A 144179-nucleotide genomic window follows, 5' to 3' on the forward strand; every position below is an offset into this window, starting at 1 on the left:
GGGGTCCCTACTTTTAGCTTAGGGACATTTGAAGCAAGCATTGGCATAGCCAATTGGTATCGCCTTTGGGACCTTATAAGTGTTTAGACATGCACAAATTGATGCTGTTGCACCAAGGATATTGTGCTGCATAACTAATGCTTATAAGGTTCCAAAAGCGTTAACTATTGGCAATGCCAATGCTTGTTTAGTGTTGCACTGGTGTTTCCTTTGGTACAGTGCAATACACCGTATTTTAAAATAGACTTAAAACATATAATCAAATAAACGTTGCCTGTGCAAGATCGTTTTCTACTGTTTTTGTAGTGTTGCTCTGGTGTTTCCTTTCTTATTATTAAAAAATGTTTTTGTGCCAAGGATCAGAGCGGCAGTGGAAATATGCAGTGAATCATGCCCTCTAATAGTGGGTATAAAAATGGCATCAATGTTGTGCATTGGCATGCTAAAGGCACCATCTATGCATGTTTGTAATTCTGAGGAGATATGATATTATTCTATTCTGACTCATGTTGCTGGTGAACCCTAGTACGAGTCTACACTAACTGTTTATTGCTCATTTTAAACTAATAAAGAGATTGAATTGGAAGACTCTGAGACTCTCTGTCACGGACAAGACTACTCTGGTTGTTTACTCAGAAGCAGGAGCAAATCTTGCAACAATACCTGAACTTCCAACAGTCAGAGTATAAAACAAGCTTGTAAAAACTAGTTTATTTACAGGTGCGTGTTATTGTCCTAGATATTCATGTATGCATGCGTATCTGCGGTGACTGTCCTGCGCATCCACAGAGCCATCGTTGAATGAACAGGTTTTAAGTATAGCACATTCAAATATTCTCCCTGTAGATGTGAGTGCATCAGTAGTAGGCGCGATCGTTGATGAGATTTGTTAAAGCAAGTGCCATTTGAAGATGCAAGTAGTGCATGCGTGCACTTTCGGCACGTTAGAATGTCAGCGTGAGTGCACGCACAGTCAGCTCTCTTTGGAAGCACATTCTTGTGCTTGTGGCGCGCCCCTGCTTGCTCCCGCCAGGCGGATGCCGCCACAAGCACGAGTATGTGCTGCCAAAAAGAGCAGAGCAACGGCTAAAGGTCCTCCTATTCAGCGCATGTGCGCTGCGTATGCGAGACCTAAAAATGGCATCCAGTACAGTACCCTTTACATGGGTGCTTGTGTTTATCAGTTGTTTCAGTTGCATGGCCTCCATGTCATGAATTAATCTAACTGCTGTGGTATTATCAGGTTCATCCAGATGGAAGTTAAAGTCCCCCAATAATGTAATGGAGCTCTTGCTGGTGACCATGTCTGCTATTAAGCTGGGAAATTCCTCTAGGAAAGGAGTGGGAGGTCCTGGGGGTATATAGAGCAGTGCGCCTGAAAACAAGTTATTAGCCGAGAGTTTTAGGCTGAATTGTACAGTTTCACTGTTGGTGGTGGTAACAGACGATATCATGCATTCATAGTCATTTTTGTAAATGATTGCTACCCCGCCTCCCGTTTTTCCCATCCTATCTTGTCTTTGGATAAGGAAATCTGAGGTTAGTCCTTAGATTATGTCAGGGTCGGACCAGTCTTTCAAGTACGTTTCAGTAACGAAGAGAATGTCAAGTTCTTCATTATCTATTAGCATTATGATTTCTGTGGTGTGTGCTGGCTGGCAAGGATCTACTGTTAATAAGTCCCATTTCCCATTGCTCATTCCTTGTGGGACTATCTAATTGTGGTGGCCCTTCAATCTTGCCTGAGTTAAACTTGACTAGAGTCATCTCACAATGACCTCTACCCGAGTATCTCAATGAGAGTAATACTTCTCTATCATATGTGATGAGCTTACCGTTTTCTGGGACAAAGCCGGCATGGTTCTTTGCCCTTGGCATTGTCAGAACGCAGACGGGCTTGCCTTAGGCGCGCCATTGGCACACCGCTGCGCGTACGCGCTGCGTGAGCCATAAGTAGGCTTTTGATTAACTACTAGAGCACTGACCTGTCCCTCGCTCCCCACGAGGGCGGGTCCTCTCAGCTGTGCTCACTGGTCCTGCCCCGCCCCGCTCCCATTCTACTGTTCAGCGTAAGTCAGGATTCCCCACAGTGAGTAAGCATTCAATTCAATTTCAGTTTAAAAAAAACATTTGTTTCCAAAAGCTTTACATTTAAAATGAGCTTGTCTTAGAAGCGTTCAGAGCAATTTTAAAAGTGATACATTCAAAATACTCTGGTTTAAAAAGACTGTGCAAACAAGCAAGTTCTCAGTTAGTACTCTCTGGTACTGTGTGTCTGACCTGTGTCAGTTTCTCTGATTCTTCCTGTTTCTCTTGTTAAGCCATGGCAGCTTCTTGAGCTGTGCAGGGTGTGAGCATCTTGAAGGGCATCCCCAGCTCTACCCTCCCACTCCCCCCTATGGACGCGCGATGGCTTAGCAAGAGAAACAGAAAGAATCTGACCTGAGCCTCTTGTCACCATACATTGGGAATAAACAGACTCGCTGAAGAAATGTTGCAAAAATGTAACAGACTCACTCAGTAACCAAGAATGACTCAGCGAGCCTGTCTGCTCTGACACTTCTGGAAAGTTAGGGAAGGATTAGCAGAACAAGCTGCTTTTACTCCCATGGGACCACCAAGAGCAAAAGAGATACAGCGACCCCGGCTCAGCCCGATCCTGTTTGAAGCTACATGTGTATTACATGGTAATACACATGTAGCTGGGGCGGTCGCCGGGAGGATCTTCTAGATCAACAAAAGGCAAGAGTAGTTAGACACGAGGACGAAACAGAAGCATGCATCTCTAAAAGGCTCAAACAGGAACCAATGAAAACAAGCATTGGCATAGCCAATAGGTCTTGCCTTTGGGACCTTATAAGTGTTTAGCCATGCAACAGTTGATGTTGTTGCACTAAGGATATTGTGCTGCATAACTAAACACTTATAAGGTCCCAAAGGTGAGACCTACTGGCGATGCCAATGCTTGTTTACTTGATGGGCATCGGCTGACCGCTACCTGGGTACTGAGGCCCTAGTGAGGTTGAGTTATATTTAGGGGAGTTTTAGCCACATCAGATGATGCTGTGTATGCCCAGGCCTAGGTACAATGAGGCGCAGTCGGTGGTGCTGCCTGTGAGTGTGTTCTTTCACTTCAATTGACGGGGAGCCCCCCCTTTAGTCTGGTTAAAGCCAAAAACGGAATTCAAGTCGATCTTCTCATCACACAAACTTTTAAGGCGAAAAAAATGTCACTGTTTGCTGAGGCCTTCAAAAGAGTGACCCAACTCCACCAATGAGGGTCAATGAGCATTTTTGATACAAAATAATCATGTCTAAGGATCGATGCAGACAACAACAACAACAAATGAATCTCGGATAGCAGGCTTGAGACCCTGCCAGCACCGGACAATCTTTGTATCTCATGACCTCACCTGGGGTTTAATGTGGGTGCTGTGCTCCCTGTTGTGGGTCGGGCATCCTCCGGCAGGACGTGCTGAGCCTAAGGCCTTTGTGTATCTTTGAGGTGCCAATATCTACCTGCAGTGTGCCACTGCACCTCAACTCTACACTTCCAAAACATCACGGATTGGAGGATGCTCACTTGAAGCGGGAAATGCTCTTTGGCTCAGTGAAAGAAAAAGGTGACTTGAAAAAACAGTGTTACCGCTTCCCTGAGTGTAACAATCCAACCATGTGCAAAGGGCAGGTGTTTCCCCACCCTCTGCCATGGATGGGGTCAAATCTATCACTTGTCACTTAGGAACCGATGGGAGCACCTCTCTGGGAAACTATGCAAAGAAGGCCACAACATCACCAGAAGTCACACATGTTCATGATTCTTGCGGTGGCTTTTTATTTTTTATAAATCACACATTTAAAGGAATGGCAGTGCTTCTCTTGGTAGGAGTCGTCTTCTTCACCTTTTTCAGTGTCTACAAAAATCTTCACCAATGAGCAATTTAAAAGGACAGACAATATTATCTATGCACTATCCTTTTCTGATGAGCTGTTGACTCCAGTTACAACTTTGACAGCATGAGAGACGTGTGTGGTGAGGGTAGGCCGGCCCTACGCCTAGATTTTCGAAGGGCAGTACCTACTTTTGAGCAGAATGTTCACATTTCTACCACCTCTAAAAGGCTTTCAGGCATTCGCCAGAGAAAGTGTTAATTTCTACCAGCATGGCAATAATTTAGCACTTGAACTGTGAAAACTCTGCCCAGGGGCATGTGAACTCCGACTCTACCGCTGCGCACCCCCGTGCCAGGGCGGTATGTGGTGCCCGCTGCAAATGACGGCAGGTGCAAGAGAAGCCCCAGAGTGGCTTCCGGGCGCGGGGGAGGGGACTTGGCACGTGCACCTGTCTGGGTTGAGGCGGCAGGTGCCATGTGCACCTTGGACGCCCAGAGCCATGCGGCAGAGGCACAGGCGCACAGCTTCCAACACCCTTTACAGGGTTCGAGTCTGGGGTACACGCGGTTGTTGTTGGTAAATGGGCATAAGCTGTCCAAACATTCTTGGTTGAGAGTGAGTGACAATTACGTTGCGAGAGGTGAGCTTTGGCCCCACTGTGTGAGGAAAGGCTGATAGTCCTCTTTGCAACCAAATATTTGGATTCAGTTCTTCATTGTTGGAGGAACGCTGACTTGTTCCAAAGGTATGACAGGAAACTTCCCTGAGGAGATGTTTGGGGCGAAGAACTCAAACTCCAAGCTTAAGTGATGCCTTGGATAAGAGGAAGGTCCACAGAAAGAGGCCCCAGAAGATTTTGCCAATTTTAGATTGCTCAACCTGTTTGACAATTGGTTGCCGTTCAAGTGAAATTTATGTTTGCACCTTGCACGAACAGAGTGGTAATGCCCTGTCCTGCTTTTGACCCTAAAGGGATTCTGTCTGTCAAACCCACAGTGGATTAATGTCTCACACTTTTTCTTCTAGGTGAATAAATATGTTCAATAGAGGAAATGTCTCTTATTGTCTATTTATTCATTTAGTAGCCACATATGTATTTGTCAGTAGAGCGACTTAATCTAATAAACTGAAAAGATTGAATTGTGAGTTTATCCACTACCTGTGATTAGATTATTGTGTCATGATCCTTGAGTAGGAGTAAATGACGCCTTGAGGTACAGTTCACACTATGTTGTTGGAGGCAGCTGCTCAATTAGAGGGATTTGATAGTTGGAAACTTCCGCATAAATATACAGATCCCTGGTGATGAATAACCCTGACACTTGTGCATGCCTTAGAGACACCTGGGAAGCAAATGTTGGGCAGTTGCAGGATGAGAAATAGACGTTTGCTCTGATGGCCTCTCATGAGGCTGCAAAAGTTGACCCCTAGTGATTATGGAAAATTGTCAAAGGATCAAGACCGGAATACTTGCATTGTGGCCACACATCAGAGATTTATTTTAATCACATGATTTTTCTAGGTACAGTCTTAAAGCCTTTCTAGGAGGGAATATTTGGAGCACTGCTGAGAGTCCTTAGGAGACAACAGAGGTGCTGTTCTAAGATAGCCCTGCCAAACTTCTTGAAGGACGAGGGATTCACAAGAGCAGTACAGCTTTGGATAAGATTAGGCCTCTTTTTGGGGAAGAGGGACATAGCACAACAGTGGAGCGATGCAACTGCACCCAGTGTAACACAACGGACACATCCAATGGACTGTTCTTGAATGCTACAACAGCCAATCTGTGAGGCCAGGGGATGCTCTTACAAGCACGCCAAAATCTGGGACCTCTGAAAGGTGATGAATAATGGAGCTGTTATATGACACCTCTTGATTTGACACCAGGAATACATTAGGGGTCAGAATCAGTTTGCTCACTGTTTCTAGATCGTATTGCAAGAAATCATATTATTGCTGTGGGTGTCCCTAATATCCACGTAATGTTGTTACGGTACAAATGCTTTATGTGTGGAAATGGCTGACTATTTTATATATTTCATGTTTTTCCGCAATAATTATAAAACCTCAAAAAAAAAGTAAATGCCAGTGTTAGGGGAGTGGTCAGGCAGTTACAGATCTCTGCTGGGAACCCACATGGGCCCAGCGACTTACCAGATGTCAGATGTTTATTGGATTCTGGGACCTCCTTCTCTGAGATTTGACCTTCTGGGTGTTCCTTTTCTTTGGTCAACAAACAGTTCTCTTTTTTTTGTCTTTTTTTAAACATATTTTTTGAATTTTCAGGAATAAGCAGAGTATACATTACAACTCATGGGTATCTTTGGGGCCACATGAATGCTTACATTCTGATTGGTACATTCAGTCATCATTAAAATGAACTAACCGTGAGTCAGTACACCACTTTCTTCATAATCAATTGTGTGAATAATAAATTGGCAAAGCCGGTAATCTTCCCTGTTGGAGGGTGCCAAACTCCGTGTTCAAGGCAGGTCCTAGTCGCACTTTTTGTAGGACCGGACCCGGGGAGGGACTCCTGTAGTCAGTCACACAAGTCGTCAAGGCGATCCTGTGGGGGAGCTTGCCGGAATGTCTGGCCCTGGATCAGTCAAGCTGTCAGCCCCAAGCTTGGGCACCCTGAATGTTGCCTATGCCCCTCTGCGCTTCCCACAGGAGGACTCTCCCCTTTCAGCCCACCCACTTTACCAGCTCCCTCTTCCACACCAATAGTCATGGGCCCCTTGCTGCCTTCCAATTACAAGCTATCTTCCTAAGTCCTGAAATCTCCTTAACTTTGTTATGGTAGGGCGAAGAATCTGATCCAGTAAGCAATGTCCGGATGCGTGAGAGATCCTTTCCAATGCACTCCTCAGTCATCTGTAGGACTCCCTTGCAGAAAGTATGAATTGATGGACAGGCCCAGAACATATGAAGAATGTGGGCCCTTTATTCCCTTCATCGGGGACAGGCTGCATCCGGTACTAGGAAGTACCTGCCAATGCGTTCTGGTGTCCAGTATGATCTATGTAACATATAATAATTTTACGTTTAAATGTGCATTTCTAGAGACCTTTGGCGTCCGTTCCATAATCTTGTCCCAGTCTTTTGTCCTAATAGAGGTACCTAGGCCCTCCTCCCATCTGGCTCGCAGCGTATGTAGGGGCAGCTGTAAGCCCATCCAAAGGGCTCTTTAAAGGCATGAAACTGTTCTTATGTTACCAGCTGAGAGTGCTGTATATTGGTATCCCCCCCACCCCAGTGTTTCATCGTAGCCGATGTGAGTGCCATGTAAAGAAAAAAATGCCCCTGGGGGTGGTTGAACTCTTCTCTAAAGTCCTCAAACTGAATCAGCTCTGAATTCCTCTACAGGTCCCCCAGCTTCATCGCCCCTGCTACCACCCATACAGCCAGCCCCTCCCAATCCCCCGTATGGAAGTACATGCAGGAAATCTATAGGTGGCGCTGCAGACTATGCGATCTTAGTGTATATTTGTTGAAAAACCCCTTCTCCAGCACTTTGCTAGTGTACAGAACTCAGTGGAGTCATCTAGGTTTGACCACCGCACTCGAAGGAAAACCCAAAGGAGCTCCCAGAGTGGTGGTACAAAGGAGCCAGGGGTCATCTCTGATAATCTATGTGCAATGCCCTGAACCAGCCACTGTAGTTGGGCCGATATGTAATATTGCTAGAAATCAGAGACTGCGAGGCCTCGTTTCACTGTCTGGCGCTGCATGGTGGCCAATGCCACTCTCCGATGCCCTAATCCCCAAATAAACTCTGCTCAGGGTTTTCAGTTCTCTGAACTGCGCCCCTGGTATCCACTGGGAAAGGGTAGTAAAAATGTTGAGGAACCGGGGGAGAGCCACTGTCTTCAAAAGGGCTATCCTTCCCATCACTGAAAGCGGAAGTGCCCCCCAAAAGTTCATGAAGGACCTCGGGGTTCCAATCACGCATCCCACATTATCCTCAAGTAGATTAACTCTGTTGTGGTAGATCTTGACCCACAGGTATGTTAAGCACCGGGGTTTCCGCTGCTCAATTGTAAGTTGTTCTCTCCGTGCCAGGGGGAAGAGCTTGGATTTCTGCCAGCTGACGCCCAGCCCAGATAGCCGGCCAAATTCCTCCAACAGGTCTCTTGCCCCCATCAAATTCTCTTCTGTGTCATGAAAAGCAGTTTCTCTAATTGTGAGACCCCTAAGTGCCCTGACAGTTGTCGCACATGGTGCCAGAAGTTCCATCGCAATAGCAAAGAGCAGTGGAGACAGGGGGCACGCCTGACTCATCGCTTTCTCCACGGAGTATCTCGCCGATATAGTTCGGCTGGTACGTACTCTGGCTTTTGGTCTGGTATACTGCAATTGTGTCCAGACCACAAGTTGCTCTCTCAGTCCCATAAGCAGCATCACCTCGTAGAGATAGTGCCATTCAAGGGTATTGAAAGACTTTTCAATATCAACCGCAAATACCATGGCGTTCTCCTGGTCATAGTGACCAGCCTCCATAATAGCCAGGACGTGTCGAATATATTGGTAGCTATAGTTTGCCCAGGGATAAACCCCGTTTGAGCTGGGTCTTTCGGCCGACAAACATGGCATTGATATGGAAGATAAGTCAGCGCTCCGGCAGCACGTACCGCTGAAGAGAGGTGAAGCGTACTCCCGCTGTGTGCCTCCTCTCTCCAACCCTCACCTGACACCACAGAGGCGGTAAGACAAACAGGGCTAAGCCCAATTAAAACTTTTGTGTGGTGCAGGCAAGCAGCGCACACCCCTGAAATTGGTTACTGCCTGGAACACCATTTTGGAGCACCAGCAAGGGGGCTGCCCACTTATATACCTTAGGATGTATTGTGCTCTCACCCTTAAAAAAGATGCAATCCCAGAGAGAACACGACTATACACCCTCATGTGCCTATGAGGAGGTTTGGCCCCCACAATGACACCTTCCTGCAGAGCTGGATAAGTTATTTCCCCAAGCAATATCTCATAGCCATATCATAGAGCTTGCCCCTCTGCCGAAGAGTGTCGCCAAACTGTCGGCCTATGATTACAGAGGTATACCGGGGGAAGTAGTTCAGTTACGACAAGAACTACAAAAGGCTCACGTGATACATACACTGAGTCATCAACGTGATGGCGTTCACGTTGCAGGGAATTCATTGGCTGATGAAGCCACGAAGGCAGCTGTGCAAACGGCTTCCGTAGCTGCAATCACTCGTTCAGAAACAAAAATAAACGTTGAAATAATGTTGGCTGTCAATGCTTCAAGCAAAGACAGTGGTAAAACATTACCGCTAGAAGCTAAAAAGGTTGCGGTCCAAGGCCTTATCCAGTCCCGCCTGGACTCGAACAATGCCCTATACATGGGGGCACCTGAGTTTACACTCCAAAAACTACAGGTTGTTCAAAACTGTGCAGCACGTTCCCTGCTGGAAATCCCGCGCACTCAGTCTGCCAAACCTGCTCTAAAAAGTCTCCACTGGCTGCCAGTGAGGCAGAGAGTGGCCTTCAAAGCACTGTGCCTGGCGCATCGCACCTTTTGGAATACAAGCCCAGCGATCAACAGAAATCTTGTCACCCCGTACCATCCCAATAGGAACCTGCGATCAAGGGAGGCCTTCCTTGCCGTTGTTCCCAGAGTAAAGCGAGCCAGAGCCGGGGGAAGACTGTTCTCGCTGAATACCGCCAGGCTCTGGAATGACCTTCCCCTCTCACTCCGGTCCAACTCAGATCTTCTTTCATTCCGTAAAAACCTAAAAACATGGCTGTTTGTCAAATCCTCTGTACCCTAGCACCCCTTCCGTCACTTTCTGGTCATCTCAGCGCTTGGACGCCCATGGGCAGCAATCGCGCTCAACAAATACCGTTACAATTACAATTACAATTACAAAAGGGTTTCCACTCAAATACTCATACATAACTGATGCGAACAATGTTCCATTTGCTCGAATCCCTGGAGTGGGGGATAGAGTAATTTCAAACATGAAACATAGATTAGGACTAATCTTCAGCAGCACATGAAGGGCTCGCCTTTGTACATGCAGGTGTTTCCGCCACAGTGTCATTATTAAAGCAGAGATACTGGTGGCCGCGCATGAGGAAACAAACCAGAAACTTTGTTTTGGAATGTGAAATATGCCAAAAGATGAAAGTCTCTACTGTGAAACGTCCTGCGCCCCTGTTGATTTCAGATAAACCATTAGCTTGTGTTTACCTGGACCACTGCGATCCCTTACAGAGGGAAGGCAACTATAAATATATCATGATCGCAATGGATTTGTGTTCAAGATTCATTTGGCTGTGGCCTCAGCGCTCGGCTGATGCTCAAAGTGTTATAAAAGATTTGCGAGTCTTTATCAGCACATACACAGTTGGCATGCTACATTCGGACCAGGGTCCTGCGTTTAGTTCTCGAGCTTACAAGGAGGTCATGGCCAATCTGGGCGTTGCATTGCGGTACTCTAGTTCATTCCATCCTGAGGGAAATTCGGTAGTGGAGAGGAAAAAACGGGACATAAAGCAATCTATAACAGCAAGGGTAGGGTATTAGTTTGGGTGACGGGTGGGTCAAATATCTAATAAGTGTCTAATAAGTGTCCAACGTAGTCTTAACAATCTGCCACGAAGTTCTCTAGGGGGTATCACTCCATATGAAGTCCTTTTTGGGACCAGAATGTTAGTAGCGGACTTTGATTGTCAGACTTCAATGGTAGACCAAAAACTCTTTGATATCAAAGATCGTTTGGCTGTCTTTCAGGACTTAAATGAAATAAGAAGAAACAAAGTAACGCGCTCCTAAAGCCAACCACCACTGAAGAGAAACCGACCGTCCCAGCAAGGCCTGTCTGGATCCCAAAGCTTGGTGATGTGGTCAGAGAAAAGATCGCGGACAAGAAGAAATGTGTGCCTATTTACTGACAACCAGTACCTGTCCTAGCAATCCACAGATCAAGAACAGTATTACGGCCGCCCTTACTGGAAAAAAGGAGAACCGGTTCATGTCTATCGACCTGGTCAAACCACATCATGTGGCCGATCATAAGCAGTAGGCCAAGTGGACTCCGCCAATGTAGCAGACGCCCAGCTCTGGCTACTATCCAAGGGGTTCAAACCGAGAGACTCATCACCTATGAAGAATCTGCAGTGCAAAATGAAGGACTAAGCAACAAAGCTATGAAACTTGTTCCTCCTGAAACCCAAATAACAGTTTGTCAAGAAACGCCTGTCTACTATAAAGTAGCATCTGACTACTCAAATGTTACTAGTGATCCTGAGGTTTCAGCGATTTCAACGAATCCTGATGCAATCCCAACAATTGACAGAACTGCCTCTGGCTATTTCATTAACTTTTATATGTTTTCTGAGGATACAAGCAAACCTGAAACTGCGCCAGTAAAAAGAACTTCGAAAGAACAAGCAACAGACCTTTTTCATCACCTAGAAAATACTTATCTGGTTTCACCATGGATTGAACTTTGGATTGTGTTGGGTGTGCTTTTTCTTCTACTTTGGTTGACTCTGGTACTAACTATGGGAATGCTGATAAATGGAAGATATGTAAAAATGGACACAGCAAGTAAGAACATCAATTACTTTTCAAGCCACACAAATCATTCCATCGTGAACAAAGAGACTTGTCATCAGTGAATATCACAGTCGTTCCTATACCAGGGGGTATAGCTTGGGACAGAACTAATTATGACATTTTTGGCCCGTCAGAGCTGTTGAAGATTCCACACCAGTTCAAGATTTCCTTGAATGACTTTATTTCATCTAATACCTTTTCTGATGATTGGGACTTTGAGACTGTTAATAATATGATGTCAGACTTAGAAATGTGTGCCGTATTTACATCATGAATACTTAGAAGATTCATCAGATTATGAACAAATGTATTGTTATAATCACTATGGTCATCATTTCTTGCATAAATCTGCAAATCCTACGAATGTATTAATGTGTAACCAATGGGAACATTGTCCTACGCAACCAAAGGGTAGCTCAAACACATTTCTTTGAAAATTCCGTACTTTTCAGAATTCAATGTATCCAATCCGGAATCATTTTACTTTAAAAATGTAAACAAAAACTGGACTGAAAAGTATGTTAACAAATACCAAGCAAATTTATTCTACAGCCTTTTATGCTCAACTGTCTAGACTAGGTTTCGAATCATGGAAAGACAACATTGAGACAAAAACTGTCTGGGGCACAAAAGATTGGCGAGTGCAGGTGATAGAAACTTTACCTGCATCATCCCTGAGAAAATTATGTTTTTGAATGACACTGTCCAACAGACGTCTTGTCTTGGGTTAGCCAAGATAAAAGACTTGAACAATCCGCCTATACCTACACCTACACCTGTTAGTGATAACACTTCAGAGGGGGGAGTCGACGTACATATTATTTTGTATCACAACAGAACAGACCCAGATTGGAATAAATGGTTGATCTGGCCCACAGACACAAACAACTGTCAAGCTAGATTCCTGAATAAAACAAAGGGGCTCACATTCATTAGGCCAGAACCAAGATATGTTCAAAGACAGCATCCAGGAATAGTAACAACATATAGTGTAGGGAAACTTTGCCCTGATTGGCTACATAGATCTACACTTATGGATGTAAAGCAACACTTGTCTTTACTTAAAGATGGCCCTGATCTTAGGGAATTGTTGCTAGGACCAAGAACACCGCGTCATAAACGTTTTCTATATACCGGTATCTATGCTGCTTATAATGAAGCATGGAAAATTACGCAAGCAGAGACTGCAGAACGAATATGAGAAATTGATCATATTCTTTTAGAGAAATCTCTCTCTGTGGTTGACAATGGGTTAACGACTCTGTGGTCCAGGATATATTCTTTAGCCAGCATAGTGTCTTCTGCCACAGACATCATGGAACAAAACTTGGTCATGTTGCAATATGGTCAGTCGCAATTACGTTCTATCATGCTATTAGGCTGGACGTTGCAAAACCTTCATTCAGGCTATGTGCCTTGACGTTTCATCAATACTATGTCACTGTTTTCAGAATTCAATATCACTGATAAACAGATAAAATTGGCACAAAGGGGAGCAGACAATACGGTGCTGAGCATTGAAAAACTGGAAACATTGCCATTTACTGTCGCTGAAAAGCCAGCTACCGAATGGATTATACATGGAACAATCACTCTGCCTGTTACAATTTTCCATTTTCAATATTGCCTACAACATATACCAGCAGGCACATATAAAAGGTTGGGTAAAGAATACATCAAGACATACTGGGAATAGCCGTACACATACAGATGTTGGAGGGGGGGTCGTGAAGTGTTTCTTAGAGGGGAAAGCTGTGAAAACGCACTACGCGGTTCTCTCCTATGTCAGGGTATAAACTTACACGGGACCTGCGATGGTTCCTCAAAAAACGTATCCTGCCACCTGCAAGGTCAAGCGTTTCGTTTTTAATTGTACTTTAAACTTCTTTGCACCAGCTTATTTGCACTTGCTCCTACCTTCCTGCACGCTTTGCACACTTCCCCTCATCAGCCGATTTGGGCGCTGACGCAGGAAGCCAAGCTACCTGTGCTCTACAGAGCCGCCATTTTGGGGGAAGTCTCGGGTGGAGGTCTAGTTGTTGGCCTCTCCGTCCTCACCAGGATAAAAGACGCGCTGGGGCTCACGCGCGCAGATTGCACAGATAGCAGTTTCTGAGGCGGAAGCGGGGGACATAGTCAAGCGTTTCGCTTTTAATTGTATTTTAAACTTCTTTTCACCAGCTTATTTGCACTTGCTCCTACCTTCCTGCACGCTTTGCACACTTCCCCTCATCAGCTGATTTGGGCGCTGACGCGGGAAGCCAAGCAACCTGTGCTCTACAGAGCCGCCATTTTGGGGGAAGTCTCTGGGTGGAGATCTAGTTGTTGGCCTCTCCCGCCCTCACCAGGATAAAATGGCTATACCTAACTGGACGCGCAGCGGACGCGCCTAAGGGAAGCCCGCCTGCACCCGTCCGCATCCAGCACGCGGCCAGGGTCGGAAACGCTGCTTGATTTAACATCACCCATAGGACTTCATATAGCCAGATGGAGATACTTGCTCTTAGACCTACTTGGCGCCCCCACGCCCTGCTCCACACATCTGAAACCCGGAGCTTGGATCTCTCATGTAAGTGTTGTGGTTTTAACTTGAACAGATACACCACACGGGATAGACATCCATCTTTCCTCAGCTCATCCTTACCCCTGGGCTCCAGGGTGACAATATCTCTTAAAGCTGCACTTATAAACTGCAGATCACTGGTAAAACTTTCTCTAGATATTCTGCAGTCCCTTAAGGATAATGATTGGGACCTCCTTTTCTTGACAGAAACCTGGTTAAGTGAGGAGACAAACCCCGCCCTGACTTTGGCCATTCCTGAAGGCCACAGTATTATATGTGCCAATCGACAAAATGGTAAACAAGGGGTTGGGGTGGCAATTATTTATAAATCTAAATGGACGGTTACTTTTCCCCATTACGATCAAATTGATTGCATTGAAGGTCTTCCCTTCTGCATCAAATTGTCGGCCTCTATTTCATGTGCTGGCCTTTTGATGTATCGTCCCCCTCACTCCAGTTCCTCCCATCTACCAGCCCTGACGGATTAAATCATCCAAGCATGCACGCGGTATGCCAATTTCACGGTCCTAGGAAACTTTAACCTGCATGTGGAAGATGATTCTTGTCCCCTCAGTTCGAATTTCATCTCCACATTGGCTGCCTGTAATCTTTTCCAACTAATAGCTCTCCCCACATACAGAGCGATCACACGCTAGATTTAGTTTGCTCTAATCTCCCTGACATTCTGGTTGAGGATCCCATACCAGTTATATGGTCTGATCACTATCTTATTCCCTTTTCTATTCACATGACCCATCATGATAGACCCTTTTTAACCCGTAAGGAATTCGGTAGAAACTGGAGCAAAATTTCCCCTGAATCCCTCCAAGAGTATTTAAAAGACTCCTGCCCACCCCCAGCTTCTGACCTGGACTCAAGTATTGCCCACCTCAATGATTGGATGGGCAAGGCAATTGACTCACTGGCCCCTCTCAGACCAATTAAAACCTTCAGGTCCTCACCTGCAGCCCCCTGGTATTCAGAGGAATTGAGTCACGGTGAGAGAGAAGACCACACGTGTTCCAGGGAACAGGGTCCTAAAGACAATCAAAGTCAAAGGAATATCCCTGGACTGACTTTTGAACAGTAATATTCACTCTATTCTTTCCTAATCACACCTCACTCAGTCATATACTCTTTACAAACTGGCCAAAAACTAAAATGTAACGTTTACATTCTTTTATTTAAAACAAAATTCAACTATCTTTTGTTAAAATTTCAGAAGAAATAATTTCTCTGAAAGCAGTTAATGTAAAGACATCTCATACATTGGAATAAAATATATAAAAACAATTGTAAACACAACCAAATTATACAGTAAATATAAAAAACATGTACCCTAGTCTAATAATCAAATGTAATGACACAATTCATTTTCAAGAATAAAAAGAGAAAGACAACAAAAAAACCCTATATTCAATCGATCAGATGATATTTCTACAGATTGATTACATCCAATAGCCTTTACATGGATTTTATGTGGCTACCAGTATTCAAAATTGAAGTATGTCTGGTGCCCCCTAGGCTCTGCTTGGATTCAATATTACGTGGTGCGTCGACGCATTTCGGTGTCAGGACTGTGGATATGGTTACATCTTCTTCAGGACAATTTTGAAGGGGGTCATCAATTTCTTGTAACTGGTATCCTTCTGTGTATTAGAAAGATATCAATCAGTGCATAATAATGTCTACATTTAGAGATCGCCATGTGATGCTGACATAAGCACCTAGTTAGTTAATTTAAACAAGGGGCCAAGACCCAGTAGGCCTAATGTCTATCACATAAGAAATTCATTCCATTAATGTGCCAATGCACTTATAATCTATACAGTTTGGAAATGATTTGTACAGTAATTCATCTCACAAAGGAGTCTCAAAGGCCCTCCGTTACATTTTAGTTGGTAACCATGGGTTAGAAAAATACAGTCATACCACTCCACCTTTCTACTTTATTTACACTACTGACCTTTATTATTCCTGTTTGGTATTCAGGAGACTCAGTGAAAGAAATCCTATCCTACTTTTATCCAAATTAGTGTAGGCGGCCACGTCACCTAATGATACGAGGTTCGTAGGTTTTCATATACAGTCTGGGGAGGATAAGAGACAACCGGTGAATGTCGGTTCTATATTTTGCCTCGTCTTTCCTTATACAACTCATAGTTTAGGCCACTTCTTACCTTCTACAAATACTGTTTCTTGACCTTCTACTTCTATGTGTAGTCCCTCTGATCTTGGGTACTAATGGTTATTTCTTTTGTAGCGCAGATTTCTATTGTAGAAGGATAAGCATAGGGTATTTATTATGTCATAATATAGATATAGTCATGCCCCTCTCTATCATCCTCCTCCAGCGCACCTCTTACCTTCTGTCATAAACAAAACAATGTTTCCTTCGCCGAGGTTGCACATATGGTGTCGACTGTCTTACGAGTCGTTCAGGGCACTTGTGGAACTGGATATGTTCTATGAGAAGTGACATACATCGATTTCATAGTTCATCTAGCAGGACTGTAGGATCACCTATCCTGCCTCTCTTAGTTATATCTCATTGTTTCCCATGCGTTGTTTTGTCCACTCCTGTATGTGACTCTTCTTGGTATTCTACAGAACGCAAAATTGAGTACCAGACAGCCCTTAAAGAATACCGTAAACTAATCAAAAAACACAAACTAAGTTTTCTATCAGACAGAATTGATAAAGCTAGCAATGCCCCCAGAGAGATCTTCAAAATTGTTCGATCCTTCACTGATCCACAGGCTTTGAATCGGCGTCAGCCTGTGTCTCAGTCTCTCTGTACTCAACTCTCTGTGAGTTCTTTGAAGAGAAAATTGCTCTCATCTATGCCTCTTTTCCTACAAAGGATAGCTCTGATATTGAGGAAGAGCAGAAGATTTATAAAACCTTCGCTCCGATCCTCGCGGAATTCTCCGAAATATCTGAAGACACCTTCCTCCAGGAATTGCTCAAATGCAAATCTGGCTCTCCCAGTGACCCTGGGCCAGCAAAACAATATAAAGCACTAGCAGCACTCCTCAACCCCCATCTTAACTCCATATGGAACACCTCCCTGAGATCGGGCATGTATCCAGAAGCTTGGAAACACGCATTTCTTGTCCCTATTTGGAAAAAAGCCAATGCGGATCCAGAGACCCCAGGAAACTATAGGCCAATCTCCCTTCTTCAAGCCCCGGCCAAGATCCTGGAAAAACTGGCTCATCAACAACTTGCCAGCTTTGTAGAGTCCCATGGTCTCCTTCATGATTCGCAGCATGGATTTTGTTCGGGCTACTGCACAGAGTCAGCCCTGATTGAAATGGCAGATTCTGTGCGGTGGACTCTTGACGGGGTTCGAAGGCGGTGTTAGTGCTGCTGGATTTATCTGCAGCATTTGACACCGTCTCTCATTCAATCCGGCTGAGACGGTTGAGATCCATTGGTATTCAGGGTACGGTTCCTCAGTTAGGCCACTTAAATTGGGTGTCCCTCAAGGCTCATCGCTGAGTCAGCTCCTTTTTAATGTGTATTTACCCCTCTGGCCGAAATGATCTCACAATCGGGCATTGAAATTACATCATATGCTGACGATATTCAGCTCCTTTTTTCCTTTGATGAGCCAACATCCACCACTTTCGACCCCCTGAAGTTATGCTTTAGGAATATTGCGAAATGGATGTATTTAAATTTTCTCAGACTCAACGCTGGAAAAACAGAGGTCCTGTTCTTCAACCAAACATCCACATTAGACTCCAATTTATGGTGGCCGGAAGATCTGAGCCAAGCTCCTCTCCCTAAGGACTCGGTTAGAAATCTGGGGGTCCAATGGGACAACCGTTTATCCTTTGTGTATCAGGTACAAACAGTCTCGGCTGCCTGCTTCTTTAAAATCAAAATCATAAAAAAACTCATAAATTATCTGCCCAGCGATAACCGTAAAACCATAGTCCACGCACTTATAACCTCACATCTGGACTATGCCAACAGACTTTATCTGGGCTTGACAGCAGGTCTGTGCCACAGACTCCAGACAGTGCAAAATGCTGCTGCCCGTTCGTTCGGGGGCATCTCACTTAGGCAACACATCTCCCCATACCTTCACAAACTGCACTGGCTCCCCATCTCTAAAAGAATTGAGTTCAAAGCTATGACCCTGGCCTATTGGTCTACGAAAGGCAAAGGACCAGCCCATCTTAGGTCACGTCTCGGCCCATACAGTAATTCCAGAGTTCTCCATTCAAACAACAAAATGCTACTAGTTACTCCTAGATTAAAAAAAGCAAGTTTCGAAGTGTGTGCCACCCAGCAACAAGCTTCCGCCTTACCTCCGCATGAGCCAGTCGGAGCTTGAATTCCGCAAATCCCTTAAAACCTTTCTTTTCTGCCTGTAAGTCTCTGCTTTGGACCATCTGCTGTCTGTTCAATTAGCGCCGGGACACCCCGTTGGGGTAGCTGCGCGCTTTACAAAATACACAAAATAAATAAAAATAAAGGTTCATCAGCCGCGGTGATTGATCCAATGTTGGACAACTCTTGAATGGGAGTTACCTTATGTTGAATGATCGCAGCTGCTGTGGCATGTTGCCAGGAATACCATATCTAGTAACTGTGTCAGCCAAGGTCACGTGCTGCATGCAAGTATTGTTTCCTAAAACCAAGACAGCCGGGAGTCGCAACTTTGGCCTTCACTGAACTTCTCTTCTATACGAATTGATACTTTAAGCAGAATGAAAGCCATTCTTTTGCAAAAAACTGTGCCACTAACCTCAGCCAAACAAACCTATGATCTGCAGTCGCAAGGACTTCTGCAGAGTAACATGCCCTTCTAACTACAAATTGCCCTATACATTTCTCAGAAATGTTAAGTCGTATCTTAAACATGTCTGATACGAGTGGTATTGTACATGTATTTAAGACCATATTTTCTAGACTGTTAGTACCTTTTGAAGCAGTCCTAGGAATATTTCCAAACTTTGTGCACTCTGTATTTGGCGGATTGCCTCTCATTTTGGAACTCGCTGCAGGAATGCTATTTTTGCTCCTATTGCTGCGATATGGCAAGTCATTTCACAAACGACACCCAGTTCTCCATGGAGACAACTCTACTGGCGATGAAGTGTCGTGAGCGCATCGTCCAAATTTTGGGACTACCTCGTCCAAGAGAATTAATTACCACACGGTTTCTGTCATTCAGACCAATTTGGCAAGATTGCATCATACCTGTTTTACGATGCCTGCTATGCGGAGAAGAATGTGTGTTATACACATGTCTCACACAATCCCAGTAGTCATGCCAACGGATGTTGATACTTTGCTTGAACCAGTAATGGCCCATGCACTGTGTTGTCCCCAGCCGCTACCGATTCTGATGACGGCATTCATTGAGATCTCACAGACGGAAAATGCTACTGCTGTAATTCATGAATTTTTATCTTGTTTTCTGATTATCTTGGACATATTATATTTGTCAATCTGTAACTTGGAAGTTGTTTTTCTTTTATAAAACCGAATAAAGTTTGTTGATAATATTCACTAGGGGATTCATTTACAGGGTAGCATGGTATCCCTCGCAATAACTCCAGGAGTCACAGTCCACACAATGTACATGCTTTGTTCCCCCTACTTCCAACCTTACATGTACCCCTAATCACCTGTCCAAACCTCTTCCTGTTGATGCCAATGTGGTCCTCCGTCATCCCACAGACCATATTTTTGGCCACTTTGAAACTGCCCATACAATAAAAATGCTGCAGTTGTAAATAAATATCAACAACCATTTGTTGTGTTTGAAACATTTTATTGATTAATAAAACCTAATAAACATAAGCTGATTATTAAATCAAAACAAAACATCAGTTGCCATACACATCAGAGACAAAAGTAGTACATAAAAGTCAACATACTGTAACACAGCAAAGTTATGTAGAGCACAATTCCTAATTTCTGGCAATCTTTAAAGTTCAACAATAGAAACGTTCATAAAGAACAGGAAAGGAAACAAAGAAGGTGGGATACAGTGATTTCATTAATGTAATGCTTCCAACATATAGAAAAACAAATACTAGTTATTTTCCTTGAGCAATAAAGTCCTCACATTAAAATACTAAGAGAAATATATTGAACAATGAACATTTCATATGTAATTAGAATTCAAGTTGAATATTTTAAACTCCGCAGCATTATTTGACTAATGATTACAACCTGAATGCTTTCTGGAAAGGAACCGCCTCATGGGGTTCAAAATCACATATTTTCCAACAATAGGATTCAAATGATAAACCTGAATTTCAATTCAATGTATTGAATTAGGCCATTTTGAAGATCAACAATTTGAAATATATACAAAATCCATACACTTTTGTAAAATGGTCTCCTAAACTTGAATTCCATACACTTTTTGATTAAACACTTCCCATTCCAGCAAGCATCATAAGACCACTTGTTGTTATCTTCCCAAATAGTGATGTTTCGACTGGCAACAACAATAAATATGTTTAGAATTTTACCTCCGAAAGCAAAAAAATGCCATTTCTGAATCATGGTGCACAATAAAATATAGGAACAGAAGGGTATCTTTTGGTGTAGCATTCAATAAGGTTTGACCAGACTTGAAACTAAAATTCCTGATTTTTTGGACATTTAAATGTCATATTTTAAAAGAGTTCTAACAGACCCAGCTCGAGGTCCGCTAAAAATAGAAGATGACTGAATTGTACTTAGAGAAAATGTGCTGATAAGTAATCTATTGATGTAAAATACAGTGGTCCGGCAATGCTTGTGGATCTAATCTATTCAGATTTTAACTTCATAGTTTGTTCAATAAATTGACTGAGCATAATACTTGATGAAGGTCCATCTCTCAGATAAGTTCTATTACAGTTTTAGTTGTGATAACACTAATAGAGATCATTGATAAATAGATTTTAAAAGCCATGGGTGAATTTTATCCTTGGTCTAAATCTAGATTATTGTCTGCAATAGAAACCAGTACAAACAGATCAAATCTAAAAGCATTGAATATGTTTATTATAGTGGTTTAGAGTAAACCCAGAAGACACACATTGTTCCTGAAACTCATAAAATGTATCTAAAGATTATGATTAGATCCTATTTTATGTCCAGAGGCTGCTTTAGCTGCTTTCCTGTTTAAGTGACAACATTTGCAAATATATTTAACACAACATTAAAGCTGGATGTCAGAAATTCTGTCTGTAAGTATTGTGCAAGAGTTGTGTGTGATGGTTTTTATTTGATCTGAAGCAACACTAACACTAAATAGGTATGTGCACCGGTTATCATTCAACTAACATTATTAGCAAACTTAATTTGGAGGTACTTGAGAAAAATGGCCTCATGTTTTATTGTTAAAAAAATCCACTGGTTCAGTAATTCACAGAGTTTGCAAATGCTAAACCCCGTTTTGATTTGTACTAAGCCCATTTAACAATTCAGAATTTGGAAGGGGAATGTTAATAGTTTCCTTTCTGAATATTTAATACATTGTTAAGGTATGTATTGAGCTTTGAAACCATATGTGGGCTGAAAAACAGTAACAGGAGGTAGTAACCGAAGGGGACATTTGTGAATCTGAAAGTCAAATGGGGTGCATTAAAAAATGCCTTTATTTAAAAGCTAGTAAAGCAATACAGGAGTATAACCCATAGACCTAGTCGGGATCAGGGTAAGGAAGTAGAACAGCTAACAATATCCCAACAAGTAATATTTGGTAGAGTATTACATATGTATGTATAAAACATTACAAGAGCTAGAACAAAGGAGACTGGTATTCAATTGGTCTTGTGTAGTTAATCCTATTATATTTGGAAGGGTATCATCATATTCATACAGTTAAAGCAGCACTGTATTAAGACAATTTTAGTGACAACCATATAATACTTGGTGCTCATAAGTGTGTGAGTTAACAGTGGTGACGCAAGTGGTGGGGTAGACAGCGTGAGCGGCGCAATAAAAACAAGAGTGCAAGTATCATACAGTGGGTGGCTGCCCCCTGACATCCTCCCGCTTTGACGCGTTCCTTCTTCCTTTCACCCCCCTGATTTGTTCTTTTCGCCCGCAGCACTACAAACCATGACAACCATGTCCTGATGATGATCACAAACCATTGAGGATCGAAACGTCGTTGACTCTACAGAACAGTAATTGGTGCATTTCTCTACTGTGGCTGTAACTTAAATTGTGAATTGAACACATTAGTCACTTGATTTGTTCCCTTCACTCAGCCACCCACTGTATGATACTTGCACTCTTGTTTTTATTGCGCCACTCACGCTGTCTACCCCACCACTTGCGTCGCCACTGTTCACTCACACACTTATGAGCACTAAGTATGTATTTGGTTATCACTAAAATTGTCTTAATACAGTGCTGCTTTAACTGTAGGAATATGATGATACCCTTACAAATATAATAGGATTAACTACACAAGACCAATTGAATACCAGTCTCCTTTGTTCTAGCTCTTGTAATGTTTTATACATACATATGTAATAGTCTACCAAATATTACCTGTTGGGATATTGTTAGCTGTTCTACTTTATTCAAAAGCAATCACAGACACAGTAGTGTGCTGACTCTACAAGCAACAACTTTTTACCGAATGGATTATTAGTACATGAACTTCAGTATTTCCTATATTGCTGAAATGTAGTCTCTAATATTCTTGTAATGTTGTGTAAATATTTGTTCCTGTTAGTTCCCATTTCAATATTGTCATGAAATGTGCCAATTCTTTTTGTCAAACATATTGAAATATCTTTATCACAATTTTTGGGGCATTCTCAAAAGTGTTTTCACTCTCTAACTTGAAGCTTCCTAAGAAAAATACTGATGCCAGTTCCTGGTTTCTCCTAGATCATTTAGCTTTCTCACTAAAACAAGCACAATATTGATTTGAGAGAGGTGGTTATTGTAGTCATACGCACTGGGGTTAGTTTAGAAAAGACCAATATAGAACTTCCTTAGTCTTTAGAAATAATACTTAGAAAAGTTTATGTCCAATAATTTCAGATAATTTACTGATAAAGATATCAGATAAAGATCCCCTAATTTATTATACCTTGTGGTATCAAAAATCTGCTAGAATTAACAGACTTCTCTTCTAGATAAATCCAGGTATGAGAAGTTATTAAATGCGATTATCAACTTTCTGTTATTTTAACACATTTTCTCAGTGCACTGAGTATTTTCCCTACATAGATCACAACATATCATGCAATGGTCTGTGCTTGAACGTACAATGAAGGGGTAAAAATGCATTTCTACCACAATCAAGATACTCTTGGGTCTCTGAGGATTACTGTTGCAAATGAAGACCTAGCTAAGATGAAATATCCCTTTAAAAGGACGATTTCCCTCACCCACCATAGTTGGCATGCTTCCTTATTGGGAATCTCCTTGCGCCATGAAACAACCCCCTTACTGAGAGGGGGGAGTTCAGGCATATTTTGTTATAGAGAAAGGTATACTAAATACCACAATAATGAGCTCAGGGTAGTGGGGGCAGCAGAGTGAAAGTTAAAACTTAAAGGGTATGTGGTTTCCATTATTTGTACGCCCCTGGGCCAGGATTAAAAACAGGACACTGTGGGAGAAATATATATGCACTGTTAGAGTCAGTAAGAGGTCAACATGTTTCAGCCTATTAACCCTCCAAAGAGGTGTTTGCGGCATTCTTTAGGACTTAATCAAAAGTTCTGCCACTCAATGTACTCAATCAATAACAAGCATTGTCATAGCCAATAGGTCACGCCTTTGGGACTTTATAAGTGTTTAGCCATGCATATTCAGTAACAATGTGAAATAATTACTATTAAAAAAAAAAAAGAAGACTATAAACTAAGCTAGACGTGACTTTATAACTGTTTAATCAAACGTTTCTGGAGGTTTAGTATATGTAAACTCATTTTTTCTATGGTGTGTCATATAAAGTTGATGCTTTAAATTTTGGTAAGAGTACACAACGTCAAAAAATTCAATACTGCTTTTATATTAATATACCTTTGAAAGCTTGAAGTGAACGGCAAATCTAAGTGGCATTTGGTTATGAGTAGGCGCTAATGACTATTTCCGGATGACAATGTAATTAGCATTTTTTGTATAAGATGTGTTAAAAGTATGGATAGGGAAAATGGCTATTTTGGCCAAAGGCTGCCCTTTCTATATGCATGCTAGTTTTAATTTGTAAACAGAATCACAATTTGTTATGTGGTACACTATAATGTTAGATGAATCTGTTTTTCCCTTCTGATAAGCAAGGGATGACGATGAACCGTTTTTTCGTCCCTGGTTTTAAATGGATTCAGGTTGGAACAGAAGAGGTGTTGGTTGACTTTACCTCAGAAAATGGTTGTTTCCCGCATGCTGCTTTCATGTGACTTAAATCCCTTCAGAGGAAGAGGCGGCTGCATGCCTGCATATATGGCCAGATCAGTACTTGGCTGTTTCGGTTCTCCAGTGGGGCTAGAATAGAAGCTGTTAAGGGCAGGGGCTTAGCTTCCCATTGGTGCAGCAGGTGCAGTGGCACCAGGTCCCAGATGGCTTAAAGGCCCACTGAACCCTGATAACTGCTGTTTGTCACAGTTCAAACAGAGGCCTGAGGGGCCCACAGAACAATGATTATTGCTGTTTTCCACAGTCCAAATAAACGGCAGAGGTCATATTTCCCTTCTTGCCTTGGGGCCCAGGGCACACTGGCTAGGCCACTGGTTAAGGATGCAGTGGGGAAGAAGTGGCGAGACAGGTGGATTATCTAAACAGCTCGACGATGACTTCATGCCTGGGTATTAAAGTATTCATTACAATTAAAGACTGAAGCAGGAATAGAAATCATAATATAGGAAGACCTACGTACAAATGCAGCTCGATTAGCGGCTGCCTTTAACTTCTCACTTATCACCTCTCCTAATTTACAGTTTTATATTAGATGCAGACATAAATCGTGACCTATGAATATGTTTATCTATCTTTAGGTTCAAATGACCCATATTTTTCATATGCAAGTATCGGACAGGTCGGAAACGCCTAATGGCTTTAAACTTGATAAAGCCACATTAATCACTGGTCTTGAAATACAAATGGCAGCATTAGGCACGCAGAGGTGTATTCTACGTAATCTCATTATGTTCAGGGTACGGGAGAGTATTTAGGGCATAAAGCACTTTGACAAAAACATTTCTGCCACCATAGAAATTCAATCTTTCTTGTCCTACCCTAGTATACAAGTAGTACCACATTCTTTGTATACCTGAATTAAATAGGCACACAAAATAGTACCGTATTTAAAGGCCCAGTTCAGAATTACATAGAAGGTGCACTGTCCCAGACTACACAACGGTGCAGTTTTCAGTGGGTGCTATCATCCCACACAGGGGGGAGCACACCAGATTATGCTGGAAAAAACATGTGGTGCCCCAACGTAGGCGCAGTTGTAAACCACTAGTCTGCTTACATAGTAAAGCGTCTGGCAGCTATTAAGTGAGGTGGCACGTTTCCCCTGCAGGTGGTTGGGGTCTGTCACCATCCTGTCAGGTGGGGGGTATACAATCAGTGCGCCTCCTGACTGCTTGTTTGCCTTTTCGCCCGTGTCAATAATACAGTGCAGTCCTTGGAGGAGTAGTCAATTTGTATTCATGAAAGACACTTGTGTTTCTTGGATGTGTAAACCCCAGATGATGCCTGAACTGTTCCCCAATGGGCTATTTGTACATCGTATTGAATTGTATGGTCTTATGAGGACTGTTAATAATAAAAAAAAGATTTAGTGACTGCTTATTTCCCTCTATGTCACTCTACTTCTAAGCACCTAATTGTACAGTGCTTACTGTCATCTGCTCACTTACATTATGCTTATTATGCTTAATATAAATAGTGCACAATTTAGGCGTTTGTGTCTGCCTACAACGTGGACCTGATACAAATAGCAGTACCTACAAGGTGGATGGTACAATTCAACAAGAGTCTAAGATAGTCCAGCACAGATGACTTTGCATCAACATTACGGGGCATCAGTCTTGATGGCAAGCCAACTTAAAACTTATCAGTATTGTATACATTATTATCAGAGACTATACTTGCCTCTTGGATACAACTTTACAACAGAATTTTATTAATTTGTGTACAGTTGTGTGTATACAATAAAACAACCTCCCCACCATAATTGATCTGTCTGTTCATCTTTTTGGGATCTGGAGTAGCATGCTACTCGCCGAACAGCACTTCAACACTTCATCAGGGGTAGCAAGCGCTATATAAATGCAAAACCTTCCCTCTTCTATCCCCCCACAATCTTTTTTAATCCAACTAACAGACCAACATGTCCAGCTCTCATATACATTTTATATTTCCCTATACTAATTCACCACTAATCATTTTTGGATCCTAGAGTAGTGTGCTACTCGCCGAAAAAGCGCTTCAAAGTTCGTATGGGGTAGTAAGTGTTATGTAAATCTAAATACATTACAATAACTGTTTACATCGGGCTGCACTAACACGAGGATAGAAGTAGAGTGGGGATTAGAGTTTATCTGCCCAGAACAATGCATACTACAGAAAGTGTGTGAACAGTCTATATGCTGTGCGCCTGGCAGAGAAAAACACAGCTGAGGTGGGAAGAAGGTAGGTAATCTGATGGTCAGACCTATGTGGAAAGAGGCAATCACTTTGGGCAGAAAAGAGGGCTTACGCGGAGGACTACTTTGTTTGGATGGACAGCAAGAAAGGGAGGTCTGGAAGATAAGCCTGAAGCTCACTCATCCTGCAAGCAGAGGTGATGGCAAGCAAAAAAGCAGTCTTCTACGGAGGCGAAGAGCACAATTATGTAGGCGCTCAAAGGGAGCACACATAAGATAAGTGAGGTCAACTCCCACTAGGGTATTACGAAAGAAGAAGGAGGAAAGAGATGAGTAATGCACTTCAGAAATCTGTTAACAATAGGATCGAAGGCCATGCTCAAGAGCTCGGGGTACCAGACTTGGGACTGATCGCGTTTGATCTTCTTCAGCAATCTTGGCAGAAGTGGTACAGGAGGCCGCAACTCCAATCGCAACAAAAAGGGTCGCAGAGCGAGAGCCTCTTTGGAAACTCTAACACGCAGAACTGCTGACATTGAGCGTTCTCTTCGGTGGCGAATAGATCTAACCAAGGCTCTCCCCACTACTGAAAGAGACCTAGCACGACCTTCGAGTAAAGATGCCATTTTGATCCATCATGCACTGGCGGCTGAGTTTGTCCGTCCTTGCGTTCAGTGAACCTGTTAAGTGTTGAACCACCAGAGATATGCCCTGATGTTCCAGCCATGTCCAAAGGCGAAAAGCCTCTTGACATACGGTCCTCGACCCCACCCTGCCCTGTTAGTTGCAGTACCACATGGCGGTGGTGTTGTCCGTGAACACCTGCACCACTCTTCCTTTGACAGAAAGAAGGAATGCCTCCAGTGCAAGACGAATCGCCCGGAGCTCCAGCGGGTTGATGTGGTGCCTGGACTCCGCCAGAGACCAGAGGTCTTTGATCTCCACCATTCCCATATGGCTGCCCCAACCCAGGAGTGACGCATCCGTCACTACTGTGAACTCAGGTTAGGGAAGGTAGAGGGATCTGCTGTTGACCCAATCCTGGTTCGTGAACCACCACTGCAACTGACTTGCAGTCCCCTCTGAAATCTGAACGTCATCGGAAAGATTCCCCTGGTGCTGCGCCCACTGAAACTTCAGGTCCCACTGCAGAGCACATATATGCCATCTGGCATGATGCACCAGCAGGATGCAGGAGGCCATGAGGCCCAGCAGCATCAGGGTCATTCTCACAGAACACCGGGATGGAGGCTGAAACATCGGTATCATAGCCCCAATATACTGGACTTGCTACTAGGGAGGATAGACCCAAAACTGTGCTGTGTCCAGAACCGCTCCGATGAAGAGGAGCTTATCAGATGGAATCAGGTGCGACTTCAGCACGTTAACTGAGAACCCCAGCAAATGCAGGAAGTCCGTCGTAGTCTGGAGGTGGGAGCCTTCAACAGCCAGTCGTCGAGATAGGGGAAGACTGGAACCCCTGATCTGCGCAGATGAGCTGCGACTACCGCCATCACTTTCGTGAACACCCGGGGGAGAGGGTGGGCTGGTAAGGTCAAAGGGGAGCGAGGTAAACTGAAAATGCGCGTGGCCTACCGTGAACCGTAGGTAATGCCGGTGGGCAGGCAAGACGGGGATGTGAAAGTAAGTGTCCTGCAAGTCCAACGCTACCATCAAATCTCCAGGGTCGAAGGCAGATAAGACCTGAGCCAAGGTTAACAACTTGAACTTCTCCTTTCGGAGAAAGCGGTTGATGTCCCTGAGGACTAAGCTAGGATGCAGGCCTTTGTCCTTCTTGAGTACCAAGAAGTAGTGGGAGTAGCAACCCCGGCCTACTTCTGGCACAGGGACGCGTTTGACAAAGAGATCCATAACTTCCTGGAAGAGAAGGGCCAAATGATTCTCCGACATGGGATGAAATCACCACAAACTGCATGACCCTTACGCACTCCGCTGCTTGCGGAACGCCGCGTAGACCGCCAGAGTTTTTTTGTCACTTTGCGGAGTTCCTCACTGAGGAACTCTGCATAAGCTTAATCTTATCATGAAAAAATAGATATCAGTCATATGTTAAGAAACAAGGGTGAGTAGAAACCTTTTGGGTGGAGTAAAATGTAAGACATTATTATTGTGATTTTTTGGGCAATTATTTGATTTTTGCAAGCACTAACACTTCTCTGTGTAAAGTAAAGACCTTGAGAGTTTTGTAACTTTCAGATACTCAAATTGTGGATTCTGTTTCAATGAAAAATATTCCCAGGCCTGAAATTTCTTTGGAGGTTACATGCGGGCAGCCTAAGTTATCCTGCAAGAGTTTCTTGATGAATTCTATTGCAACTACAATATGTGCTCTCTCATGTAAAGTCAGGTTGTTAGAAGCTTTTCTGCAACTCAAGATACGCCTTACTTTTCACCTGGTGTGGATGCATTTCTTATGTTTAGTGATATCTCCTTTCTGAGTATAACGTTTCTGGCTTTCCCCTCCTGTATATGGCTTTAGTCCAGTGTGAATTCTTTCATGTGAAATGACATTGTATTCAAGACTAAACCTTATCTGACATTCAGAACACACATAAGGCTTTTTTCCCCCGTGTGAGTTCGCTCATGTCAAGTGAGAAGTAATTTGTACCCAAAACATTGCTTGCATTTCGAGCACTCATAAGGTTTTTCCCCAGAGTGAGATCGCTCATAAAGCATAACACTGTCTTTCAGATTCAACCTTTTATGGCATAAGGATTTTCTCTAGTGTGGAGTTTCTCATGGTGAAATAGCATTTTTTTCTGCAGCTTTTCTGGCATTCAGAGCACTCATAAGGTTTTTCATCAGTATGGAGTCGCTTATGGTTAGTGAGGCTGTGCCTATCAAATAGGAATTTCTGGCATTCACAGAAATTGGTAATGTTTTTCCCCTGTGTGCGTCTGCTCATGTAGAGTGAGATTGAGTTTAAAATGTATGCTTTTCTGGCATTCAGAGAACTGATTATTTTGATGGTGTGTTTTCTTATGGCGCTTGTAACCATCTCTACCCCTGAATCTTTTCTGACATTTAGAGCACTGATAATTTTTTTTCTCCAGTGTGGATTTTCACATGTTCAGTGAGATGAGATTTTTGTCTGAAACATTTTTGGCATTCGGAGCATTGATAAGGTTTTTCCCCAGTGTGGGTTCTTATATGCCGAGTGAGACGGCTTTTTACACTGAAACATATCTGGCATTCGGAGCACTGATAAGGTTTTTCCCCAGTGTGGGTTCTTATATGCTCAGTGAGACTGCTTTTTTGACTGAAACATATCTGGCATTCAGAGCACTGATAAGGTTTTTCCCCAGTGTGGATTCTTATATGCTGAGTGAGACCGGTTTTTTGACTGAAACATATCTGGCATTCAGAGCACTGATAAGGTTTTTCCCCAGTGTGGGTTCTTATATGCACAGTGAGACTGCTTTTTTCACTGAAACATTTGTCACATTCAGTGCACCGATAACGTTTTTCCCAAGTGTGGGTCCTTGTATGTTTAGTGAGTCTCATTTTGTCACTGAAACATCTCTGGCATTCAGAGCACTGATAAGGTTTTTCCCCAGTGTGGAATCTCACATGTGCAGTTAGAAGTGATTTATGTTTGAAATGTTTTGGGCATTCAGAGCACTGATAACGTTTTTCCACAGAGTGGGTTAATTCATGTCGATATAGACTCGGTTTGATACTAAACCTTTTCTGGCATTCAGAGCACTGAAAAGGTTTTTCCCCAGTGTGGATTCTCATATGCTCAGTGAGATAAGATTTACGCCTGAAACTTTTTTGGCATACTTTGCACTGAGAGTGGTTTTCCCCTGTGTGCAGTCTGTCAAATTCTGAGAGATAAGATTTATGGCTGTATCTTTATGGGCACAGGTAACTTTTTTCCCTAACTTCGGTTATTTTGCCTCAATTTTAGAGTCAGGCTTGTTTAGATAATGTTCAGCACTTATCTCTAAAACAAATTGTGTGTAATCTTCTCAACACTTGAATTGAGCAAAAAATGTCGGGAAGCAGTCCTGTAACACCTGTTGAAATTTTTCTAACAGATAATAGTCTTTAGGTAATAGCCTCTCCGGCAGCAACTTAATTTGTGACTGAATTTTTTCTCAAATTTATTTGTATAGGTTCTTAGCAATGCAGTAATAAGGTGTTAGTCTGATATTTAATGATTAAACTGATAAGTACCTTTTTGCACTGGTGTACTGGCAGTAACTGAGGGCGTTAGAGTACTATTGTGGATCATTAGTAGCAGAACATCAGTTCCTTCTACCCTTTCTATGTTTGGGGTAAGGTTAAGGTTTGTAGTTCTGAGGATGAGGATTTATTTACATTAGCTATAGCGCAACGGTGCTCCTTTAATCCATTTATATATTTAACAGTTTTACATATCACTCCTGCACAACAGATAATGTTGAGGCGATTTACATAGAATTACAGAACAGTACACAATAAAAAGGAAACAATCTGAGATGGTCATTAACACAATAAAGTGGTGAATTTTTAAGGTTTTCGCAAGAGTGAGCAGAGTGGGTCAAGGTGTTATATCCCGAGGCAGATAGTCTCAAACTTGCGTAACTGGTTAAAAACGGTTGTTGAACAAAGGTGATTTTCCAATCTTTTGGTTGTTAATGTGTCAGCTTCGAAGTCTTCTTTCAGCGTCTTTTCTTTGATGGTATCCAGAAGAAACCTTTAGTTGTAACTTTCTTTTATGTAGTGTGTGCTTCCTCTCTAGAATTACATGATGCTTTAGATGAACGTTATTCTGTCATGCTGAGGCAATTTGTCTTTCTGATAATATTTCAGATGAGGATGCTGAAGCGTTCTTTCTACATTATTTCTGATGCTGTGTGCACAGATATGGCTTTTCTCTGGGTTAATGAAATACAAAATTAGAGACTTCACTTACAGGTATAATACTTTCCTCGCCACACTTAGATTTTTGGAAATTGTTTAAACGTAGAATGCTGGATGTCCTTCAGTTTTCCAAAATAATCCTTCTTATCGCACTGACACTCAGTTGCTTAGTGCTAAATCTTGCTTTCTTCGTCAGTAATTTCAATCACCTATAGTATTAAAATTAAATAGTTAATACATGTACATTTCCAAAAATATAATTTACAAGCCAAAACAATGCAGAATTTTGAATATGCTGAGCTGTTTTTCAGACAGAGCAGAGTGTAGAATGGTAGCATGAGAGTACTTGGATGTAGGAGTGAGGTTTTGTAGAATTTTCAACATTTTATTAAGCTCACAAAGGATACATGTACCCTATGAAGTTGCAACATAGAATCCCAAAGGCAGATATGAAAGTCATATGGACTGGCACCAAACAGATATTAAAAAAATATATACTATTAATTAATTTGTAATGCAGATTTCTGGGAAGGGAATGACTCCTCCACGGACAACAGGCGTTTTCCCCTGCCCTAAGTTACCACCTACTTGTATCTGGCTTCCTGACTTTTGAGCTCTGGCCTCTGCCTCAAGCAAATCTATTGTGTGCTGCGAGGACTATGCCTAGACCTATCCCTCAACTATGGTCCAGAGTGTGAATCAAGGGCAATGAAATTAAGGCGTACTTTCAAGTGTTCATTTTATTCCACCTGATCATTAGTTGTTAGGTTTTTCAGCACCTGGATTTACTGGGTGCAGAAAACCAGGACACAATCTTTTTCCAGACAGAAAACTTAGACTGAAAAGACGCATAAGACTCTGGGTGCAGCAGAAGCAGCCAAGACTTATGCTGTTTTTTTTTTCACTAACAGGGGGAAACACACTATTCTTCCCTCTGTTGGTGTTCACAGTTGTTGTTGGCCTGTGATTCGGTGTTGAGTGCAGAGCGTATAGATTAGAGCTGAGGAGTCGAGCCGAGGAGGAGTTGACGAGCAAGCGGAGCAGAGCCTGGGACGACTGCCAGGGTTTGTTTTGTGACCGGTTCCCGCTTCACCCGCGTCCTGTTATACGGGCGCTTTAAGTTCTACGGATCTGCGATGGAGGCAGGAACGGCCGCTGCCAGCACCGCGGTGCTAAGGCGCTGATGGTGCTGCTCGTGCGCCGGCTGCTGCAGGGCACCGAGGAGCACTGAGGAGCACAGAGGAGCCTTGGCCTGCCACCTGATTTATGTCAAAAATGTGTTTAATTTTTTTTTTCCACAGTCCACAGGCAAAAATTACATCATCACTTGGTCCCACGCAGGGGATCAGAAAGCCTCAACAGAATTAGAACAGGTGGACAAAGTGCATTGATCAATATAAATCAGCTCCTCCTCTTATTAGATAAGCCAAATGAAAGATACAGCTTCTAAGTGCCCCGGAGCTTAGAGAGAGAGATAAAAAAGGAAAAAAAGAAGATCATGCAACTTTGCTAAGCCAGCAGATAGGTCTAAAGAAAACTCAACGGCCTTCTGTAACGGTAATTTCTACAGGTTGCTCCACCGAGGTGTTGTATGCGGAATAGCCAAAAAGCGTGGACAAACTCATCCTAATATGGGATAAGTAATTATGAATCTAACAAGGAACAAAGAAAAAAAACTAATAAAAAACCACTTCCCGGTGTGGCTACCGGCCGAGAAAGATGGCTGCATTCTAGCAGAGCGCTGTGACTGCAGGGCACCTTCCCAGACAATCCGCACAATAATCCTGACTTCAGCAGGCGCTGCTACAGCTGTATACAAAACGGGAGATCTTGCGGTGACACGGTGAAGCAATCTGCTACTCCAGACTCCTAAAACTCAAGCGGCTACGAGACAGTGCAACCGGGGCCTAACAGCACTACGGAAGCCGGGGACTAAAGTTTCACGGCGGCCCGGCATACAGATGACCCGACAAGAACTGCTCCTGGACACAGAATAAAGGCGGCGAAAACCAAAACGGAAGCGGCTGCGCGCACAGGACATCCTCGGACTACAAGGTACTGGCGACTGCTGGAGGAGGCAGCGAGGGGGCTCTGAGTGAAAACCCGACGTTACCGGGCAGGGACTGTGGACTGGGGACGCCGCAGTACGGCGGCACAAAATGGCAGCTTAATCCTGGAACCACCGGCCTCTCTGTTACCGCCGCTGAGCACACCAGCCCGCTCACCTGCCTCACACGCAGCACTAGCTGCAAATCAGTGACACCAGCAGGCATTTTAAGGGGCATACCCTAGATAGCACTGTGCGAAGACACCCGGCGTTGTCTCACGAGCTTAGCGGGGGCTATAGGGAGCAGTTCCACGGCTGAAAGACAGGAGCTGGAGGTACCACAGGCCGCTGGTTCTACACAGCGGACCAGCCCAGCGCAACGCAGGCCCACACGCATTCCCGGAGTCACCAAGGAACACACTGTACAACACATCAAGGAACAGTTGGCAAACGGGGCTCTTCTCCGGTTCCCACAAATTTTTGGGTGCGTGTCCACTGCGATCAAGTACCATGACGGGCAGGGGGCCCAAGGTGCAACAGCCTCCGCGCTTGGAAAAATATGCCTATGTAAAAGAACCCCAGAATGGTCACCCGAAAGCAAAGCGCCACGCACATCATCCCAGACGACCAACCCGCATAGTGACGCCGAACAGGTCACCCTGAACGACGTCATGGCGGCATTGCACACAATGCAAACTTCAATGGGCACATTCTCCACCGATATCTCCCTGATAAGGGCGGGCTTCTCCAAGTTGTCAGACCGTTTGATTTAGGTGGAAAAAGCTACATCGGGGCTAACTGACGACACGGCGGCCTTGAAACACAAAGTACAGAAACTGGAAGATGACAATCTGCTATTAAAGGCGATACTTGACGAACAGGAAGGCCACTCACGGCGCAACAACGTACGCCTGGTGGAAACATGCCTATCAGTCGGAGCAATGTCGACTCTGTGGGTATAAATATGAAACTTTAGCCCATCTTTTTTGTGTATGTCCGGCACTGATCGGACAGAGACGACAACATTTGAAATCCATTTTTAAAGAGATGAACATTCGCTCATGCAGACATGCTGTTACAAGGTGGTTGGGAGGTTACTCCTCAATTTTGATTTGCCGGGGAGTTAAATTTATGGCGGAGGCTAGTAAACGCTTAAGAGAATGTGAGCAGGGGGAACATCGTGACGAAAGCCTATCAGGGAAACCTTAACTCCAGGGTCCCATACTGGGAAAAGAAAAAGAGACCCGGAGATAGACTGATTAATGTCAGAGGAAGCTCCTCCTATGGCTTTTTAATTTGTATCCCTTTTAAGGTCATTTTAATCTTGAGAAGTAGCAATTTAAGAAATGTTAGCAATTTGCTTTGTTATTTTATCATGCGAATTTGTAATAATTTTAATTAATTATGCAATAAATCTTTGACTTGACTTGATACCCATTCAGATTCAGTTACTGTTGATGAAGTAGATTTCCTACTAGATCTACTCAGTTTGTTTACTAGAATCCAGAAGCCTCTTGCCTTACTCCTTTTGCAAGCATATAGAGCTTTTGCCCACAACTATTGCTTTTCTTGCATTTTGTCCTTCCAGACCATTTTCCTTACTCCTGTATTTATCTTTTTAAGTTTTACTCTGTGAATTAAATTAACTGGGAACTTTTTTTACCAATCTCAGGATTCTGTTATGTCCTTTTTTGAATTGATGGCTTTCAAGCGAAATTTTCACCAATGAACATGCTGGTTTTTTCCTCCACTGACCTTTATTAGCATATTATTGAGATTGACTGGTAATTAATTGCTTTGTGAAGAGAGACCATTTTTCGACAGCATTCGAATAATCTCCTTAATTGTAATAGAATCTTTGGTGTTATCTGACCAATAAAGTTTCTTATAATTTACTGTCGTTATTTCTCCCGGAAGTGACCTATAGTTTTCAAATCTTAGGCCATTTAGGTTTAACTCAATTATTTGTTGATCGTGGTCATTTATATATATTCCCTCTTTCCGATTAGACAACATTTTATGAAATAGATTCAACAATGCTATTGTATAATCCTATTCTAGCACTATGATCCCCTGCTTGAAAAGTCCATGCTTTTGGCGAATCTTGAGGAAATCGCCCATTTTGCCATCTTAGACCTATGGTTTCTAATTCTTATACAAGAGTCTTGCCGATGTTTTCATTCTTTTGTTCCCTCATACCCATTGTTGATGAAAAACTTGGAATTGACCATAAGTAATTTTGCCATTGTATTTCAACATCTCTATCGTAAGACCATAGCATATTCATGTTACAATCACCGGTAATAATAATCTCAGGTTGGGTGTCATTGTCCAGTTGCTGCAATATCATAAGTATCAAAATGGTCGCCATTGTTCTTCGTAATTTTGTACGTTGATTACTATAAGAGATGTAATTATATTTTGTTCCTTGTATCGTATTTTGACAATTAGATAATCCTTTTGACTTGGGACGTCCATTTCACTTTCCATTTTTAGCTCAGTTGATATAAAAATAGCCAAACCCCCAAAAGGTCTGCCATAGTTACTTGTTCTCTTAGCTAATGAGAAATAACCCTATACCCTTCCAATCTAAAAAGAACTAAAGCCCAAGTCTCTTGTAAACAAATGATTTGAAAACAGTACAAAGTAGCGAGTTGGTTATTCTGAATCTTTGCTTGAACCCCATTTATATTCCACGAACATAATCTGACCCTTTTATTTATAATTGTTGGCCCCCTTAAAGAAACTTCAGATTGTAGATGTCAATCCTGCCTGACATTATGGAGGGCTGCTGTTAGCCAACCTAATTTGACAGTGTCAAATAATAGGTCTACTTTTTTTACCTCTAAAAATTTTAAAAGATGCCCGTTGGTCATACCTGTGGGTTTCTTAATATTGAGTATTTCTTATTATTATCGGTTCTCATTGGTTATGATTTTGTAATTTTGTTAAAACAAAAAGGCTAGGATAGGAAGGTTGCAGGGGAGTTGTTATTTTTATTCCCCAGTCCTGAAAGAGAATATGTTCTTGCATAATAAGGCTGGCGGCAGTAGAAGATGTCCAAATTACTAATGTTGATTCGCGATTATTATTCTTGATGTGTGGAATTCAATTGATTCTATGTCGGTACATTTAATTTTCTTTAATGAGGGTACTGCATTTTAATATGTTCCCACGAGTCATGATATCATTATTACCCCTAGATTTATATTCCGGCGTAGAAATTACCTGCACCACTCCTTCTTTTTGATCTGGGTTATTTAATTTAATTTGTTGCAGGCTATTTTCAACTTGAGCATGATCAATTAACCTTCCATTATGATTATTAACAGTTTGAGACCATGATTGTCGATGTTTATGTAACTGCTTCGTTTTGGTTCCCAGATCTTGTGGTAATTTAATATCCTTCCAGGTTTTTAACAAATCTCCATTCGTTTTATCCCCTCTGATACTCTCACTCTTTGCTCTATTTGTTTACAATTGTGATGGATTATTCTCCACCTGTTTATTACATTCCTCCACTTGCAGCATTTCTAAGGACTGAATTTTCCCATACTCTTATCATTTTTATACTATAAAACCACCTAGGAAGTCCTAGGTGGCTGTATTGTATGACCTCAGGAGCCATGCTGCCAAGCTCAGTGACGGAAGGTTGGGATGATGAATCCTCCCGTTCATCTTGGTTAGCAGGTCCGGCCTGCATGGCAGCTTCCTGTGCGGGGTCACTGACAGATGGAGAAGTTCTGTGTACCACCATTGTCTCGGCCAATCGGGGGAGATGAGGATCATCGTTGTGTACGAGTTCGTCAGCTTGCTCACCACCTTCGGGATCAGCGGAAGGGGTGGAAAGACGTACACAAATTCCCCTGACCAGTTTATCAAAAGGGCATTCCCTTTCAACCCTGGGCGGTAGAATCTTGAGGTGGAGTCTCGGCATTTGGTGTTTTCATCGTCCGCGAAGAGATCTATGGTGGGACGACCCCAAGACTGGAAGACGTCTTCGACTACCTTGTCGTTGAGAACCCAGTCTTCTCTGTCTTCGAAATTCTGGCTTAGAGTGTCCGCCCTCACATTCTGTTCTCCTGGGAGGCGGACTGCTGTGATTGACAGATTGCGCACCAGGAGCCAATGCCAAATGTTTTGGGCCTCCGGCAAAAGAGTCCGTGAGCGTGTACCTCCCTGCTTGTTCAGGTAGTACATTGTGGTGGTGTTGTCTGTCTGTACTAACACTGACGGGTCCTTAATCGAGGGAAGGAACGCTTTGAGGGCTAAGTGGACTATCCTCAACTCCAGCATGTTGATGTGATAAGTACGCTCTTTGGGGAACCACAGACCTTGCATTTGGAGATGACCCATGTGTGCTCTCCATCCTTGCAAAGATGCATCTGTGATTAACGTTTGGGCAGGAGGAGGTTGAAGGAACAGAATTCCGACCTGCATATTTTTCTTCTTTGTCCACCAAGGAATGGATGCTCGCGCTGCGTCTGACAGTGTGATTTTGTCGTCCCAGTGTGCTGACTGTTGGTCCCACTTGTCCTCCAGATCCTGCTGAAGAGGACGCTTTCGAAGTCTGGAATTTGGGAATAGGAAAATGCAGGATGCCATCGACCCTAGCAGGGAGGCAATCCTTTGCGCCTTTAGGTCTTTGCTGCGAAGCACCAGTTGACCCTTCTGAGCTATGGAACACGGTCTCTCCTCCGAAGGAAACACTTTTCCTACCTCGGAGTCTAGCAGAGCTCCTAGGAAATGTATCTTCTGCTGGGGCTGTGAGATTGATTTGTTGAAGTTCACATGCAGACCCAACCGGTGGCAGAGGTCGATGCAGCTCAGAAATTGATTTCTTACACTGTCTGGAAAGGACCTTTCAACAGCCAGTCGTCCAGGTATGAGTACAAGAAGACACCCCTGCGGCGTAGAGCGGCCGCTACCACTGCGACACACTTCGTGAACCCTCAGGGTGCTGACTTCAACCCGAACGGGAGGACTTTGAACTGGTAGTGAGAAGTCCTCACCCGGAACTGAAGGAATCTTCTGTGATCGTGAGCGATCAGCACATGAAAATATGCATCTTTTAGGTCCAGGAACCCATCCAATCTCCTCTCCTGAGATGCGGATATATTTGATGAAGCGCCAACATGCGAAACCTCTCTTTCTTGACATACAGATTGAGTGTTCTCAAGTCCAGAATGGGTCTGTATTCTGCCTTCTGGCCCTTTTTCCTGACTAGAAAATATTGAGAATATACTCCTTTCCCCCTTTGAGAGATTGGCACCCTCTCGATGGCTGACTTTTTGAGAAGGATAGCCACTTCCTTTTTCAGAAGGTTCAGCTGATGAGTTGATGTTGGCATTGGAGGAACGGGTGGAGGCAATATCCATTCTGAAGTGTAGCTAACACCCAGCGATCTTTTGTAATGGTATGCCACTCTTCCATATGATGCGCGATGCTTCCCCCACTGGAGTGGTTAACGGCGCTGGGGGAAAGAAGAACTCATGGCTTTGATTGGGCTTTGTTGGAATTGTTGCCCTGGCGCTGATTTCCACTGCCTCTGGAATTACGCCTGCCTCTATTTTGAGACTTCTGCTGCCCCTGTTGGTCCTGACCCTTCTGCCACTGAGGGGTTTGAACCCTCTGCTTGGAAGAGAGTTTACTGTAGGGGCGAAACCTCCTCTGAAACTCTTTTTTCTTTTCAAGCCCCACGGCTTTAAGAGTGTCTAATTCTGCTTTCATCCGCATCATCTCTTCAGCGGTACTTGCCCCAAACAACGATGTTCCTGAAAAATGTGAGGTCAAGATCCGGGATTGAGTTTCTGGTTTGAATGCAGAAAGACGTAGCCAGGAAGACCTTCTTGCACACAGTACGTGAGCATAGCCATGCCCTGAGAGGGTCGCACCGTCCGCTGCAGCGCTGATGATTTGGTTGGAGACTTGGCTGCCCTCCAAGAGAATCTCCTCAAAGTCATTTCGATCCTCTTGCGGAAGTTTCTCGATGAACCGCTGCAGAGAATCCCATTGGGACCTATCATAGCGGTCCAAAAGCGCTTCCACATTGGATACTTTTCAGGAGTGAGGCTGAGGTGTTGCAGACTCTTCTTCCCCATGAATCCTGCGACTTGCTCTCCTTATCATGTAGTACAGGGGAGGAGGAAGCTACAGCATGGGATTTTCTCGCCGCTGCGATGATGACCGAGTTTGGTGGCGGATTGGCTCTGAGGAAGAGTGGATCCTCCTCTGGCAAGCGATATTTCTTGAGAATCCTCGCTGGAGTGCCCTTTATTGTCGCTGGCGTGAGGAACACCTCCATAACCGGTTCTATAATCCCCAGAACCAAGGGTAGCAGAGGTTTGGGCGCAGACCTGGGATGCAAAGTCTCAAAAATAACTGAGGCTTTGGTCTGGTGCGTTGTCATGGGAACTCCCAGCTTAAGAGCCCCTCGGCCCAAGGTGTCTTGAAAGGTAAAGATGTCATCCATGGGAGATATTCTGGATGGAGGACTGTCCGTCTAGGTCGGAGAATAATCCCCATGAGATCGAGTAGGGGAAGAGGAAGAAGTGGGAGATCTGCTTTCCCTTCTTCTGCTCCTAGACCTGGACCTCCGTCTGCTGGAATACACCGGGGTGCGCGATCGTTCTCTTGGCCTAGGCATTGGTTTGTCTCGATCTGCTGCTAGCCTGGCCGCTGTTTGCTTGTCTGGCGCCCAGTGAAGGAGAGGCCTGTACCATCTTGGTGACAACCTGATGGAGGGCGACTTCTGAGTATCTCTCCTCACAGGCGAACTTGTTGGCGGGGGTGATCTCCTCTGTTCATGCAGCGAACTAGCAGGAGAATGCCTGGACCTCTCACTGTCGGAGGAATATATCACTACATCTGGAGCCCTATTCTGGTGAGAAGAGTGAGAGCCTGAAGAAGATGATGAAATGCTCACTGGAGGCAAATTCTCTCTGGAAAGGCTTCTAGAGCGGGATCTTGAGCGACTCTGTGATGCCTGATCGGCTGGACCCCTCGTCCTTTTAGCAGGAAGACTCCTGCTCCCAGGAAAATGCTCAGTACACCTACAGTATCTCCCTGAAGTCGTCTCTCCCTCTGCCGCCAACGCTGACTGTGGAGATCTCTGCTGCGATGGCTGTCTGTGACCTGGCGAGGGAGATGGTAAACTCGAAGTCGTAGCATTCTGGGTCGACGTGGACCTGGGCAGGACCGGCCTCGACACCGATGATGGAAGCTGCGCCGAGGCTAGTTGAACCTCTCCTTGCGGAGATCTATGCCTCGACGTCGAACGCCTTGTGGATTCAGATAGAGAGACTTGCCTCGACATCGGACTTCGGTGTTGAGAAGTTGACGACATACGACTCGACGTCGAGAGTCGATGCTTTGACGCCGACAGAGGATGCTTCGACGTCGAGCACCAGTGGTGCGGCGTCGACGGAGACTGCCTCGACGTCGATTGCCAGTGATGATGCGTCGACGGAGTGTGTCTCGACGTCGGGCACTTGTGGCGAGGTGACGACGGAGTGTGTCTCTATGTCGAGCGCCGGTGGTGAGGCGAGCACGGAGTGTGTCTCGACATCAAGCGCTGGTGGTGGGACGTCGGAGTGTGCCTCGACGTCGAACGCTTATGGCTAGGCGTCGACGGAGGAAGCTTCGCCGTCGAAGGCCTGTGATGCTGCGTCAACAACAGCTGTCTCTACATTGAGCTCCTATGCGTCAACGGAGACCTCTCCCTCGACGCCGAACATCACCCGGTTGCCGTCAGCGGAGGTACCTTGGATCTCAACGCTGAAGTCTTCATCGTCGAAGGAAGATGACTCGTCTTCGACGTCGTCTTCGTCGCCGCTGGAAACTTCGACGCTGAAGGTGAACAAGTCGGGACTTCTCTCGACGTCGATCGCGTCCTTCATTTTTTCTGTCTCTTAGGAGACCTACCTCTTTCAGAGAGGCCATAGTCCTTATCCTCTCTCTATCCTTGAGGGTTCTCCTAGAAAGATTCTTGCAGTGTTCACAAGTGTCTGCAGAGTGTGTCTCAGGGAGACAGAGGATACACACAGGGTGTGTATCAGTCTAGCCTTCTTCTTCCCACAGAAAGGGCAGGTGTTAAAAAGAGAAGGCATTTTGACAAAAATATTCCTTTTTTGAAAGTCAAAAAAGGCAGCACTAACCCTCTAAGTTTAAAAGATGTCGAGTGAAAGTAAAAATTGAGGAAAATCACTAGTATTTTTTGACAGAAAGTCAAAAAAGGGAGGAGCTGTTAAACCAGGGTCCTGACTGAAGGAGCCGGGAAGAACAACTGTCCTAACTGTCACCCCTGAGGCATGATGGGAAGCCAGCGGTCATGGCTGCCTTAAAAGCACGGTGCCAGTTATATTTGTTGAAAATGGTTTCATTTTCTATGCTTTTGCTTTACAATGCAGCCTATGCGCTAACAATGTCTATTTATTAGCAATTTTCATGATTTACGAGTATTCTGCTCATTAAAACACAGAGTTCAAGGTCCATTTGACCTAATGTGTTTTTTATTTCCTTGCTAATTCAGTACATGACTGAGTAATTACATTGTTTAGCCTCAGTTTTGGGGCTGCATTGGTGTGAGAAAAAATTATATATGTGCATACATATATGTGGAGCTAGTTATATGTGATTTACATATATATTTTTATATTATTTCCGGGGTCCCCGCACGTGGGCGGGAATATTCAGTGATTATGACTATTGATGAGGATCCCCTGGAAGAGAACTTGGGTTGTAAGGGTTGAACCTGGCCTCTACTCACAAGGTGACACAAGTATGCAACCTTTCCCTGCCCTATCTGGCACTTGCATGTCTTGATAACGAGGCCTGCACTTCTCAGAGCCTCCAGTACTTTCCTAAGGTGTATCAGGTGATCCTGCCAGGTGGAGCTAAATACAGCAATATTGTGTAGATATGCTGCACTCAACGATTCCAATCCAGCAAGGGTTAGTTCACCAACCTTTGAAAAGTGACAGGTGCATTTTGCAAACCAAAGGGCATTACAGTGAACTGATAATACCCATCTGGGGTTGAAAATGCAGATATTTCTTTTGCTCCTGGAGTCAGACCTATATGCCAGTACTCTGATGTGAGATCAAACATATTCAAATACTTGGCTGCTCCCAACTTGTCAATAAGTTCATCTGCCCATGGAATATGGTATGCATCGCTTTTGGTCACAGCATTCACGCCCCAATAGTCCTCACAAACCTCATTTCTTTCTTACCATCCTGGTTATAAGGCTTGGGGATTAAGACAACTGGGCAGGTCCAGGGGCTCTCAGAAGGCTTTAGAACTCCCAATTCCAGCATCATGCTTACTTCAGCTTTGATGCTCTCTTTCACATGTTCAGTCTGCCTGTATGTTTTATTCTACAAAGGTAGGCTTTCATCAGCATCTACATCATGGATACACCAGCGAGTCTGGTCAGAGGTCAAAAAGAAGAGCTCAGCAAACTGATTTAGGACTTGTCTGCAATCAGCCTCCTGATGGGCAGGTAGGGTGTCTGACAAGACTACACCTTCCACTGACTCACCTTTTGGATTGCTGTACAGGTCAGGGACAGGTTCGCTCTTTGCTTCCTGATCCTCATCTGTAACCATGAGCATGGTCAGATCTGCCATGTCATAGTAGGGTGGGAGGCAGTTGACATGTATGACCCTCTTATGACTCCTGTCAGAGCCAGGGTCTACCAGGTAGGTGACCGCCCCTTTTCTTTCTAGGATAGGGTAGGGTCCACTTTACTTACCTTGCAGAGCCCTAGGAGCCAAAGGTCCCAAACCCCACACCATCTGCCCTGGCTGGAACTCAACCATAGCAGCCTTTTGGCTTTACCAGAGCTTCTGCAGCTAGGCTGTCCTCAATGATTTTGCTTGCTTTTTCCACGTACTCATACATACTGGAGCAAACGCCAAGCACATAGTCCACTATATCTGCTAAGGTTTAACAAGAGGTTTCTCCAATCCCGCCTTCACAAGGCACAGTGGTCCCGGCAGGAAACCCAAACAGACGCTAAAATAAGGAGGACCCCACTCCCTTCTATGGTCCTTCCCAATAGGCAAAAAGCAGGCATGGAAGTAAGACATCCCATCTTCTTTTGAGTTTTTCAGGAAATCCACCGATCATGCCCTTCATGGTCTTGTTAAATCTTTCAACAAGGCCATTACACATAGCAGAGTGGCTTTGGCCACACTGACCAGGACTTATGCAGCGGGGTATTGGAGGTCCCATATTTGGACCCCTAATATTATGCCGTTCAATTGCAACACGCAGCTCGATGGCTCAACACAGACCCTAGTTGGGAAATGCTGCTCTTGGCGGGAATGGTGGACGCTGGTTGTCTTCCAGAGCTGTTAATGGATGGAATCGGGAACACCGAGAGATACTCCATATATTGTGCAACAGACGGCCAGAGTATGGCAATGGTTTGTAGTGAGAGTACTTAAGCGCGCACCATTCCATAGGGAGCTCCCAATCTGGACATTAAAACCAATCAGGCAGATAGCACTCAGTATGTCCTTCCAGGCATGGAGGGAGGGGGGATGCGAGCAATAGGGTGAATTGTACCCAGATGAGACTTATCGCCTTTAAACATGCCCGCAATGAGTTTGGTCTAAGCCAGCGCAATTTTAACAACATGCGATGCTTGGCAGACACAACTAAGCACACCTGGCCATGAAATGCGACAGCTCCACCGCATACTCAAACCCTTGAGATACTGCTAACCTATGGGGCGTGTAGACACCAAATTATGCATCTTTACAGAACAATGCGATCAGATACAGTAGACACTACTTACGGGCCCGAGAGGCCTGGAATTTAGACTTTGACATTCCAATGGAAGATCAAGACTGGCAGCGGGCCTGTGAACTAATACGTATGATTTCTAGTAATGACCATTTTCGACTGATACATTATAATTTTCTGCGAAGTTCCTACTTAACGCCACAAGACCTTTATTGAATGGTCGTGTCTTGCCCAGATATATGCTTGCGCTGCAACACCATTAACCATGGTCCTGCGATGCAATACACTCCTTTTGGCAACTAGCTGTCGAAGAAATGGTGCATGCCACACAACTAAGTATTGAGCTGACACCCAAATGCTGTTTATTAAGCCTCTTTAGGTGCCAGAAGGGTGCAAGATAACCTATAAATTTGGTCAGTCACCTATGGTACTGGCATGACATAGAATTGCAATCACATGGCTGTCCCAGCATGCCCCAACGATTGCGCTTTGGCATAGAGATGCGCTCAACTGGGCCCTAGCTGAGGAGACATATATGCGCCTTAGCAGAAAGGATGACAAATTTGAGGATACACTAAACACTTGCCGTGCTCAACTCCTAGCTCCTGCTTCCCGAGTGACAACAGACACAGACTTTGGCTCTGAAACAGATGAAGCAGAACACTACGACACTGGGGACGAGCAGGGAGGTGTTTCCACATAATAATTATAAGGTACATTCCCAATTAGGGAAATATGACACTTATTGATGACCTGGAGAATGGGAAAGCAGATTAGTGCATGTGTAATTATTGACTGCTTCTTGATTAACCTACTTACGTAGAACATATTGGTATGATATGCCTATGTATACTCTGACTGCCAGGTTGTTTGTTGACAAAATTAACGTACCACCTAGTGAGTTTTACAATTCAAGACAACATGTGCCAGGAGCTCCTTCAAAGCTGTTGCTCTTTTTTGAAGGTTGCTACTCATAAGAGTTTTCAGTCTACCTGAGATGAAATAGTATCCAACATTTCTTGTATTTCTATCTAGGACCCTAATTCGATATTCCCGATTCATGCCCTTATGTGGTTATAATAAATAATATCCTTATAAAGGCATAAAAATCATATCCATATTTAGCAATAGCCCATGCAGTCCAAAGCACGGCAAGGCTACTCCCATATACTCCTAGAAAGCACAACACATTCTTTAAACAAACCAAGCATCCAGCAGCCCGGGAAAACCCCCTGCTTTTGTTTTGATTTGCACAAGAACTCCTGGAGTCCAGAAAGAACTGTTAGTTCTTCGTGACGTCTGATGTCCAACCTTACGTCAAACCCGGCACCTTTCAGGTATAAATAGTTCAAGTTCAGGAATTTGTATAGCGCACTACTCACCCAGAGGGTCTCAAGGCACTTGAGGGAGGGTATGTGCATTGACGTTCTACATGTCCGAGAGCCCAGCTGTTTCCAGAGCCGAAGGAAGCCGCCCCTCCCTTTTTGACGCGCTGGAGAAGCTGCCTTTTCTCACGCCGAGAAATCCAGCTCCGGTGTTCCCAAGTTACCCTCGCGGGTTACTGGGAGATTGAGTTCTGAGAAGCGAGATACAAGACCTCCTTCATTCTATAACCAAGGTACGGAGCTGATTAAAAACTTTGAGAGAATTCTTGATTCCGATCCTTGGCAAAAAACCTAACTTTAACTTAAAACTGCTACTTACTTACTTACTCCTTCCCACGTATTAAGCTTAGGTCAGGTACACTGGGGTAGGCGTATCTTAGAAGCACCAGTTGAGTCTGTTAGTCAATGTTTTTATGTATGTATATATGTTATCCATTTTAAAGTATCATATGGCTAAGAAACCATATCAATGCTTTTACAGTATTATTTCATAATACTACTTTTACTGTAAGCACTTTACTTTATAATAAGTATTGCAATTGTGGCAATTCATTTCTCTTGCATGAGAAAGAAGACTGCTCAATAAAATAACACCTTTTTATTGAAAACGCCATCTCTCTATTTCTCTGCATTCTGGTGGAACTAAGCATGCACGATTGACTGAGTGACATAGGTGTCTATTGTTTTCACACAACTCTAGAGATACACTCTTTATTCTGAGGGAGCAAAGTTGTCATGTTTATGCGGTTGTCAGAAACTGAATCCCTTCTTGTCTAATAAGGGAAGTTCACTCCTACCTGTTCATTCGAGAAAGTTTCTAGTGACCTCTGAGCTAGCTGGCAAAACTAATTAAGTCTAACATAGTCAGTAGAGACCTAGATGACCTAAGTCCTACGTCTACACTGCTGAATATATTATTCCAATGCGCAGAGCCTATTGGGAAAATAGGAACTACACTACATTCTTACAACATGGACAACTACTGTTGCGGTGTGTTAGACGGACCGGGAGGGTCGGCCGAGGATAAGGGGAGAGGTCTCCGGGGAGAGCCGTCTCCAGCGATCGTACAGACAAGTAACTTCCCCCCCACAGACGAACACCACACAAGGGTAAAGTTCAACGAGACTTTATAGGCAATTCTTTAAGGTTACGATGGAATGGTACAAGGAGGTCTGGACTCAGGGGTCCCCTCGGTTCTGGTCTCTGGCTTGGGAAAAGGGTAGCGGGACAGTCTTGTTACCAAAAGATGAAACTAGCTCTCAATCCTCGAGCTCGGCGTTCTAGATGATCGGGCCGCGGCGGAGCCAGCAGGTCCCGAGATGGACGAAGGAAACGACGGGTCGCGGCGGAGCCAGCAGGTCCCGATGAAGATGGTGAATGCAAACGGTCCGCGGCCACGCCAGCAGGTCCCGACGACGATGAAGGATATGAAGGTTACGAAGGTTGCGGCAGCGCCAGCAGGCAAGACGATGGTGCACGAGACAGAGCTATGGCAGCGCCAGTAGTCCGTCAAGGATGAGTTCTTCTCTGCGTCTCACGACTCCAAGATACAACTGCCTTCCTGCTCTGGAGCTGCCCCAGTTATAGGGCTGGTGTTCTTTGATGTCCGGACCCTCGCACTTGGAGGTCGGGAGGTCCGGGATGAGGGAGTTCAGACACCCAGCAGGGGGGTGGAGCCAGCGCCCGGGGAGGCGATGGGCGAGCGGCACCTGGCGGGGGAGAGCCATCGACACCTCTTTCCCCCAGTGACTTGCCAAGTAGCCCGCTCACCTCCTGGGTGGATGGTGGTGCCGGGATGTCTGAGACCTGGCCAGGCCCAGGGTTGAGGTCGATCTGGGGCCAGGCGGCCTCGTGGTGGAGTGTCCAAGATGGCGCCCAGGATGGGCGCGCAGGCCGGCAGTGAATCAGGCCCACGAGGCCGACATGTTCGAGGGTAGGGGTCCCGGAGGGGACGGAGGACGTGTAATGGTGGTGTGTGGTACCTGCGTGACCGGGCTCGGGCCTGGTCGGGCCGGGGGAGAGTGGCCCTTCATGTGGCCTGTCCAACATGCGTCCCCCCCAGCTGAAGGCGGGGAGAGTCACCCATCCTCTTGGGGACTCTCCTCGTCGAGGCGGAAGAACCGGGACAGGCCATCCGCGTTGGCGTGATCTGGCCCAGGCCGATGTTCAACTGTGAAGTCCATCCCTTGGAGGGAGATGGACCAACGTAGTAACTTCGGGTTTTCTCCCCGCATCTGCATCAGCCACTGCAGGGGTCGGTGGTCGGTCTGCACCCGGAAGTGGGTGCCAAAGAGGTAGGGCCGGAGTTTCTTGAGGGCCCATACCACGGCGAAGGCCTCCCTCTCAATGGTGCTCCAGCGTTGTTCTCGTGGTAGGAGTCGCCTGCTGATGAAGGCCACTGGCTGATCAAGGCCTTCGGTGGTCACTTGAGACAGGACTGCCCCGATGCCATGGTCGGAGGCATCCGTCTGGACGACGAACTCCCGGCTGTAGTCGGGGGCCTGGAGCACAGGGGCGGAACACATGGCGGCTTTCAATTGTTCGAATGCTGTTTGACACTCTGGGGTCCAGTTGACTTCCTTGGGTTGATTTTTTGACGTGAGTTCCGTGAGGGGACCCACTATAGTACCATAGTCTTTCACGAACCTTCGGTAGTAGCCCGTGAGGCCCAGGAAGGCTCGTACCTCGGTCTGGGTGATGGGGGGCTGCCAGGACTGGATGGCGGCAATTTTGAGCTGCAGAGGGGCCACCAGGCTGCTTCCCACCTGGTGTCCGAGGTAGGTTACAGACCCTTGACCAATTTGACATTTGCTGGCCTTGATCGTGAGGCCAGCTCGCTGAAGGGCTTGTAGCACGGCTCGGAGGTGGTGGAGGTGCTCGGTCCAATGGTGGCTGTATACAGCGATGTCATCTAGGTAGGCGGCGCTGAACCCTTCGAGCCCCGCCAGGACTTGATTGACGAGCCGCTGAAAGGTTGCTGGGGCATTCTTCATGCCAAAGGGCATGACCTTGAAATGGTAATGGCCATCGGGGGTGGAAAAGGCGGAACGTTCTTGGGCCCGGGGTGTGAGGCCGATTTGCCAGTAGCCCGCCGTCAGGTCGAAAATACTGAGGTAGCGGGCAGCTCCCATGCGGTCGATTAGTTCATCTGCCCGGGGGATGGGATGTGCGTCTGTTCTGGTGACCGCATTTAAGCCCCGGTAGTCGACGCAGAACCGGAGTTCCGGCGTGGTGCCAGGGGCGGCTGCTTTGGGGACCAGTACTACAGGACTGGCCCAGGGGCTATCTGAGGGCTCGATGACCCCGAGCGTGAGCATTCTTGCTACCTCTTCCTGGATGCAGGCCCGTACCCGATCTGGCACGCGGTAGGCCCGGTGGCGGATAGGGGGGCTGTCCCCTGTGTCCACATCGTGCACACACCAGGAAGTGACACCTGGGGCGAGGGAGAACAGGCTGGCGAACTGTGACAGGAGGACTCGACACTCCTGGTGTTGCTCTCGGGTGAGGGCCTCCGAGAGTCGGACCCCATCCACGGAGCCGTCTTTCTCCTGAGTCCGTAGGAGGTCAGGGAGGGGCTCGGAGTCCTCTTCAGCCCCATTGTCTGTGACCATCAGGAGGCTGAGTTCTGAACGCACAAAGTGGGGTTTCAGTCTGTTAGCGTGGAGGACCCGGAGGGGGTTCCGGGGAGATTCCATGTCGATGAGATAGGTGGCAGGACCCTTGCGCTCGACTACTTTGAAGGGCCCTGTCCACTTGTCTTGCAGGGCGCAGGGTTCGGTGGGGGACATCACCCATACCTGTTGCCCAGGTTCAAATTCGATGGAGGAGGCATTCCGGTCATACCACTTTTTCATGTCCTCTTGACTGGCCTCTAGGTTGGCTTTTGCCAGCTCTCTGAACCGCCGGGTCTGGTTGCGGAGGGTTAGGAGGTATCGGAAAACATCTGGTGGGTTCTTTAGAGGGGGCATCTCCCAGCCTTCCTTGACTAGGCTGAGCGGCCCCCGCACTGGGTGTCCATATAGTAGTTCAAACGGGCTGAAGCCCAGGGACTTCTGGGGAACCTCTCGATAGGCGAAGAGGAGGCACGGCAGCAGCACGTCCCACTGGCGACGGAGGGGCTCTTCCAACCCCCCGATCATCCCTTTGAGTGTGCGGTTGAACCGCTCAACGAGTCCGTTTCCTTGAGGGTGATAGGGGGTCGTGAATCGGTAGGTAACCCCGCACTGTTGCCAGAGGGACTTCATATATTTAGAAATAAAGTTCGTGCCTCTGTCGCTGACGACTTCTCGGGGGAAGCCCACACGGGAGAAGATCCCCAACAGAGCCCGGCCGACTACCGGGGCTGTCACGGTTCGCAGGGGAACAGCCTCGGGGTAGCGGGTGGCGTGGTCCACTAGCACCAGGATGAATCGATGGCCTTGTTTGGTGCGCGGGTCCAGGGGTCCCACGATGTCTATCCCGACCCTCTCGAACGGGGTGGTGACCACGGGAAAAGGTTGCAGGGGGGCTTTTAGTTTGCGGCCGCTCTTTCCACTGGCTTGGCACGTGGGGCAAGATCGGCAATGCTGGTGTACATCGTTCCTCATTTTGGGCCAGAAGAAGTGGGTCACCAGACGACTATAGGTTTTATCTTGACCCAGGTGTCCCGCCAGGGGGACATCGTGGGCCAGGTTTAGCAGAAAGTCTCTAAAACGGAGGGGCACCACCAGTACTCGGCTAGCCCCCAGCTCCGCGATTCTTTGCTCACTGTACAGCAGTTCATTGTCCCAGTAGACCCAGTGCGTTCCGGAGGTATCCCCTGCACTTTGGGCGAGCGCTTGTTGGCGGAGTCCCTCGAGGGAGGGGCAGGTCTTCTGTTCTTGGCGAAATTGTTCTTGCGTGGGCCCCCCCTCTTGAGGCCACTGGTCGATGTTAGCGAGGTCTGGAGGTTGAGCTGGTTCTGGGGGGACGTCACGGTCGGTGGTTTCGGCTGGGGCGACCGGAGGCGGTGGCGCCGGCCATTCGGGTTCCTCTGGGCGGGGGTTGGCACGGGCGGCCATGGACCGGGTGGTGACGCACGCCCAGTCCGGGATGCCTAACATCCCCAGGTGTTCTCTTCGTTCTACGGCTGCCCACGGAGAGCTTTCAAGGTCATTCCCCAGGAGGCAGTCTACGGGGGCATCGTCTCGGACCGTTACCTTTAACATGCCGGAGACCCCTCCCCATTCGAAGGGGACGCAGGCCATCCGACACAGACTTTCCGAGTTATCGGCTGAACGTACAGGGCAGAGAATGTTCGGTAGATATTGTTCTGGGGTCACCAGGTGACAGCGGACGGCTGTTACACTGGCCCCAGTGTCACGAAGGGCTTCGGCCCGGCGTCCATTGATGCTCACCCATTGGCTGTATTTCTGGGTGTTAGCGGGTAGGGGGACCCGCGGAACCATGTCTCTCCCCCCTAAGCAGGCTAGAGCCATGGCGGCTGGCTCCCATTCTTGGTGTTCCTGTTCATATTCCTCCTGTTCCTCTGAGATCTGTTCCTCCCCCAGAGCAGCAGCGGCTACTTGGCGGGGTCTTGGGCTCTGGTACTGGGGGCAGTTTGGGTCGTTTGCATAGTGTCCGACTCGTTGGCATCGATGGCACGTAACATTGGCTCGATATCCCGGTCGCGCTGGGGTGCTGCCCCGGTTGGCCGGGGGGGTGGTGCTGGTAGCGGGGGCGACCGGAACGTTGTCTCTTCCGCGTCCTTGGCCTCCTCCTCCTCGGGGACGGTGTTGACCACTGTTGTTCCGGTTTTGTTCGTAGGACCTATTTCGGCCCACTCTGGTGATTTCCCACCGGTCAGCTTCGGCTGCGAGCTGCCGGGGATCCGTTAACTTGCTGTCGAGGAGGTGCTGGCGGAGTTCAATGAAGCAATTGTTCGACAGATGCTCCCAGACCATAAGATTGAACAGTTGTTCGTAGGTTGTGACCTTGCTTCCTTTGATCCAGCCTTCGAAGGCTCGGCTAAAGTAGTTTACATAGTCCACCCAAGTTGTACCCGGGATGCGGGTGCAGTCTCGGAACCTCTGACGGTACATCTCGGGTGTGAGGCCATAGCGGGTGAGGAGTGCAGCTTTCATATGGTCATAGGAGGTCATCTGGTGGTCCGGGAGTTGCAGCAGGGCGTCGCGGCCCTCATTGAGGAATCTCCCCCATAGACCGGCTCCCCAATCGCTTCTATTGATCCGGTGTGCAGTCATAGCGATTTCATAGGCCTTAAACCATTGCTGGATGTCGTCCTCTCGGAAGTACTCTCGAACGACATCCTTGGGGATGTGTACCTTTTTCTCTGTTGCCCCTGGGGTGTGGGGTTGCTCGGACACCCCTACTTCTTTATTCTGCTTGCGTAGGTCGATCTCAGCTAGTTTCCGCTCATGCTCATATGCCAGTTTCTTTTCCTCGAGCTCCCTTTGTCTCTGTTTCTCCTCTCTTTCTTCTCGGAGACGCAGGTGCTCTAAGTTGATTTTTTGTTCGGCCAATTTAAGTTCAATGTCCATTTTGAGCCGGGCCATTTCCAGCTCGTGTAGTCGGGTTTTCTCTCGTTCCTGGATCTCGTCTTGCGAGAGACCCGTTCTTCGCTCCTCAGGGGCCGTGGTGGTTTTTGCTGCGATGCTTTGATCCGAGGTTCCGGCAGCCCCGGTTTCTGCCCAAGATTCTAGGGCCTGCTTAAAATCGTCTTTGGTACTTAGTCCGGTGGTAGCGATACCTAGTTCGGTGCAGAACTGCTTTAGTTCACGATGGCTGTACTCGTTCAATTTCTCCATCTGGAATTTCTCCGTTGATCCGCTTTCTTTAGTTGACATCGTGATTCGCCGTGGGGTGAGCTACTCTCTGTACGGTTATGCGGTGATTCGGATCGCGCCGCTGGCCACCAATGTTAGACGGACCGGGAGGGTCGGCCGAGGATAAGGGGAGAGGTCTCCGGGGAGAGCCGTCTCCAGCGATCGTACAGACAAGTAACTTCCCCCCCACAGACGAACACCACACAAGGGTAAAGTTCAACGAGACTTTATAGGCAATTCTTTAAGGTTACGATGGAATGGTACAAGGAGGTCTGGACTCAGGGGTCCCCTCGGTTCTGGTCTCTGGCTTGGGAAAAGGGTAGCGGGACAGTCTTGTTACCAAAAGATGAAACTAGCTCTCAATCCTCGAGCTCGGCGTTCTAGATGATCGGGCCGCGGCGGAGCCAGCAGGTCCCGAGATGGACGAAGGAAACGACGGGTCGCGGCGGAGCCAGCAGGTCCCGATGAAGATGGTGAATGCAAACGGTCCGCGGCCACGCCAGCAGGTCCCGACGACGATGAAGGATATGAAGGTTACGAAGGTTGCGGCAGCGCCAGCAGGCAAGACGATGGTGCACGAGACAGAGCTATGGCAGCGCCAGTAGTCCGTCAAGGATGAGTTCTTCTCTGCGTCTCTCGACTCCAAGATACAACTGCCTTCCTGCTCTGGAGCTGCCCCAGTTATAGGGCTGGTGTTCTTTGATGTCCGGACCCTCGCACTTGGAGGTCGGGAGGTCCGGGATGAGGGAGTTCAGACACCCAGCAGGGGGGTGGAGCCAGCGCCCGGGGAGGCGATGGGCGAGCGGCACCTGGCGGGGGAGAGCCATCGACACCTCTTTCCCCCAGTGACTTGCCAAGTAGCCCGCTCACCTCCTGGGTGGATGGTGGTGCCGGGATGTCTGAGACCTGGCCAGGCCCAGGGTTGAGGTCGATCTGGGGCCAGGCGGCCTCGTGGTGGAGTGTCCAAGATGGCGCCCAGGATGGGCGCGCAGGCCGGCAGTGAATCAGGCCCACGAGGCCGACATGTTCGAGGGTAGGGGTCCCGGAGGGGACGGAGGACGTGTAATGGTGGTGTGTGGTACCTGCGTGACCGGGCTCGGGCCTGGTCGGGCCGGGGGAGAGTGGCCCTTCATGTGGCCTGTCCAACACGGTGTAAGGCTGTGGCAACAAGTGAGAGGCGCTTTATGGGTCCTGAATTCGATTCCGAACCTTGACCTTGAAATGAAACATCTCGGCAGTCTTTCTATGAAGCGCAACGCGTTTTAAGGCTCTAGTCTATCATAATGACCCCCCTCTGCTTACGTGGGACCGTCTATTTCTGCCTGCCCCTAGACGGTTCAGTATTACACCAGGAAGGGATGGTTGTGACGGAAGTAGAACGGGTGTATTATAGGGCTTGACTCACTTTTAAATTAAATGGCTAGTAGATGTGGATTTTTCAGATGAGGTGAATAAGAAAATATAACAAACCACAGGCCAAAATAAGGATAAGTAGGCACATCACTTCTCGAATTCAGCCCAATGGAAGCACAGATTATGATGGGGAATCTAGGGAAAAGGGGGTATCAAGGATATATTGCTTCCTAACCAATAACAGTCCAACACTTGACTTGCTCAGACACCAGTGGGAGGCCTAGTTGGGTTTGCTGGTAGACGAGGATTGGCGGGATGCCTTGATGGCTCCTAAAACCATTACTACCTCAGCCAAGCTTCACCTGGTCCAGCTGTACTACATTCGTGGAGCATATCTCACTCCCGGTCGTCTCCATTGGGCAGGCCTAACAGCCACCCCAGCATGTACACGTTGTGGGTTGGAACAGGCTGACTTTTACTATTTGGTGTGGACGAGTCCGCCTCTTACCCCATACTGGGAAGCATTGGAATCTGAGCTTACGGGCATCCTGGGCTGGGAGGTGCCACACAAGCCCCTGAATCTACTCCTGGGGGTTATGGACGGCCTAGACGGACCCTGGGCAGACAAGCTCCTCCTGGGTACTGCCATCATGGTGGCCAAACGGGATATCGCTAAGACCACTATCACTACACCTTGACCAACTCATAAGATCTGAACATACATTGTGCAGATGTGACGGTTTGTTATTCGTCCCTGAGGCGAAGCAGCATCAATAGATCATGAACAAGGGCGGCCTGACTAAGGTCTTGGCCTGGGAACAAGAATGCTTTTTGCTATAAATAAACAAGCATTTCTGGGTTGGGGCAGAGGAGGACTTGCTATCATTGCAAGGTCACTCCATGCCAAAACCTTAACCCAGCTGCTTGCCAATCACTCTGCGAGGAGGGATGTCCAACCTGTGAGCAAGACGGGTGTCAGGTAGCACCTGTAGCAGACAATGGGATAGAGGATAAGGAGTGCCATGCCATACCTTCATATATTTCTCCCCTCCTATAATCACAGCCCCCTTTTACCAGTTGGCCGCTTTGCTGTCAGCAAGAAGTGGAGAGAGGGGAGAGGGGAATCGGAAGGCGACCCATTTAAGCCAGAGCTGAGGACGGATGTCAGAGGATACATGCTTCAAGAAGGTGGGGGCGGAGAGGACGTAGGGTTGGGCAGTAGTTGGTCCAGCTACACGCAGCACGGGAACGCGAGGCGGAGAAACCACGAGTGTGGGGATTGAGGCCATATAGTCAGGACCTGTCCCCAAAAGAAGTCGACGGATAACCGATGGATGTCAGTTGTATACCCAAAACTATCCTATATACAGAAGAAATGGGTTCTGGATTCTACGTAAGTCTTACACTCAATGGAAAAACACGACATCCTTATTGGATTCGGGTTGTAGACAGTCCGTCATACATAGCACACTGGTGAAAGACTTTCAGATCTGCCCGGAGAAAAAGACACCCATCTGCTGCGTTCATGGAGACATCAGAACATATTCAATAGCCAAAATCCCCATCAAGTTATCCAATGTCAGTACTCTACTGGTTAGGGTGGGAGTATTGGACAACCTACCTGAACAACTCATTTTGGGCACAGACAATCCAGTATTCATCTTGTTGCTCAAATGCACACTGAGGGAGACTTCTATACCCCCTGGTACGTTGCTCATACAAGCCCCCTGGCTTTTGGACCGGTCGTTTCAGTATGCTCAATTCCAAGACCCCACCCTTCAGAATGCCTGGCAACAAGGGAAGAACCCAGTGATACCGTCCTCATTCCCCTTATTCATCATCAAAAACAATTTACTATACTGGATAGGAAAACAAGACGTTCCTCCACAGTTAGTGGTTCCCCAGAGATTTCGCGATCAAATATAATTTTTTGCCCATTCATACCTTCTAGCAGGTCACAGTGGGCCTTCAAAAACAACCCAGTCTGTGTTGAGATATTTGTATTGGCCAGGGATATTCGCCAATGTAGATAAATACTGCAGGGAGTGTGAAATATGTCAGAAGAAGAACCCCTATAAACCCCCTCTACCAAGAACCTCTTACAACCTCTACCAATCGTCAATAACCCTTTTTAGAGGATAAGTATGGATTTAGTGGGTCCTCTCCCAATATCAAAAAAAGGATATATCTATATACTGGTTATTGTCGATTACGCAACTCGATACCTAGAACCATTTCCCCTATGAACACCAAGCACGAAAATTATCAGTGAAAAACATACTAGAAAGGTTTTCGAGGGTAGGATTTCCCCGAGAGATTTTGACTGACCAAGGAACCCCCTTTGTTTCACGTTTAATGAAACAAGTCTGTAAAACCTTGAATATTACCTAAATAGGAACATCGGCCTATCACCCTCAGACAGATGGTCTGTGCGAGTGATATAATGCCACCTTAGAGCAAACCATGAAGAAAAAGCTAACCACCGAAGTGAAAGAATGGGACATGTTGTTGCCCCTCGCCCTCTTTGGTATTAGAAGCCAGGTTTAGAGAAGCTTGGGTTGTTCTCCCTTTGAATATCTTTACAGGAGACAGCCACAAACCTTGCTAGAAATGACAAGAGAAGCGTGGGAACAAGAGAAACAAGAAGACCCACAAAACCTTCTAGAATACACCCAAAGCCTAAGAAAACGCATACAGAAACTGTGAGATTTAGCTCACGACAATCTAGAAAAAGCTCAAAGAAGCCAGCAGATGCCTTACTTAAAGTAAAGCATTGGCAACAGTTACAGGTCCATGACTGGGTGCTCCTACTCCTACCTTCCTCTATACCCCATAAACGGGCAGAATGGAAGGGCCCATTTGAAGTTGTTAAAAGGATAGGCCTCACTACTTACCGGTTTTGCCTTTCACCTAAAACCAGATATACCACATAAATCTGCTAAAGAAATGATTGGGACCCCTCCCCAAAGACACCCATTACGTGTTGTCTGACTCAAAACCCATTCATTCAACAGTGACTCAATTGCCCATAAACGAACATCTAACAGAAGAACAAAAAGTGTCTCTTCAGGCCCTCTAGAGTCCTTCTCCTCCATTTTTTCTGTCCTTCCGGGAAAAACAACAATAGTTGAATATGCAATTGTTACCCCACCAAACAAAGTAATAAAACAACGCCCCTACAGAAAACCAGCCGGTAGGCGGCACACAGTTGCTGCCGAAATAGAGAGCATGTTACAACTAGGAGTCATAAAACCTTCCAGCAGTAACTGGTCCTGCCCCATGGTCATAGTTCAGAAACCGGATGGTTCCATCCGTTTTTGTATAGACTTCCAAGCAGTCAATGCCATCTCGAAATTTGACTCATACCCATCACCAAGAGTTGATGAGCTAATCGAGAAATTGGGCGAAGCCCAATATATAACTGCAGTCGATCTTATAAAAGGCTATTGGCAGGTACCACTTAAACAGGAAGTCCAAGAAAAAAACGCCTTTAGCACCCCTAATGGCTTATACAAGTTTACTGTACTGCCTTTTTTGTTACATGGAGCACCAGCAACGTTCCAAAGACTTTTGAACAAAGTTCTTTGCCAACAGCAAGAGTACTCCTTAGCCTACATAGACGATATCATAATATTTAGCCCTAACTGGGAACAACATCTTGTCCATTGTTGGAAGGTATTCCAAAAACTTAGGACTGAAGGGCTCCACGTGAACTCCAAAAAGTCCAGGATAGGCTTCACCAAAGTCAAATATTTGGGCTATCTATTGGGGGATGGGCTATCACTTCCCAACAAGAGAAAGTGAGAACTTAGACACCCCCTTCCCTACCACTAAAAAAAGGCATTAGATCCCTTTTATGGCTTACTAGGCTACCACCGCCGGTTTATATCCAATTATTCTGAAATAGCAGCACCACTAACTGACCTACTGAAGAAAGAGAAAAGGAACAAAGACCTGGTAAATCCCCCACAAGCAGCCAGAAAGGCATTCCGCGAGCTCAAGCGAGCCTTAACGTCCAGCCCTATCCTTATTTTACCCAACTTCAGGGAACCCTTTATCCTACAAACAGATGCCTCGGAAGTAGGTCTGGGGGCGTTCTTTCCCAACAAACAGAAGAAGGCCTTGAGCGCCCTGTCCTCTTAATCAGCCATAAATTATTTCCAAGGGAGAAGAAATATTACACTATCACCTGGAGGGATCTCCTTTTGTCCTGTATACTGATCACGTCCCCCTCTTGTGGATGAGTCGTAACAAAGGGAATAACCCCAGCGTCCTCAGGTGGTTTTTAGGTCTCGTGTAAGGCATTGCTTTAGCAATGCTTGTTGGCAAGATATTATGTAGGGGATATAAAAAATGCACCCAAAGGCTTTTCTAGGCCGATTGCCTACAATGCATGTGTGCGAGCGCGTGCACATTGCAGACCATTTGGCAGACTGTGAGCCTCTCTCTGCACTCATGCTGGTTTGCACTTCAAAGGAATCCGCTCCCCTCCGTGCAATGCCAGAGCTTGTTGTTTACACACAACACCCCAGCTGCTTTTGACCCGAGGCAACGCCTCGCAGCTCTACCTTAGGCATGCATTTGCTGTGTTAACCCATTAGCCCCTGACCTGCTTGCCACCATGTTTTTTTTTTAAACCCACCACCTCCTTTTCCATGCTCTGTTTTACTCAGCCCCTGCTTCAGCCATGTCCTGCGCCCTCACTTGTGTAACTGAAGGCACTGGAGTGATTTACATGAGCACCATGTACATTATACTGACACTTAGACACACTGCGCACTCACACACTGCACACTCTCATACTGCGCACTCAGACACTGTGCTCTCACACTACTTTAGGCCACACCCTACTTACTTACTTACTCCTTCCCACGTATTAGGGTTAGGTCAGGTACACTGGGGTAGGCGTATCTTAGAAGCACCAGTTGAGTCTGTTAGTCAATGTTTTTATGTATGTATATATTTTATCCATTTTAAAAGTATCATATGGCTAAGAAACCATATCAATGCTTTTACAGTATTATTTCATAATACTACTTTTACTGTACGCACTTTACTTTATAATAAGTATTGCAATTGTGGCAATTCATTTCTCTTGCATGAGAAAGAAGACTGCTCAATAAAATAACACCTTTTTATTGAAAACGCCATCTCTCTATTTCTCTGCATTCTGGTGGAACTAAGCATGCACGATTGACTGAGTGACATAGGTGTCTATTGTTTTCACACAACTCTAGAGATACACTCTTTATTCTGAGGGAGCAAAGTTGTCATGTTTATGCGGTTGTCAGAAACTGAATCCCTTCTTGTCTAATCAGGGAAGTTCACTCCTCCCTGTTCATTCGAGAAAGTTTCTAGTGACCTCTGAGCTAGCTGGCAAAACTAATTAAGTCCAACATAGTCAGTAGAGACCTAGATGACCTAAGTCCTACATCTACACTGCTGAATATATTATTCCAATGCGCAGAGCTTATTGGGAAAATAGGAACTACACTACATTCTTACAACATGGACAACTACTGTTGCGGTGTAAGGCTGTGGCAACAAGTGAGAGGCGCTTTATGGATCCTGAATTCGATTCCCAACCTTGACCTTGAAATGAAACATCTCGGCTGTCTTTCTATGAATCCCAACGCGTTTTAACGCTCTAGTCTATCAACATGACCCCCCTCTGCTTACATGGGACCGTCTATTTCTGCCTGCCCCTAGACGGTTCAGTATTACACCAGGAAGGGATGGTTGTGACGGAAGTAGAACGGGTGTATTATAGGGCTTGACTTACTTTTAAATTAAATGGCTAGTAGATGTGGATTTTTCAGATAAGGTGAATAAGAAAATGTAACAAACCACAGGTCAAAATAAGGATAAGTATGCACATCACTTCTCGAATTCAGCCCAATGGAAGCACAGATTATGATGGGGAATCTAGGGAAAAGGGGGTATCAAGGATATATTGCTTCCTAACCAATAACAGTCCAACACTTGACTTGCTCAGACACCAGTGGGAGGCCTAGTTGGGTTCGCTGGTAGACGAGGACTGGCGGGATGCCTTGATGGTTCCTAAAACCATTACTACCTCAGCCAAGCTTCACCTGGTCCAGCTGTACTACATTCGTGGAGCATATCTCACTCTCGGTCGTCTCCATTGGGCAGGCCTAACAGCCACCCCAGCATGTACACGTTGTGGGTTGGAACAGGCTGACTTTTACCATTTGGTGAGGACGAGTCCGCCTCTTACCCCATACTGGGAAGCATTGGAATCTGAGCTTACGGACATCCTGGGCTGGGAGGTGCCACACAAGCCCCTGAATCTACTCTTGGGGGTTATGGACGGCCTAGATGGACCCTGGGCAGACAAGCTCCTCCTGGGTACTGCCATCATGGTGGCCAAACGGGATATCGCTAAGACCACTATCACTACACCTTGACCAACTCATAAGATCTGAATATACATTGTGCAGATGTGACGGTTTGTTATTCGTCCCTGAGGCGAAGCAGCATCAATAGATCATGAACAAGGGCGGCCTGACTAAGGTCTTGGCCTGGGAACAAGAATGCTTTTTGCTATAAATAAACAAGCATTTCTGGGTTGGGGCAGAGGAGCACTTGCTATCATTGCAAGGTCACTCCATGCCAAAACCTTAACCCAGCTGCTTGCCAATCACTCTGCGAGGAGGGATGTCCAACCTGTAAGCAAGATGGGTGTCAGGTAGCACCTGTAGCAGACAACGGGATAGAGGATAAGGAGTGCCATGCCATACCTTCATATATTTCTCCCCTCCTATAATCACAGTCCCCTTTTACCAGTTGGCCGCTTTGCTGTCAGCAAAAAGTGGAGAGAGGGGAGAGGGGAATCGGAAGGCGACCCATTTAAGCCAGAGCTGAGGACGGATGTCAGAGGATACATGTTTCAAGAAGGTGGGGGCGGAGAGAACGTAGGGTTGGGCAGTAGTTGGTCCAGCTACACGCAGCACGGGATCGCGAGGCGGAGAAACCACGAGTGTGGGGAGTGAGGCCATATTGTCAGGACCTGTCCCCAAAAGAAGTCGGCGGATAACCGATGGATGTCAGTTGTATGCCCAAAACCATCCTATATACAGAAGAAATGGGTTCTGGCTTCCACGCAAGTCTTACACTCAATGGAAAAAACACAACATCCTTATTGGATTCGGGTTGTAGACAGTCCGTCATACATAGCACACTGGTGAAAGACTTTCAGATCTGCCCGGAGAAAAAGACACCCATCTGCTGCGTTCATGGAGACATCAGAACATATTCAATAGCCGAAATCCCCATCAAGTTATCCAATGTCAGTACTCTACTGGTTAGGGTGGGAGTATTGGACAACCTACCTGAACAACTCATTTTGGGCACAGACAATCCAGTATTCATCTTGTTGCTCAAATGCACACTGAGGGAGACTTCTATACCCCCTGGTACGCTGCTCACACAAGCCCCCTGGCTTTTGGACCGGTCGTTTCAGTATGCTCAATTCCAAGACCCCACCCTTCAGAATGCCTGGCAACAAGGGAAGAACCTAGTGATACCGTCCTCATTCCCCTTACTCATCATCAAAAACAATTTACTATACTGGATAGGAAAACAAGACGTTACCCAACAGTTAGTGGTTCCCCAGAGATTTCGCGATCAAATATAATTTTTTGCCCATTCATACCTTCTAGCAGGTCACAGTGGGCCTGCAAAAACAACCGAGTCTGTGTTGAGATATTTGTATTGGCCAGGGATATTCGCCAATGTAGATAAATACTGCAGGGAGCGTGAAATATGTCAGAAGAAGAACCCCTATAAACCCCCTCTACCAAGAACCTCTTACAACCTCTACCAATCGTCAATAACCCTTTTTAGAGGATAAGTATGGATTTAGTGGGTCCTCTCCCAATATCAAAAAAAGGATATATCTATATACTGGTTATTGTCGATTACGCAACTCGATACCTAGAAGCATTCCCCCTATGAACACCAAGCACGAAAATTATCAGTGAAAAAATACTAGAAAGGTTTTCGAGGGTTGGATTTCCCCGAGAGATTTTGACTGACCAGGGAACCCCCTTTGTTTCACGTTTAATGAAACAAGTCTGTAAAACCTTGAATATTACCTAAATAGGAACATCGGCCTATCACCCTCAGACAGATGGTCTGTGCAAGCGATATAATGCCACCTTAGAGCGAACCATGAAGAAAATGCTAACCACTGAAGGGAAAGAATGGGACATGTTGTTGCCCCTCGCCCTCTTTGGTATTAGAAGCCAGGCTTAGAGAAGCTTGGGTTGTTCTCCCTTTGAATATCTTTACGGGAGACAGCCACAAACCTTGCTAGAAATGACAAGAGAAGCGTGGGAACAAGAGAAACAAGAAGCCCCACAAAACCTTCTAGATTACACCCAAAGCCTAAGAAATCGCATACAGAAACTGTGAGATTTTGCTCACGACAATCTAGAAAAAGCTCAAAGAAGCCAGCAGATGCCTTACTTAAAGGAAAGCAGTGGCAACAGTTACAGGTCCATGACTGTGTGCTCCTACTCCTACCTTCCTCTATACCCCATAAACGGGCAGAATGGAAGAGACCATTTGAAGTTGTTGAAAGGATAGGCCTCACTACTTACCGGTTTTGCCTTTCTTTAACTAAAACCCAGATATACCACATAAATCTGCTAAAGAAATGATTGGGACCCCTCCCCAAAGACACCCATTACGTGTTGTCTGACTCAAGACCCATTCATTCAACAGTGACTCAATTGCCCATAAACGAACATCTAACAGAAGAACAAAAAGTGTCTCTTCAGGCCCTCTAGAGTCCTTCTCCTCCATTTTTTCTGACCTCCCGGGAAAAACAACAATGGCCGAGTATGCAATTGTTACCCCACCAAACAAAGTAATAAAACAACACCCCTACAGAAAACCAGCCGGTAGGCGGCACGCAGTTGCTGCGGAAATAGAGAGCATGTTACAACTAGGAGTCATAAAACCTTCCAGCAGTAACTGGTCCTGCCCCATGGTCATAGTTCAGAAACCGGAGGGTTCCATCCGTTTTTGTATAGACTTCCAAGCAGTCAATGCCATCTCGAAATTTGACTCATACCCATTACCAAGAGTTGATGAGCTAATCGAGAAATTAGGCGAAGCCCAATATATAACCGCAGTCGATCTTACAAAAGGCTATTGGCAGGTACAACTTAAACAGGAAGACCAAGAAAAAAACGCCTTTAGCACCCCTAATGGCTTATACAAGTTTACTGTACGGTTACATGGAGCACCAGCAACGTTCCAAAGACTTTTGAACAAAGTTCTTTGCCAACAGCAAGAGTACTCCTTAGCCTACATAGACAATATCATAATATTTAGCCCTAACTGGGAACAACATCTTGTCCATTGTTGGAAGGTATTCCGAACACTTAGGACTGAAGGGCTCCATGTGAACTCCAAAAAGTCCAGGATAGGCTTCACCAAAGTCAAATATTTGGGCTATCTATTGGGGGATGGGCTATCGCTCCCCAACAAGAGAAAGTGAGAACTTAGACACCCCCTTCCCTACCACTAAAAAAGGCATTAGATCCCTTTTATGGCTTACTAGGCTACCACCGCCAGATTATATCCAATTATTCTGAAATAGCAGCACCACTAACTGACCTACTGAAGAAAGAGAAAAGGAACAAAGACCTGGTAAATCCCCCACAAGCAGCCAGAAAGGCATTCCGTGAGCTCAAGCGAGCCTTAACGTCCAGCCCTATCCTTATTTTACCCAACTTCAGGGAACCCTTTATCCCACAAACAGATGCCTCGGAAGTAGGTCTGGGGCGTTCTTTCCCAACAAACAGAAGAAGGCCTTGAGCGCCCTGTCCTCTTAATCAGCCATAAATTATTTCAAAGGGAGAAGAAATATTCTAAGGTTGAGAAAGAGTGCTTATCTATAAAATGGGCTGTAGAGAAGTTACACTATTATCTGGAGGGTTCTCCTTTTGTCCTGTATACTGATAATGTCCCCCTCTTGTGGATGAGTCGTAACAAAGGGAATAACCCCAGCGTCCTCAGGTGGTTTTTAGGTCTCGTGTAAGGCATTGCTTTAGCAATGCTTGTTGGCAAGATATTATGTAGGGGATATAAAAAATGCACCCAAAGGCTTTTCTAGGCGGATTGCCTACAATGCATGTGTGCGAGCGCGTGCACATTGCAGACCATTTGGCAGCCTGTGAGCATCTCTCTGCACTCATGCTGGTTTACACTTCAAAGGAATCCGCTCCCCTCCATGCAATGCCAGAGCTTGTTGTTTACACACAACACCCCAGCTGCTTTTGACCCGAGGCAATGCCTCGCAGCTCTACCTTAGGCATGCATTTGTTGTGTTAACCCATTAGCCCCTGACCTGCTTGCCACCATGGTTTTTTTTTTTAAACCCACCACCTCCTTTTCCATGCTCTGTTTTACTCAGCCCCCTGCTTCATCCATGTCCTGTGCCCTCACTTGTGTAACTGAAGGCACTGGAGTGATTTACATGAGCACCATGTACATTATACTGACACTTAGACACACTGCGCACTCACACACTGCACACTCTCATACAGCGCACTCGCACACTGCGCACTCACACACTGTGCTCTCACACTACTTTAGGCCACACACATTGCGTATTCACACACTGCGCAATCACACACTGCGCACTCACACACTAAGCACTCAAACTCTAAGCACTCACACACTGCGCACTCACACTACTTTTAGCCAGACACACTGAGCCCTCACACCACTTTAGGCCACACACACTGCGCCCTCACACACTCTGCACCCTCACACACACTCCACCCTCACACACTCTGCACCCACACACACTGCACCCTCACACTACTTTAGGCCACACACACTGCACCCTCACACTACTTTAGGCCATGCACACTGTGCCCTCACACTACTTTAGGCAACGCACACTGCGACCTCAAACAACTTTAGGCCACGCACACTGCGCCCTCACACTACTTTAGGCCACGCAAACTGCTCCCTTGCACTACTTTAGGCCACACACACTGCGCCTTCACACTACTTTAGTCCACACACACTGCGCAATCTCACACTGCGCACTCACACACTGAGCACTCACACTACTTTAGGCCAGACACATTGAGCCCTCACACTACTTTAGGCCACACACACTGCGCCCTCACACTACGTTAGGCCACGCACACTGCGCCCTCACACTACTTTAATCCACGCACACTGGGCCCTCACACTACTTTAATCCACGCATACTGCGCCCTCACACTACTTTAGGCCACGCACACTGCGCCATCACATTTAAACAAAAGCACAGTTAAACATTCAACAGTTGCACAATCTTGGATAGGCCCGGTGGCCACTCAAACCATATACTAAAATAGTGGTTTAAGTACCACCTCTCGAACAATGGTAAGGCCTAGGGTGTTGTGAATCGCTGAGACTACTCAGGACTGGCAGTGATAAAGTCGGGAGAGGCCCGCGGGACAGGGTTGCAGTGCCTAAAGCACACGCATGCACCAATGCAAAGTCAATGGCGCGTAAAAGTTAAAGAGTTACTGTTTTGGAAGTCTTCCGACTGGAATAGAATTACCACACTTTAAACTAGGACACTAGAGGTGTAAACCACTACAGGAGCACCGGTGTTAGTTCGTTACCTCACCCACAGGAAGCGGGTGCATAGGTGCCAAAGTGTGTTGGATTTCGTCGTGTAGATCTATGGAGCCTGGAGATGAAGATGCTGCAGGCGGCCAGGAGAGAAGAGTCCGGTTGGATCCAAGGGTGGATCGAAGATGTAGAGTACCTGACAGCAGAGGGGACAGAGTCTGGGTCACTAGCCAGTGACCAGGATGGAACCAGGAAGGAACCAGGCGATGTTGGGCGCAATCAGGTAGTTGTCGTGAAGCTTTACTCCGCTGCCACATGGACTCTGGGGCATCGACGATGACCAGGAGTGGAGCAGTAGCTGTCCCACGAAGGCTCTCGCTGTCGGCGGTGTCGGCTTCCGGATCGGAGCAAACAGACCTTGACAAATGCAAACCACGCAGGATTCGAAGATCGCTTCTTACTCAGACCAGGAAGGCCAGAGCGGTGGCTCCTTTTTACGGGAGCGAGTGCAAGTCTGGAGCAACCAGACTAGCAGTGTAAATTTCAAGGTTCGTCGGTTCTGGGGCCACTAGCCAACGGGCAAGCGACCGGACCAAAGCGTCGAGCAGAAAAATGCAAAAGGGCCCCACGCAGCACTCGAGGAGTGTGGAGGGAAGATCTTCGGTGCACAAGCTGCTCGGGGCAGGGGCTTCTCAAACCCCAATGTACAGCTTTGAGGGTGCCTCAGGAGCTGCACGGTCAGCACTTCGCAGTCTTTCCAAGATGGCCGGCTCCACGCTTCACGTCGCCTCCACGGGTCTCAGATTCGCTGGGACTGTGGATCGGGCTGTTAGAAGTCAGGGAAGCTGGGTCTTGTCGATCTCTATCACTCGAGTTCCGGCGGGAACTGCAACAAAGCAAACCGTTGGGCGCTGGATGGTGCCTGTTTGCACAGGGTGGTCACTCCTTGACCACAAGGGAGATTCTTCAGTCTTCCACGTCAAGTGGGATGTCGAAGGGTCAAGAGTTCTGTATCAAAGATTCGTTCAGGATAATCTAATGCTCCTGGGCACAGCTCCTACCTTTATTCTCAATCAAGGGGCTGGATTACCTGCTAGGTCCCTCCTATGGGTGGAACCCAGGAAGGGGGTGGTTACACCCCTTTCCCTTTGTCCAGTTTCGCGCCAGAGCTGGGACTGGAGTGTCCCAGCTCTGAGTGGATAATCCTGCTAAAGCGTTTGGAGTGTTTGGAGCACAGAAGTCCCAACTGGCAGCTCTGCCAGTGTCTCTACCGGTGAAATCTCTACGACTTGCCGCTCCCGCTGCGCGGGAGCCGCTGCGTGTGGCTCTGCCTCCATCTGCCTGAAAAACATCTGACCAGCCGCCGCGGCGTGGAGAGGCTGCAGGGGTGTTGCGCTGCAGGGACTCACTGTTCCAGGAGTCCCTGCGAGACCTGACGACATCTGGTCAGCGCCCCCTGCTTGCCCCGCCCACGGCCGCTCTCCCAAGTATAAACATAGAAGTGGGACCGTCTCGCGGGCCGCCGGGCGAAGCCTGGGCAAAGGGCGGGCCGCCTGTGGCCGTCCGGGGACGTACAAGGACGGGACGGGCCACCCTATTAACATCTGCGTCCAAAACCCACACTTACAGTGCAATTCTGTGACAAGGAATCCAATCCGAATACAAAAGTGGTAAGTGCACAACAAAGCAACCGAGAGTAAGGTGAAGGGTGATAGTGAAACGTGCTGAAGTTCCAATAGCAACCAAAAAACAAATCTTTGGGGAAACCATCATCACTAATACCATCAGGCCTACGACAGGAAAGTGAAATGGGATTCAAAAAACTACGATCTCGCACAATATTTATGAAGCGAATGGGCACAGAGGACACAGTCAGGAAATCCTCAGATAAAGCAATAAAACACGGCCGGATAACTCGGACCCCGGCAATTAGCAATTACTTTTCTGCCTTAACATCAAAAAGGGAACTATATACGAATATTCCGGATACAGAAAATAACCTTATTCCACCAACAAATATAGAGGAAAAAATGTGTTCTTCTATGAAACTTCAATCGACCCAAAATTTGAGCGATCTGGAACCTGAACTAAATAACAAGCTTAACTACTCTTCACAGGACCTACAATCCTTGGACCACGAGGCAATTCTTTTAAAATCCTCAACTCCAATAAAATGCTTTGGGAGCTCATACCAAACCGAGGATCCACGTGGAAACAATTTGAAGTCAGTGGAAAGTAAATCAGAATTAAAGTCATCCAATAGTTTTCTGAAAAAAACATCAGATCAAGCTCATGCACTTGATTCTTCTTTGGATCCTTTCTCAATCAAAAACAATAATTTTGCTAATACCGCAACACCAATGTCAAAGGCTCTTTTTTCTCTACAGGAAATCTTGGAATCGGTCCTTTCCTTTTTAGGACACATTCTAGAAAATTCTGATCAAACTTTAGATGTCCAAATTGGTATACTAAAGTTCCTAGTAGAAGAAAAAAGGAAAAAAGAATCCTCCGAAGCAGCGAAAAATCAACTAACATCTAACACTAAGCAAATGCAAAAGAACAACTCAATTAATCACAATAACGTACAGGAGCAAACAAAACGTGATTCTAGTACTCAGACATCAGAAACATCAAAAATAGAAAAACAAAAAAGGGAAAAGTTGGAAACCCATAACGAATCTATAATATACTCCTTAAAAAAATTATTCAGAGAAAAACCTCTAAAAACTGCAAAACAGTACCCAATTTTTTCAAAACCTACCAAAACTGATATGCACAAAAATGATTCTGTCCAAGACGTTCAGGAAAACAGCACTAATAACATACCTGATACTGCAAAAGGAGAAACAACCAATAAAAGAACAGAAACTGAGCAAGAAGGAAGAAAAAAAAGGAGGAAAAAACCATTAAGAAGGATTCATAAAAAGAAAACCCGCAAGCTTAAATTTCAAAAACCTATCACACCTCAAAAACACCGAGAGGAACAAGAAGATGAAATTATAAACCCTAATACCACAAAAAAAGGGGAAACCAGTGACAGAAAAATTGCAGAGAAAACACAATCATTAAACCCAAGAGCGGATGAATACCTTCCAACCAGGCTATTCACAAAAACAGGACAAAGAAATAAAGGGGCAGGAGAAGATGATGACAAGTACTCTCAATGTGGTGAAGTGACACAGTCCAAATTATTACAATTTGAAGAACTTTTTCCTACCGATAACGTTCCACTCAATAGAGGAAGGATTATCAATCTTCTCCACCATATACAGCCTCTACAATCATTGACCAGTAACGAAATAGATTTAGTGATTTTTCCCAAAAAAGATAATACCAAAATAGCGATGGTATCATTTTGGTCATCAGTTCTTCCTGGGATCATTCTTAATGAAAAGGAGATACTTCATAAATGTGGATATGATGTAATTGAAAGATCGGAACCAAAGGAAAACAAAACCTGCAAAAGGTCCAACGATCGTATTCGGTTAAATTCTAGCACGCAATCCAAAAATTTTCTCAGAATCTCTTTTGTATCAGAAGATCCAGGATCAACTCATTCAGGATCTATCTATCCAGGGAAGGATACCCTGAAAATTCATGTGAACAACGTGAAAGGGCAGTCTGGTACCAAGATTCAGAAGTAAAGGAAGTCAACAATAGCGCAAAGTCTTGGGCTTGGGTCTCGGAGACATTGAATAGCAACAAAACCATCAATTGCCGACAACATCTTGTTTAACAATGGATTAAAGATTACCTCGTGGAATATGGCTGGAAAAACTAAGAATAAAATGACTGAAGCCACGAGTAACCAGCCTGATATCCTGACTTTGCAAGAAACTTGGGCAACTGAATCCTTCTCCAAGAAAGGTTACTATGTTTATGATACTCCTGCAAAAGCAACCAACCGGGGCCATGCTAAAGGTGGTTTGGCTATCCTACTGAGGGAAGAATACTTGTGGGCCCAGGAGATCGTTGAGACTAACCTCGATAACTTACAGTGCATTAAGGTTTCTCTAAAAATACATAATACAGCCCCACAAAAGGCAATCCTGCTCTTCAATGTATATGCCCCTCCTGGTAAAAACCATCACACAGATAATAGAAGATCAATTTCATATGTCATATATAATCATGGGCGATCTCAATGGCAAAATCTCTAACTCCGAAATTAGAAAGTGGGTAAACTTACACAAAGAAGTATCACTGGAAATTTCAACTCCACAGTTCCCTAAAGGTATACATTCAGATAAAAGAGGTAAACTGCTACTATCATTATTGCCTAATCTAAATGGGGTAATCTTGAATGGCAATGTGGAAGGAGATAGTCCGGCATCGTATACCAGATGGGGAAATGGAACCTTTTCAATTATAGACTACATCATCTGCGGTATGGAATTGCTGGAGCCAGTCACGTATTTGCATTCTAATTTCACAGAAGAGAGTGATCATGCACTGATGCACCTAACCACACACTGGTTGGCTAACCCTTCACCTGCAAGTCAGATCATCTTTTATAGAAGCACAATTCTGGTAAACACTGACCAGAGACGCATCTTCTGGAACTCATCAACCTTGGACAATATATCTGCATTGATCATACACACTCAACTTCTAACGAAAACATATTCTGATGATCCAATAACAAATTTTTAATACATAATCAAGAAACTTAAATGTGCTCTACTAAACAAGCTACAACAGGTCCCAACAGGAAATAACAAGAAGAACAATAAAAACAAAACCCGGAACTCAAAAACTGCGAAAAAGCTCAATAAACTCATACGTGCTCAATATGTGAACTTTTCTGCTTCAATCAAGAAAGAAATCAATAAACTAAAAAATCAATTAAGAACAGAGAAACTTAGCTACAAAAAGAATATTGCAAGATCGTAATTGGGTTGACATTCAAATAGCCGCAAAAAAATATAACCAGCGTACATATTGGTCCCTAATCGCCAAAATAACTGGAACAAAAAAGAAACTTCAAGCTATACCGGTTCCACCGAACGATTGGGAAATTTACTTGACTGATCTATATAAAGCAAATCTAACTAAGTTAGATGAAAAAGGCGCCAATAACATCATGGAAAAGAATAATTCACTGATCTCTAAAACCTCGGCAATATCTATAGAAACGCATATTCGAAAAGCAAGAAGCACTGGTGCCTCAGGCCCTGACCAAATACCCATCAAGGTCTTGCAAGCAGACCCTAAGGAGTGGAGTCAGATGCTATCACCCCTCTTTAATTACATCTTTAACACCGGACAAATACCAAACTCATGGCAGGGGAGTATCATCATCCCCATACATAAAAAGGGGAGTAAAATCATAGCAGGCAATTACCGCCAAATAGCACTGATGGATGCTACAGGAAAAATCTTCGCCGCAGAGGTACTAGATCGATTGAAAGACTGGGCTTTCTCGCTGGGTCTAATACCTATGTTTCAAGCAGGTTTTAGACCTAACCATTCCGTTACTGACAATATTGCAATCATCCAGGCCATCCTTGACAAATATGTAGTACGGAAAACTCAGGCTGTATATGCAGCATTCATAGACTATTCTACTGCGTTTGACCGCGTTGATCGACCAACATTATGGAACAAACTAAGGAGACTAGGTATACCAGAACATCTGCTGCAGATCATAGTAAATCTCCATACCAATATTTGGTTTCAAGTACAAATGGGGGGTGAAAAAGGCTTAACGAAAACAATTAAAACAGCTAACGGACTTAAACAAGGGTGCCTTCTAGCTCCGATACTATTCTCCCTATATCTCCCTATATCTCAGTGACCTGCCACATCATCTACAACAGGGCTCAAGTCTGCCTCCTAAAATCGCTAAACAAAGTATACATGCGTTGCTTTATGCTGACGACATAGTGATGTTAGATCTTACTCCTTTTGGACTGCAAAAACTTCTAGATATCTTGCACAAATATTCAAAAGATAATTTCTTAATTCCAAATCTAAAGAAAACAAAAGTTGTAGCTTTTTCGGGGAGGAAACAAAGTGCTAAATACTGCTGGAGGCTTGGCGGAGAAAAGATAGAAGAAGTAGACGAATACACATACCTTGGTAGGATTCTCTCAAAGAACTTAAAAAATACAAAACAGATAAACAGCTTAAAAAGGAAATCCGAATTACATGCCGGGGCGCTCTCTAGACTCTACAGTGCTACTGGGAACAGGCATTTTTCCTCACAGTTAAAAATATACAGAGCAAAGATCCCCCCTGTTTTATCCTACGCGACGGAGTATATCCCTATAAAGCAGTGGGTTTATATGGACCGTAAAGAAGGAAAAATCCTGAAAAGAATCATGAAGGTCTCAGATTCCATACCAGTCCAAGCTTTACGATTAGAATTTTCTATTACAAGTTCTTATGCTACAGCTGTGGCTAACGTTATTAGGTGGGCCTACAATCTCCTCCACGCAAAAGAGGGAACATTAAGATTCTTGCTTAAAAACGAGACTTTCGATTTAGATGCCACAAAGCAAACTTTTTTCGGGGATATGACTGTTATATTTCAAATGGCCAAAATTAGCCCGGACATTTTGCTCACTTGGTCAGTATCGCAATTGATACTTTTCTTAAAATGTTTTACCCTTAAATTGAGTTATGAACTTGACTTTGCACATTGTAACAAATTATCTACCTACAAACCTTTTGTAGAATCACTGGAGTACAAATATGTCCAGCCATATATTGGGTTTTCCCTTACGCATGGTGCAAGGAGGGTGATCACAATGTTGCGACTAGGCATCTTACCTGTGTTAACCTTTTCATCAAGATGGTTACCCGGAGGATCCCCATTATGTTCTCTTTGTCAAGGGGGTGATCAGAACATTGAGCACTTATTATTTGTATGCCCTAGTTCCAACGTAACAATAGCACGTGCAAGACACCTTGATCCCATATACCGAACCTGCAGGATTACATTGGTAAAAGAACTATTAACAGTGTGCAAACAGCCACCAAATAAATTTGTATGTTATAATTTTTATAAATGTTTAAAATCTTTTTTAGTCTATCCATTACCCTCACTCTATCGCCCTCACTCTATCAATCTATCGCCCTTGCTCTAACTGACGCCCTCTATCGCCCTCGCTCTATCTATCTATTTATCTATTTCTCTATCTATCTATCTATCTATCTATCTATCTATCTATCTATCTATCTATCTATCTATCTATCTATCTATCTATCTACCTACCTATCTATCTATCTATCTATTGATCGCCCTCACTCTATCTGTCTATCTATCTATCGCCCTCACTCTTGTCTATCTAGGCCTGGGACAGACACCGAGCCGGCAACATACCTTACCGGGGGTATTTGGCGGATGTACTGAGGCGGAGCTGTGGGACGAACCTAGCCCAGGCGAGCATCTGCGGTCCGGTGCTGAAATAGAAAGACCAAGGCTCTGCAGCCTCTCGACAACCTTACGCTGACCGCGCACCAGCGCCACTGCACTGACCTTCACCTAGAAACGCCCCCGGTCGGCGCACCTACTCTCTACGCACCCACCTACACAGAGACCACCTGAACTGACCCACTATAAACAATACCGGTAGAGTAATGGGGAAACCGGACCGTAACCAGCCTAAGATATCTTTTGCCAAGGCCAGAAAACAACAGGATAACACCACGGAAGCGCAGGCCCCGCTCCCGCTCACGTCCTCAGAGGCAGGAGTGATCACAAATGACGCCACACAAACTATGTTTCACACCATACAGACCTCACTGACGAACATAGACGGGAAAATCCACTCTTTAACCGACAGGGTTGATAGAATGTCGGAACGCTTAGATAAGCACACAGATCGCTTGGATATGGCGGAACGACGAATCTCAGAGGCTGAAGATTCACAGGTGCAAAAGGAGGTGAAACAAACGAGAATAGAGAAACAGCTGGTGGCCATGGCATCAAAGACGGAAGATTTGGAAGCCAGGTCCAGGAGGAGCAACATCCGCCTGATGGAAGTTTCTGAGACCACGAACACGGGCCCAATGGAACACTATGTTGAGAAACTGCTAATCACCATGTTAGGACGTGACACCTTTTCGGAGGTGTTCATCGTGGAAAGAGCGCATAGGACTCTGGTGCGGAAACCACCCGCCGGGTCCAGGCCGCGGCCCATCATAGCTGAGTTACTAAATTACAGAGACCGCGACGCGGTGTTGCAGAAAGCCAGGGAACAAGGCACGCTAACCCATGAAGGGATGAACATCTCACTCTATCCTGACTTTACCGCTGCAGTGCAAGAAGCGCGGAATAAGTTCATGGATGTAAAGCAGAAACTTCGAGAGCTCAACATACCCTACGCAATGCTATATCCGGCAAGGCTCAAAATCATTGCCGAGGGCAGAACTCGGATCTTCAATGACACAGCGGAGGTGCAGAAATTCCTGAAACAAAAGGGGAAGCAGAGAGTGAGGAGAAGATCACCAAGAAGCGAACAAGGAGAACAACCCGCAATGTCAGACGTGGAATGGCTTGGACTAAGGCTGAATGGAACCTGTGGGGGGCCTGGATCATGGAGATGATTCAAGAATCGGCAGACACTGGACACTGGTGCTTAACATACAGGACTACAACAGACAGCGCTCCCAGATAAGTGGACATTTGCTAGATATCTTGCCAGACATGATTGCTGCCGGTAACTGTGGTGGGATCGATCTTAGAAATGTAATGTTGTTCAATGTTGTTCCCAACGGCTTCACATATAAGATTGACAGTAACGTGAGTGGGTGAGCTGATAACATGACGCGGCGGGCTCAGACTCATGTAACTGAGGTTACTGGAAATGGGTAGGCAGCTCTGACCCCCACGCCTGAACCGCACAGTTTTATTGCATTATGTTATTTCTTTGTTCTTTTCTATTAAGTTGGCTATGGGACAGGATGATGTTCGTTGTAAGGGATGTTTCCACTAGGTTCGGGGTGGTGGAGTTAAACCGAAACCTCTGACCGGCAAATTGAACACTGACACACCTGTGGCTGGCATCCTCCGACAGCAAACACATAGGGGGCTGACATTAGACTTTGACATACAAGATGGGAGGTCCATCTAAGGATTGTAGACCATTAAATCTCATTACATGGAATGTACGGGGCCTACACAATCCACAGAAGATATGCAAGGTGTTGGTGTATCTAGACAGACATAATATTGATGTAGCTTGCCTGCAGGAGACGCATCTCACTGACATTCGGGAACAACATATTGGAACAAGGTGGTCTTCGTTCCATCTGGCTTCCTCTTATTCCTCATACGCTAGAGGGGTCTTGATATGGGTAAAGCGCACAGTACCCTTCACTCACCTTAAATCAATACGAGATGACCAGGGGCGCTTTGTGGTATTACAGGGCAATTGCGGGGACTCTGTACTGACGATAGTGAACGTGTACGGCCCGAACATAGACAACCCTTCTTTTTATGCTAAACTCTGGTTGACTCTGAGAGAGATGCAACCAGGCACTATAATCTGGGGCGGAGACTTTAACACCTGCTTAGACCCCACATTGGATATGTCAACTGGGCTGGATAGGTATGGAAAACACTCGGCCAGGGTGTTGCGGGACGGAATGTCACTATCACGCAGTGCGCATGCTCTAGGTACTTTATGGTGTCCTGCCGAACACCAGAATCACACTCTTGCCCCATGATTGTCCGAGCAGGATTGTTTCCAAAGTCCCACGCGGATAAGCTACTGCTCTGGGTGGGGCGTGTGCTCCCCTTAACCAACCCAACTGGTGCGGAGTCAACTTCACAAGCACTGTTTTCCAGAGACCGGACATTCCCAAGCGCATATCAGCAGAGGAAGCACCTCAGGGTCCGGTATGTGTTAACACTGATGAGCTATTCGTAATGTTATGCTTTAAAAATACTATGCTATCAGCATTCATACTGTTCTGTTTTAAATACTATACTTTCGATTTCCATGCTATCATCAGCATTCGTAATGTTATGTTTTAAATACTATACTTTCGATTTCCATGCTATCATTAGCATTCGTAATGTTATGTTTTAAATACTATACTTTCGATTTCCATGCTATCATTAGCATTCGTAATGTTATGTTTTAAATACTATACTTTCGATTTCCGTGCTATCATCAGCATTCGTAATGTTATGTTTTAAATACTATACTTTCGATTTCAGTGCTATCATCAACGTTGAAAATGACAATGTTTTTTACTTTTGCTTTTTATACCATTGATAATAGTGGTATGCAAATATAATAACTCCACTGCAGATAAAAAGAAACCCAGAGTACAACCTAACCCGGAATTAACATAATAATTCTTTTGTCACATTTTAGAGCTACTAATTGTATATATGGACATAGCTATTTGAATGTACTCGTGGCACTGTCTTACATGCACTGCATAATGGTAGCGTGGATTTACCATATCTTCTGCTGGGTGCAGTACTATATGTGGCCAAAAGAGGTCTCATGGGCCCACTTTTGGCCACATATGGTACGACACCCTGCAACATGGCTAGGTGAAAAATAATGCCATTTATATTGCCAATAACTCCAACTCCAACAAATGCGAGACCGATTGTATTGCCAATGCAATAGGTCTTGTATTTGTTAGTTGGAGCTGTTGGCGTTGAAAATGACAATTTTTCTCTTGCTTTTTTAGACCATTGGTAATAGGGCTAAGCAGATATAACAACTCCACTGCAAATTAAAAAACAAAAGCAAAAAACATTCTTATTTTCAACGCCAATCGCTCTAACTTTAAGAAATGCAAGACCTATTGCATTGCAAATGCTTGTTCAGTATTTTGAAAAGATAAAGGTTTAGCAACTTTTACTAACCACCGTTACAAGAGGTCTAAAAAATCATTGACATAGCCAACAGATCTCACATAGTCGAAACCTATTTTTTTTGCCAATGCCAGGTAACTTCTCCTAACACTGCTACATTGAGAACCCAAATAATTGCTTCTTTTTCCTTCCCTGTTCTCAGTAGCAGCTTGCATGGATCAGTGATCATCAGGCAGGCTGGAGGAAGGGGAGGGACCATACCTCCTCTCCCCTCTTCTGCTCTTTCCCTTGTTGTCTAAGTCTCTCTGGGGCCCGGAACAGGAAGCAGCCATGCTCCCTCCCCTGAGCCAATCACAATACTGAAATGCAGCATTGTAATTGGGCTGAGCGCCGTGGATCGGTGCTCGCCAGTGAATGGGGGCCGGGCATGTTCTCCAGGCAGGTTGTAATGCAGCCTGAATAAGAACATGGAGGTGCGCATGACTGTTTGACCGGCCCGAGAGGCCTGCCAAACAGTCATGTGCACTTGAGAGTGGGCAAACCCCTCCTACCCTGCTCTCAGAGCAGAGCAGCCCCGCCCGTCCCACAAAACTGCGCAGCAGAAACAAATACAATGATAATATCAAGTTATTATCAATGTATTTGTTCTTTCTTTCATTGCTTTGCAGTAGTGGGGCAACGCCCCTCCGCCTTAGCAGAGGAGCCGCCACTGCCTGTCCTCCCATATCCAATCAAGCATGTCTCAATGCACTTCAACATTTGACAGCCCTTGGGACCCTTTTGCTGAACTCATCCTCAATAGAGGTCTACTTTACCTCCTCTTCTGCTACCATCACCTCACGTAACTCTCTCCTGGTCCTCGTCCCTCCACGTACCTTGACCTCCTCTTCTGCTAGAAACTGAGGAGTGCTTCGCAACCATTCACTGTGTATAACAACGCTCATTACTATCACCGTCACCACAGGATAAAACCAAGTAACACATCGATGAATAATATATATCCACGTCTACTATTCCACGCCACTAATGCACTGATTCACTCACTGCTCAACAGCAGATTGGATTACTACCACTGCTGTTGAAGTCTCTCAGTATCCGTTCTCCCCACTGGATAAGACCCAATACTACGACCACACCCTTGCAGCACGGAGCTGCAGGGCTCCGCCGAAAGCAAAGAACACTATCAACAAGTTGTTGAAAATCATATTCAAAGCGCCCCTCAGCATTTCTATGGACTACCTAAATACATTCATGCTACAGTCATGTAGGAGAATTGCCAAAGAGAACTCTATTATCACACCCAAAGTCACTCTGCATCATTCTGATTCCACCTTCTAGGCCTTCATCGTTTGACCACACGGCCTCCCGAGATCTGAGCCTGCCCCACACCCACTCACTCACTGAGATCTGAGCCTGCCCCACACCCACTCACTCACTGAGATCTGAGCCTGCCCCACACCCACTCACTGAGGTCTGAGCCTGCCCCACACCCACTCACTCACTGAGATCTGAGCCTGCCCCACACCCACTCACTCACTGAGATCTGAGCATGCCCCACACCCACTCACTCACTGAGATATGATCCTGCCCCACACCCACTCACTCACTGAGATCTGAGACTGCCCCACACCGACTCACTCACTGAGATCTGAGCCTGCCCCACACCTACTCACTCACTGAGATCTGAGCCTGCCCACACATCCACTCACTCACTGAGATCTGAGCCTGCCCCACACCCACTCACTCACTGAGATCTGAGCTTGCCCCACACCCACTCACTCACTGAGATCTGAGCCTGCCCCACACTCGCTGAGATCGGAGCCTGCCCCACGCCCACTCACTCACTGAGATCTGAGCCTGCCCCACACCCACTCACTCACTGAGATCTGAGCCTGCCCCACACTCACTCGCTGAGATCTGAGCCTGCCCCACGCCCACTCACTCGCTGAGATCTGAGCCTGCCCCACGCCCACTCACTCACTGAGATCTGAATCTGCCCCACGCCCACTCACTCACTGAGATCTGAGCCTGCCCCACACCCACTCACTTTGGTTTATGTTACTGACCATATCTGCCTATCAGGTTAGGTACCACATTTACCCTTATGTTTGATGCTTCTGATCGAAATTACATTCCACTCATTTCAAATAAATAATAAAACATGCATTGTTATTTAGGAGGTGAAACGGCATGGCCGATCTGCAACACGAATAGCAACATAAGCTTGGAGCGAATACAGCAGAGACAACTGTCCAGGAAGGTCATTGTATACATGGGCAGATGGTCAGGCACATCATTCAGTCGCTGTGTTTTACCTATAGTCTTGATTCCTTTCCTCATTTACTGAGTCCTATATTTGTGTCTGCTTGGGGTTGCATAGTGTAACACTTTGTTTTGTCGTTAAGCTTTGTGTGGTACCATATGGTGTGATGCTACAAAGGGTGGTGAGTCTTAAACTAAAGTTCTATGTTGTGGTAGCGTGTGGAACATTGTGAGATGGTACTTTAGGCAGAGAGGTCAACCGTGGGATGGTGCGTTGGGGCATGGTGTTGTTTGTTGCGCTACAGTGTAATATAATTTGTTGCCTTATCACACCATAGTGCACCAGATGCACCACAACATATGTTCTTGGGTGTAGTATGACACAGCAGGGTGTGGAATGCTGTCTGGAGCAGTAAATAAACTGTTGTATGTAAAAGATGGAATAGTTATATATACTGTACCAGGCATACTGGTATCTTGTCTATAAAAAGATCCTTATTAAGCCAGATATGGCCTTGAAAGAAAAAACAAGACATAAGAAAAGCAAGCAAGTAATACAAATAAATATGAAAAATCATACAAAAGCCATAAAGTGCAATTTGCAGTTAAAGGAAAATGCTACTTACCAGTATGCATCTGTTCTTGGCATGTAGAGCTGCAGAGTTGTACACTATGCATAGATCGCCATCGCCATCTGGTGTTGGACTCGGATGTTTGCATGTTGTTTTTGTCTTCGAAGAAGTCTTGTAGTCATGAGGTTGGTGACTCCTCCTACGGTCGAAAGTGTGCATGGGCTTCGGCTCCATCGTAAGATTGTTTTGCCAGTAGGGTTAGATGGAGAAGTGAGAAATAGAAAGGTGAAAATGCATGATGTATCTAATTCAGATAATACTGGATCAGATAAAGGTAGGGGGAGGGTGGGCGTGTACAACTCTGCAGCTCTACATGCCAAGAACAGATGTATACAGGTAAGTAGCATTTTCCGTTGAAGGCATATGAGCTGCAGATTGTACACTATGCATAGACTATATAGCAGTATCCTGCTTACCGGTGGCTACCTGTATCTGTTGCAGTAGTTTGAAAAAGTGCTTTTAATACATCCTGGCCCACACTAGCTTGTTGTTTTGCATGCACATCTACACAACAGTGTTTTGTGAAGGTGTGTGGTGTGGTCCAAGTTGCTGCTTTGCATATGTCATCTAGGGGAATGTTCCGTAAGAATGCCATAGATGCGTGTAGAATGAGCTCTAGGGGGAATGGTTAACGTACGTTTGGCTTTAAGGTAGCATATCTGTATGCATTTTACAATCCGCCTTGCATTTCTTGTCTTGGCTCTAGGATTGCCTTTATGAGGTGGGGAGAAAGCTACGAAAAGCTGTTTGGTTTTCCTAAAGGGTTGTGTTCTTTCGATGTAGTCAAGTAATGCTCTTTTAACATCAAGGGTGTGTAGAGTTCTCTCTGCCACTGAATCTGGTTGGGGGAAGAACACTGGTAGTTCAACAGACTGGTTTAGATGAAAGGCAGATACTACTTTGGGTAAAAAAATTGAGTTTGTTCTAAGAACTACTTTGTTATGATAAGATTTGAAAAAAAAATTCTTGTATGGTTAATGCCTGGAGTTCGCTCACTCTTCTGAGAGAAGTGATGGTGACTAAAATAGCTACTTTCCAAGTAAGGTACTGTAGTTCACATTTGTGTAAAGGTTCAAATGGAGGACCCATTAGTCTGGATGCGAAGCTTGGGCATTTTGCGTTTTGGTGTGTGGCGAACAGATCTATGTCTGGCTGTCCCCACATGTGAAAGAATGGAAGAAGAATTTGAGGATGAAGTTCCCATTTGTGGATCTGTTGTGTTTGGCGACTGAGCAGATCCGCTATTTGAATGTGTACTCCTGATAGATGTTCTGCTAGGAGGTATATTTTCCGTGGAATGGCCCACCTCCAGATGCTCTGTGCTAGACGGGGTACCTGGAGAGAGTGTGTCCTCCCTGTTTTTGTATGTAATACATTGATGTCATGTTGTCTGTACGACATAGGACAGCTTTGCCTAGGAGTTGCGCTTGAAAAGACTCCAGCGCTAGAGAGATTGCCAACAATTCCAGGAAGTTGAAGTGGAATTGCTTTTGTTGAGAGGTCCATAAACCTTGAATGGTATGGTTTAGGATATGTGCTCCCCAGCCGGTGAGCGATGCATCTGTTGTTAGCACTATCCGTGGAACTGGCTCGAAGAACGACAGTCCTTTGGAAAGATATTTTGTGATCCACCACTGCAGAGAGCGATGGGTGCGGTCGTCCAACAACACCAGATCTCTTAGTTGACCTTGAGCTTGGTTCCACTGACGTGCTAGACATTCTTGTAAAGGGCGCATTTGTAATCGTGCATGAGGGACAAGAAAAATGCAAGATGCCATCATACCTATTTGCTGGATCCCCGGGACCACCTGAAGTGACCTGCTGAGGAAAGCCTTCAACTCAACCGCCCCCCTCCTCAAGAGACTGTAACCTATCAAGGGCGCAGGAACCACCAAGCGCTAAGAACAAGCCTGTACTAGCCAGGACTGCCGGGGATCAACCAGATAACCAGCTTCTGTCAGCTGCCCTGCGCTGTCCTGCATGTGCCCCTGCTCTGTCCTGACTGAACTGCCTTGCCAAGATTGCCTAACTATGCCTCAGCGCTTTCCTGCTGAGTCCCCTGAGAAGCGCTAAGGTTCTGGAGAAGATTGCTGCCCTGAAGCGCTATGCCCTGAAGCGCTATTGTTGAGACTGCCCCAGCGCGGTAATCTGCCAGAGACTGCGGAGCGGCTGAACTGTTCCTGAAGCGCTGTGCCCCTCAAGCGCTGTGCTGTCCATCGCGCGGCATCCCCTCACTCACCGTTGCAGCCCGGGCTCCCCGGTGGGTGCTTTAGAGAGCAGCCCCCCCCCCCCCCCGAGTGCAGTGGATGGAGTGCTTGCTGCCGATCACCCGGCCCAGCGTCCCATCATTGCAGGATCGCTGCCTTGGAGTGCGCCTGAGTGCGAGGTTCGCCGCTTCCACCGGCACGTGCCTGGAGGAGTCCCCCCTGCATAGTTGCAGCGGCCCTCTGTGCCAGGAGAGGGCCGCCGGAGTCAGAGCAGGCCGCGCTAGGCCTGAAGGAATCCTCTCACCTCACGTGACGGGGGCATCAATACCAACTCCGCCCTGCCGCGCTCCTATTGGGTCCTGACGTCGCGCCCCGCAGGCCGCGCTGCCATTGGCGGCTGCGGGAGCGCCCTTGCTTCCTATTTGGCCCAGAGTGCTGCCAGGCTGAGGAAAGGCCCGGGATCGGGCGAGACACCGGCGCGGGGGTTCGGAGCGAGTCGGGAGCCCCTGCCGACTGCACGGGGCCTAGTGAGCCCCCGGAGAGCAGGAGCCCTCCCTTGCCTTCTGATTCCGCCGCAAGGGGCCGGACGAGGCCCGAAGCCCGCAGGTAACGTCCCGGGGGAGGGCGGACAACACGAGCAGAGCGGGGCCTCCCAGGATTGTAAAGGAGGCCCCGAAACCACCCCTCCCCTCGGGAGAACTTGAGACTGGGCCCCGTTGGCCCCATACCACGATAAGAATTGGCCCAGACTCTGGAATGTCCCTAGACCCGAGGCCAGTCGAGTTAACCCCTGCCTGGAGTAAAGTTAAAGGCTCATTTTAGCCCTATACATGTTTAGTGCTGGCTAGTGCCAGGGTTCACTTCTGCTAATGAGATGGTTTACCCTTAACGCAATGGTTTTCTCCTGAATGGTTAAATGTTGCCCTACATAGGGAGCTGATTATTTCTGGCCTGATGAAATGGTTATTCCTGATTGATTTTACCTAATGCAACGGTTTACTTTTACTGAATGAAAGGTTGTTCACCCCTGATGCAATGTTCAGAATTACTTGGTGAAATGTTTCCTCTTGCTTAATTAGAGGTGGCCTGATTTGTAGGGATCTGATTATTCCTACTTCATGAAATGTTATTTAAATGTCTTTATAAGGAATTCCTTGCAGGTGCTGACTAGGAGCAAGGCTGTTGCCAGGCCTACAGTTATTTAATATTTAATATTTATGTATTTAAGTATTTATGGCCGAATAATGGAACACCTGTGCTTTTAAGGGAAGGTAATAAGTTATCACTACTGTGATTTTTGATTGCCCTGATCTTGATTTTAGATAAAACGTATTTATTTGAATCAAATCTACTGTTGTGGTCTCAGTCTCTAAGTGCACTTATTGTCTCAGTGGATGCGTGTGCTGTGCAGTCGCTTAACACCTAAGCTTCGGGTGCCTACCGGCTCGGTGCATGCTACCCCCCGGGGATCTGGTGAACCCAGTTCCTACATGCATGAACACTCTTGCTGATAGTGAGTGCTGTGGCTGAAATCTTTGAATTAGGTTTTATATAGCATTTATCCTGATGGGATTGGGATATGCTAGGGCTGTGGAAGTATTCACTGTTGCCACTAGATATTGCTGCATTGTAGATGGTTGTAGATGGGATTTGGCTACATGTACTGAGGATCCCAGACTGTGAAGCAACTCTATTGTCCGGAGTGTGTGTTGAATACAGCTGCTGTGGGAGTTTGCTTTTATGAGCCAATCGTCTAGGAAGGGAAGACATGAATTTGTTGTCTTCTGAGATGGGCTGCAACTACCGCAAGGCATTTGGTGAAAACCCTGGGTGCTGTGGTGACTCCGAATGGGAGCACCTTGAACTGGTAGTGTTGACCATCTACCACAAATCTGAAATACTTCCTTTGAGCGAGATGTATTGGAATGTGGAAGTAGGCATCTTTTAGATCTATAGTGGAGAGAACGTTGCCTTGCTGTAGTAGTGGAAGCACTTGTTGTAAAGTGACCATGTGGAAGTGGTCTAATTGAATGTAAACGTTGAGCGGTCTGAGGTCCAGTATTGGTCTTAGAGAGCCGTCCTTTTTTGGGATTAGGAAAAAGGGAGTAGACTCCCATCCCCTGATGAATTAGAGAAACTGGCTCTATTGCATCTTTTTGCAACATTGCTAAGACTTCCTGTTTGAGGAGCGTTAGGTGTTCTAATGACATTGGACATGGTCTTGGAGGAATGTTGGGGGGAGTAGAAGTGAGTTCCAGGCAGTAACCATACTGGATAATTTGTCTTACCCACCTGTCTGTTGTGATGGAATTCCAGACAGGTAGGAACTGTGAGATGCGTCCCCCCGACCGGAGTGAGCTGATCGGGAGAAGCGCAGGGAAGTCACACTGTATAAAATGAGCGACGAAAGGAGCCTCTGGCAGATGGTGACTGTAAGGCTCCCACAGACTTTGCTGTTAGTGTCTTTTTTTATTTTTTCTAGAGCTGCGTCAACTGCAGGTCCAAAGAGGTGCTGTTGATCAAATGGTTGATTTAGGATCGTATTTTGCACCTCTTGCTTAAATCCAGATACCCTGAGCCAGGCGTGTCTATGTAGTAGAACACTAGTATTTATTGCACGTAACGCAGTGTCAGCTGCGTCAAGCGCACATTTGATTGAGGTATTGGTTATAAGTTTGCCGTCATCATAGTGAGCCCTATCGTATCTTGCTAGAAGGGCTTGTGTGTTTGCTATTTTCCAAGTATTAGCAGCTTGAGACGCCAGACGTTTACCTGACGCGTCTAATAACTTGGATTCTTTGTCAGGAGGTGGTGTGTCACCTGACCCTTGGGAGTTTGCCCTTTTGCGTGCATTGGCAACTACTAGTGAATCTAATGGAAGTTGGTCCTTAATGTACATAGGGTCACTGGGAGCTGCCTTGTATTTTTTATCTACTCTGGGGTTAAGACCCCTAGCTCTAACTGGTTCTTTGAACACCTCAGGAGCATGCCTAAGGAGGCCTTGTAGCATGGGTACGACATGAGTAGATTTTTGTGGTTGGACAAAAGTCTCCAATAAAAAAATCTTCTTGGGGGCGGAGCTTGCCGGCAACGATGGCGGACGCCTGAAGTGAGGGCTCCGCACCGTCACTCCATATAATCCAGCAATAATCCTGAAATAGCCGAGCCCCGAGGGCTCCGGGGCTGTCACCTGACTCCCGGGGACGCCTGGCAGCGGGAGAGGAGCCACGGAACATTTCCGCGCCGCCGGAGCCGGGAAAGAACGCGACCAGGAACGGAGGCGGACTGGGCCGCAAAGCCGGGCTCTTGCTTGATCCTTGCCCCGAAGGGCGTCACGCGACGTGCGGCCCGCCGGACGGCCCCTGCCACGGAGCATCCGGCCACCGGATCAGAGCCGCCAGAGAGGAGCGGACAGTAGCGGGTGCCGCTGACCCCACCCCCCCTAGACAAGAGTGCACTGGGGGCTGCTGATAACTGCCTGGATCTGCTGCGACGCTGCAACCCACGAAGGGGAAGGTGCCTCGTTGTGGCGCGGCGCCATTTTGTCCTGGCCTGAGGGGAGCTGCCATTGGGGACACGTGCAGACCGGAGGGACGAGGTGATGGCCTCAGAGGCTTGACAAGCTGATCCTGCCTGATAGTTCGCGACACTGCGCCACAGAGTCGAGGGGGCCACGATCACGCTGGCGGCGCGCACCTGGATAGATTAGGTGAGCCCGGGGGCAGCTGGGGAGCGCGACTTTGGAGGACGCTTGCCGGCCAGAGGGACACGGAGGAGCCCCGTGGAGTGACGCTGAGGAGGGGCCAACTGGGGGCTCGGGAAGCTGCAAAAGAACGAGGGACGCGGAGGTACGGGGTTCCCCCCCCCCCCTGCCCACTACGATTCGGTGCTGGGACCTGCGCGGGAGCTGCACACACTTCACGGGCCTGGTGGAGATCTGATTCACCCCCTCTCCTCACCCGCTGACCGGTCCTAAGGCGGAGGGGGATTGCCCCGATGCCCAGGACAGTGGGCCCAGGGCTGAAGCGGACAATAACCACTGGCAGTGAACCTGAGGGGAGTTGCAGTAACTCGGAGAGCCGGGCTGGGGAAGAGTCCAGCTGAGAAGAGAGCGGAGTGTGTGCAGAAGACCGGCTGTGCGGAACCGGGTTTAGAGGTGGCGACTGCATCACTCACGAGAAGGACCCGTCTTGCAATTGCTGAGGAAGGAAAAATGGGCAAAGGTGACAAGACACAGTCCAAGATGGCGTTTGAACAGCGCAAGTTGAAACCCCCGGAAACTCAGGACTCCTCGCCTGCACAGCAGAGCAGAGGCCCGGAGAGCATGTTCTATGCGGACATTAAGGGCCTCCTAGTTACTATGGAGAAGGGCCTTCAAGACAGCATGGCGGCGATAGGTACGAAAATTGACGCCCTCACTTATCGCATGGACCGAATGTCTGAGAGAGTGGGCAAGCACGCGGAGAGGCTAGACATGTCTGAGAGGCGCCTGACTGAAGTGGAAGAGGCCCAAATGGACCTAGATAAGGATCGCAAACAGATTGGTCTTGAATGACCTGGAGGAGTTTACCAATCAGAAGATTTGGAGGCCCGCTCTCGGCGCTCTAATATACGCATCACGGGCCTACCGGAAACGACGCAAGTGGGGAAGATGGAGCTGTTTGTGGAGAAATTACTCACTACGCTGCTGGGTGACGATGTCTTTTTGACTATGTTTATAGTGGAGAGGGCGCATCGCACGCTGGGCCCGCGACCGCGTCCGGGCGCCCCACCGAGGCCAATCATAGCGAAACTCCTGAATTACAGGGACAGGGACACTGCCCTCCGACTGGCCAGAGAAAAAGGGAAACTGCAATACGAGGGATCGTCCATTTCGCTGTACCCGGACTTCACGGCGAGGGTGCAGGAGGAACGTCGCCATTTTGCCCCGTACAAACAGCAAATTCGAGACCTAGGGTTGGACTACACTATTTTATCCGGCAAAGCTACATATTAACCGACAGGGACATTCCCTTATTTTCACTGACCCTAAGGAGCTACAGAAGGCGCTTAAAACCTGGACAAAGGAACGGAGGAACAGTCCCAGGAACCAGGAAGGTGAACAAGAACCAACCAGCGGGCTGGAAGACCAAGAAGAGTGATTTGGAAATGAGCCATGAACAAGCGGCCTCTGGCCGTCGACCGGGGGCATGATCCCGAGGACGATCAGAACAGAGTTGGCCACGGGCCCCCGGCGGTCCGGGGTTCGGATGGTTCCAGCTCGCTACAGGAATGCGAGAACTGCGGAGTCACCGAGCACTGGTGAGATCATTCCTGGTTAATTATTTGTTGTATTGATGCGAATGCACGCTGAAAGGTTTGGACAATGGGGTGGACTGTAGCCGATGGATCTGCACAGTAGATTGGTGTAATACTGGGAGTGGGGGGGAGGGGTGGTACAATATTGCTGCTGTTGGGGGTTGCCGGGGTGGCGGGGGATGGCTCGCGGCCTGGGGCTTGAGCACAAAGACACTTAAGGAGTGATGGAGCTACGAAGCTCTCAATGCCATGATGTGGTATGAAAGTACTACCTGCCTACCGCTCACGACTCGCGAATGGGCAGCGGTGTCACAGCTCACCCATATATACTGAACCCCACCACAGGTCACGCCTTGATGGCTGAAGTAACGAGTACACAGACAAATGCACAGTCCTCCTCGCTCAGCGCCCTTACCTGGAATGTCAGAGGGTTGAATGACTACAGAAAACTCAGAAAGGTGATAACCTACCTCAAACGTCATAACATCGACATAGCACTCCTACAGGAAACTCACTACCCGCTCACGAGTAGGATGCTACACAACAGAGGCCTGGAAGGACATATAGCGGTGGCGGGGTTCACTACACATGCAAGGGAGTCATTACGTGGGTAAACCCCAAAACGAACATACAAATACAGACGCTCAAGGCGGACTTGGAAGGCAGGTATGTTATAGCGTCCTGCCGGGGTCTGAGGTTGGACCAGCTAGTTGTCAATACATACGGCCCCAACTATGACTCCCCTGAATTCTATGACACACTAGCTAGTGAAGTTGGTGGACACGATCACCCGCACATACTAAGGGGAGGAGTCTTCAATTTGACACTTAACCCGGATAGGCACAGGTCCTCTGGTCCCCCCCGAAGACACTGGGCGGCCGCGCAGTCGCTCACCGCGAAACTGCTAGTGTTAGACATGAGGATGTGTGGAGGAGTAGGAGTGCTGGCCGTGATGGCTTCACCCACTACTCTGCTTATCACGAGATACACACCAGAATTGACTACTGGTTTGCTACTGCAGGAATCAACCAATCTATTAAGACATGCAAAGTACTCCCGCGCACACTGTTGGATCACTCCCCAATACTAATAGTCGTAGAGACCCCGGTACGGAGGATCGCCCCTTTCACATGGCGCTTCCCACCGTATTCGCTTCTTGACCCGATCTTCCGCTGTGAATTAGCGGAGTCGATCGACGTATTCTTTGAAAAGAATGTAGGGTCGGTAAAGGACTTCCAGACAGTATGGGAGGCCTTTAAAGTCTACATACGGGGTATTGCAATGTCTAAACACTCAAGTGTCCTGAAGGCGACGAGGGGTAGGCTAGCGGAGCTGGAACTCCAACTACAAGCCCTTGAGGAACAGAGCCGCACCAGACCGGACAACGCGACTGAGGAGGAAATCAAGTGCCTACTGATAGAGTTCCATGAAGTAGCAGATAAAGAGGTTCAACACATGGGCAAATATGCAACGGCTTGTACGTACGGGGAGGGGGAGAGGCCCGGCTCGGCGTTGGTTAACATCCTCAAGGGCCGCAGAGGGAAGCAGATGATCTCAGAGCTGAGAAAGGCAGATGGTGACAGAGTTACGGATGAGGGAGATATTGCCGCTGTCTTCAGAGACTACTATTCAGAGCTCTACTCTTCCCGAAGCGGGGACATGTCGGCTGACATATTGGACTACTTGGAACACACAAAACTCCCGTTCCTTCCGAACTCTGAGAGGGAATTCCTCGGTGCCCCATACAGATTGATGAAATCAAAGATGCCCTAGCTTCAATGCGATCGGGCAGTGCGCCGGGTATAGACAGTTGACTTTTATAAAAACCTTTCAGGAGCAGTTACTACCGCATATACATATGCTACTGGGGACATCTGCGAACAGGGCAGTATGCCTGGCTCTATGAGAGAAGCCATGATTGTCACAATTCTGAAACCGGGTAAAGCGCACGACGACTGCGGATCATACCGTCCGCTGTCACTACTAAACGTAGACACTAAATTATATGCCAAAGTCCTGGCTACTAGACTAGCACTGTTGGCCCCTGATTTAGTGGCCCCGGAACAGGCGGGGTTCATGCCTACCAGAAACCTGACTTACAACATCAGAACGGTGCTAGGAACCATCCAACATGTGAAGCAAGATACACCGGCTGTAGCGCTTTTCTTAGACATGGAGAAGGCGTTTGACTCGGTGGAATGGCCGTTCCTCCTCCAGGTGATGCGGCGCATGGGACTTGGTGAGCCCTTCCTTCAAATAGTGGGCGTACTCTACGAGGGGCCCTCGGCAAGAGTGCGAGTGGGCAATGCAATCTCGGCGCCTCTGTACATAGGCAGGGGCACCCGTCAGGGGTGCCCCCTATCCCCCCTACTATATGCACTAGCCGCAGAGCCACCGGCATGTGCGCTGAGAGAATATCACAGCCACAGGGGTGTTCGTTTCCCGACATACAAAATAGTGGTGTCCATGTATGCGGACGATACGCTGTTGTATGCGCACGACCCGGCTACTTTGCTCCCCCACTTCTGAAAGAGGTGGTACGGTTCGGTGCACTATCCGGTCTTAAAGTCAACTGGGGAAAATCGATGGTGCTGCCCTTGACCCCGGTGACCACACAAGTAGAGACTGAGTTTCCTCTGAAGTGGACCGACGACCCGATCAGGTACTTGGGGATACAAATACATGTAGACCCGGACCTGCTCATTAACCAGAACTATGGCAGGGCGGTCAGCAAATTGGAAGACGACATAGAGGTCTGGAACAAACTGCCGCTTACACTCATGGGCCGCATAGCCATTATGAAGATGGTGGTGTTACCAAGGTTCCTGTTCCTTTTCAATGCTCTGCCAATCGTGCTCACTAGGGCCTTCTTTCAACGCCTGACTAGCCTTATGATAAATCTAGCATGGGCAGGGAAACAGCCAAGAGTCAAATGGTCGACGCTCACTCTGCTATATAGTATGGGGGGCTTAGCAGCCCCGGACCTTGAACTGTATTACAGGGTGGCACAGGCATCACACCTCCACACTTGGATACATGGATACAGGCTGATCCCACATGTCCGAATGGAGCGTCTATTCGCGCATCTGTTGTCACTCCCGGCAACGATCTGCAAGCCGCAGGATCGTCGAACAGGGATTTTGGACTCTGTCACCTCAACTAACCACGCCTGGCACTCTCTCCTGAGTCGACAAGGCGGTGCCTCGCTATACTCACCAGAGATGCCATTAGATTGGATGCTATGGCTTCCACCCATGGCTGAAAGGGCGGTCACGAGTGAATTAGCGAAGCTAGGATTCAGCAAAGCGGGTGACCTGTTCCGGGACGGCGTAGTCAAAACCTGGGAACAGATACGTGGAGATAGTGATGAACCCCCACTCCTTTAACGCTTTCACTTTCACAGGACCAGGAGCGCTCTCATGGAACTACTGGGCCCGGATATGGCGGAACCCCCAGACGTCCCTCAATTGACATATGTCAATAAACGAAAGGAGCCTCAGAAGCTCCTCACGAACCTCTATAAAGTAGCCATGTCACACGGTGAGCATCAACTCATGAAAGCCAGACTAGCATGACAAAGAGACCTGAATGCCTCGATTGATGACGCGACGTGGCGATATTGCTGTGAGAGCACGAAGCAAATCTCCCTCAACGGTAAAGATCGGCTAATACATTTCAAGTTTCTGCAGAGGGTGTACTACACACCGGAGAGGCTTCGCAGATACGGACTGCGCCCAGAGGCGAACTGTGAACGTTGCCACGCGGCTGATGCTGACTTCTTGCACCTAGCCTGGACCTGCCCAGGCATACTGGCATTCTGGTGCAAAATCTTCGCGGAAATGAGCAGAATCCTGGAAGTAGACGTGGCCCCGGACCCAGGCTTGGCTCTCATTGGCAACTCAAGAAGTCTCCCTGCTGCGCTCCGTAGGCTTACGGACATGGGGTTGTTAATAGCCAGGAGAGTAGTAGCCCAATGTTGGATGAGAGGTCCGTTGCCCACCAAGACGAGATGGGCGCGGGATATGCTGTACTGTAGTACTCAGGTGGAAAACTACAGCGAATTGCTACCCCCAAAGAGCCGCCCAAAGAAATTCTGGGCGTTATACCAAACTTACCTACGAGAGCAGCAGAATACGCACCCTAGTGACTCGGACAATGAGTCGCTGGGTCAGGCGGCGACCGGACCCTCGGCTCTATGACATGCTGACGCTAACTACTGTCTGTGCGAGAGTAGATGTGAGGGAGTCACTGTTGATGGGGGGGAAGACGGGGAGGAGTATTTGTGGAGAGCAGGGAAATAGGACCTCACCAAGGGACACATAATACATGCACGGCCAAGTTGAGGAACTTACAGGGACAAAGACATGGAGGCAAGATGACCAAGGGTGGGACACGCTCCCCACTGGGGAGCGAGCGAGCAGCGGTGGAGGCAGGGTGACAAGCCAAGTTGTCACACCTTAAGAATTAGAGACGAAGCACATGTTGACTGCATGAGGGAGGGGGGGGGGGGGGGGGAAGTTGGGATGTTGTTGGCTTGAAGAACTGGTATGCTGTGACACAAGAAATAGTAGAAGCAGGGAGGGGGTTTCAACTAGACAGTGCATATATGAAACACATACAACACGTTGGGGGCACACTTTGAAATATTACAAAACTGCCACTTGGAATACGCCGCCGGACCCCCGGGTTGTCGGCTGACGGGCTGTGTAGCGAAGTGATTGTGAACTGTCTTACATGCATAAGTTGCGGCCGGCCCGTGAGGTTGTAGGCCTGAAGCCGTGTAATTTGAGTTTGTGCATTAATACAATATATATTTTTTTTTAATAATTCTTCTACAGGGTCTAAATGAAGCTTGACCATGTGATATGTAGCAGCTCTGTTGATTAGTTGGGCAAACCCCAGATTGTCATCCGGTGGGGATGGTTTTGAGGGGTAGAAGTCCGGATCATTTGTTAGATCGGGATCAGTGCTATAATCATGCCATGGGTCTAGTTCGTGTGGTGAATCATCAGGATCTAATGGCATTATGTTTTCATCTACTTGCCCATGCCTTTGTGAATTGTCACTATCCTCTGATTCAGGAGAGTATGGTGGCAAAATAATTAAATAGGGTTAACAGGTGGTGGCGGTGAAGTGTTAGTCGCTATATGAATCTTCTTTGGAGGAACTGGAATTTGTGGTAAATTATCTGGTTTCCTCTTTGTAGGTCCGCTCAGCTTTTGTGCTCCCTGCTCGCTGCCTCTCCCACTTTCAGCGCGTGGACACGCCGGTGTGCGTAACGCAGCGCTTTACAAATGTCGCAATAATATAATAATAGGTGGCTTGGTGACTATGTGACCAGTCTTTGGGTGAATAAAGATAGTAGTCTGCTTTGGATCCGGCAAGAAAAGCTCTTTGTTTTTAAAAACAAAAATAATATGGGGGCTTGTCAGACACAACTAAGCACACCTGGCCATGCTATCCGCCGTATACTCAAACCCTTGAGGTACTGCTAACCTATGGAGCGTGTAGACACCCAATTATGCATCTTTACAGAGCAATGCGATCAGATACAGTAGGCACTACACACTTGGGCCCGAGAGGCCTGGAATTTAGACTTTGGCATTCCAATGGAAGATCAAGACTGGCAGCGGGCCTGTGAACTAATACGCATGGTTTCTAGTAATGCCCATTTTCGACTGATACATTATCATTTTCTGCAAAGAACCTACTTAACGCCACAACACCTTCATCGAATGGTCGGGTCTTGCCCAGATATATGCTTGCGCTGCAACAATATGGGGCCGATTTCTTACATTAACCATGGTCCTGCGATGAAATACACTCCTTCTGGCAACCAGCTGTTATAGAAATGGTGCATGCCACACAATAAAAGTATTGAGCTGACACCCAAATGCTGGTTATTAGGCCTCTTTAGATGCCAGAAGGGCACAAGATAATCTATACATTTGGTCAGTCGCCTATGGGACTGGAATGATGTAGAATTGCAATCACATGGCTGCCCCAGCATGCCCCAACGATTGCGCTCTGGCATAGAGTTGGGCCTCTTCTTATACGGCAGATGCTTCTATCTCGTCTTGGTCAGATTCTTCCCCGAAGATATCCAGAGTGTGTTGAATGCTCTGACGCTGCCTCTCTCGCCATCGAGCCTTATGATCGGGTAGAGTCCTCTTGGACCGAAACGACTTACAAGCGTTGCAATCTTCCTCCTTGTGCGCTGGAGAGAGCCGCAAGTTACAAACTTGATGTAGGTCGGTGCGAGGGTACTTGGCGTGGCACCCAAGACAGAAATGGAATGGAGTCCGTTCCATTTGCAGATGGCTGGCCCTACGCAACAAGGCCCGACGGTTGCCCGCGAGGTTTCCTATCGAAAATGGGGAGTTTGTCGATCTATTTGAAACGCGGAGAAGAGGTAAACGGGTACTGAAACAATACCGTTGAGGGTAGAGTGGACTGCGCACTGAGGGGAACCCGAAGAGCGGTTTCAGAGCGCAACAATACACATCCAAACCTGTTTGGTGTAAAAAACAATGGAGTTGATGCCCATGCGCACTATCACCGAAAGGTGGAGTAACCTTACCTTGTGACCGGAAAGACTTCTTCAAAGAAAAACAACTTGCAAACATCCGGACCCAACACAAGATGGCAGGAGTATGCAAAGCATGTGCATCTACAGCATACATGCCTCGAAAAGAGGATTAATGGCCCCAAATCCCTGCCGTGGTATCTTGTCATGTCGTGGCTAAGTGTGCCATGTGATGTGGTAGGCTATAGTGCTTGGTGTGATTTGGTCATTTTTGACAAGGTGGAGTGCTGAACGGTTTGATTTTGATCTTTGTTTTTGGGATCGTGTGAAATAGTGCGGTACCTACCGTATGATGTAAATTAATTACATTGCTAATATACCATAAGGATGTGGGGTGAGTGTTATTAGGGTCGAAGCCTTGCTGATTATTCGCAGAATAACAGGTCTGGGAGGTCACTACTGACTAGAGCAGGTTAGCAGCTGCACAGGCCTTGGGCATTGATCCTATTGAGGATAATATGTGACGGGCCACTGGTGACTGGAGCTGGCTAGCAACAACGCTGGCCTCTGGTATTCATTACAGGCAAGGTAACAATACATGTCAATATTGACTGGAACTGGTTGGCAGTAGAGTTGACCTCTGGTTTTGAATATTTGCAGGATTTAAGGTACAGGGGTCACTGCTGACTGTAGTTACTTAGCAGGATAATAGGTCTCAGAGAGCCAATACTGACTGAAGCTGGTTAGTATGATCACTAGTCCCAAGGTGCTACTAATGACTCAAGTTGGCTAGAATGATAACAGGTCCCAGGGGCCAGTACTAACAGGAGCTGGCTAGTAGGCTTACATACAGGTTCAAGGGACCACTACTGACTGGAGCTGGCTAAAAAAATAACAGGCCCAAGGGTGGTGGGGGTGCGAGTGGCACCAGTGACCGGAGTTGGCTAGAAGCATTGACGACCTTTGGTATTGATTAAATACAGGATTCCAGGTCACAGGAGGCACTGCTTTATACAGCTGGCTAGCAGCAGTGGTGGCCTCTAGGAAGAAGGAATTGAGAAAGCATAACTGGATATACTGGTTTCTTTAATACCGATAATTGTTTACACATCATACACATCAATGCCACAACGTGCATTGATATATTACATTACCAAATTACAATATTCTTATATTAATTTGATGTGACTGTTCGCCTTAATATGCCTGCAAAGTTATATGATTCTATTAGGGCCCAGAACCATTTTATTTAGTGATGTCCATCTGCACACTTTCCTGCATCTTGTAGTAAATTGAATATTGACAAACAGGAGTGTTATTTCCAGAAACAGTGAATTCTGCAGCTAGTCTGTGTATCTTTGATCTGCACCTCACGGACTCCTCACATTCCTCTCGAAGGAAGATCCTGCCTCCTACTCATTAGTGTTGTTTCAGTAACTGTTTCTATCATGGGTCCAGGTTTCATTGACTTGTATTAGGCGAAAAGATTATAAAAATACATTGTGTAGCATTAGCATTATATACTCCAACTTGCTTTAGGGTGGATGCTCTCGTCCATTTCAAAGACATTTGTCACTTGTCAGTTTGCTTGGCCTTTTGCTATTTTTGCATTAAATGTAAGATAGATGTGTTGGCCTCCTGGTGTGTTATGTTTTATTTTACATATCATAAGAGATGACGCGGAAAATGACAATCCAGTGTACACAATCTTCATATAAATCAACTCTCAGTATACTGTTCTGGAGGTTCAGTCCCACAGACATTATCTCTAACTGAACACCCTAGGAAGCATGTGCTTTTCACACCAGTTGCCCTCTGATGCGGCGTCCTCACTATTGGATAAGTCAATATGGCCTGAATTTTAGGAGGGTTACCGTAACTAGTGCACTCTGTTAGAGAGTGCTCACCTGTGGTAGTAAGAAGTTAATAGGCACCTTATCACCTATGCACGGTGCAGGGCTTTGAGTTACAGAGCTCCTCGCGCCGTGGAGAAGATTAGGTCACATTTACCCATTTTCCCATATTTGGTCCTGAGGAAATGCCAACAGATTGCTCCATGACTACACAAGGCATGAAAAACGTTGACCTGAAGTATAGACCCCAGCTTACCAGCAGGTCCATAGGTGATCGATACTTTCACACAGTGATAGGGGCCATTAGTTCCTCAATTTCTCTGCCACTATTTTTAATCTCAACATGGACCAGGAAGATCACATTAACTATATTGTGGCAACTGGTCGATAGTTGATCTTATATTCAGACTTCACATCTTATGACACAACATCTTCCGTCCTACTATGCTCATCCGGCTTACTTAATAAAAGATCTGAGACAAAGTGCCCTCTTGTGGTGCCCGCCAGGCATTGTAGTGCCGGCCTGGTGAGGAGTATAGCCCAATGATGAAGCATGTCACCGTCAGGTGAGTGAACGCAACTTGCCTTAAAAGCACATGCTTCCTAGGGTGTCTGCGTTCACTTACAGATAATGTTGCTGGGACTGAACCTCTGGGACAGTATACTGTGATTTGACTGATTTATTTTAACAAATGTACATAGCAGATATTGGCCCTTCCTTGTGTCACAAAAATGATCGTATACCTTCCTCGGAACACACTTCTTACAGAAGAGTATGGGGTTATCATGTTGCTGCTACAAGCTCCTTACCTGTGCGAGTTATCGGGAACGAAGCAGAGGCAGACCCAAACCAGCCACATGTGGAGATCAATTACTGAAGAATTAATGGAGCTTCCAAGCTGGTGACCATTACTTAATTGACCTTGAAAATAAAAGACACGTTTTTAGTATTCTGGTGGCTCATGACCAAAAAAACCAAAGGTTATAAAGTTAATAGTGTCTCAAATACTTAAAAAATGGAACTGGATGTGCTGAATCGGACGTTGTCCCAGGTCATGTGTGACACCTTCCACCACTATTGCTTATGGGACTTGTAGTTTTGTTTTTCTCATTAAAAGGATGGTCTCTAAAGTCCCAGCGTTCTAAGCAATGTTGGTCAAAATCAGAGGCCTGACGGAGGATGAAGCATGACACTGCTCTGCTTAGCAGTGAGATGACTGACAGTTCCCCAGCCCTTCCACTCTTTGACCTACAGAGGCTCGTTGGCAATTAATATTTTTTTGCAACGACAAAGAAACTTTTATTGCAGTTTCTGTCAGCTGAAGAGAGGGTGAATTGCATGTGGTATAAGAGGAACACTACATCGACTCAAAGCTCACTTCTCAGGGATGTACTGAACTGCCGGCCTTATGGCACACTTAGCCAGCTCTTCACCTCCTCCTCCGCCTCAAACTCTTGACCAGCTATCAGGGCAAATGAGCCTGCAGCAAAGCATCGCTGGCTTGGTTCCACACCGGACCAGGCAAGGTGGTCAACTCCATACTCCTCAAAGTCAGCAAGCACTCTGGTCGAGCCAGTCCCCACATGAATGTTCCCCATCACAACTATTTTAATGGTACTAAATTATGTTTCTGCCAAATGATTGAGTCAAAAATTGAAAGGTTTTACTATGAAGTGCTGAAAGAGTAATAATGAAGTTTTTCAATATTTCGGAGTCTGCCACAGTACACAGGAGCATTCTTTCTTTACAGCAGCAAATCATGTATGTGCCCTGTAGAAAGCACGTTTGAATGAAACATGGAATGAATTGCAGCCAAAAATCCATGCAACAACATAGAGTGCAAGATAACTTGTGTTATTATTCCAGCATAACGAAATGCCATTTCTAATGTGTACGTCATTTTAAAGACAAACCCAGAAAAATGTCAGTGTTGTTCTTCTGCCTATTAAAAGACAATCTCAATTAATGTGTCAGGAAATAAAATACTATGAGAAATCCTACTCTATGGCAGGGTGCTGCCTGCCACTATATTGCAGGTTACTTCCAACATAATCTGATTTATACATACATACTCCAGGGTGCTGCCAGCTATCGGGCCTGCACACAGCAGTCTGGAGCGACTCAGGAAGGAGGTAAGCTCTACATTTCATCTTAAGCCCTTAGGTTACATTCACAGCCTCATGGGTCCGGAGAACTTTATCCTCGCTCTAACTGCGCCGAGCAGATGGACTTAGCCCAACATAGGCTGTGTTGTGTGCTGCGTGATGCCTGGCATCTTATTATCGTTAGTCGGGAGGATGAAGCTCTGATAGGAGCTACTATAGAAGAGCAGAGAAACAGGACCACAGATCGCCGCAGAGCAACAACTGCCCAGAAGCTGAACAAAGAACTCTGGAACAGTAAACTTCCTACACCCTGGAGATTTTCCAGGATAAGCAAATGATGGTAATGAAATGTAAACATCAGCATTAAGGTCACACACTACAACATCTTTCCCTTTAAACCAAAGGTAACAGCCTACAATAAAAAACTAACCAAAAAGCAACAAAACTAGAAAATGCATTTCCAAATGCTGCAAAAGAGAAACAGTTACTACAAATGAACAAAATTAAACTTTGTTGGTACCTTAGTAATGTGCTTACTTCTTGGCTTCACTCCATCTGCAGCAATAACGCTCTGAAAGGAGAAAATACTGCTGTGAGTCTCAGAGTCTTCAGTGTTACTGGTCTCAGTCACGAAGACTGTGGTGTCGGAAGATAACTTTCTCTTACTTGGCTTCATAGATCCACCAGTCACGCCATCGCTATTAGCAGACAGGCTACTGTCAGCAGCATCATAACTTCAGGCAGATCAGCAAAGCGGATATCACCACTCACATTGGGTGAACAGACTCGTCTCTGCTACATGCATCCACTCTGTTCTCAAATTTGCTTGGGGCTGCCAAAATGCAAAGAGCTGCAATTTATTCGCCACACTTTCCTAACTACCTTGTTTTAAAAAGTTGTGACAATCAAGCGTGATTCTTGGTTCATCCCCAAGCTGAATATTTTTAGAGGTTCTATTGCCACACAATACTAGTCCCGTATTCCAATTTGTCCACAGGGTGCTTCAACCTTGGTAGGTTATCACCTGCCTGTTTTGCAGACAATTTCACATAGTTTCTGTAAGAAACTGAATTATTATTTGCGGTAGATGAGGAACAATCACAACCGTTGTCAGAGTGAACTTTCAAAGCCATTCATTTAACCTAGGATCAACACCCTGGTACCTAAGCACCGTCCAGGCAGGCTTGACTTAAGGTAATATGTACAATATTTATGCAGAAACCAAAAAAGTAAAAGTAAAAATGCAAAACAATAAAAAACCCAAACCAAAATAGAAAAATTAAAGTAAAATGTATTTAATAAAATGACACTAAAATTACAAAATCCAATAAGGGAAATGAGATATGAACTGTAACGCTGTGAGAATCACAAGGTGCCAATGGATGAAGGGCCCGGGCATGGATTAGTCTCTCTGAAGCTGACTGCCAAGTCAGAGGAAACCGGAGGCCATGGCCTGCAAGCACATAGTGCAGGAATTAGACGCAGTGGTCCAAGAAGACATCTAGTGCTCCAGGCTCAGATAGGGCTGCTGGCCTACAGGGGGATTCACAGCAGGTTTGGGCGCAAAGTGCTTAGAGTATTGAGAACAAGCATCAGATGCCCAGCAGGGCAATAGCAGACGGTCGAAGGCAGCAAGGCCCAGACGAGACTGAAAGGGAGTGACAACTCTGGCCCTCACCATTATGCAACAGTGTGAGGACAACCCGATGACAGCCACCCACTGGGGCTGGGACCCACACGACAAGGCAGGCCGGTCTGGTGGTGTGGTAAGAGATATAGCAGACATGTCCTCAGCGAGAAGCAAGAAAGATCAGAATCTAAAAAAGATGCTGACCAAGCTCCTGATGACAGGCAGACGAGTAGGGAGGCTCTCCGCAATGACACAAATCAGCCAAGATGCAGACACCTCTGAAGCCCCAGTTACCCACGCCTTTTTAGAGTCGCTATTCGGTGCATTACGAGGCGACTTGCAGACGCTGAAAAGGGAAATAGCGGGGGAGATGAAGGAGATAACCGATGGAGGCCGCACGTTCCCAAACGGCATCAACGTCCTTACTCCGGCTCAAGGCTCCACATAGCAATCTCCAGGCACACACAGAAGACCTAGAGAACCGGTCTTGGCGAAACAACATCCACGTTAAGGGAGTTCCTCCTGAAGAAGAAGGGCCAGACATCACACAATACCTGCAGGGTCTCTTCAGGAGCATACTGGGCGCCCCCACCGGATATTTTGGCTTACATTCCAGACTTTCAACTAAAAGAGTGTATACTACGTGCTGCCAGGGACAAGCAACCACTAAGATATCAGGCCGACTCCATAGCTTTGTACCATGACCTGACTCTAATACCCCTTCAAAAGTGTTGGGTGTTCCGAGTGGCAACCAAGCGCCTTCGAAATCAAGGAATACTGTATTCTTTGGGTCCGGCTAATTTTCATATGGCAGGGCAAACTCCTCCAGCTCAGATCCATGCAGGTCACTTGCCAGGTGCTGGGCATCAAGAATCCAATCCAGGAGGAGAAAGAGGGCCCACAGACCAAAACTCCTCGAGAAAGATGACATAAGCTACACGAGAGACGTAGCACAGAGTGAGCGACGAGACCGGACCCCAAGACCATGGCACAAGAAAGACTGGCAGTGCTGGAGACACTGTTGAAGGGGACATTCCCCATGATGACACCGTGAACGACTGAGGGACAGATAAGTGACATTTGCTAGGCTGGGTGGGCGGCGAAGAAGTCTGCGGGGAGCGTTGAGACACGGGGAGAGTAGAGACACGGGGAACTGGCCACACACGTTCCCAACTATTCTGAGTTCCGAGGACGCGCACGCACGAATGGTGGGCCCTGGTCAATTTGAGCTTAATGGGTTTCTAAGTTGGGGTTAGGGAGGGGAGGGTGGAGAACGGGTATGCAGGTTAAAGGCATTGAAAAGAGGATCAAAGGGCAATGGAGGCCGGGCAGACGTTGGGAGCACAGGGGGAAGAGGGATCACAGGGACCAAAATACTGGCCAAAGCTGGTGCACTCACTATGGCACGCTATTTCCCAGCCCACACTGAAAATTCTCACTCTAAATGCGAGAGGTCTCAACAATCCCAATAAAAGGAGGTCCATCCTTTCCTACCTGGATAACATGGAGGCAGATGTGTGCCTCCTCCAGGAGACACAGCTCCTCTCCAAAGATTGGCATAGAATGAGGTCACAACTCTTTCCCCAGCAGTTCTTTTCATCTACCCTGGATAAGAAGGCAGGTGGCTATTTTAGTATCCAAACGTTTTAAGGGGACAATGGGAGAAAAGGTGGCTGAAATCAAAGAGGTTGATGGGAGCAGGGCCATCGATAGCGCAGTTGTAGGTATGAGTATTTTAGATGCCGAAATTGTGTGGCAAACAGCCAGAGTTACTGCTCCCGCAATCACCCTTGACACGATATACAATCAATCCAGGGGCTGCGTCAATTGCCTATAGATAGAAACGGCTCCTGCCCCTCCTCACCCACCTATACCAATAACCATTTAAAATACCAACCCCACCAGGGATGGTGTTAATAGGTTAAACAGGCCCAGGGGCTCGAATCAGATCAGGTTGTCTAGTACCTTGTGCATTAATGCTCCTGCCGCCCCAAGTATGAATGGCTAATCAGGATGTCCTGAGTCTGCCGCCCGCTGCTTGCCCTTATGTGTTGGTACTGGCAGGAGTACCTACTTTAAAGAGGGATCAACATGAGCCATGGGACCAGCTACGCAATAAATGTGCGGACTGGCTATCAAGGCATAGAAGCTTCCATGTATCCGAATGAAAGGAAAATAGTGATCCTGCTATTAGGTTACCTCTTGCCCTGCCAGTAACTGAGTGTACTATTCCCACAACCCACGTATCCCCCCTATACAAACGAAGGCCTCAGCAAGTTCAGACCTCCGTATCTTAAGCTGGAAAGTTGCAAGGTTGTACTCTAAACTTCACCAGCCAAATTGGGTACAACTTATTAAAGACCAAGATATCCTTTTATTTCAGTTAACATGGGCCACACAAGAATTGCATATTGAGGGGTTTGAATGCCATAATATCCTAGCAACAACCCCGAAGCAGGGTCGACCATTTGGGTTTTTTATCAATCTGGGTCAATATTAAGACAGGGGGATGCATAAAAACTGTACATACAGATAACAATAATGTTCAAGGCATATTATTTAATAGGGGAAATTCCTTTTGGATAATTCATTTTTATAACAATGATTTTCATTCTGTTCTAAATATGCATTTTATAAATGTGATTAATTTTATTGCATCTATTGGAAAATCCAAAGACTCTTTCAAGTCAGTAGGAATCTGTCTGGGGGGCGATTTTAATGCTAAGCTATCTTTGTCATGGTCAAGTGAATATTCACACAGCAGCAGACAAACATGCAACGGGGTAGAGAGCTAATGGACCATTTGACCACCCTTAACTTAATTAATGTTATGGAAATTGATGCAACTACAAAAGATAATGCCCCCCTGAACCGCCCACAGAGGGAGGGGCTGCTCATCTACAATTGATTATGTTTTTATCTCCCCCGCTTTAGAAGCAAGCTTGCTTAAAGCCGAAATTATGGCCACAATCTTTGGGGACCATAACCCAATACAAGTAACGTTACCGATGTCTCCAGTTCCAACGCCTCAGACAGAATGTGGTGCTCGGGATCTATCACCATCCACAGATAACTTCAGACTGGGCTGGCGAGGCATTAATAACGCAGACCGATTCAGTTCTATGGTTAGGGGAAACATGAATCTTATTAACATCTGCTTAGAGGCCCTGTTCCACACCCAGTGGCTATCAGAACCTTTCCCGAACTCAGTGGAGCCATTAAATCCTTGCTGTTTAAACCCATTTCTACAGCACAGCGCGAACCTAGATGGTTCAATCAGGAGTGCTCAATTGCCAACAGGAAACTCCGCAAGGCCCTATCTCAAAACCCTAGGTGTAAAGATGTGGTCAAGTCCTTAAGGTTGACATATAAGCTGGCTATTGCTAATAGGAAGGAACAGTTATTAGGTGAGCACTGGGATGCGCTCATTAATGCTGCCAGCTTAAATAATGGGAATATATTTTGGACTACCATTAAAGAGTTAAGATCATGGGGACAACCGTTAAGTGCCATCAGCTGCAACATAATGAGCACTACCTGGGAAAGTCACTTTTCCACTATTTAAGAGCCTGCTTTTGAATCTGACCCTTTTATGAAAAGGGTGCCACCTGGAGTCTCATTATCAATAAGCGAGGTAGAGGAGGTAAATTGTAAACAATGGGAATATATTTTGGACTACCGTGGAGAAGCGTGGCTCAATGGTTAGAGCGGCAGACCCTGATGCAGAGGTCTGGCCCGGGACCAGGGTTCAATTCCCGCCTCGGCGGCTCTTGGACTCAATTTCCCCGGACCTGATCATTCTCGCCCCGGTGCCTAGTCTAATCATGGGTCCCACTCTGTGACTCTGGGCAATAGCTTGCTTAATCTCCACAACGGCCCCGCCAGCGCTTGGATGCCTGGCTTCACCTTGGAGGTGCCCAGGAGTGGACATTTCACAGGAAAGCCAGGATGGGTTCCACAGCGGTATGCATACAGCGCTACGAGGCCTCCGGGTAGAAGTGCGCTATATAAATACTCTACACATACTCTACATGTCAGAGTGCGGGCAATAAAACTCCAGGCTCTGATGGGATGCCAATCGATCTTATTAAATATAAACCAGAATTTTGGGCCCCCCTGTTGTTAAATATTTTTAATAATCTTACCAATGCCCCACTGCCTAAGACATGGTCTACTAGCACGATCGTTCCCATTTTTAAAAAGGGCGATTGCACACAACCTTATTGCTGTAGACCGATCTCCCTCATAGATAACACCCTTAAAATTTTAGGCAGAGTTTTATACACAAAAAAGTTAACCTGGACAGAGGACAATCCGATTTTAGAACAATGCCAACTAGGATTCAGGGGTAAAGTTGGCACGAACAAGCAATGTCTTAATCTTAATTTGATGATCGGGAAGTGCACTATTACACAGCACTCGCCACTTTACTTAGCTTTTATGGACCTTTCCTCAGCTTTCGATTTTGTCAATAGGTCCCGTCTATGGTCCATCCTTTTAGAATATGGACTGGATGAGACCCTTGTTCATTTTTTTGCCTATCTCCATATGGACCTGAGAAGATTCCAATGACATCAGTGTAGATAGAGGGGTCAGACAGGGGTGTGTTCTGGCCCCCCTCCTATTTATCATATATATAAACAATTTACATAAATCACTGATCACACTAACTAATGATTTTCCCAGAATTTAAGGCAAACCTCTCCCAGTGCTTTTATAAGCAGATGATGCGGTTTTAATTGGTCGCACACCAAATGCACTATGCACTTTAGTTCAAGGCTTCACAGATTTTATGTCCGGCCTAGATTTATGCACAAATTTTAAGAAATCTTTTATAATGCCTGTGGGCCAAGGAAATGTCCTTGCACTGCTACTTCCCCTTATATGGGAATGGTCTTCGCTGCGAACTGCACCTGGTGGGAACACTTGGCATATTGTAAATGTAAGTTCTCGAGGGCTTTTAACTCAGTGGAGTGGTGTGGCTCACTGGTTAGAGGCGGCAGACCCGGGAGCAGAAGTCGGCCCGGGACCAGGGTTCAATTCCCGACGCGGCAGGGTCGTGGACCTGGGTCAGCGGACTCGATAATTCTCGCTTCGGTGCCTACTCTAACCAGGGGTCCCACTCGGCAACTCTGGGCATTAGCTTGCCTAATCTCCACAATGGCCCCATCAACGCCGGGGGTGCCTGGCTCCACCTTGGGGACTCCCAGCAGGGACAATCCCACAGGGTAAGCCAGGACGGGTTCCCCAGCGGTAGACAGCGCCAGGACGCCGGCTGGCAACAGTGCGCTTTACAAGTAATACATCACATTACATTACATTACAATCCTCAGTCTCCCCGCCCTAAAAGATCGGGAACAATTGCAGCCATTTTAAAGATTTCTAAGATCCAGTGTGTACCAATAGCTACCTATGGGGCAAAGGTATGGGGTGTTGCCAAATGCTCTTGCATCCAATCAAAGGAAAATAGATTTTGCAGAAAACTCTTGGGCGCTCCAATCTCCACCCCTCTGTATATATGTCACTGCAAATTGAAATTAGGATACATTGAAGACATCATAAGGGCCCGCCCGCACTATTTTGGCTAGCCATAATGAAGAATCCCGAGGCTTCTCTCACAAGGGACATAATAGATGATAGTCTTCGCTGTGAGAAAGGGATGGACATTCCATGGCTTCCTGGGGTAGTCAAGAGTCTGGAAAGTGTTAACCTTGGTAGACTGTTTGCCAACTCGAACACAGCTGTAACAATGGACAAAAAAGTTTTAAAGACAGCATTGTACGCACTTTATAGCGCGGAAAGACTAGAAAGGGAATTTAATAAACAAACTGTTGCAAAATGTATATCCATTGAGTACCCTGAGCATTGTCTACCAAGTGATATCGCACTACCGATGTCCCAATGGGAGAGAGGCCTCCTATTCCGTCTAAGAGCTGGGACAGTAAGATATTTGCTTTGTTTTCCCTATGGGTATAACGCAAAACTTGACTCCCTGCCATGTCCATGTGATGGCCACAGCGGTCAAACGCTTTTACACTTTTTAGTCTTTAGTAAATACTATATGAAATATGCACAATGGTTGTTAATTCCGTATTTTAAAAAATTGTCATCTAATAATTTAACAGACGCTCTTGACTGCAAATTTAAATTGGACAATGTTGCATTGATCTTGTGCTTTGGCACCATTTTGAGAGTAGCTACGGCTGCACGGATATCTATGTGCGATCTATGAAGTCATTCGTATAGTACTATTCACAATATGCACTTTACCAACTTTTACTGTATTTTGCTACATTATGGATTGGACATTGCTATCTATATAGTTTTCTAATGGTTTTTATCCTATACATGTGTTACTTTTATGGATATGTTGCTATCCGAATAAAGTCTTTTGGATTGGGATTGGATTGGCTACTTTCAGTTCTCTCATTCTTGAATGGGATTAGAGGGGTTTATTTAAGTTGGATGCTGCTTATGGCTTTCCCTGACAGTGCTCTGTGGATAACTCATGTTCCTGCAGCTAGCAGATAATTAATTTCCAAGTTCGGGAGCTCTCCGAGAGGCACAGTGACAAGAGCTGACTCACAACTTTTTGTGTATTAAGTTTATGTGCAGGTCAGTGGTGTAACAAAACTCGAGCCCTCCCCCCACTCCCCCCACTCCCCCCCTGCAAAAAACATGGACGCCCTCCTTCCCCTAGACTGTCAGGACCTCTCGGGCCAGAATTAATTAAATGAAGGGTGTCAAGTATTCATATTGTAACTTCAAACTGCATATTGTTTTGTATTATCATGCATCACACTCTAATCATGGCAAAGTGTAATATTGTTTTAAACCTTCTTTTCTAATCAATGTAGCAATGTAACTTGCTTTTTTTGCGCAGACTTTAATTCACTGCTCTGGGTAAAAGCAGCGTGTTCTGCTAATCCTTCCCTAACTTTCCAGAAGTGTCAGAGGCAGAAAAGCTCGCTGAGTCATTCTTGGTTACTGAGTGAATTGGTTAAATTTTTGCAACATTTCTTCCGTGAATCTGTTTATTCTTAAATGATTGTGACAAGAGGCTCAGAGAAGATGTTTATGTACTTGTAAGGTGCATAGCTGCCCTTAGGCTTCCCAGAGAAACATAACTACGGTGGACTAAGTCAAGTTGCCTGAGATCGGGAGTTGTTAGGGAAAGAGCAATGTTTTGAGTCTTTTCCTGAATGCTAATTCGTTGGTTATCATGCGCATGTCCCTGGGTTGTGTGTTCCACATTTTAGGAACCAAGTGCTTGAAGGACGTTCCTCCCCATTGTGCTCTTTTTATTCTGCCCTGTTGCATAAGAAGATCCTCCGGGTCCTTAGGGTCCTACTCGGTGTATAGTGTGTAACGAATTTTTTGATTAAGACCGGTCCTCTGTCATTCATGGCTCTGTCCGGGATACAGTGCCTTGAACATGATACTCGCCTGGACTGGAAGCCAGTGAAGTGTCCTCAGGGCTGCCCTGACCGACTGCTGTTTCAGGATTTGTAGCAGGGTTCTTGCTGTGGCATTCTGCACTACCTGCAACCGGATAATGACGTATTTTGGTGCGCCCAGATACAGCAAGTTCCCCTAGTCCAGCTGTGACACGATTAATGCTTGGATCACAATTCTACGAGATTGTTCAGGTAGGATGGGGAGAATTTTACGAAGCATATGGAGTAAGCCAAAACATTTGCCTGGAAGTTTCTTTGCTTGGATCTCCATGCTTAAATTTTTGTATAGCCAGATTCCCAGGTTTTTGATGGCAGTCTTGGGGGTTGGTCATTCTTCCAACTGAGTAGGCCAGCTTATAAGATTCCTGGGGACTGTTTTGTTTCCCAGGAACATAAGTTCAGTTTTATCCCCATTCAGTTTAATGGACTATTTACACATCCATTCAGCTATTAGTGCCATGCACGGCCCTAGGTTGTTGTGTAGGGAGTGGGGACGTTCGTCACTGATAATACAAGTTGTGTATCGTCCGCGTACAACACTAGATAGACCAAATTCTTGTAGAATCCCTGTAAAAGGATGCATGTAAATATTAAAAAGTGTGGTGCTCAGTGCAGAGCCCTGTAGGAGCATTCTTTGATGAGATTTGTTAAAGCAAGTGCCATTTGAAGATGCAAGTAGTGCCTGCGTGCACTTGCGGCACGTTAGAATGTCAGCGTGCGTGCGCTCGCAGTCAGCTCTTTTTGGAAGCACACACTCATGCTTGTGGCGCGCCCCTCCTTGCTCCCGCAAGGCGGATGCCGCCACAAGCGCGAGTATGTGCTTCCAAAAAGAGCAGAACGACAGCTAAAGGTCCTCCTATGCAGCGCATGCGCGCTGCTTATGCGAGACCTAAAAATAGCATCCTGTATGGTACCCTTTACATGGGTGCTTGTGTTTATCAGTTGTTTCAGTTGCATGGCCTCCATGTCATGAATTAATCTAACTGCTGAAGTTAAAGTCCCCCAATAATGTAATGGAGCTCTTGCTGGCAACCATGTCTGCTATTAAGCTGGGAAATTCCTCTAGGAATGGAGTGGGGGTTCCAGGGGGTCTATAGAGCAGTGTGCCTGAAAACGAGTTAGTAGCCGATGTTTTAGGCTGAATTGTACAGTTTCACTGTTGGTGGTGGTAATGGACGATATCATGCATTCATGGTCTTTTTTGTAAATGATTGCTACCCCGCCTCTCGTTTTTCCCATCCTATCTTGTCTTTGGATAAGGAAATCTGGGGTTAGTCCTTGGATTATGTCAGGGGCGGACCAGTCTTTCCACCACTTTTCAGTAACGAAGAGAATGTCAAGTTATTCATTCTCTATTAGCATTATGATTTCTGTGGTGTGTGCTGGCAAGGATCTACTGTTAACCCCTTCGATGCTCATGACGAGCTCAGCTCGTCATGAGGCACAGTGGAGCTGTGCTGATGACGAGCTGAGCTCGTCATGAACAAGGGGCTTTTAAATAATTCAGCACTGGAGGAAAATTGCTCTAGCAGCCAAGGTGTTAATAAGTCCCATTTCCCATTGCTCATTCCTTGTGAGCCTATCTAGTTGTAGTGGCCCTTCAATCTAGCCTGAGATGAACTTAGTCCGGCAGATAGGGCATGACATCCTCTTCCCTATCAAGCTTGTTGGCGCTAGAGTCATCTCACAATGGGCTCTACCCGAGTATCTCAATGAGAGTAATACTGCTTTATCACATGTGATGAGCTTACTGTTTTCTGGGACGAATCCGCATGGTTCCTTGCCCATGACCATTTCCAGACGCAGACGGGCTAGCCTAAGGCACGCCCACAGCGTACCGCTGCGCGTCGGTGCTGCAGGCACCATAAGTAGGCTTTTGCTTAACTACTAGAGCACTGACCTGTCCCTCGCTCCTCACGAAGGCGAGTCCTCTCAGCTGTGCTCACTGGTCCTGCCCCGCCCAACTCCCGTTCTACTGTTCGACGTAAGTAAGTCAGGTTTCCCCACAGGGAGTGAGCATTCAATTCAATTTCAGTTTTTAAAAATCATTTGTTTCAAAAAGCTTTACATTTAAACTGTGATTGTCTTAGAAGCGTTCAGAGTAACTTTAAAAGCGATACATTCAATCATTTAAAATACTCTAGCTTAAAAAGACTGTGCAAACAAGCAAGTTCTCAGTTAGCACTCTCTGGTACCGTGTGTCTGACCTGTGTCAGTTTCTCTGATTCTTCCTGTTTCTCTTAAGCCATGGCAGCTTCTTGAGCTGTGCAGGGTGTGAGCATCTTGAAGGGCATCCCCAGCTCTACCCTCCCACTCCCCCCGATGAAAGTGCTATGGCTTAGCAAGAGAAACAGGAAGAGTCTAATCTGAGCCTCTTGTCACCATACATTAGGAATAAACAGACTCGCTGAAGAAATGTTGCAAAAATGTAACAGACTCGCTCAGTAACCAAGAAGCGAGCCTGTCTGCTCTGACACTTCTGGAAAGTTAGGGAAGGATTAGCAGAATGAGCAGCTTTTACTACAATGGGACCACCGAGAGCAAAGGAGATACAGCGGCCCTGGCTCAACCCCGACCCCTTTTCGAAGAACATGGAAATACACATGTAGCTAGGGCGGTTGCCAGGTAAGATCTAGATCAGTGATACTCAAAGTACGGCCCGGGGGCCGCATAAGGCCCTCCAGGTCTTTACATGCAGACACCCCGGCAGCAGCAGCACTCGACTCAGAACTAACATGAAAAAGAAACGTACATATACAGCAAATACTTATTTAAAGGTTAATTGCAGTTAGGAAAAGTAAGTAACTAGGCTCTTAACTTTAGGAACACCTTCATTCTTAAAGGCAGCCACTAGATATACATGCTTTGTTTCCCTACCCCGACTTTACACCCTGCTGGCATCAGTGCGGCCCTCGGTCACACCATAGACCAAACTTTGCGGCCTCCGGGAAAATGTTTATGAGTACCTGTGACCTAGATCAACAAAAGGCGGAAGTAGTTAGACCCGAGGACGAAACAGAAGCATGCATCTCTAAAAGGCACAAACAGGAACCAATGAAAACAAGCATGGGCATAGCCAATAGACCTTGCCTTTGGGACCTTATAAGTGTTTAGCCATGCAACAGTTGATGCTGTTGCACCAAGGATATTGTGCTGCATAACTAAATACTTGTAAGGTCCCAAAAGTGAGACCTACTGGCTATGCCAATGCTTGTTGTTCATGTTTAGCTATATAATAATTAGGTATTCAATCTTTCTATCTCATGACCTCACCCGGGGTTTAATATGGGTGCTGTGGTCCCTGTTGTGGGTCTGGCACCCTTGGCTGGCCCTGCTGAGCTTTCTAAGGCCTTTTCGTAACACCAGGACTGAACTAAAGACGGCCTGTGGATGACAACTGCGCATGCGCTGAGGACAGACACAGCCTACCAGGGCGGAGCGCGGGTTAAAGAGGGCCTATGGATGAACAACTGTGCATGCGCTGAGGACAGACACAGCCTCCTGCCGCCAAGCGCTGGTTCAGGAAGGTCTTGAATTAACATGGCCTACCGCGGATTAAAGAGGGCCTGTGGATCACAACTGCGGCGGAGCACGGGTTACAGAGGCCTTGGGTGAACAACTGCACATCGTGGAGGACAGACACTACCTCCCGCCGCCGAGCGTTGATTCAGGAAGGTCTTGAATTAAGAATCTGGAAATCACTTCCTCCAAACATTAGAAAAATTCCAAACACGGCAACATTCAAGAGGGAAGCGAAGATCTTCCTGATGAACAAGTTCCTCCCTTAGGCAAGACTTTCCATCAGTACTACTCTGGAATCCTGATGTAGAACTTAATGGCAATACACATCTGGATCATTCAGAGAGGATCAGTGGTACACCTTTGTACACTAAACAGATCCTAAATGTGTTATTGTTGAAACTGCTAAGACATGGATCTCTCCCCATCAGAACTTTCACATCCAAATGGAGTCATGATCCAAGTAGCACCTGCCCAGCGTGCAGAATTTCGGACGAAAGTGAGCTCCACATCCTTTTTTTCTGTCCAGCCTATCGAGAGATCCGAAGGTACTGGATTGTTCCCCTATGCAGGAATCTGGGATTTAAGAGGTGTCTGGCCGCCTTTAGAGTCTTAAAAACTGATTTGTCAGACCATATTGTGTTCGCTATGGCCAAGTACTTGGGCGCCCTCTGGTCTATCAGAAGGAAATGTCTTAAAACACAGACTTGAGTGCAGACTTGTTTTTAGTATACAAGGATTTCTTTCTAGTGATGTTTTTATGAATTTTACAACTTGCTGTATAAATCATTTAAATGAATTGTTTTATAATCGTCTTTTATGGTAAATTTTTACCGAAATAAAGATTTTTGAATTGAATTGAATTGAAACTGCTAAGAAAGACATATACCGGACTCTAATATATATTAACACTACTATACCGTTGTACTCTAACTGTAACACATGTAACTGTGAAACGCTCTGATACCCTTGGGTCACGTTCGCGCTATACAAAACTCTATAAATAAATAAAATATGTTGTGTGTTTGGTTTCATTAATTTTCCAGACCATATATTGATCTGCATACCTTGGTGATGTATTCTAGAACTGTCTTTTCATTCAAACAATTGCGACACCTAACTGAACACATTGTAGCCAATATCATTAGATACCCAGGTTCTGAAGGACATGGGGCAACCCCATTAATTTTTATGGTAACATTCTAAAAGTGTCATTTTCAGAATTGTAATTTAAAATTCCACTTCAACATGAGTTAGGATTTTAAATTAGTATTCCAGAGACACCAAACGTGAACCAAACATCTCTTCCCTTTGGGAAATTACACTTCTAAAATGTAACACAGCAACTCCAATGTTATCCTACGAGAGAGAGATAGCCTGCGCTGTAGTAAAAAACAAACGTAAGAGCTTTTCACTGCCAGGACATGTAAAACGTAAAAGCACATGCCCAACTTTTTAAATACTGCACCCTGCTCTTAGAGCTACCCAGGGCCTACCATAGGGGTTACTTACATGTATTAACAAGCAACGGCATAGCCAATAGGTCTCACCTTTGGGACCTTATAAGTGTTTAATCAGAGCTTTTGATTTTGGCAATGTTTTTAAGCTATGTTACCCAAGTAGACAGATATGCCTAAGTAGAAAAGAGAGAGTTTGATGTACCCCACAATTGAAGATCTTGTTACTGTGGATTAAAACGATACACAAACCCTAATGCACAAGCAGATGTTAAAAGTGCTTGTGTCTGAAGCAGAGGTAATGAATGCTGAACCTGGTTCACCAGTTCCAAATTCGGCATCTCTGGCCATAGAGCCAAATTCTCACCCCCACTGAACACCATACTGCCCCACTGAGAAAAAGGAGTCCCATCACGTAGAATTAAAGCACCACCTGAGTATCTTTTGAGGTGTTATTCCTCTGGCGCAGTAGGGACTACTTTATAGTGTATTGCTCTGATTTAAGAGTATACAAGCTGTTTGTTTTGTTCTCAGTAGGGAAACCAATCATTGATTTATTGTTTTTTTTTATTTTTGATATATGTATGTGTTTGATATATGTTGTATATGTTGTATATATTGTATATATGTAGTGCATCATATATATGAGTGTGATTTAATTGTTTGTGTAAAGATGTGTACATTGTGTATATATGAAAAATGTATATGTACTAGTTTGTTGTGACTATGCTGTGTTTCTTTTCCCATCACTTGAAACGTACACAAGTCGTAATAGCAGAAATTAATTTGTCCTTAATAAGAATAGAGATTAGCAGGGTAATTAATTGTACTCTGGCTGGAAATAAATGTTTTTGATTGATCCCTCCATACCATTCTTTTGTGATTTTACATCATTGATGTTATTGCCCTGGTATTTAGGAGTAATTTGGGCATGACCCCTATTATGTATATACGTGTCCACTGAGAAAAACTTGCACTGCCTTTAGCTACAACCCAATTGTGCCCCGCTATAAACACCTGGATGAGACTCATTTCAAATTATGCACTCGACAAGAGCAATATGCTGCCTGAAAAAAAAAAGTAATAACCTCCTGGAAAAGCAAACACTTATAGGGAATGCAAGATTAAGTAAAGCATGTGTAATATTAACTGGAACAACACGGTTACCTTAACACTTTTACACTCAATATTTAGAAATCAAAGAGTGTTTTTGCCTGAAAAGTAAAGGACATGACTACAGGAATAGGACGGGACCCGTTTCAATGCCCATTGCTTATATCCTTACAAAACATAAGCAGTATGATTTAAAAAGACCACATCTCTGAACACAGAGCCGTGGTACACATTTTATAAACTATAATAAGGAAAACAGCCGATAAGGATTGCATTAAACGTTTTCCACTCCACGCACCAACAGAAAGACGAGAAAAGAAAAGTACTGTTTCACTGGCAAACTCCGTGAAGTGGCGCTAATGCATTTAGGTGTGAATAAAACCAATCTGGCCACTTTGCGACCCCTCTGTTTTGCTTTACTTTGTATTTTTCTTATTTTGAACCTTTTTTTCTCTACATCCCTAGGCTGCACTTTGGAAAAGAAAAATTTGAGAAAAAGACGACATTTCCAGCAAAAGTGTTTCTTTCTCTTTTGGATCCATTTCACAGGGGAACAAATGAAGGAAACAATAGGAAAGAGAGGGTAATAGCCATTTCTTGAAGTCACGCTTTCATTCAGCAAGTGAGGAAGAGCGAGACAGAGAGAGGGAAGAAGAGGAAGAAAGGAGGGAGCTGCTGACCGCGACAAAGCAGAAGAAGTGGACACTCTCCTTGTCAGAGTAGAAGGCGGAAGTGCCTCTTTCTGGCCAGACATATCCTGGCGCAGCCTGCGCGTCGATGGGTGCGTGAGTCCAACCTCCCATGGTATAAAAAAATCAGCATCAATGAGAATGTAAATTTACCTCAAATGTGCAGGTAAAGAAGTGTGATGGCAAAGATTCCTCACAATGTAGTATAAAGCAGTGCAGCGATAATGCATCTCTCCTAGTGTAGTAAACATCAGTGCAGAGTACACATTTTCACTGTGCATGCCCCCCTGTAGTGCAGTACAAAGCAGTCCATTGTGAACTTAGTCCTCATAGTGTAGTAAAACGTAGTACAGTGTGCAACGATTTCTCATAGTGTGGTAAAAAGCAGTACATTGCACAGAGATTTCTTATAGTGTGGTAAAAGCAGTGCCCTGTGCACAGATTACCTCTTTAAGCTGTAAATATCCTTTACAGTGCCCTAAAAGCAATGCAATGTGCACATATTTCTTATAATTAAGTAATAAACACGTACAATGTGCACAGATTTCACATAGTATTGTAAAAAGCAGTCCAGTGTGCAAAGATGTCTCATACAGTATTTCAAGTAATGCAGTGTGCACAAATGTAAAGATTAAGCTGTAAATACCTCCGTGTGCAGTGAAATGCAAAGTAACATGCAGGATTTCCCAGAGAGCAGTAAAAAGCAGCACAGTGTGCACAGATTTTTATATAGTAGGCTCTCTCCATCTCCTGGAGGGGGGGGGCAGGATTGGAGTCTGAGGGGGTGGGGGCAGATCTGGGGGCGTCGGTGAGGGTCTGAAGATGAAGATAGCTGCACAGACACCCAGAGAGGGTTTTTCCGCTTCTGAAGTCAGCTGAACACTGAAAGAAGCCGGATGCTTGTGATGTCTCCGTGGCCCGTGACCCGGAACACAAGTTTCACCATGATTGGGCCATACTCAACAATTGGCCGGTGTACTATCAATAGACCCACCCCATCTGTCTTTACACCCCCCACGTTTGCACGCATGCGCATAATTATGCGCAGCTGCACTTCTGTCCATGTCTTGGCCGCATGTATTTTTAAGCTCCCCTCTCTTCTGCCGGTTTAGTGCGCATGCGTGCACGCACGCACGCACGCTTATTTCGCAGGAGTTTTTGTTTTTATTTTAATCTTCACAGATCAGAAACCCACGGCCTCGCCCTGCATCCGAGGCCGTGAACTCTCCCCGCTGCTGCTGCAGCCATTAAAGCTCCCACTTTCCCCTGAGTCTTTTTGCATGGTGCCCAGCCCCAGACTGTCGGATCGAGTCTGACACCTTCACCGGGTTAGGATTTTTTTCTTCTGTTTTTTTTTCCTTTCTTACTACCTGGGTGCCTCTATTTGCTAACGTCGGGCTTCCCCAGGGAGCCCTTGGTGGGGTGCTGTCAATGTCGATACCTTCTCTCCCCCCTCCCACTGTACTAGGGTGACCAGAATTTAAAAGCCAAAAACCGGGACATTTCACGAAAATAGAAGAGAATTACAGAACAGGCAGCTAGAACATACATAAAATACAATTTTTACACCCAGATGCTTGCCTGTTAATTAGATTGCTTTCTTGAAAAAACTGCTAACTATCCCTGCTTTGTAAAACATTAAAAAGCACATCCCACACTTTTCAGTCGCTCCTCTCTAAAAACCGGGACAAGAGCTCAATATCCTGAAATTTGCCCGGATAGCAGGTGAAAAACAGGGACCGTCCGGGCAAATCCGGGACGCCTAGTCGCCCTACACTGTAGCCTTGCATTGCCTGTCTGCATATTTAACGAGACAATATTACAGTTGGGTTTTACCAGTACCTATTATGAGATTCCTAGAAATGTAATGGGGTACTTAGCAGTACTTCAGTACTTCCCAGCAGACTGTTGGGCATTTAATGGGATAATTGCCAGTACTGCTTGTCATGTCGTGCACAGCAGTCTAGTGTTTGGGGATAGACTCGTGGGAAGAACAGGAAAGGGAGGAGCAGGAAACGGGGAATGGGAAGTTTAGTTATGAGCAGGCATGATAGAATAAAGGTCATGTTACAACCTGCTCCCGGCTCCTGTGGTAATTAAGGGAAAGGCACGACAATGGCGACGAGGGTGGGATAAGTACTGAAGCCCACAGTGCCTATAAACCCCTGCCGCCTGTAAGCGGCCGTGAAGAGAGAGCCTGCAGCCTGTGCCAGCGTGGCGCGTGTGGAGCGCGAAAACCGGAGGACTCACACGCTGCCCCTGCTGCCCAAAGCGGTGTCCGGCGGACTCCACCAAGCTGCCTGCCTAAGTGAAGAAGGCGCCTGGCGTGCGACGCTTATACCAGCCAGAAGTGTGGCCAAAGTGGAAATCTGCGTGGAAACGGCGCGAAAATCGGGAAGCACCCAACAAGCAGCTGCACTGATTGCAAATGAGAGGGTGAGTCAGCCTGGTCCGAAGCTCCGTATGACCAGTGTGGCTGAGCGCTGCAACCATAGCCCCGAGAGCGCTAGTTCGCGCCAAAACAGCGCGAGTGCACCATGAATACCCCTGGAGGGTTTGAAGTCAAAGAGGAAACTGGGAGCCCACCCCAGCCCTCCTGAAGCGCCCCGAGGAGTGAGGGGTGTCCAGAGAAGCGAGGGACCCCTGTGGAGGCGCCGGAAGAAAAGCGCCGATTTTGCCGACATCGGGGCTCACCCCTGATGCGTGAGGGACGGCACGTGGACAAAAGAAAGACGTCGGGAATTTATCCCTGGCTTACCTGCAGGGTGGAAAGTGGCCAAAGATCGTGGACTGCGCTGGACAAGACCTGCTGGGCATGTAAGCAGCTCCCGGTGAGTGTCTGGTGTGACTCAGTGAGCTGGAGACTGAATGTATCTCAAATCACGTGGAGAGTGAGATTTCCGGGCGGCCATCTTGGAGTCAGGCGTGTTTTGTCCCAAACCCTGTTAAGCATCCATAGCGGCCATTTTGAGGTCAGGCAGGCTGAGGTGGAAACAGGCATTGGCAGATTGGATCAAAACAAGCAGTGGCGACTGTGGAAAAACAAGCATTGGCAACTGTGAGGCAAATTGTGAAGCAACAAACCCAAGCAAATACAAGCCTTAAATGCAACGAACACGAGCAAATGCAAATACTGAACATAGCAAGCAGAAGCAAATGCTAACCTAAACACAAGAAGCACAAGCCAAAGACAACGTAACGCATCGAACGCTGGCAAAGGTAAATGAACGGACATTGACAAACGTACAATCTCAAGTGCAAGAATTGCAACGAGACAAGTACAAGCAAATGCAAGGCGCAATCACAAACAACGCAGATAAACACAAGTCACGCATGCAACACTCAAGCCAATACCAAGCGCTAAGGCAACAAACACCAGCTCATACAAGCCTCAGGCACAACAAGCCCGAGCAACTGCAAGTCCGGAATGCAACAGGCATAAACGAGTCCCGGCTTCAGAGTAAGTGCCAGCGCTAAGTGGAAGCAAGCGATTAAACTCAAAGAGGAAATAAGTGTACATAAGATCTCGACTGCAGAGAATTCTAGAATAACGTGGAAGGCACAAGGGAACAGTTTCGTGACGGTAGCATACTAGGACTCTCCTCTGCCATGTCAGTGAGGAAAGGAAAACACAAACCCAATATCTACATTGAGGTGCCACCCCCAGTGACACAGACCAAAGACCAGAGTCTGGGTTCTAGATGGACTAGGTGGCTAGAATCATTAGATGCATTTCTTGAAACAACCGGAGAGGGAAGAGATAGCAACCGCTTACTGTTACTACTTCGGCTGGTGGGTCACGAAGGTCGACGTCTAATCAGGACGTTCTCAGCAAAGGACACAGAGACATAGAACCCTCAAAGAGACGCTACGCACTCACTTCAACACACAGGAGAGTGTGGATCACGAACGCATCGCCTTCAATGCAGCACGGCAGGAACCCGGAGAATCATTACCAAACTTCATAATAAGGCTAGAAAGTCTAGTGCACCAGTGCCATTTCAACAGATTTACAGATGAGGAAGCAATTCGTCTCCGGGTAATTGAAGGTTGCTCAAAACCTGAAACAAAATGCAAGATCCTTCAAGGGCGGTTCTCGCTACAAGAAATCATCAGGAGGGCTGACGTTGGAGAGCGAGTCAAAGCAAGACAATCAGCAAAAGAACGGCACCCGACCACAAGTCACGAAGACGCAGGAATGGAGACGTCTCTCATGTCTGTGGGAAAAGCCCAAGCTACAAACAAAACCAGAAAGAGGGAGGGCGAAGGCAGCATAATGACAAGACAGCGGAAGAAACCAAGTGACGTAAAACACCCAGAGTTAACAATACAAAAGGCAGGGAAGGATGCCAACAACAGCCTCACTGATACGTCTTCCCTAAATCATTCAACAGACACCACACAATATCCGAATGAAGCCTCAAGTGAGACAGATGACAGTCTGCTCAGTGGACATGCGGAAAGGACCAAATACTGACGAGTGGACAAGTCACACCAACTCCGGACACCGGCACATGAACACAGCCGAGCACCCCACTGCCCACTAAATGTCGTAGACGCTTCTGAAGAAGCACCAAGCAGGGAGACTCATTACACAAACGTCACTGCCATTAGTACACCCAACAAACGGGAGGAAAAAACAAATCACATGAAGTGTGGTACACCACTGAGGCGCCGGAAAGAGATAAGCACGCGCACCAAAGGCACCCCCAACAACAACAAGAAAACTGGGGAGAGACAGTTAACATCACGTGAGAGAGATAGTGACCAAACGCTCCACGACCAGACCAAGGAAATAAATGTGTGGTTAGCAAATAACCCATTCACAGCAATACTACAAAAGACACCGCAAAAGCCAAACGGTCTTACAGATGACTCCGATGACTCTGACTCCAGGAGCATATCATCACAGACCACCAGCTCAAGACATGTATCAGTCAAACAGCCCTCAAAGAAACGTTCTCGGGGGAAACCGGCAAGAAGCTCCTCCAATTCAGGAAACATTTCTGTACGGTCATCCCGATCAACCGAGTCAAGGTCGGCAAGAGGCTCCTCCAATTCAGGAAACATGTCTGTACGGTCATTCCGATCAACTGAGTCAAGTGGGTCAAGGTCCTCACAATGCTCATGGCACCAATCACCAAAGCGCGTGACAGAATCAGAGAACATTCTCCCTGTCCAGAGCAGCACATCCCACATCAAGGACCTAAAATATCTGATCACCCCACAATACCACACATTATGTCAGTCACGGTTACGTCACGATATAAAGAATATACCGACACCCCTGAAGGGGTCTGCGAGACTGACTGAACGCGCTCGCAGAAGGAAACCAGAGATACGAGACAGCACTCACCCGGTGAGAAAGGAATACCATGCCACTCAGCAAGGAAGGCAAAATGGGTGGATAAGGAAGAAACATGCACATGCCCGTATGATCAAAGAGTCCACCAGTCCCAAATGCGAGTGGGAGTGGGAGAGACAAACAGAGTCAACAAACGAGTCCCGAGACCAAACCGGGTCACCCATGTCAGACAGTGCCTTGCTGACTGGTATTACAAATGAGTCCCGAGATCAAACCGGATCACCCATGTCAGACAGTGCCCTGCTGACTGGCATGCACGACTCGGAACAAGAGGACAGTGCCGCCCCCGACTGGAAGGGACAGAAGAAAGTAAGGTCTCGTACAGATGCTCAGAAGAGAAACAAAACACCGTCCACTCCTGAAGGAGATCGAGCGTCAGTCGAACGAGAACTACCAAGGAAAACAGATTGCCGCTATCGAGCTGAGCCACCAACCGTCATCTCACACAAAGCAGCCACGATCGGGTCAGAATCTGTAAATAAGTGGATGACCCGGGAGACTATTGAAACCCGCAACAAATCTGCGAACCAGAAGACCACACACAATACCTCATACTTTCAAAGGCACGCTCCCGTAGTCAAGGATATTCTTGTCGAGGCAGCCGACAGCAGCTCAAACAAAGCAGTGCCCCAATAGATTACACTTTGCCAGCGCCTGAGAAGCTGACTGAGTCTACGCCTGGAACGGCAATGTGTCTATGACCCATGCGGACTCCCGCAGACCTGTGTGGACAGTCAAGAAACTACGAACATGTTGAAGATGACTATTTTGTTAAGAAAGGGGGAGATGTCATGTCGTGCACAGCAGTCTAGTGTTTGGGGATAGACTCGTGGGAGGAACAGGAAAGGGAGGAGCAGGAAACGGGGAATGGGAAGTTTAGTTATGAGCAGGCATGATAGAATAAAGGTCATGTTACAACCTGCTCCCGGCTCCTGTGGTAATTAAGGGGAAGGCACGGCACTGCTTGCCATGATTTCCATACATTTATTAGGTCAATACCAGAACTTCTGAGCTGTGAGTTATATAGTTTATTTTTTAAACCTTTATTTTTTATTTAAACAGTTATCGCAGCAATCATACGAATAGAAGTATCAGAGACACAGCACCAGCTGCACCGGGGACTCTGTCTCACACATGCAATACCAGTACTTATGAGGTGGTGATTAATAGTACATTTAAAATCAGGGGTGTGCATTTATTCTATAGTCATTAATAGTACATTTGAAATCGGGGGTGTAGATTCCATCCATAGTCATTAAGAGTACATTTGAAATCAGGGGTATACATTCCATCTGTCCATCACACTTCACCTCTCTAGCTCCTCCTCCCCTCAGACGTGTCCCTATTGTGTGGTTTATAGTTAATGGGATAATGCCTGTTCTTCCCAATTTGGCCGCGATACATTTAATGAGATAATCCTGTGGCTTCTCAGCAATTTGCTATACATTTAATAGGATCATACAGCCACTCCTCGCCACGCTGTACGTATAATGGAATAAGGCCATTACTTCCCAGCATTGTTGCTATACATTTAAAGTGATTATACCACTACTCCTAGCACGGTAGCTATACAGTTCAATTCAATTCAATTCAAATGATTTATATAGCGCGCTACATACCCAGAGGGTCTCAAGGCGCTTGGAGAAGGGGGGGAATTACTTGTCGAATATCCAGGTTTTAAGTTGCTTTCTGAATGCTAGGTGGTTCTGAGTGAGGCGAAGGTGAGTGGGAAGTGAGTTCCAGGTTTTGGCTGCCAGGTAGGAGAAGGATCTTCCTCCCATGGTGGTTTTGTTGATGCGAGGTACAGCAGCAAGGGCTTGGTGGGAGGAGCGTAGCTGGCGGGAGGGGGTGTAGAAGGAAAGTCGTGTGTTGAGGCATTCGGGTCCAAGTTCGTAAAGTGCTTTGTGTGCGTGGGTTAGGAGGCGGAATGTTATCCTCTTATTGACGGGGAGCCAGTGGAGGTTTTTCAGGTGACCAGAAATGTGGTCTTTACGCGGAATGTCTAGTATGAGTCTGGCTGATGCGTTCTGGATGCGTTGGAGTTTTTTCTGAAGTTTTGCGGTGGTACCGGCGTATAGGGTGTTTCGTAGTCCAAGCGGCTTGTAACCAGTGCGTGGGTGACCGTTTTTCTAGTTTCGGTGGGGATCCAGCGAAATGTTTTTTTGAGCATGCAAAGGATGTTGAAGCAAGATGATGAAACGGCGTTGACCTGTCTGGTCATCGAGAGTGAGGAGTCCAGAATGACGCCCAGGTTCCGTGTGTGGTCCGTCAGGATGGGTGCTTTTCCAAGGGACTCTGGCCACCACGAGTCGTCCCAGGCGGAGGGGGAGGTACCTAGGATAAGGACTTCTGTTTTGTCGGAATTCAGTTTCAGACGGCTGAGCTTCATCCACTCGGCTACTTCTCTCATTCCTTTATGTAAGTTTGTTTTGGCGGTGTTAGGGTCTTTGGTGAGTGAGAGGATCAGTTGAGTGTCATCAGCGTAGGAGATGATGTTGAGGTTGTGTTGGCGTGCGATGGCCGCGAGGGGGCTCATGTATACGTTGAAGAGGGTGGAGCTGAGTTAAGATCCCTGTGGCACGCCGCAGATGACTTCAGTGGCCTCTGACTTGAATGGTGGGAGGCGGACTCTCTGGGTTCTTCCGGCAAGGAATGAGGTGATCCATTCCAGTGCCTTTCCTTGGATTCCTATGTTTCTGAGGCGTTGTAACAGACTGTGTCGAAGGCTGCGGAGAGGTCGAGGAGGATGAGGGCGACTGTGTCTCCATTGTCCAGTAGAGTTCGAATGTCGTCTGTTGCTGCGATGAGTGCGGTCTCAGTGCTGTGCTTGGCTCGGAAGCCAGACTGTGAGGAGTCTAGGGATTTGTTGGTTTCGAGGAAGGCGGCGAGCTGGTTGTTGACAGCTTTCTCGATGACTTTGGCCGGGAATGGAAGGAGCGAGATGGGGCGGTAGTTTTTGAGTTCGGTGGGGTCAGCTGTGGGTTTTTTCAGAAGGGGGCTGAGTTCGGCGTGTTTCCAGCTTTCCGGGAAGGTGGCGGAGTTAAGGGAGCAGTTGATGACATCTCGGAGGTGGGGTGCGATGACGGAGTCAGCTTTGTTGAAGATGTGGCGAGGGCATGGGTCTGTGGGGGATCCTTAGTGGATGGAGTTCATCAGGCGGATGGTGTCCTCAGTGGAGATTGGGTTCCAGTCATTAAGGATGTTCAAGGGGGGTGGGGGTACGGCAGAAGGTAGGGTGGGTTGGTCTCCAGGATGGTTGTCAAAGCTGTTGTGGATGTCTGCTATTTTGTCGTGGAAGAACGAAGCTAGGGAGTCGCAAAGGGCTTGAGAGGGAGTGATGTCGTTGGAGTTGGCAGTGGGGTTGGAAAACTCTTTGACGATGTTGAATAATTCCTTGCTGTTGTGGGCGTTGTTATCAAGTCGGTCTTTGAAAGCGGCTTTCTTGGCGGTTCGGATCAGTTGGTGGTGTATGCGGATGGCGTTTTTGAAGGCGTCCCTGGTGCTGGTGTTTGGGTCTTTTTTCCATGTCTTCTCAAGGGAGCGACAGAGTTTCTTGGATTTCTTAAGATCATCGTTGAACCAGGGGGCGTTTTTGCTGCCTAGTTTGATTTGACGTTTTTTCAGGGGTGCTAGGCTGTCGGTGCTGTTGGTTAGCCATTGATTGAAGTTAATGGCTGCTTAGTCGCGGTTCGAAGAGTGGGCAGGGGGGTTTTGAAGAAGCGATGAGGAGATCTGGTCGATGGTGATTTTGTTCCAGTTTCTTCGCAGAGTAGGTTGAGGATGGTTGTGGGTTGTGTTCTTTTTGTAGATAAAGTGAACGCAGCTGTGGTCCGTCCAATGGAGAGCTGTGGTGTGACTGAACGAGATATGTTTGCTGGAGGTGAAGATAGGGTCGAGAGTGTGACCTGCGTGGTGAGTGGGGGTATTAACAAGTTGTTTGAGTCCGAGGTTGGCGAGATTGTCCAGCAGGGTAGTGGTGTTGCTTTTTTCCAGGTGAAAATTGAGGTCTCCCAATAGAATGTAATCCTCGGAGGGGAGGGCGTGTGGGGTGATAAAGTCAGTGATGTCTTCACTGAATTGTGCACGGGGTCCTGGTGGCCTGTAGAGGAGGGTGCCTCTGAGTGTGGTCTTGGGGTCGGTGTGGATCTGGAAGTGAAGGTGCTCGGCGCTAGCGAGGTTGACGTCTGAGATGGTTGAGATGCGGATGGAGTTCTTATGGACGATAGCGATGCCTCCTCCTGTTTGCTTGGTGCGGTCTTTTCGGATGATCTTGTAACCTTCCGGGATGGCAATGGTGATGTCTGGAGCTGAGGAGGCGTTCATCCATGTTTCTGTTAGGAAGGCGACGTCCGGAGAGATGGTGTCTAGTAGATTCCAGAGGTCGATGGCGTGTCTGTGGACCGAGCGGGTGTTGAGCAGGATGCATTTAAGGTGGTTGGTGTCAGGTCTCTGTTTGGTGTTGGTGGATGAGGAGTTGGTCTTTGTGCCGTCAAACTTGCAGGAGTTGCATGAGAAGGGTCCATGGGTGTGTCCGGGGGCGGCTTGGGCGCAGTTGGGGAGTCGGCCGGGGTTTAGGGCTAAGAGGGTGGAGGCGGCGTATGTAATGCGGGTGGGGTGGGTGGGACGGGGGCCAGGGGGTCTGGTGCTGGGCGCGGCCTTGGCGCGGACGGGCATAGACGGGCTTACCTTTGGCGCACCTTTGCCACGGCCGTAGCGCGTGGACACTGCGCGTTGGGGCATTCGACTTAATGGATAGTCGAGGGGGGCGGAGCGTGGGAGGGTCAGCAGGGAGGCGTTAGCTGGGAGGGTAGGTGGGACAATCGAGTAAACAACAAGCCAGGTTCCAAAATGGAGTTTGGAAAGTGAAACTGGGACAGACTATGTTTAGTGCACAGCTAATACCACAATGAATGCACAGTCGAGGCAGCACAAGAATGCAGATTAAACAATGTCAGCAGTAGCTACAATCACGTGAAGTTAAACCACAATGCAGAAAATGATGCGAGGTACGGTGCTATTAATTAGTCAAAGCGCTATGTTTAAAATAACAATTTCTATTGTGCGCGATGATGCCAGGTCAGTTTCACTCAGGCGCTGTGCTTCAATGTCGAGCGCGATGTTCAGAATGCACTTTAAAAGCTAATTGACTCGAACCCGATGTTCAGAGCTCCTTACAATCACGCGCTATGTTTAGTATGCTAATGCAATCGAGCGCGACTTACAAATGCTGCTTTACAGCTATGCGCGATGAAATAAAGTAATTGCAAGTGAGCGTGATGCTCAAATTTCTACAATACCAGCGTGCAGCAGATCTCAATGGCCAGGGAGCGTGGGGGGAGCGACCGTCTGGAATCAGATCCAGGTGGTCACAGCGATGAAATGGAGGAGGTGAAAGCTGTATTCGTGGGTGGGAGGGTCAGCAGGGAGGCGTTAGCTGGGAGGGTAGGTGGGACAATCGAGTAAACAACAAGCCAGGTTCCAAAATGGAGTTTGGAAAGTGAAACTGGGACAGACTATGTTTAGTGCAAAGCTAATACCACAATGAATGCACAGTCGAGGCAGCACAAGAATGCAGATTAAACAATGTCAGCAGTAGCTACAATCACGTGAAGTTAAACCACAATGCAGAAAATGATGCGAGGTACGGTGCTATTAATTAGTCAAAGCGCTATGTTTAAAATAACAATTTCTATCGTGCGCGATGATGCCAGGTCAGTTTCACTCAGGCGCTGTGCTTCAATGTCGAGCGCGATGTTCAGAATGCACTTTAAAAGCAAATTGATTCGAACCCAATGTTCAGAGCTCCTTACAATCACGCGCTATGTTAAGTATGCTAATGCAGTCGAGCGCGAGTTACAAATGCAGCTTTACAGCTATGCGCGATGAAATAAAGTAATTGCAAGTGAGCGTGATGCTCAAATTTCTACAATACCAGCGTGCAGCAGATCTCAATGGCCGGGGAGCGTGGGGGGGAGCGACCGTCTGGAATCAGATCCAGCATTTCTCACCATGGCATCACTACATTGACTAGGATAACTCCAGTATTTCTAAGCAAGGCTGCTATACATTTAATATGATACTGCTAGTACTCAGCAGGGCTGCTATACATTCAACAGGCCCGCACCTGTACTCTTTGGAAGCTGCAGTGCATTTAACAGGAGAGCACCAGTGTGCCTCAGCAGCACTGCTGTATTTTTATTTCAGCAAACCAATTACTTCTCAGAAAGACTGCCATAGATTAAATGACGTAAGAAACAAATAAGGGAAGTACCCTATTCTTGATGATAGGGACAGAGTAAGCGTATCCTGACCCGGAAGTTTTTCATTACATTTGTTGTTGGCAAGGAGGCCATCTTGGGTTTACCAGGATTTTAACATTTCTGATTAGATGACCTTAACAACGACATAATCAGAATTAGATCTTCGTAAAAATTGCTTACAATAGTGAGGACGAAGAGTGGGACTTATGACATAGTGCCCACTATTGTGACTTATCAGCCATTAACATATGTCCATCGGTTGATCCATGAACCTTTGAGCCGTTTGGACCCACCTGAAGACCATTACAAAAGTATGGTGGCCACAACAAACATAACCTGTTTTATCTGGCCTCTTATTCTAAGAGGTTTTTAATAGGTGGCAGATTTCCAGCCCCTCATCATAAGATCACTTCTCCAACACATCCAATCGTTTGCGTAAAAATTGTTTAGCAAACTGTCCTGAAGAAGATGATAAATTTACGACTCACCGAAACGCAGCGTCGACTTTTCTTGTTTTCTAATAATATTGTGACTATGTAATTTTACTTATGAAATGTTCTTTTAATTCTGATTTGTGTATGGTGATTATATGAGATGTTCTTTTTTAACTGGATTTTATAACTGAATAAATTGTATACATATTTTCTTATAATATTTATAGTTTTTTATTCGTTCTGTGTGTTGCGTTGATCTGTTGTTGTTTAGCATACTTTAGAACTGGAAGGCTTGTTGATCTCCTTTTACCATTAACTTTGGGTACAACATTACAACTAAAGTATCTTAGATGCTGTTTAGTGACTTTTCTTGTTGGCTGCTGTACATTTAAGTGGAATGTTAGTACTTCTCAGCCAACTTGAGATACATAAGAGATACTCCTCAGTGACATGGCAATATTAGCACGTTTCTTCTTGCCAGACAGTGCCTTAAGCAGAGGCCACAGTCTATGCCTTCTCCTACGTCCATCCCTCTTGTAGGTCTATGCCTGATGCTGAATGCTTTCTCCATTCTTGGGAGAGGTCTACGCCCAATACTGCCTCCAACCCTGGCTGAGGGCCATGCTCCTACTCCCTCATCCCTGATGCTCACTCTCGCCCTGTCACTTATCCCGGCTGGTTTTGCCCTGCAGCCTCAGCTACAGCTGAATAAATATTATTCTGTGGGAAGCCTCTTCATCTTTGAAGAATGACAGCTTAGATCTCAGCGACTCCTTGTGTTTGTTTGGCCTAGTCCCAGAAGCCATGCTTTGTGCCCTGTGTCGACAATGGTTGGCTAGGCCAAACAAACACAAAAACACAAGGAGTCGTGTATATATATATGTATATTATATATATATATATCCTGATAGTCTGTGTGAAGGCGGCGTGCAGCAAATCGCCAGGGGTGCTTGCAAAACTCCCCGCCCGGACACCCAACTCTTCTGTCATCAATATTAAACGGAAGGGCACAGCGGATTGCCACTGAAAGCGTCAGACGCGTTTCGGCTAAACTAGCCTTTTTCACGACCCGTGAAAAAGACTAGGTTAGCTGAAACGGGTCTGATGCTTTCAGTGTAAATCCGTTGTGTAAATAAACTTCGATTGAAGACAACGAAGATTGCTGTTTCTTTTATTATTGATGACAGAAGAGTTGTGTGAAATATTATTTATATATAATTTATCGGGTAAATGTCTCACTCATGTTGCAATGTAGTGGCAGCATAACGCAGTGGCGAGTTGAGCATTGTAGTTATTATGCATGAGACGATTTTTTTTTATTTTACAGGTTAATTTTACCGGGTATTATAAAATGACTTCGTTATGTAGGACTCTGCATATATTAATCTTATCTTACTTAGAATTGGTGACGAAGATCAATCTTCTGTTGATGTCCATGATCTTTAATGTAGCTGGTGACAAAGTTATATTCTACTTAGATCGGCAATCTCCGCCGTCAGTGGTTCAACATACACTGCATTTGAATGTCAGACAAAACGCACTAGCAAGCGAAGTATTATGGTTTCACATACATCGGTAATGAATGTCAGACATAACGCACTAGCAAGCGTAATATTTTGTTGAATATGTTCAATACATTACATGAATTACACGAATACACCTTTATTGTGACATAATTGAATGGTATTATGATATTGGTTGATATGATTTGATAACTTTGCATATGTGAACTTTACACCACTCAAAGATGGCGACCAAAATAAGACCTTTGTTGGTGCCCATGACACGGAAGTGAGAATGTCCATAAAGCATGATTGTAATGGTGCAGACTTTGTGTGAACAAGTGCTTTCTAAGCGTGAAACGTGTCACGAGGTTTATGGATGAATAAACCCTTTTTCTCTAGAACCTTGTCCTGACTCCTGTGTTCATTCCTCTAAGTGCTCGTTGGTACGCCGTTTTCGCTGTAATATTGATTCCGGCCGCTCCGCCGGATACGAGCCACTTCTCAAAGCGTTTGGACTGCCAGCAGGAACTCCTTTGGAAAATATTGAATTTGAGGCAATCTACGCTGGGACGGGACAGAAGATCCAAACGCTGCACGCTGTACACAGCACGGTAAAGACGCTATAACTGCCGGTTCCGTGTTATACGAGGAATTTAACAACGGCGTCTAAGACTGGTTCTGGCGACTCCTCGAAGCAAGGTGCATTGAAAAGAAGTTCACCCGATCTATGGGCAGCTTCGCAAACGGACTCTGAACCCATTTTCCCGTCACCGTGAAGAACTCTGCCATTGGGCAGGGGGAGGACACCACAGGACTAAGGCAAGATATTCCGGAGGGGTCTGAGTGAAAGATCCACGCTTACATGATGGATGATGAGAAAGAAAGGAGGGAAGCAGCATTGACGCTGTTTGCAAGAGCTCCAGGTAATAGCAAAATGATTAAACCCACTTCCAAAGCGGACAAAACTTTAACTGATCATCTGCGAAGATTTGAGAAACTCCATAAGCTAGAGATATCTAAATGGTGGGAGGCCACTTCTTTGCAAGACTATATTGATAAAAAGATGATTCCACGGGGTCTCAGAATTTATATAACACCCTCTTATGATTCCCCAGACCCTGCAATGTTGGAAGAATGGTCTGAAAACTCTACCACCAGCTCTATGAACATGCTAAAAATTTTGGTGAAATATGCATGGTCTGATCGTGAAAACATTAAGAAAGAAATTCTTACACTATCTGAAGACTTAAAGAAATTTTCCGAACAAGAAGTGATTACGAAATTCATTGATGAAATGAGATCTAGACTCAAGGTAACAGAAGAAGATATTAAAAAACGTAAACAATACAAACTACATCGAGACTGTGGAGACTATGAGGCGGGTAGAATCCTAACACATAGCCGCAAATACGACCACTTGTTCGATGATGCCAAAAAATCAGGTGGAGCTGCAGCCGCACTTAACGTCACAGAAGAAGAAGAAAGCGACGAATACAGTGACGCCACTTCCTTTGAATCAGATGTTATTGAGACAGAAGGGAGCAGTGCGTCAACTGATGGAACAATACCTAGAAGACGCACAACTTTTTTAGACGAGTATCGCATGCTCAAAGAAAACAGGCAGGCGACGCGATCATCCACAAGGATAAAGGAACAGCAGGAGATGAGCAGCAATGCACGCAGAGGCAGACCAAGGGGTACCAACACAAGAGGAGGAAGAAATACAAACAGAGGAGGAGGAAACTACAGAGGAAGAGGAACAGAGCAAGTGGGATTCAAAAAGGCTCAGTACAAGAAGAACTAATCATGGATGAAGAGCAGGTAAACAAAACTATTATTAATCTTTCCTCAAAAACATTAAGCAAAAAAGTGAAAAGAACCCTGTGTTTAGGACTTTCCTTCTGTCCCAGTACCCCCATGAACTATGCTGAGAGCAAAATTGACATTTTTAAATTCTGTAGAAAATTGAAGCTTAAGAAATGGCACAAACTCAAACCTACTAAGAACAAACTTTCTATGACTAATACTAGGATTGAGGCCAGAGATGACCTTATTATTGGTGACATTGATACCATGGTGGCCTTGGATGCTTTGGAGAATGACACTAATGTACCGGTTGATACTGTTGAAACACTAATGATGTTAGATACTATGGAAATCAGACAAGATCTTACAGAAAATACTGAATTCCGTAATAAATCTACTTTTGTCCCCAAATTAAACCATGACAACATCGACACATTTCAAGATGTGGTTGGAAATGAGTTACTAGAATTCAGAAGCAACAATTGGCCCCGTAAGATGAGAAAATTTAAACATAACCTTACTCTAACTGAGAAGAAAGCCATGATCGATTTAGCATCTGACGATACCATCCTTGTTAGACCAGCAGACAAGGGTGGCAATATCGTCATCATGACCAGAGACCTATATATTAAAGAATCAAAAAGACAATTGAACTGTACAAAAACTTATAAACTATCATCTAAGGCTGAATACAACTTAAGTGTTGTGGTCATCTGGGACAAACTAAGGGAATGGAAAGATATGGGACTCCTGGAATGGGAAGAGTACTGTTTTCTCAAAAAAGACAATCCCATACTTCCCATTCTCTATCTCCTACCAAAAATACACAAATGTCAAAATGATCCCCCCGGGAGACCCATAATTTCCTCACGGGGTAGTGTATTAGAGAACGTTTCACGGTACGTTGATCATTTTTTGAGAGACTTTGTAGTGGATTTACCCTCGTATGTTAGGGACACCAAAGATTTTCTTGAGAAACTTAAAGACATCGAATGGAACACGAACTATCTGTTGATTACAATGGATGTGAATTCCCTCTACACCTCTATTGAACACCAACAAGGGGTTGAGGCATGTGCAAGATTTTTGAAAAAAAGAAATATTGGATATCTGTTGCACACCACCATGATATTGGATATGATGTTACACTGCTTGACTAACAACTTTTTTCTTTTTAATGATGAAATCTTTCTCCAATTGCATGGTACTGCGATGGGGACATGTTTTGCCCCAAGTTTTGCAAATCTGTTCATGGGGGCATGGGAAAATGATTTACACAATGATACTAACTTCACTGAAGAATTGGGCCAAACAATAATTTGGCTACGTTACATAGACGACATTTTTGTCGTCTGGAATGGGACCAAAACAGAGGCTCTAACGTTTGTTGAAAAGTTGAACAAAAACACTAAGAACATTACTCTGTCATGCAACATAAGCAATGTAGAAGTTGACTACCTAGACATCAAGGTTCAGATTAGGGATAATTGTATACAAACATCCCTCTACAGGAAAACTACGGCAGGCAATAGCTTGTTGCATGGATTGAGCAGCCATCCAGATAATCTTAAATGGAATATCCCCTATGGCGAGCTCCTAAGAGCCAAACGAAACTGCAGTCTAGACACTGATTACCAGAAAGAAAAACGAATCATGTCCAAACGTTTCAGGGAAAGAGGCTATCCCAATTGGGTGATACAAAGAGCAAAGGACAGGGTTAAACTTGTTAAACGAGATAGCCTATTCACCAAAACTACTACTTCCCCTTTGATAGTGAAGAGCAAGTCAATGTAACCAGGATCATCATGAATTACAATGGCAATGCGGATAATATTCGAAAGATCATTGCAAAAAATTGGAACATTGTGAAAGCTGATCCGATAATAGGTGCCAGCTTACCGGCCAGACCTAGTATCACATACAGACGAGGTCAGACACTTAGAGATCTCCTGGTACATGATGAAATTAGTAACTTCAAGACCAAAAGGGGTGTAGATTTATGTGGATTTTATCCATGTGGCCATTGCAAGGCTTGTAACAACAGTCAAATGAAGAAGGAATATTGGTGTCCTAGCTCTTGCAAAACTGTACAAATCAAACAATTTCTGACATGTACGACCACCTATGTAGTCTATGTTCTCGTCTGCCCATGCAATCTTCTTTACGTGGGCAGTACGAAACATATGGCCAAAAAAAGAATTTTGGAACATCTACGGGCCATCACAAAAAATGACAAACAATATCCGGTGGCCCGTCATTTTGACGCCTTTCATTTCTCTGATGCCACTAAACTATCCTATTTCATTGTGGAACAGGTGAATCTGGGTCCCAGAGGTGGCAATAGGGAGTTACATCTGAGACAGAGGGAGTCTAAGTACATTATTAATCTATGCACCAAGTCTCCTAAAGGCCGTAACATGGATGAAGAAATGAGAAGACACTTATATGAATAATATACTGTGCATTTTTTGCAGCCTACTGTCAATGTACTGATGTCTTTCTTTCTCTTTCTTTTCCTTACCACGCAGGATGGAGGTGAGGGCCCCCACCACAGGCTTGTGTCTGGCGGTGTCCTTGCCTAACGTCATGACTCTTCCTCCTCTTCTTTTCCATCCATGTATGTAAATTTATTTCGTTATATATTTTGTTTTTCACGGTAATTTTTGGACTTTTGAAATAACACGTGTGTAATATTGGACCTTATGAACAGGTGACCTTCACTCATTCCACCTAAGGGATTGCATCGTGCTCTTATTCATATGGACATTGGACACCGCTATATGGACTGAATATGGCCTCAATAAGATAAACATATCTTGCAGCTCAAGACTTGAAGCTTTAAGATGTATTTCTGGCATTTATATATTATTGTTACACCTCAGCCTGCGCCAGCACCCCTTCTTACAGGACAGGGTTCAGTTACCCAAATACAGCGTTTATTTTTAGCTGATGTTGCTTTGGCTGTATCGCACTAACCAGCGCATTAATTTATCGGGTAAATGTCTCACTCATGTTGCAATGTAGTGGCAGCATAACGCAGTGGCGAGTTGAGCATTGTAGTTATTATGCATGAGACGATTTTTCTTTATTTTACAGGTTCAGGTATTATAAAATGACTTCGTTATGTAGGACTCTGCATATATTAATCTTATCTTACTTAGAATTGGTGACGTAGATCAATCTTCTGTTGATGTCCATGATCTTTAATGTAGCTGGTGACAAAGTTATATTCTACTTAGATCGGCAATCTCCGCCGTCAGTGGTTCAACATACACTGCATTTGAATGTCAGACAAAACGCACTAGCAAGCGTAGTATTATGGTTTCACATACATTGGTAATGAATGTCAGACATAACGCACTAGCAAGCGTAATATTTTGTTGAATATGTTCAATACATTACATGAATTACTCGAATACACCTTTATTGTGACATAATTGAATGGTATTATGATATTGGTTGATATGATTTGATAACTTTGCCTATGTGAACTTTACACCACTCAAAGATGGCGACCAAAATAAGTCCTTTGTTGGTGTCCATGACACGGAAGTGAGAATGTCCATAAAGCATGATTGTAATGGTGCAGACTTTGTGTGAACAAGCGCTTTCTAAGCGCGAAACGCGTCACGAGGTTTATGGATGAATAAACCCTTTTTCTTTGGAACCTTGTCCTGACTCCTGTGTTCGTTCCTCTAAGTGCTCGTTGGTACGCCGTTTTCTCTGTAATATTGATTCCGGCCGCTCCGCCAGATACGAGCCACTTCTCAAAGCGTTTGGACTGCCAGCAGGAGCTCCTTTGGAAAATATATATATATATATATATTTTTTTTTTTCTTTAGCAGGCACGGAGGACTTGCCAAGCTCAAGCGAAGTACTCAGGAGAGAAGAAATCACACAAAAAAGAGATCCTAGCAACCTAAAAAAGAAATCCAGATTCCTACTGCATGCAACACATGACGCCATTGACGTTTGCAACGATGCAATTTTACGAGATCTGGACAAACTCACCACCAAAAAAGTGGAAATTACTAAAAACAACTCAAACATCTCCAGCATGGAATGGCAAGCCATAAAATCATTTAAGGAAGACAGTTCAATAGAGATTAAACCTTCAGACAAGGGGGGAAACATAGTTATTTTTGACAAGGAACAATATAAACTGGAAGCATTAAGACAACTAGAGGATAAAGAATGCTATGAGGTGATCAGTAGAAATGACTTTGAGAAATGTTTCTCGGAATATCATGGACTCCTAAAGATATGGCTGGATGAAGGCATGCTAAGCAAAAGCGAACATGAGTACCTGCAATGCGAACATCCAATCATCCCTACTTTTTACCACCTGCCAAAGGTGCATAAAGACATCATGCACCCACCAGGGAGACCAATTGTCTCGTCTATAGGGAGCCTCCTTGAAGCAACTTCCAGATTCATTGATAACTATCTATCTCCCTATGTAAAGATCTTCCCTCTTTTGTAAGAGATACTCAGGACTTCCTTAGGATCATTGACGACATACAATGGGATAATGACATGCTTCTCATTATTTTAGATGTCGCCAATTTGTACACCTGCATTGGACATCAAGACGGACTCCAAGCTATTGAATGGTTTTTGAAAAAGAAAAGCATGCAATTCCATCAACATAATCGCATGCTTCTGAAAATGACTGAGTTTTGTCTTTACAATAACATCTTTTTATTCTCAGGTACATTGCATCGTCAGATTAGGGGGACCGCCATGGGCACGTGCTTCGCTCCCAGCTATGCGAACCTTTTCGTAGGCTGGTGGGAGAAGCACGTGGCCTGGGGGGGGGACCAACAAACATTGGTTGGACCATATTATGGTTTGGACCAGATACATTGATGATTTGTTTGTCGTCTGGCGGGGCGACAGACCCTCGGCTGAGAGGTTTGTGGCGACGCTAGACGACAACAGTCTCAATTTGAGATTCACCAGTGTGATAAGTGATAAATCAGTCCACTATCTCGATCTTGAGGTGTTTGCGGCAGGAGGCATCATTCAAACTAAGCTCTACCGCAAGCCGACGGCAGGAAATGCCGTCTTGCACGCTGCCAGTCACCATCCCAGATCTATGGTAAAAAACATTCCTTACGGTGAACTTTTGCGCCTGAAACGAAATTGCTCAGAACACAGTGATTTCCTACAGGCACAAAAAGCAGCAGTCTCCAGATTTCTAGAGCGAGGTTATTCGAGAACATCACTTTCAGAGGCCTCCAAAAAAGTGGAACTCAAAAATAGAAAAGATCTCCTGGTGGACAAAAACCTGAGAAAGACAGTGGAGACAAAACCTGTGACTAGAATGATCACGACCTATAATATGAGATCGAAGGAATTGGTCCAGATCTTTAACAACAATTGGCATATTCTGAAAACAGATAGTGTTCTGAAGAACAGAATACCGCCTAGACCAGCGATTACATATAGGCGTTGTCAATCCTTAGGCGACCATCTAACAAGGACTCACTACAGGGACCCCCCGAAACCATCCAGATCCAAACCTATCCAGGGTTTCTACCCCTGCATGCACTGTAAAGCATGTAAATACAGTCAGAAAAAGATCAAGTATGAGGGTAGACCCAATGACCCCCGACCTACAAGAACCATCAACAAGTTCCTGAACTGCAATTCGGAATTGGTGATATATTGTCTTGTCTGCCCGTGCTCCAAGAGGTACGTTGGGAGCACGATCAACCCAGCAAAAAAGCGCATCTTGGAGCACATGCGTGCCATCACCAATAAGGACAAAAATTACCCGGTGGCACGCCATTTCGAAACCCACCATAACAGCAACAGAGACTTACTGTCTTTCTATCTCATAGATCAATTAGAAAGACAGGAAAGAGGTGGGGACACAATTAGAACTCTTGGGGCAATGGAGTCGAAATACATCATCGACCTCCAAACCATGAAGCCGGTGGGTCTAAATAATGACGAAGAACTCTGGGTACACCTGGATTAAAATCACAGTCGGGCTAACTGTAAATAAAAGAATAGAAAACATCTAAAACAAAATTAAGATACCATCATCTGCCAACCTCTCCCGTAGGCGTTGTGTTCATTTGATTATGATATCAGTATACTTGTACTAGGGAGGCCTATGCCCATACAGGGCAAGACTTAGAAAAACAAGAAAACATGCCCATTCAGGGCGTTATAAATAAGTGACTTGCGCGGAGCACGTACAAAAACGTAGAGAAAGTTATCGAATACACACGGTGTGCATAAATAGAATGTTAATGTATATCAATTACATACAAATGTTAAACTTTTTAACAATCGATATAGAGAGTTATGTAAATATTTGCGTTATACTTGCACCTGATGCTAACTCCTGACATTTTAACAATTCTAAAAATGTAATGTTTTTCACACACCGAGCTTTTGTGTATATATATGAACTAATTATTTTTGCTATATGCATACCTTTCCTTTCTCCAAACAAGTCATACATTTAACAAAAAATCACATGGGGTTTCCCCGTTGTTTTTAACTGCACGAGCATTTTAATAATCGCCATTCTCCGTGTACTAATGTGAAAAAACATATACTTGTACACTACAAGATGTCTGCCACAATTCCAACAAACTTTTGGTTTAGTCCTCTTTTGATGGTAATGAAGAGGTGGAGATATAATGGCGTGTTTTGTTATTCACCTTGACACTGAGGAAGCCGTTTCACGGCGAAACGCGTTTGTCTTTTTATGGGGTAGGGGGTCTGCCAATAAATTCAATGAAGTATCACCAGCTTGGAGTGCCGTCTGCTTTCTTTTGAAAAAAGCGAGCGTGTATTGATATATATATATATATATATATATATATATATATATATATATATATATATATATATATCTGGAATACCTTAAACACTGCTTGCAGCTGTCACATACTGGGTCTCACAACACAAGAACTCAATGTACCCTGCAACTTAGAACATCCTCCCACCAAACATACTTTGGAACATGCTGTAGGTTCACATTCCCCTGAAAGAAACACAAACAGCGATCTTCTGTTTTACTTTATAGGTCTATCTGTGAGACAATTTTAGCTGTTCCCTAGCCTTTTTTTTGCAGAGTTTTATATAATGCGAACTTCACCCGAATCTGGTATCAGAGCGCTTTACATGGCACCAGTTACGTTACATGAGGACACAATCATTTTTGTTAGGCAAAGGGAGATTAAGTGATTTGCCTAGAATCACGGGATGTTTGGCGTCGTTACCGAGACTCGAACCCAGATCCCCAGGTCCGAGCTCTTGCGCCCACCCTAGCCCTTAGGCCAATTCATTTCTGCCTATCCCCCTCTGTTGCTGCTTTACTTACTCCTGTTCGGGCAAGTTCACATGATAGCCATTCATGAATGTGGGAAAGATGAAGGTCAATGCCTTCGTCTACTCCCTTAACCTGTAAAGTGCTCTGATACCCACGGGACCAGCTAGCGCTATATAAAACTCAAATAAAGAAAAATAAATGCCTCCCCTCTCCCAACACGTTGCTAAAGAATTTATGTACAGTCTATTTTGATTCTTGTCTATAGTGACGAATAGCCATTCCCTTCCAGGAGCTAAAACAGTGCTGAATGAGATCATTAGGTGACCTTTGATCGACTGCAAAAAGCAGATATCAAGATGAAGACATTGGAAATGAGCATTTTATCGGCCATCTCTTGGGCAGGACAAGCCTGAGAAATACAAGCTTTCTTGTTCATACAACCCCAAACCAAATTCTTCAAGCCAAGCTTACTCTCAGGTTCAGCTTCATGAAGATTTATCCATGATCCCATCTCAATCAACAGTGAGCTGCCATATTTTATTTTAGAGTCCTCATTCTTGGCGGAGATCTCTGTGGATTCTTAAGAAGGCAAGAAATAACACGGATTGTACGTGTCGGAAAAATTTAATTGAATAAATTTGACCAGAATGTTAAAGAACAAGCCATTTCTTACCAAGCAAACCTTTAACAAGTCCAGCAGACAATTCTTTTGAGGATTCTCGGCAGGCTCGTCCAGAGTAATGGGAGCTATTCTGGCACTCTTTGCACTAGTACCTTTTCCTGATATATGCAAGTTTTCACCCTTGTAGATGCACCATACTTTCTCTAGAACTGCTACTTGGTGTGCGATCTAGGACAGAGTCTAGAGCGGGACTGATGGTATTCCATAACCTGTTTTAGTAACCCTGAAAAATTACTTATCTGTATCCTCAGTTTATTTATTTATTTATTTAGTATTTTGTAGAGCGCACAGCTACCTCCGACGGAGGTGTCCCGGCGCTGAAGACATTAACTCAGGAGGGTCAGGGGAGTATGAAGGAAGGAATAGAGTTAGATCTGGGAGAAAAAACAGGTCTTTAGTTTTTTCCGAAATAGGGGTTCTGATGTCAGAAATCTTATCTCTGAGGGAAGGTGATTCCATAGTTTGGAAGTGGTCACTGCAAGGGCCCTTCCTCCCGTACGTGCAAGACGATAACGGGGGCAGATCATGAGGCGGAGATGATTTGTATCTGAGGTTTTGAGGTGCTTGTGAAAACCTCATTCTATGACGTAGGTAGGTGGGGCCTCGGTCATTGAGAGCTCTAAAGGCCAGGGTTAAGGCTTTACATTGAATGCGCAGTTTTATTGGGAGCCAGTGAAGTTTCCTTAGGTGGGGTGAAATGGAATGGCTGTAAGGGATATTGCAAATTAGCCTAGCTGACGCATTCTGAACTTTTTGTAGTTGGTTAATGAGGTAAGTGGGGGCACCTACGTACAGGCTGTTAGCGTAGTCTAGATGAGTGGTGATGAGGGCATGGACTACTGTTTTTCGAGAGTCGAGCGGTAGGTAGGGGATGATTTTTTTTATCATTCGTAGCTTCCCGAAACAGGCTGAGGTGACTTTGTTGATTTGAGTCTTACAGGAGAGGGCGGTATCAAATTGAAAGCCTAGGTTACGGGCGGCTTGGACTGGTACCGGGGGTGGAGTTGAGTTCTGACGGCCACCAAAGATTGGAAGGTAAGGGTGATTTTTGACTAAAGAATAAGACTTCCGTCTTATCTGTATTGAGCTTTAGGTTGTTGGCAGACATCCAGGAGGCGATATTAAGCATACAAAGGCGAAAGTTGTAAAAGGATTTTTCGGTGTGGTCTTAGAAGGAGAACCCCAGTTGGGTGTCGTCTGCGTAAAAGGTTACTTTGACGCCACAGGATTCAACTACTTTTGCCAGTGGTTTGAGATATACGTTGAAAAGGAGCGGGCTAAGGGCAGAGCCCTGGGGCACGCCCCAGATCAGTGGTTTTTTGGAGGAGAGAAAGGGTCCCAACATCACTTGTTGTGCTCTGTTTGTAAGAAAAGATTTTACCCATAAGATAGGGGACCCGCAGACACCTACTTCTTGCAGGCGAGTCAGTAGTTTGTCATGGGAGATGGTGTCAAATGCTGCGGATAGGTCGAGAAGGACCAACATGGCCTCCTCTCCCCTATCCGTGCATTCTCGGATCGACTCAGATACCTCGAGTAGTGCTGACTCAGTACTATAGTCTGGTCTAAAACCTGATTGGGTATCATGGAATAAGGAGTTAGATTCCAGGTAGTGTGACAGTTGTTTTTGAACAGCTTTTTCAAGAACTTTTGCGGGCTTGGGTAGGAGTGAGATCGGACGGTAGTTGTTTAGACAGGTGGGATCAATGCCAGGTTTTTTTTGGATTGGAATTAGCATTGCATGTTTCCAGGCGGTGGGGACAACTCCAGTGAGTAAAGAGGAATTCCAGATGTCTAGTAGAGGGGTAATGATTAGGGGGGCAATTTCGTTCATGATGAGGGCTGGGGCTGGGTCCAAAGTTGAGCCAGATTTACATTCCAAAAATAAATTCAGAGCAAGTTCCTTGGTAAGTGTTTGGAATGCGGTGAATGTATGCTTGCAGTTGGAGGTGAGATCTTTGGAGATGTCGGTGCCGTTCTGAAGAATAGTTGCTGCAATGTTGGCAATTTTGTCTTCAAAGAAGTTTGATAGGTTTTCACACAGTGCTTGGGACATGGGTACTGGAGTGGATAGTGCACTGGGATGAGTGAAATCTTTCACTATATTAAATAGGGCCTTAGTAGAGTTTTTTGCTTTGGCTATGGTATCTGAGAAGTAGGTGCTCATACAGTGGCGCTTGAGTTTGCGAAACTCTTTAAGGCCTTGTCGGTAAAGGGCCTTGGCAACTTGATCATAGTTCTGTCTCCAAAGTCGTTCCAACTTTTTGCACATGCTTCTGTGTGCCCGTAGTTCTTGGGTGAACCATGGAGCCGATGATTTTTGTCTGCGGGAAGTAAGGATTTGTAAAGGGGCAACTTTCTCGATAGCGGTAGTGAGGTCACTATTTAGTATACGCACCGCTTCGTTGAGGTCGTCCGGAAGAAGGTTTAAATTGTTATAGTAATTTTGTTCAAGGGCAGTAGGTGTAAGCTTGTGCCATTTTCTGCCTTGAGTTCTGATGGCAGATTCCTGTTTGACCGTTTGGGTCAGAGGTAGCTCGAAAGGTATCAAGAAATGGTCAGACCATGACAGAGGTGAGGGGGGAAACGTTGTAAGTTTCTCGCAGTTCGAGAAAATGAGGTCGAGGGTGTGACCTGCAGTATGGGTGGGGCCTTTTACTTTTTGTGCCAGTTCTTCATTGTTGGTACCTTTCTCCCGTATGAGGATGTTGATCTGTAGGTAATCTCTTTACATACATGTGCTTGTGAAACTGAATAAGACCTTCATGGTGCAGAATTGGGCCTCCCTGGCTCAGTGGGTGACACTGCCGACCTAAACAATGAAGTGGACATAGACCATGGGATTGTATATGTCTCTAATATTGTTCTGCTAAATTAGCTGAGGAGTCCCAGACTGGCAACTGGGAATTATTCAAAGTACCAACCTGCGAATGCTTAAGAACTGTAGTAAGATGAGATGTAATATTTTACCACTCAGCATTGCCCAGGTACAGATCAGCACAGCATACAGTTTTTAAACCAAGTAAGAAAAGGCGGCAGAGTGGCTGACGAATGTGGGAGGGATATGTACAGAGTTTGCCCCAGGGCCAGTGCTATCCTACTAGTTTTTATTGATCCCATCCCTTTCAAAATACTAGTACAAATACAACCAAATGCATAAGCATCAACATTCTCCTTTCCCATAAGACCTTGCTCTTGTAGAATGTGCAGATGACATGCATGCTCACTCCATTGTCCCAGACACCTCTCAGGAAGTTGGCAAGACGAGTGATGGAAGCAAATTCCCTAATCCTATTTTATCACCTGATTCATAGCTACTTCACTTTATCGCGCCATTGAGAAGGGGAATGAGTTTCCAATATTGTGCTGGTGACATTGATTGAGTATTTCACCTTACTGATGATCAGAAAGTTCCTGATAAGAGTAGCAAGTGTTAAATAAATGCAAACCTTTTCCCCTCTTCTATCCCTCCGCTATCCTTCTCAATCCAAATAACAGACTAACATATCCACCACTCAAATTACTTTCATATTTCACTATACTAATTCACCACTAATCCTTTATGGGTTCCAGAGTAGCGCGCTACTTGCCGAAAAAGCACTTTTACGCCTCGTCAGGGTTGTAAGTGCTATATATTAATGCAATTTCAATACAATATGATACATTTTGAATTCTTAAAGAATGGCTGGATGATAACTGGCTGCAATTGAATGTGTGTTTGTGGAGACAGGCCACTGAGCATAAACCTAGAGCAACTTATCCCCCAACCCAGCGAGCAGATCGGGCTTCAGCAGGGTGAGAACGGCCTATCCAGGCACAACGAGGTGAGAGGCACAAAGCAAGCACGTCGGGAGCCCGAGACTGGGGGAAAGTAGAACCACGCTGCATTGAGGTACGCAAAGATATAGGCCCTGAACTTCTGGTAGCAGAACAGTGAGGAGGACCGTCTAGCAAGATACACCAGGGGGACTCCGGGGACAGTTTGCATCGAGGCCCCCTCCATCACATAGTCACGGCCGGGGTAGGGCACCCACATAAATATAAGTGGACCTTGGGAGCTGGAATTCAGAGAAGCCCAGCCACGGCAAAGAAAAAACAGGCAATAGCCGCCCTTTGGATTAATTTTGGGGGCATCATGTGCGATCCTTTGTGCTCTTGGACCCTGGGGCGATACGCCCAGGGCTGCGGGCCCTTTGGAACTCAATAAGCCCAGGCAGTAGCATATCACTCCCTGGGAGCGAATTGAAAAGGAAGGCCGGGACCATAAAGTCAGTGGAGCGATAGCGGACCCCAGCAGGTGCTCGAGCAGAGATGGGCAGTGAAGTCGGGTCCGATGCCCTCGCGCCCCAGACCTGGGCGGCCTTGCGACACGTGACGGATCAAGCTGGTTCCGGTAAGGAGACTATGAGGAAGCCAATCTTTGGCCATAGCACGTAGTGGCGCTGAGCGAAGCAGATACTTGGTCTGACTGTGGTACACGACAGCCAGGGCCGCGCTGAGTTTGCCCGCGTGGGGACACAACAGGCTAGTGCAGAATGGGACTATGACCTCCACTTGACGGTAGAAAGATAAAACATTGAAAGATCTGTTTGCACGCCCCTAGGGAGGAAGCACAATGGAACACTCTAGCACAGGAGAACCAACCAAAACACAGGTGGAGAGCACAAGGGAGGAACCGGTGACAAGCGCTTTCCTCGAGTCGTTCATGGCCCTCCGCAAAGAATTACAAACAGATAAACCCTACATCTCCACCATTTTAAGGAGCAGAACATCTAGGACATACAAAGAGCACTCATTAAACACAAACCTCAGCAACATGTGCAAAACATGGCTCAAACCTATAGAGGTTGCCAAGCATTTGCCACCTCAACATAACACCCAACTCCTGTTATACTCTTACTGTGTGCTATGTCAGCTGAACAAGCTAGACACAGTTCCTGCCAACATCATGCATTGGGACACGGCGCATGCAGTTGCCTAAGCATTTGCCATTTCAACGCTACATCCAGTTAGAGCTACTGTCACACATCGCGGTACAACAACAGTACCTATGAGACACAGCTAACACCATCATTCACACAGCAGTGCTCAAAGCCCTGTAGTTGGCTAAGCATTTACCTCCTCAACAGAACACCAATTCAAGTTATACTGACACATCAATTCCGTCACACCAACCAACATATCAACCAGCATGAAGAAGTGGGAATTTAAACCTATCAGGTCCACAGTGAATGGCAAAAAAACCATAATGAGAAATATGCTTGAAATAGATCGCTAATTGTCTGTTGCGCTGCTTCCTTCTCTGCAATATAAATATACATATTAATATATTTTCAATATATATTTTATTGATATATTTACAATATATATTTTCTTTTATTAATATAAATATATATTTACAATAAATATCTACAATATATATATATATATATATATATATATTTTTGGTGACAACGGCGGAATGCCACAATGTAAGGTGGACACAATATGTTCCTTTAATTCCCAGAATGCATAAATGTATTATACATATAATCACAAACAATGTAAGAAGTTTGTAGTTTCGAATATGAAATGCCAAAACGGATTACCATGATGTATATATGTAAATACCTCTTTTATGTCTATTATGAGCACTAGCACTTTAAAAAGGGATGTGCTTCACTGACGTGTTGTCATGTGATCAAGGCAGGGATCTGCCGAAACGCGTCGTGAGGACTGGTGAAATAAACTGAACAAAAGCACTAAGGAGGGTCTGCCTCGTTTTCTTTCTGACCCTATGGGAGTTGGTGGCTGAAGCGAGCATTTTCAAAAAAAAAAAAAAATATATATATATATATATATATATTTAATATAAATATGTATTTATATTTACAATATAAATATAAATAGAACAATTTGCTAACTGGGATATTGTAGACAAGGAAGCAGCGCAACAGACTGCAACCAAATCTTTACCTCTGACTAACTGAGCTAAGCGAAAATATGCGTTACACCTGAAATAGAAAAACAAAATAGGAACTGCTATTACCAATTGTAAAAGCCTTGAGGAAGCCCTGATCCTGATGACCATGTAAGGGTGAAACACGTGTCAGCTGTCGATAATCAGATAACGAATATTGCAACATCTTGAAAAATTGATGAAAATCATGAATAAAAGGATAACTTAAAATCACAGTCCAAGATCTTGAATTATTCTTCATGTATCAATATTGAATAAGGAAGACGATGCACCCATATACCTCAAAATAGTAAGTGCTAATGGCTTCCCATCAGCAGCTCCTTGCAGTCTCTGTCACACCTGGAGGGAGCCAGAGGGCAGACACACCTCCTGCTGTGACAGTCGAGCAACCCACTGTCACTCTGCCCCTGTCATTAGCCCTCTGGCCTGACTTCACATGCATGAGGTCATGTGTGTGAAGGCTGTAACAACAGCTTTTCACAGGGTACACCAGTCCTTAGTAGACCAAAACACCGGGCCGCTAACTGGCCTCAGGCAGAGGCCCATCGGCTGATGGCAGATTGCCCGCCTTGCCAATCAGAGGCGCTCTCAGTCTACCCATAGGCCAGGTGCCAGACTTGAGCTAACCCGCACGTGCCAATGCCCCATCACCAAAGTAAAAGAGCTACAACCCATCAGGTCTGCTCGAGTTCTTCTAAAATTGCCACCAGCCTTGTGTTTAATGCCTGAGGGCAGTCACTAAATACGTTGATAACCTATATATGCAAGATATGTGTTGAGTTGCTACTTACAAAGTGCAACAGAGCCAAGGAGGTAGGCTGCTGTCATAACCTACTGGGATAAAGTCTTGTTGGCCACTGCAGCTAAATGGGATGACCAGCCCCTTGAATGTCTTGTGGAACATTAATGAGTTTTAACAGATGCTACAACATAAGGGTTTCATGTCCTCGGTTGATGCTGGTCTGAGCACACTGGTGAAATTGTACCATCAGGTGCTTGTCTAATGGAGAGCAATGTTTCACCTGAGTCCAGAAATGTTCTGGTGTTTTCTGTGGATCTCCTTTCGGCTGCATTCTATGTATAAACTATATGCCTATAATGTTACGACTGAAAAGGTAAATGTCTGGTTGGCTGGGGATATTCTTTTAAGTTTTCGTTTTTATAATTTTAGCTCTATATAAAATATATTCCTGGAACAATATTCTGCAATAAATAATATCAATAAAGAGTCATTTCCAAAAAACAAAAGTTTGAAGGACCAGGTTTCGGACGGCAGAAAACATCAGTCAATGTAAGTCAGAAGCCTTCCCTTGGGGGTCATTCCAAGGTATATTTGTCCTGTTTGAGACTGTGCCACTGAAAGCCTGGTGGTTCCCAACAGAAAACAAAATAAATAATCCCCAGTTGCTGGGAGAAAATTCCCAGTATGTCAAAGCCATTTGTAATATACTATTTAAAAACGCTCTGCTGAGAAGGTGCAGTAAACATGGTGGCATGGCGGTCTGGTGGGCCACCTGCCAAACTCTAAATGAGTACCATACTCTACTACAACGAATCTTGGGGGTACCAACATGTATAGAGAACTTTGCATCATGAAAACGTTAATACTAATGTAAGAATGCATCTCATGTCAAAGCCAGTAGGCCTTCCGTACTGATAATGATACCCCCTTGTACTATGATATTGTGTCAATGCCTATGTGTAGGAGTACTTGGATTTATTGGTATGGCTTCCTGGGGTGCCAACTGTTCAGCATGCGTCACCAAAGGTATTTCCATCTACCTGACTGTATATATTTGTAAATGATGCATATTATGTAATAGTGTGTTTGCAATAAAGTAATATCTATGAGATAAAGCACTGACTGGACAATGACTTATTGAGTGTGGTTGTC

General features: G+C 45.8%; 1 protein-coding gene across 1 annotated transcript; it reads right to left on the reverse strand.

Moving 5' to 3' along the window:
- Positions 1–24849: 24849 nt before the first annotated feature.
- Positions 24850–113907, reverse strand: LOC147701083 (uncharacterized). The gene is made up of 4 exons (XM_086929869.1): positions 113627–113907; positions 97636–97686; positions 95820–95931; positions 24850–31704 (listed from the first exon to the last, which is right to left on the reverse strand). The coding sequence occupies exon 4, from the start codon at positions 30383–30385 to the stop codon at positions 29672–29674; it is 714 nt and encodes a 237-aa protein (XP_086785995.1). The 5' UTR covers positions 30386–31704; positions 95820–95931; positions 97636–97686; positions 113627–113907; the 3' UTR covers positions 24850–29671.
- Positions 113908–144179: the final 30272 nt, after the last annotated feature.

The sequence above is a fragment of the Lissotriton vulgaris genome, chromosome 7, assembly GCF_964263255.1.
Source record: "Lissotriton vulgaris chromosome 7, aLisVul1.2, whole genome shotgun sequence".
Taxonomy (NCBI): Eukaryota; Metazoa; Chordata; class Amphibia; order Caudata; family Salamandridae; genus Lissotriton; species Lissotriton vulgaris.

Coding starts and splice junctions, on each gene's coding strand:
- LOC147701083 (XM_086929869.1), bottom strand. CDS start 30,385: ATGAGAATCCACACTGGGGAAAAACCTTTTCAGTGCTCTGAATGCCAG.